The sequence below is a fragment of the Mastigoproctus giganteus genome, chromosome 3, assembly GCF_048544385.1.
Source record: "Mastigoproctus giganteus isolate SK-2022 chromosome 3, ASM4854438v1, whole genome shotgun sequence".
NCBI classification, from domain to species: Eukaryota; Metazoa; Arthropoda; class Arachnida; order Uropygi; family Thelyphonidae; genus Mastigoproctus; species Mastigoproctus giganteus.
In genome coordinates this window covers 8,925,875-9,068,079 of record NC_143577.1, presented here as the reverse complement: position 1 = coordinate 9,068,079, position 142,205 = coordinate 8,925,875, and the positions used below count along the sequence as shown (strand labels likewise).

At 38.5% G+C, this 142,205-nt stretch overlaps 1 protein-coding gene across 1 annotated transcript; it reads right to left on the bottom strand.

Moving 5' to 3' along the window:
* Positions 1–20,602: 20,602 nt before the first annotated feature.
* Positions 20,603–96,321, bottom strand: LOC150087650 (uncharacterized). Its single transcript, XM_090369900.1, has 14 exons — positions 96,042–96,321; positions 71,344–71,449; positions 52,126–52,395; positions 48,183–48,449; positions 46,667–46,779; positions 44,509–44,737; positions 36,604–36,735; positions 36,190–36,365; positions 35,710–35,843; positions 29,082–29,221; positions 27,423–27,504; positions 26,440–26,584; positions 24,372–24,537; positions 20,603–21,089 (listed from the first exon to the last, which is right to left on the bottom strand). The coding sequence occupies exons 2-14, from the start codon at positions 71,408–71,410 to the stop codon at positions 20,929–20,931; spliced, it is 2,082 nt and encodes a 693-aa protein (XP_090226026.1). The 5' UTR covers positions 71,411–71,449; positions 96,042–96,321; the 3' UTR covers positions 20,603–20,928.
* Positions 96,322–142,205: the final 45,884 nt, after the last annotated feature.

Below are 142,205 nucleotides of genomic sequence, written 5' to 3'. Positions count from 1 at the left end.
AGCATCCAGCATATTTACTTTTTATCTCATCTGGGTTATATTTACAGAATTTAACCTCTTACTTTCATTTCATTCAATTTTTTACCGTTTGAGGTCTCTCTTGTCTTAGCCTTTATACACCTCCTTTAGGTTTTGGTTTCATTTTGACTTAATCGCTTATTCGGTAAGGTGAATTCTTTTTCTGTTTTGTTTTTACATTTTTCTTTTGTTCCTCTGTCAAGTTAACCATGAACCACATGCCTGCATTATATCTTCTCCTCCATATTTATCACTTTTTGGCCTAAAAAATTGAAAATTGATTAATAGGCTCTCTTCGGTAGCGCAGTTAGGATCACCGTCCCTCCCCACACCGGGTGGCAAAGACCTGAATTCGAATCCCGTTGATGACGTGTGGAGTGTTTATGGGCATTTTTCACAACGTGGCAGAGTTAGTCTGGCTCAGGCGGGTGTAGCATGGTTTTTATTAGTATTAGTATTAGTAACGGCCGCATGATGCAAGAAAGCCTATGGCTTATGCTGCACCAGCCAAAAAAAAAAAAAAAAAAAAAAAAATCCGAACAAAACAATGATAAAAAAAAAAAAAAAGGAAATTAAACCTATCATCCTATGCGCTTCCCTTACCCGAAAGTACTATCCAGATGACCTTTGAATTTCCCCAAACTGTCGGCCTCTACCACCCATGAAGGCAACTTATTCCAGTAATTTATAACTCGCTGGCTAAAATAAAACTTCCTGCAGTCCAATCTAAACATTTCCCCCCGTAACTTGAATTTATGTCCCCTAGTTCTAGCATCATTTATAATCTTGAAAATTTTGTCCTCATTCATTTTACTGATGCCTCTCAGAGCCTTAAACACCTCAATCAAATCTCCTCTAAGGTGTCTAGTTTCCAAACTCTGCAACCCACATATTCGAAGTCTTTCTTCATAAGGACGCCCTTTTGCCGATCTCACCAGGCGAGTTACCCGTCTTTGCACCCTTTCAAGAAGCTCGATGTCTTTCTTTAGGTGCGGTCTCCATACTTGAACACAGTATTCCAAGTGTAGTCTAACATAAGCCTTATATAATGGGATTATCACGTCCCTATCTCTACTTGCAAAAGTTCGATAAATCATCGATAGGACACCATGGGCCTTCCTTGCAACCTGTTTATAATGCTCAGAGAATTTCATGTCTGACCGTATCGTAACACCCAAGTCCCTTTCCTCTAGTACTGGGTTTAGTTGAACTCCACCAAGTGAATAAGTTATTTTGGGATTACTGTTTCCCAGGTGTAATACCTTACACTTTGTTGGATTAAAGCACAGCTGCCATTTTTCTGACCATTCCTGAAGTCTATCTAGGTCTCTCTGAAGAAGCTCAGCTTGACAGTGATCATTAACTACTCTCCCAATTTTAACATCATCTGCAAATTTAGACATCACGCCCTCTATCCCTTCATCAATGTCGTTTATGAAAATTAAAAACAACAGTGGTCCTAATACTGATCCTTGGGGAACCCCACTTCTTACATCAACCCAATCTGAGGATTAGCCATTTGTCACAACCCTCTGCCTCCTGCCCTGAAGCCATCCATCTAAGGATTTTCCCAGTGATTCCAACCTGTTCCAGCTTATAAAGCAACCGCTCATGTGGGACTGAGTCAAAAGCTTTGCGGAAATCTAAATAAACAGAAGTTTAACTTCTGTTCCGGGTAAAATAATGGAGTCGCTGGTTAGGGATGCATTGCAGGATCATCTAGACAAGACTGCAGCAATAATTCAAACACAGCGTGGGTTTGTTAAGGGAAAGTCTTGTCTGACAAATTTGATTGGTTATTATGATGTGGTCACAAAGGAACTGGATGCAAAAAATAATTTTGATATCATATACTTGGATTTCAGGACAGCTTTTGACACTGTTGCGCATGGAAGACTACTGTACAAATTGGAGCAGAATGGTATTAAGGGTAAGTTGCTACGATGGATAAAAGGATGGTTAAGTGGGAGAAGACAGAGGGTGGTAATCAATGGGTGCTGCTCTTCGCGGACTAATGTTATTAGTGGAGTCCCACAGGGTTCGGTGTTAGGTCCACTGTTGTTTTGTGTATTTATCAATGATATTGATGAAGGTATATCAGGCTTAATGTCGAAGTTTGCAGATGACACAAAGGTTGGCAGGGTTGTTAATGACAGTAATGGCAGTGTGCTACTGCAACAGGATCTAGATAATTTGGGCAGATGGGCTAAGAAGTGGCAACTGAAGTTCAACCTTGACAAATGCAAAGTACTGCATATGGGTAGAAGTAACCCCAGAGAAATGTACCAACTGTGTGGTACTACACTTAAGGTGGTAGAAAATGAAAAAGACCTGGGAGTAATTGTGCAGTCAGATATGAAGTTTTCTGACAGTGCAGACAGGCTGCTAGGGCGGGTCATGGGGTTTTGTCAATGATATATAGGAATTTTGCTAGCAGGGAAAAGGAGGTGATTGTCGCTCTGTATAAGGCAATGGTCAGGCCACGCCTTGAGTACTGCGTACAGGTCTGGAGGCCTCATTTTAGGAAGGATGTAGATTTGCTTGAGCGTGTACAGAGAAGAGCAACACGATTGGTGAGGGGAATGAAGGGATTCTCTTACCAAGAGAGGCTTAAGTTCTGCAAATTGCAGTGGCTGGAGACTAGGCACCTGCGCGGTGATCTGATTGAGGTCTATAAGGCCTTGAATGGGTTGAGCACGCTGAATTCTGATGGGATCCTTCCACTTGTTCAGATTACCAACCTACGGGGACATAAGTTCAAATTAAGAAAGGACAGATGTAGAATAGATGTGCGGAAATTTGCCTTTAGCCAGCGGGTGGTTAATTGCTGGAACAAACTTCCATCTGTCGTTGTGGAAGTTGATAGGTTAAATAAATTTAAGGAGGAACTGGATAGGCATTTGGAGGGAATGGTGTGATTTTTTTTTTTTTTTTTTTTGGCTGATGCTTGTAGATTTGCTTGAGCGTGTACAGAGAAGAGCAACACGATTGGTGAGGGGAATGAAGGGATTCTCTTACCAAGAGAGGCTTAAGTTCTGCAAATTGCAGTGGCTGGAGACCGGGCACCTGCGCGGTGATCTGATTGAGGTCTATAAGGCCTTGAATGGGTTGAGCACGCTGAATTCTGATGGGATCCTTCCACTTGTTCAGATTACCAACCTACGGGGACATAAGTTCAAATTAAGAAAGGACAGATGTAGAATAGATGTGCGGAAATTTGCCTTTAGCCAGCGGGTGGTTAATTGCTGGAACAAACTTCCATCTGTCGTTGTGGAAGTTGATAGGTTAAATAAATTTAAGGAGGAACTGGATCGGCATTTGGAGGGAATGGTGTGATTTTTTTTTTTTTTTGGCTGATGCTGCATAAGCTCCTACACTTGCTTTCTTGCATCATGTGCCACTACTACTACTACTACTACTACTAAACAATGTCGAAATTATTCCCTAAATCCAGCTCGTGAGTGACCCTTTCGAAATAGCGAACCAGATTTGTTAAACATGATTTTCCCTTTACAAAACCATGCTGAGTATCCTTGAGAATTTCAATTCGATCCAAATGATCCTGAATTCCACCCTTGATCATTGCCTCCATGATTTTCCCTACCGCTGAAGTCAGACTGACTGGTCGATAATTTCCAACTTCACTTTTAGAGCCACCCTTATGTATGGGAGATACGTTTGCACTTTTCCAATCCGAGGGAATCTCCCCAGAGTCTAGTGATGCTCGCATAATTAGCCTCAATAATTATCCCGGAAACTCGGGTTTTTCATCCAACAAACAGAAAATTAAACACACGCAATTTACAGACAGTATACTGTTCATGGAGCAACATGGCTTTAGTCGCTGATGCTTCTTTTTAGGAGCATCAACAACAACAACAGCAGCTTTATGTTAAAAAGAGAGTCTCTATATTGTGGTCACTTCCTGCAATTTTGGAGTTTTTTTTTTTAAGAAGAAGAAGAAGAAGAACTCTTTATTGCATACACAACACACATGCCGTACACAATACCCTTCACGGCTACAAGCCAGGGGTTTACAGTAAAGGCTAATACAAGGTTACGAAGTCTAATACAAGGTTACAAAGGCTAATACAATATTACAGTAAAGGTTAATGCAATGTAATAAACAAGGATGAGATAGGGAAAAAAAAATAATATTATTACTAATTATACAAGTGTAGGAAAGCAAATGAAAAATTTACATATGAACATATACACAACAGCATGTTGTTATCATGTTAAATTATTCTCCAGGGAGCAGTCCTTTTACAGTGCTGGAGTCATCTGAGCAGACGCAGAAAGTTGTAACAATGTAGCGAGTGATCCATGGGAGTGATGGGCAGGTCGTTGGGAGCAAGTTCTAATGTCCTGTGACGTGGTCCTGAGCAGGAAGTGGATGGAGTCAGTTCTGCCTGTATTTTTTATCCAATGCGAACTTGTAGAGGTCGCCATCCAAATAGTATATGTACTGCAGCATTTGCACGGGTAAGAACCGATCGGATAACTTTAACCGATTTGGAGTGGCCTGAAGGACTGGATTGGCCCGAAGGCTTGGGACTGGGATCCTCCAACCGCAGTTAGCCCAGAAGTCTGGGTCCGAAATAATGCCAACCATCATTTTTACAGCAAAGACGAGTCTTCTCTCATGGATAATGGCAGGAAGACGTCTGATGTTTAGAGATGCTGCCATCTGGTCCTTGGTGCAGGGGGAAGCCGAAATTTCCATATGGCCCACTTCAATAGCCAAAATTCGCCTGCAAAAATCCGTCTTAGATGCGATGCGGCAGTTGAGGTCCAGACTTCTGCTCCATAAAGAATGACCGGATAGACACATGTCTTAATATACCTGCACCCAACGGCCTGGTCATGGACATGCATAAGTTGTTGCTTAAGTATCCACAGGAGTCGACAAAATTTTTTTTGCAGGGATGGTCTATGTGTGGTAGAAAAGAGAGTTTCTGGTCAAAAATAACGCCCAGATCGGTGTGTTCCTGAACAGCAGAAATCACGGATCCTCTTATATTGGGTTCCGTTTGAGCTAGAAAGTCAACTGTTTCGACTTCTCAGAGTTGACGTGAAGGCTGAAACCGGAGAGGGGAAGGCCTCGAGGTTCTGGATTTTCTGTACGATTAAGACATTTGTGTAGTCAGCAGTGTCTCCGGGGTTGATAGCAGTGAACAGCTTTATATCATCAGCGAAGGTGATTATATCAGTTCGGCCCGTCACGAAAGGCAGAAGAACAGCTGAGAACAAAATCCCAGAGAGGACCCCACCTTGTGGGACTCCAGCTGTAATAGTTCTGGTGTAGCGCCGATTGGCATCGCGAACAATAATAGTCCTGTTCTCAAGCATTGTCTGAATGAACCAGAGCACGTCTCCTCCAATGAGGTAATACTCACGTAATAGCCTTACCAATGCGTGAACGGATACGGAATCAAATGCTGCCTTGACATCGATATAAGTAACAGTGATTTCCGAACCGTGCTCAACTGCCTCGAGGATCTTGGTAGTGGTGGTGACTAGATATAGTTATCTGTGTCAGTAATATAGTTATCTATTTTTATTTGTATATTTAAAAAAAATTTATATATATATACACTGAGTGATCAATGAATTATGACCACCTGTCTAATACCATATTGCGCCAACGTTGACCTAGGCATTGACTCCACTAGATGTCTGAAGACGTAGGGATATGGAGCCATGCTGCCTGCAAGGCTTCCCACAGTGTTGGAATAGAAGACGCTTCAGTGTCCATACCCTGACTTCCTGTTCCAAAACATCTCACAGGTGTTCAATTGGATAAAGATCAAGATGGATGATATCTTGATTGGCCTTGCAAGCAGCACAATAGTTCCATAGTTGCCAGGACACCACTTTGGTATTTGGAGGAGAGTATGGTTGGTTTTGGGCTCCCCTTTCTTTTCTTAAATTACACTCAGTGATCACTGAATTATGACCACCCTTTCCGTAATGGATTATGCCTCATAGCTCGCAGTATAAAAAAAAGCAAACTGCTTCGTACGTTAGACGTTAGAGCAGTGGTAATTTGCATCTGGTCGTGCAAATCAAAGTGATAAAGTATCAGTTATGGGGGCGTAGTAAAATATTAACCTCAGGGCTCACATCTGGTGAGTATGGTCTTGGCATATGATGATATCCTGAGCTGGATATCATCATTCTTCTCTTTCTTGGTGATTCCCTTCTACTTCTCTCTCTCGGGGTAATTCAGAATTTTTTTTTTTTTTTTTTAGGCTGGTGCAGCATAAGCCTCAGACTTCCTTGCACCATATGGCTAATAATAATAGTAATAATCACGGAGTTTCAAAAGGGCATGATTGTGAGAGTTCGTGCGTTGGGTACTTCCATATCGGAAACGTCATGTCTTGTTGGTTTCGCAAGCCTCACTGTGGTTAAGGTGTACAAAGAATGGTGTTAAACTAGTGAAACCACCTCCCGCCGACAGAACTGTACAACATTATGCAAAGTAGATGTTCGTGAAAAGCGAAGGTGCAGCGCGTTGTACGACCTCAAAGGCAGGTCACTGTGCGACAGTTGACATCGCAGTATAATATGCGAAATGCAAGGACAATATCTCAAATAGAGATGCGCCATCCAATCAGACGTATGACGGTTTCACAACAGACGGCGCAAGAGACACCCTCTCCTCACCGCTGATCATCGTCGACAGAAAAAAATTCTGCGGTGTCAACAACACTCCAGGCCATGATGGACTAGAAACGAGTAAGCAGGTCGGAGGTGCCCAAATACCTGGTGCAACTCGCCGACGGACTCTTTGGTGTGTGGTGAAAGCAACACGAGTCCATGGATCCATCATGCATAGTGTCTACTATCCAGGCAGATGGCGGTGGTTGCTTAATATGGCGGATCTTTTTCTGGTAAAATTAGGAGCCCCTGACCAATGTTTCGCTGGTGAGGTCTACCAGCAGCTTTTAGGAGCCCATGTGCGCCTTGTCATGTTGCAGAAACGTGATCTTCTTTATTCCAGACAGAAACGGGATCTTCAAAAAGATAATGCGCCTTGTCATCGTACCTGCACTGTGCACGAGTGGTTCGAGAAACACATTGAAGATATTACCTCCAAGTTCGCTTGACCTCAATACAATTGAACACCTGTGGGATGTTTTGGAACGGGAAGTGAGAGATGTGAACACGCAACGGTCATCTATTCCGACACTGGAAAGCCTTGCAGGCAGCATGACTGCAGATCCCAACGGACGTCTTCACATATCTATTGGATTCAATGCCTAGGAAAACATCGGCTCTTATCTTCGAGAACGGTGGTTGAACGCGGTATTAGACAGGTGGTCTTAATTCAATGTATGTTAAGAAACTTTAAGAAACGCACTTAAAAAACTTTTTGATTTGTTCTTCGTTATGGCCGGAGTGCGTTGAGTTCAACACCACCTCCTTTTGCATAGCCTTGACCACCTTCCTTTCACACTGTTCTTGTCTAAAGCTATAGCTGAATCCCCTCATGAAAGTGTCATTTTTATTAGTATTCCTTTTTGCTCGCTGGCAAGGTTATTCATATTGGCAAAATTTCGATCGGTTCTCCATAAATTTGGGGTTTTTTTTTCACAAAATGGGCAAATTGGCAGAATACATGTACAGTAGTTTTCAAAGACAATGCGCCAAACCTCATAATCTTAGTTGTTTTTGTAAATCGATTAGATAAAACTCAATCGGGTAAATGCTGGCTGAGAACATCCAGACCAGTATTTTCCTCACGCGGTCCTGTCCCTTCCTGTTGACAAAACTATTGTTTGAAATTAAGATCTATGCTTTGGAAGAATGGAATAAGTTGTTGCACATAATGATCAGTCACCTTACCATCAAGAAAAAAATTGTCTTATATTGCTGCGACTCGAAACCTTTTAAAAAGCTTTCATAGCACTGCTTTTGATGGTGTCTTACGACGTCAAAAGTGTCTGCAAAAATTACTTTGAATAGCCTTAAACGACTCTGCAGACAATATTCCACCAGGAAAACATGCTTGTCTTTGCTGATCATCACATTACTGTTTCAGGTGCATTCCTAGTTTCACAGGTTGTCGATAGATGGCAACACCAAGCACAGAATAAAGGATATTATTTGTAAATTGAATATCTAGCGCTTTTACTTTTTCATGGGTGAGTTCTCATTTTCAAGGTCATCCTGTTTTATGCATAATATAAAAGTCACCTTATTCATTAAAAAAACAAACAAACAAACAACATATTATGCAGAGTTGGTGAGAGACCTACCACCCCTCCGGAATGATCATGGTAGTTTGGCTGACCACCCACATCGCTCTTTGCATGCCACAATTTGTGAATTACAATCATGAATACAATGAACGCGATCAGCAATACTCTGAGAGGATACTTTATTAGGCATACTACCTAATAGCAAGTAGATCTTCATTAACCCACAGACTAGCTTGGTTCGTCATTGCATGGACTCAAGGAGATGTTGAAAAGTGCCACAGAAGTGGTCATTAACATCTCGGTTGTTGTAAATTGGATGGTTTTGGATCTTTACTCCGAAGAGCTCGGAGTAGATGAGCTGGACTGAGATCTGGTGATTGGGGAGAAACGTGAGGATGAATTCACTGTCATGTTCCTGGAACCAGTTCTGTATAATTCCAGCTTTATGATATGATGCATTATCTTGTTGGAAAAACCCATTTGCACACTGTAGCCATGAACGGATGCGTCATGTCGAAAACAATTTTTATGGCATTCAAATGTTGTTCCACTGGTATCAGGGTCCGAATTGCATCACGACAATACTCTCCAAACTATTACACTCTACCATCAGCGTGCATCATTGACACCTAACAGGCTCGGCCCATGGACCCATGCTGTTTTTATCAGTAAGGAACTGCAAGAACTGGGATTTATTTGACCAGGCGACATTTTTCCATTCGTCCACTGTTTAGCGTTGATGTTTCTGAGCCTCATTGTAACTGCACTTTCTTGGTTTTTTTTTTTTTTTTTTTCTTTTGTTGACAGGAGTGGAGTCCGGTTTGGTCATTGGCTGCAATATCCCATCACTGACAAACTATGGCGACTTGTTCGTTGTGCAATGTCTCTTTATTTACCACTGTTGTACTGGGTTGTTATTTGATTGACCGTTGTCTCTTTGCTAGCCCGCGCAAGCCTTGTCGGCTTTCATTGACCCTCGCATCAACAAACAATTTCCAACCACAAGATCGAAACTGGTTGGATGTTATTTACTTATTGGACCAACCTCGATAAACGCGAGACACAGTTATACATGAAATCTCAGCAGGTAGTTTCCGAGATACTGATATCGGCACGTCTGGCGGAAAGGCACTTAAATCTTTCGTATTGACCCCTCTCGCATTGAATTACGCACATCCCTACTCATCTGCACCTGCTTTATATCGGATATTACGAGCTCGTGATTCTGTTTCTGAAGGAGAGCTCGATTTCATGAAAAGGATCAGTGCGTGCCTAATAAAGTGGCCACTCGGTGTATTTTAGATATTGTATTGGTATGAAGTGATGATATACGTGAAAATTAATGCATATACATTTTGTATCATGTTTATGTGCATCATGGTGTATCAAGTTTAGAGCTATTTCGATGATGGGTGTGCCCAAGCGTGTGTCACAAAGGAAATTTTTATTTTATTTGAAACATCGTTGGGGTCACCTACAACCAAGTAAATCTGATCGGTCACGGAAAATGTGTCACGGAAGTAACGTCATCCGCAACTTTCGCCAGAAGCGCAATATCCAAGACAATTGCCTGATCACCCATTTGTTAAACAGTATGATTGCAACAAATACAAGCATTTGTCATATGATTGCAACAATAGAAATATTTGTCAATAATTTCTTTTTTCGTTTCGCTTTTGCGTTACATTCCATTGTTATTTCATAATCAATATATACAAATCAAAATAACTAAAAGAAACGCGAAAAGAAACGCGGATGTTAAAAACAGTTTCCTCATTTATCTCATTGGTAATATCAGATTTATCTCATTGTTAGGATCGGGTTCATATCCTACCTCACAACCCCCTTACAATTTTCTATATCTTTTGTTATCAATGAAGAACAAGAGCGCCTGCCTCCTGTGGTCACAGCAGCACCAGCACTGAACTATCGAGGATTGGAAAACAGTTGCTTGGTCTGGCAAGTCGAAGTTCCTGGTGCATCATGGTGATGGAAGGCTCAAAATTTGGCGAAAACAACATGAATCCATGGACCCGTCATGTCTGACGACTACTGTGCAAAGTGGTGGGGGGCAGTGTTATATTTTCTTGTGTGCCAAGAAAACATTCTTGGCACACGTTGGGTCCATTGATACCCATAGATTCACGTCTGAATGCCACATCGTACCTAAACATCGTGGCTGACCAAGTGCATCCGTTCATGATTACTTCCAGCAGGATAATGCGCCGGTGCACAAAGCCTGAATCACTACGGAATTATTATTATTATTATCAAAATCAGTTTATTTCCCAAGAAACCTTCGGTCACCCCAGGACGCCTCTGTTCCAGAAGGGTGCTTCCAGGAACATGACGATGACTTTTCTTTGCTGCAGTGGCCCGCTCAGTTCACGGATCTCAATCCTATTATCCTATTGAACATCTTTGGGATGAGCTGGAAAGGGCTGTTCGCCCTTTCCAGCTCATCCCAAAGATGCAGGCCTACACCTCCGTCGAATCTCAAGGACCTGCGTGACACACTCATGTCTGTATGATACCCCATTCCTGCACCACGTGTTCAGCATCTTGTTCAATCCATGCCTAGACTAATTCAGGCTATTTTGAAGGCTAAATGAGTCTCAACACGCTACTAGGTAGGTGTACCTAATAAAGTGGCAGCACAATGTAGAGTATGATTCCATGGGGATAATTTTAAGTTTTTTTAAGAAGGATTCCGGTGATCGAAATCTTGGTCACTTCTTGCGTTAGGCTGCTTGAAGAAGTAAATCTTAATATTGGCTTTCAATTATTGCTACAACATACTCAAATTAATACAATGGGTCAAACGTTCCCAACAAGCAAATAAATTGGCTACGTTTCGGATTTCTGTATTTAAATCCGTCTCCAGGCCTGGATTTTTAGTTTAGGAGAAGTTTATAATTGTACCAAAGAAGAGCAAATTGTGCTGCAGGAGTTACCAAGCATGACACCAAAGAAACCTTGTAGTATCACACAAACCTACCATTACCTGTAAATCCGAGACGGAGCCAATTTATTTCTATTGTAATAATTGTCTTCTCGTTCCAATAAAATAATTAAATACTTCACGTGGTAAAGGCTCTTCACTAAACCTACTTAGCAGTAATTCTACGAAATGTACTTCTCAACTTTAATTAAAGATAAATATAGAAACATCATACCAACAGTATGTTTTGAACAGGATGGAAATGGCAGATGCACATTATTCTTCACAAGCCAATGTTGCAAAGACTGTGCTTTAAAACATGGAGCGCTATCATTTTGGAACAAATAAGTGACTCTTCTTCAAAGAATCACCACAACGCATGTTAGGTAGAATTGTTGAATGTCATGGTTGACAGTTGTATGCAGGGTTTCAGCGATAATATCCAGTGGAACAAGTTAGGTTTGCGTTAAACGCAAACCTAACTTGTTCCACTGGATATTATCGCCAAAGCAACTAGGCCTTTCGCAAAAACGTTTATTGGACGTTTACAAATATTATCATCTGTCTTCCAATAGCGTACAATGTTTCCAACAGTTAATTTTGGTATCTGTTTTGATATCTGGTGAATAGACATATCCGCTGCATGTTAAGTGACTATTGTACCTCACATGAAGGGTTCTTTGTTTCCCATTGTGTTCTATCTACCTGTTGTTGAAGGTATGCATGCCATTTCCATCTTACATTAGCTTCATGTGGTCTCTGGAACTGAATACCAAACTTTCTGGAGTAAGGGGTCATAATATACGAAACGCAGCATGGTTTTGTAAAGGGAAAGTCATGTTTAACTGACCTGGTTAGCAATTTTGAGAGTCTCATGAGCTGGATGTCAGGAACAATTTCTACGTAGTTTATTTGGAATTTTTAGGAAGGCATTTGACTCAGTTTCCCGTATAGTTGGGACCACTATCGTTAATGATTTTCCTGAATGTCATCAACAAAGGATACAGGGCGTGATGGCAAAATTTGCAGATGATATCAAAGTCAGTAGAATAGTTAATAATCGGTGCCAAACAGAGTTTCTTCAGGTAGATTTAAGGGATGGTAAGAAAAGGGGCAGCTATGTTTTAAATCAACAAAATTCAAGGTCTTACTTTGGGGTATAGCAACCCCAAAATAACTTTTACACTTGGTAGGGTTGAACTAAAAACAGGAAGAGAGAAAAAGGGATTTGGGTGTTATGATACGGTCGAATATGAAATTCTCCGAGTAGCCCAGAGGGATGGAAGTGAAGGGAAAGCCCATGGTCTAATATTGTTCATTTATCTTGCATTTTCTTGTAGAGGTAGGGAGATCATAATCCCACTGTATAAGGCAGAGATCATGCCTAAGGAGACCCCAAATGGGCATCTATATGAGGAAAGACTTCGAATATGTGGGTCACAGAGTTTGGAAACTAAACATCTTAAAGGAGATTTGATTGAGGCGTATAAAGTTGTGAGGTGAAAGTAAAATGAGAGAGTGGAATTTTCACTGTTATAAATGATTCGTGAAGAAGCTGCCACAAATTCAAATTGCAGGGGAAGACGTTTATACTGGATTGTAGGACGTTTTCTTTCAGTCAGCAAGTTCTTAACTGCTGGAATCAGTTGCCGCTGTAAATTGTTGAGGCTGACAGCTTTGGGAACTTCAAAGGCCATCTGGATGGACAGCTGTGTGAGGAGGAAGTCAAATAGAAGGAAGTTATTATTTATATATTTTTATTTTAGTTAAGCACAGATCTCGTAATTTTTAGGGTTGGTTAAAATTCTAAATAAAAAAATTTCAAAACAAAGTTTTGCAACTATAACTAAAAGAAATTTTACTTTGGGCGATATCGTTAAAATACACTGTATTACCAACAGTCACCGTGCACCTTGAATTTTTTAGTAAATAGTTCTTATTTGCAATCTTATGACGTGCGTACTCTTCTAAGCAAGTTTTTGTTGCAGGCTATCAGTATGTTGCACCACTCCTACTAACTCAGCACCTGCTTCATGGTTGAAATGGACGAGTTAATCTCGTCCTGGATTTGATGTTCCAGTTCATCCCAAAGATATTCAACAGGGTAATATTAGGACTGTGTTGGTCCGTCCATTCGAACCGCTTTTTTTCCCTCTTTATACCATATGGACACAAGCTGTGCTTTGTCAGAACCGTTAATCCTTGGAAACTTTTCTTCAAGTGTAAAAGAGATTTTCTCCGTGTGTTGTTTGGAGATTTTCATGACGCATTGACTACTTTGATCATACTACATACAGATATCATGTATTATGTTTGTATACGTGTTTTCATGTCTTCCGGATTAAAAAACAAGAATACCTCACTCCACCTAAGATTGGCTAACTCAGCCCTAATTAAAGAGGCATTTTTAAGAATCTCTCCAGTGTCAGACGGAATTAGAATTCAGATCTCGCCAAACAGATGACAAGTTGGTTGGTTGTTGTAAGGCGCATCAGAAACTCAGGCTATATTGAGTCGTATACAATATGTCTGTAAATTGCATGTGTTCTGTGGTCGATTTGCTGGACAAAAACTCAAATTTCTGAGAGGAAAAACCATACTGTCCTCGCCTGAGACCGAATAACTCGGCCACGTTGTGAAAAAGGCCCATAAAAATTCATTCCTTACGTCATCGACGGGACTCGAACTAAGGTTTTTTCCACCGGGTGTGGGGAAGATGGCGATTCTACCACCCACGAGGGCAGTGTATTCTGCTTTTGCCCAACTTTAAAATAATTATTAACCATGGAGTGTGCCCGTGTTTTTAATGTTACAGATCCATTATTGATTTGTAATTTCGCTGCTGTCACTAGTTTAGAAAAGTTAGTGTTCAAATCATAAAGACATTTTCTGTTGGTTCTGTAATTATCCAGCAGGTCAAGAAAAAAGATGTATCTCATGAAGCAAAATCCTTCAGCGCAAAGAGAGGGCATAGATACTTTAGCCAGCTGGTAGTTGGTTGGTGGAAACTTTGTTGTGGAAGTTGATAGCCTAAATAAATTTAAGGCTCAGCTGGACAGGTATTTTGAACGAATGGAGGGGTGAAATGGCAGTGGTTTTTTTTTTTTTTTTTGGCTGATGCTGCATAAGCTTGCTTTCTTGCATCATTTGCCTCTCTCTACTAATGCTAAAGTACTCTCCAGCTGCACCTATGCTGAGCTCCAGTCGGGATTTCCACCCACACACTACTCCCAATAAGTAGATAAAATTAGCTAAGTTTCAGAAAATATTATAATCTGTCTCTGCAAGTGTAAACAAAACTAGAGCGTGTTTTTAAAAGAAAGCATTCTTTTGAACAGAAATATAATGCATTCTGCGATATTAGACAAAAAATATGCCCAAAAACAAGATATCTATGGCCATTGGCTATTAATAAAAGATATATAACTTAAAATGAGTTGGTAACTAAACACTCTTTGAGAATGTAGAGTACTTTGCGTACTTACTTGTGCCATTCGCCAAAGAGTTGTTTAAACGAAGGTAATTTTTTTAGAGGTTCACAGTCTGTTATTTACAACTCGACTCATATGTAGATAAAACCACGTTTAGTTTTCGTGGCAATTTTCTCCTCGTAGTTCAGGTATGTCTTCCAACCTTGGCTCTCTTTTTTTTTTTGACGATTGAGATAACAGTATAAAGAGGTCTGTGTATCGGCTGGTGCGGATACGACCGCTCAAAAGATCCGTGTGTCACGTAGCGTGGAAGTCTAAATGGAGATGGTTATCTTGATGAAATTACACTTCTTTTCCCTTCCCAACTTACAATAAACCTAGCTTCATCGGGCACACTGAAAAAACACAACAGACAAAGGAAGTAGTATTTCACTCCTTGGTAGTGAAAAACTTTCAAGAGCTGAACTTGAAGCGATTATACGAAAAGATGTTACTCCATCCGCAGAACGTATTCATATAAGAAAAACTGGTAAATGGGCAATAGAAACTTATAAATTTGAGCTGATGCATTCCTAAAAATATTTATAAAATAAAAACTATGGAATTAAAAAAATATATATTAAATGCCTTTAGTTGGCATCAGGTTAGTTAAGTCTATGAGGCATCAGTATATTATGTTGTTTGCATTTTCGGTCGGTTTGTTGTTTCGTTGGAAGAAAATCGCGAATTTTTGGGGATTAGTTGCAGTGCCTGCTCTAGACCGACAAACTCGGCCACGTTTTTGAAAAATGTCCAAGAAAATTCTTCGCTTCATTGATGAGATTCGAACCCCTTCTTTTATACCCAGTAGTTTGTTGTTGTTAAGTTTTAGGAACATCAGCGACTAAGGCCATATTGCTGCACGAAAAATCCGAGTTTTCGGGAGAATAAGCCATGCTACCTGAGAGTGACTAACTCAACCCTTTGTGAAAAAGGCTAATAAAAATTTCTTACATCATAGACGGGATTCGAATTCGGGTCTTTTCCACCCGGTGTGGGGATGACAGCGATCCTACCAACTGTGCTATCCTAGAGGACACTCAGTGTAGGAGGCCATTGTGCCACCCACGAGGGCTATTCTGAACTGCATTTATTGAAGTAGAAGTTTTGCTATGTCTTATGGTGACAGTAAAAACTCGGATTAAAGTTTATCCGAGTAAAAAATTCCTCTCATCATTGGCAGGATTCAAATTCAGGTCTTCTCCACCCGGTATGGGGAGAACAGCGATTCTACCAACTGTGCTACCACGAGAGCTAAGGTTGGAGCATCCTTTTTGGAAACGTGAGGAAAGGAGTTGAATGACAATATAAAAACTAAGCTACATGTTTACGCTTTTATTTTCAAAACAACTAGTTCAAAACATTACGTTTGTTTTTAATGGTTTCCTAAGTGATAACGTCGATTGACTAGAATCGATATATTTGTTTTACAGTTTACAGTCATACTTTTTTTTTTTCGTTGTTAATTTTCATTACATGTTGAACATAAATTTCGTTTACGAGAATATTTTCTCGCCTGAATAGCATGAACCAAATGCTGACTGAAAATGAAATGCTGTTACAATGAACATCTTAAAATCCATCACGAATTAATATTAAGATGGATTCGTTTTTCTAGAAATTCTGAATAGTCTTGAAATTATCTGGCAACAAAATCGAATATCTGAACTCAGCTTTATTTTTGCCATTGGTACCTTATAACACGTTTTTCCCTTCTTTTACAACATGGAGCTGTATGATGGACATTTGAAAACTTCGCGGCCCGAGTATGAAAGAGTAGTTGCACAGTATTAAAAAATTCTTCAAGAAATTTTCAAATAGTAACCCATCAAAGTTGATGCAGTTTCAATGCCTTTTTTTTTCTAAAAAGTCAACAAAGTTGTGTGAATAAAGAAAGATGAACAAAATCAGTCACAGTGCGGTAATCCAATATTTGGGAAAAAAGGGACTAACGCCAAATGCAATTCATGAGAATATCGTTACAATATTGGGGAAGGATGTCCTTTCCAATTCCATAGTTAACAAGTGGATAGCGAGGGAGAGAGAGACTCATGGTGACTCATGCTGTGAATTACCTGCAACGTCCATCACTCCAGAATTTGGTAGCAGTGTGCATGATCTAGTGAGGGGGTGATTGATGAATGACAGTTCTGTACATTTCCAGCTTCTTGGTCATCTCATCTGAACGTGTGTACCACATAATAGTAGAGGTTCTCACTATGAAAAACGTGTGAGCATGATGGTCCCAAAGTTGATGACAGCAGATCAAAAATGCACAACAGTCGTCAAGTGAACATTTATATAGTTCAGTTTTCAATCAGGTCTAGCAAATTTCCTCGCAAGATTTGTGACCACGGATGAGATGTAGGGTCATTACTTTCAGGCAAAGATAAAATAGCAGCCCAAAAATTGGAAACACAGCTCTTCTCCCCTCAAAAGGAAACCAAGGCGAGTCCTTCTGCCGGAAAACTGTTGGCATCGGTTGTATGGGATGCTGGTAAGTTATTGCTAGCGGATTAGCTTCAGAAAGGCCAGACAGTCACAGAGGTATATTACGCCGACCTTGTGAGACGTTTTTGTGAAAAATTCAAAGAGAAACGCCAAGGAAAACGCAGTAAAGGAGTCTTGTTGCGTTGGGACAAAGCGCCTACTCACAAGTCTGTCAATTGCCATTGCTTTATTCACCAGATCTGATCTAGCACATCGGGCTTTCACCTATTTGGACAACGTCGGTGGGAAATGGATACCTGGCTTGTATACATTTTCCATCGACAGTGACGTCATTGCTGCAGTGGATGTTTTCTGGAGGCCAAAGAGATCTTTCTTGGAAGATGGAATCAAAGCAGTGCAGCATCGGTGGCAAAAGTGTATTGACTCTAAAGGGGACTACGTTGAAAAGTAACATGTTACCAGACTCCTCAAATAAACTTTCATAATCAGGCCACGGCCCTTTCAAAAGCTCCTCGTACAATTGGGCATGAGTGTAGTGTGCTCAAGTCTACGCGGGACTTTTGAAAAAGAAATGGTACCTCTTGGTGTCCTTTTTCTCCCACTGCTTGTGTTATTCATATTGCGCTCAGGTCCACGATCGTCAAATTTATCACGCAAACAATTACTGTTAGACCAGTAAGATACCATTGTTTCATATTGTTTTTCTCATGCACGTTGAACCTCTACATTTTCCAATTTTTCCAGTACCATTTAAGAATTGCCTTTCCCTCATCAAAACTTAACTGTGAATTTGTTCTCCGTCCTTTCTATGGGTTTTCACCAATCAGAAAAAGAAATAATACAATCGGCCATCTAATTCACGAATTATGGATTGTTAAAGTATCTATACATAATTTTAACTCTGTGATGTATAAGAAAGCTGTATAAAGCCACGTGGCATAACTAGTGTCATTTTAGTCTTCAATGAATGGAAAAACTCCAGGAAAACATTCGTGTAACGCATGTATGGAAAAAATTACACGAGGGTACCATCTTTTGTGTAGGCAGCGCTGGCTGCTGCAGGAAGCGTAATAGTATGAGGTATATTTTCCTGGCATACTGTTGGGCCCCTGATCCAATTGGTTGGTACCAAAAATAGTACTTTAGAGAACACAATGCAACCATCTATCACGAAAAATGTTTGAGAGTGAGTTAAGGAACACAGGAAGGACCACATGAATCTGATCTGGCTTGCAGTCATCGGATCTCAGTCCCATTGAGTATCTGCAGCATCCTAAAAAAATTAAAAAAGTATTATTCTATAAATGTTTGCATCACAATTCATATACTTCAGCCTGCCCCGTGTGCTTTACAATCATGTCCAAGGTAGTTTTACAACTATTCTCAATCAGTGCTTTGTTTTAATATCTTTCGAAAACTGTTTGAACTCTAAACTTGAAAATATGGCACTTGAACTATATGAATGAACAAAATGCGTTCAACTTATAAGGTCTCTAAATTTATTCCTCATAAAATACACAAGGTACAAAATGAAACATAAGCACTTTTCAAGACAATCTCTCAGAATGAATATACATTTTTCCTGATTTTTCTTCCAAGCTGTGATGGCCACTGTGCGAAGGTTTAGGAAGTGTGTTTAGCCCACTAGTGAATGCCCGAAGCAACTGCTTATCAGCTAGAAAAAAGTTCTGCCACGAAGAGAATCCTTCAGTGTTGGGAACAACCAGAAGTCAGTGAGTGCAAGAACAGGCAAGTATGGAATATGTGGGATAACATCAGTTTGTTTCCTGTAAAAATAAATTTGCACCTGAGCAGCACGATGGGGCGGAGCATTGCCGTGATGGAATCGAATGTGATCGTATCATTTTCTGTGCCCTTGCAATGACACGGAACGTTTTTGGAGAAGGTGGTGACTCAATGTGTTTTCATTGAACACTGAAGCTTGGTTTCAGGATTGGAAAATGGAATCTATGTATCGTCCATCGTTAATCGAGGAGAAATGTGCGCTTTGTAGCAGAATTCTTTCTAGCCGACAAGCAGCTGCTTCACTATTGAGCAAATAACACCTACAAACTACCTTTGTAGCCTGGAAGAAAAGGCTTAAAAAATGTGTGCTCCTAGGAGATGATGCTGGAGAATGACTTGTGTTTCATTTCTGTATTTTCTCAAAATAATTATTTTTAACAAGCTTAAAAACATTCCAACTTCCGTTGTTTATTTTAAAGGTATTTTGTGGATGTTTGCTGTGGTTAATGTTTCTGAAGTGATATTTAATTAATTGAATAAACAAGATTTCCATCATCACAATGTTTATTTCCTTTTATGTACAATGAAAGTAAGACAGTTTTAAAAACATGAATCAACGTTGGCATAACTCGGCGATTCTGATGTGCTTTACTTCAATATGAAAACTGAGGTGTTAAAAAAAAATAAAAAAATAAGTCTACATACATTTAGCCAGAAGATGATTCACGAATGACCGCGACCAGATTAAGCCCCCCTCAGATGCTGAGGTAGAACCAAGAAACAAACTGCCCAATGACGTATGATCATGAATTATACAAATAAAAGTACGCTTTGGTGAAATAAATACTGCACCTTTAAGCTCGTAGATGTTTTTTTTTTGTTTTGTTTTAAATAAATACTGTTGTATTGCACAATTTATCGTATTGCAATTTCACGCGACATTGACCAAGAATGGCAATACTTAACATATAGGCCTTATATACCTGGAAAAGAAATATTGCTTAACTTACAATCTTAAAAAGAACTTCCTCCCAGTTCCTTAAGGAATAAATTAATTTATATAAATTAAATTTCATAAATTTAAAATTATTCAACTTAACTTGACAGAGAATGATTTTAAACGAAGGGAGGAATTTGATATCGATAAAATTTTGCCAAAATTCATTTCGGCTTGCAGTTGAAATCCAAAACGATAAAATGATATAAAATTCGGTGGTGATAACTGTGAGACATCGCATCAAACACAGCCACATTTGCTTCATACAGACATGTTTATGACTAGTGTTTGTACAAAATTTAGCGTAAAACAGAAGCCATCTTCAGTTCCAGGTATATCAGAATAACAAGAGATGACGATGAATTAAGTGGAAATATTCTGTAAACAACGCTACTTCGAATGCTTCTTACCAGCAGACAGTTAAAACAAATGTAAACATGTATAAAAGAGCTAGAAAATACATCTTTTCTAGCTTACCTGATGCGAGGCTACACCAAAAACCTTATCATTACAGTTCCAGAATGATGGTGTGACGAAAGAAATTGCAGCAATATTAAAATTTTATTTATCGGATATTCTTTGGGAATAAATTTATCGTTCTATATTTACCGCATCAACTCAAGATTCAATTAAAAAATCGCAATTTTAAACTTCACGCGTAGACATCGATATATCAGCTTGTAAGTTCTGATGTAACCAAGTAGCAGATGTAACAATTCCTATATACATCGATAAAAGTTAAGCATCTCAACTTTCTCTCAGACCGGAAAATACGAAATTATCCGAATGTAAATTCAATAATTAAAATTTGTGGTTGAAATTATAGTCCTATTAATAACTTACCATCATTCAGGGAGTGTAATCTGTATCGAAATTTACGCGACCTTTCTATTGAGGCTTGCTTTCCGTATCACCTCGTTAAACCTAAATGCATGAATACTTACAGGATGACTATGCAAATCAATTCCGTATGCACGAGCTGCAATAACTAGTGTAATTGTCTTTCAGTTAACAGCCTAGATAATCAATCACCCATCCACTTAAACCTTTCCTTCGTTAAGGTATGGCGATATTATACTTAATTACTAACTAGGCCTAACGTAATTGTTTCAGCAATCTCCTCTGAGCCACGAAGTAGGCAACTGTACACACGTAGACAACCAATAACAGACAACAGGACACTATGAGGGACATCACTGTAGTCTTTGACGCACAAGTCTCGAAGAATGTAACTGTGTCGTGTAGTGTATAAGTTGCTGAAAAATACAAAAACTTTTATTAGCAAATGGTATTAGTGCAAGTACGTCACATTCTCATTTACAGTAAACTCTCGATTATGCGGGCAGTGGATTAACCGGAATCTCGGTAGTTTGCAGAAGTTTAAGTCGGATGGAATGGAGAGTACCTAAACCATTTACGATTTGCAGATGACATTGTGATCATAAGCCACGATCCCAAAGAATTAGAAGAAAACCTTAATCAGTTATGCAGAGTTAGTAAGGATTTTGGACTAAAGATTAATATGGCTAAAACAAAAGTAATGATGAACAAGTATGCCACAGAAAGGGATATAATCATTGAAGGAGCAGTAATTGAAAAGGTGTAGTTATATACTTATTTGGGACAAGTCATTAACTGTAATAATGATAAATGGCTGGAAGTCAAGAGAAGAATAAATTTTGGATGGATAGTATTCAGATAATATAGTCACAAACTGAGGAGCAATATCCCAATTTGTCTGAAACGTAAAGTAAGGAACCAATGTATACTCCCCACCATGACTTATGGAAGTGAAACTTGGGCACTCACCAAAAGAGTGGAAGAGAAGCTGAGAACTACACAGCGAAGAATGGAACGAATTATACTGGGAATCAGACTGTTGAAATTATAGTCCTTAATTCATGGATTAGGCAGCAAACTCAAGTAAAGGACATTCTTATCAAAACTAAAGAACTAAAATGGTCTTTGGCAGGACACATAGCTGAAGATATGACAGATGGACTAAGAAAATAACGGACTGGTACCCAAGAGGAGCTAGAAGAAAACCTGGAAGACAACGGAGATGGACAGATGAAATTCATGAGTCTGTGGGTAGTAAATGGATGGTCATTGCACAAAACAGAAGGAACTGGAAAGTTGCTGGAGAGGCCTTCATCCTGCAGTGGATTGAAAATGGCTGATGATGATGATGAAGTCGGATAACAAAGAGAAATAAGTGGAATATGTTAACACCCTAACACTTGTTTATTTACATTTTGTGATTTTCCTATAGAAAAGGTCCTTGAATTTCTCAGAAATCGGATCCCCACCTTTGCCCTTTGTTTGTTTTTTTTTTAATCGAAAAAGAGAAATTCCCTCTTTTATTTTTTCAGAAAATTATATATTCGTTTTAATTTTATATAAAATCTTCTCATGCTGTAGAATAATCTTATAAATATCAAAACAGTAGTTATTAAATAAATTTATGGTTTTTTCTACATTTACAGTTTTTCCTTTACTTTGCGGGTTATTCAGAAATTTATTTCCCATCACTTCGGATAATCGAGAGTCTACTGTACTAAATAAATAATTTCGTCCTAAATAAATACTAATAAACAGGCTGCAGCAAATTTATATTATTTACAATAATATTTTAATTTTTTAAAATATTTACAATCATATTTTAATAATTCTTAATATTTACATTAAATTATAATTAGGTGGAGACACAAGTGCCATCTACCGATAACTGTACTTATTATTTTTTAATTTTCAATGGCAAATAAATACATGTATATTTTTGATAAGTGATTTTGTTATATGCTTTATTCCGTATTACAAAATGCGCTTATTAAAAATATACTTTTTTCATAGTTTTTAAACAAACGTCATTATGATTTAAAATAATTAATCATTACTGAACAACCGAGAAGTGATAATTACTAATAAAAAAATTCAAAAGATTTTTATTCCGAAGGAATCTACTAAAAAAAATACCCTAAATAATTTTAAAATTCATATTTTATTACTTCTTTTTATTTTCTTTTATAGATTATAATATTATCATAATATTAACAATGAGATAATCTTAAATATAAATATTTATCCAATTATTACATAAAGTACTGAAACGTAGTACAACAGCGCCATCTTTAATTACAGGTTTAGTATATTTTGTCAAAATCTATCACAAAATTATTTTAAAAGAATTAAATAACAAAGTTATTTGCACAAAGCTAATTGTGCGATATCTTTCAGGATTTCTGGAAAATTAAATATTACAGTTATTTAATTTCAATATTATTCAATTACAAATAGAAATTTGATCGTTGTAGTCTGTCTGGAACAGACAGACAGACTACGATCTCATGCATTAAACCCAGATTATTATATACTGTATATATATGGTCACTTATTTCATTCTTATTATTTTTAATGCTTTTAATTATGATTTCTAGATACTCTTCTCTTTTTTAGTTTCCATTACTGTGACCTAAAAATTCCTGAGTAATCCAAAATTAAACAGAGTAAAACCTTTGGTAAAAATCAGAGATTGTTACCTATTTTATTTATTTTATTTTTTAATTCTTTTAAACCATCATTTCAAGAGAAATTTTAATAGATTTTAGCCTTCATCTATATGTCTTCAACTTAATATCTATCAACACAGCACAGGTTTCTTGATCTGAGCAGCTTCACTCGCCGATTATCTGAAACTAGATTGGACTGAGTTGGATCAATTTAAATTGCTCACCATCTGCTGGAGGGGAAAAGAACACCCATTTGACTCTTAATCCCCAACAAGCGCAACCTCTTCGCAACTTGCTTGACTGTCCTTGTTTCGGGGAAGCCATAGTTCGGATTCTGCTTCTTTTGTCAGTGGAACCCGAACTGTTCTTTCGCACCAGTTCATTGGGGAGCAATGATCGGTTTTCAACGGCCAATTATCGCCTATCATAGTTTAACTGCTTTCCACATATGTGGAAAGCTGTTAAACAAAATAAATTGGTCCTTAACACAATGTGGTTAAGCAGTTAACCACATTGTGTTAAGGACCGATTTATTTTGTTTTACTATCAAATTGGTATTAATTTTCTTTTCGTTTTTTGATCCGTAGCCGTGTGGCCAGGTGGGAGAGTGCATAAGTACACGTGCCTTGAGTGACTGCTAAATACAAACGGCACTGTTTCTTCTATTCTCTCTATCTTCTGAACTCCTCTGATCATTGGTTGTCCCGGAGTATAAACAGAATTTATTTTTAACTCTGACAGATGAAGACAAAGTTTAATAATGTATTTATTTTTGGATCCAATCTCTCACCCTTTGAATGTTCTCATAATTTTTATGAGTTGTTGGAGTCCTGAAGTGTTGAAGTTCGCGGATCATTGAAAAAAATCTGTAGCTCCGGACAAAATCTCATCTCCATTTAGTTCAACATGCAATTCTTCTAACTTGAAGATTTCCCCAATGTCACGTACAATTTGATGTATTAATTGAAATGAATAACTTTTAACATTAGAAAAAAAAGAATATTAAATAATTAAATCAAGCAAACTCACTGTTAGCCGCATGTGGCTTTTCTTGCATGGATGCTGCAGCTTCATCTCCAATATCTAGAACTAGTATCTCTCTACTTAACGTCATTTCATCAGTTTGCTTTACAGGCTGGGACCTTTTCTTTCTACCCCACGACTCTTCTCTGCCTAAAGTATGGCCACAGATGACCTTTAATAAAAATATTCGACGTTAATGTTTCGAATTATTTCAATCAAAGAAATAGCGCAGTAAAACAGTTTATACCTTACGATTATTTTTTTTAAAAACTGGTTTTTATTTTAGGTTTTGAAATATGAATGCACTTTTAATTCGCTTGTCATATGCAGCATTTTTCAAATCATAAAACGAATGATTTGAAAGGCGGCAAAATATATTTTAATTGCAAATAGTTTTTATTCAACTTCATACTTCTGCAACGAACTACTCAAGAATTTTCATTTTGAGTGGTATTCACAGAACCAAAACGACTCACTACCTAATGAACAGTGGAACGAATTTTAATAATTTACACTGTCCCCTTCAGAAGTTATTTCGTTTACCCATAAAGACCTACTTTTCTGAGAGCGTAAAAGCTCCACCTTCCTCCAAACAGTAAGAAAAACGGAATTAGTCAATGTCCTAAAACTCCATAGACTGCTTTTGTACACCAGTGAAAAGAGGATGCCTTTTGCAGACGATAACATAGCCCAGTTCCTTGGACGCTCTCCAAGAACTGCCGAGATCTTTGTCTCTGACCCTTACCATAACTAATAACAAATCGCAATTAGCACTTCTCAATATATTCCCGCGCGGGTAGCACAGTGGTTAGAATCACCGTCCTCCCCGTACCAGGGAAAAGGCTTGAGTTAATATCCCTTGAATGATTAGAGGAACTTTTATAGGCCATTTTTCACTCCGCGGCTGAGTTAGTCGGTCTCAGGGGTTGGACAACAAGGTTTCTATCTCACGAAACCTTGGGTATTTCGTCCAGCAAAACAAGCAAACGAACTAGAGAACACGTGTAATTTGCAGACACTATGCACGCTAGTAGATGAGGCAATTCTCGGGTGGCCCTAATTTATTTTTATTTTTTTTTTTTGTCAATAGGTTCTCCTACCAAAGCAGATGCTTTATATTCTCCGAAATTGTTTGTATTTGGAGCGAATCGCTGTCCAGTTCAATTCGCGCTCTAGTTGGCTAGTCAATCTCAGACGAAGGGAGTAGAGCTCCTCCTTGTCCCCATGTGAGTAATTCCGGATTTTCAGCTCGTACAACATACAAATCGACACGTGTTCATGCTTGTACAGACATAATACACGCATACGCCCTTAGATACTAACGCTACATTGTTGTGGCTCAGTTGGAACTGCTGAACCAGAACAATATCTGACTTAGTTAGAACTGTACTGTTTAAACCGAGTCACATTACACAGTCTTCAGACAAAACAGTCAAGTGTGGATGTGAAATATGCCTAGGAAATGTCATTTGCTGTAGGTGTCTTGTGCTCACAATACGGAGTCATGGTGTACTGCTGTTTATTGCAGTTTGGACTCGTACCGTTGGTTGCATTATCAAAAACTATCAATGCCAAGTCGCTCGGACTGTTCTATGAATGGGCTCTTCTATGCTCCAGCATGATAATGCTCTATCCCATTCAGTGAGAACAAAAAAATGTGGTCCGAGGGAAAATGAAGTCCAACAGCTTGTTTGGTTGGCCCAGACTGGATATCGATCTAATACCTTTGGGATGAACCGGGTAGGGGTAATTAATAAAGTACTCAATCAGCGTATATGATTTTGTGAATACTAACGATGGTAAAAACTTTGGACTACGCCTAGGGCCCTAGAATAGCCTAATCATTTCAAAATGTCACTGGAACAAAAGCATCAATCACAAATTTGAGATCGTTGAAAAACTGGAAAAAGATCCGAGTTCGTTGACCGAATATGAATTTGGAAAATTAACAACTCTGGTAATTAAAAATATTAGGAGTCGATTGTAAAATTGTTTTCCGAGCAGGCAGATTGTTCGAAATGGAGTTTACAGTATAGTTATGTTCAAGAAATATTTATCCGAAAAAGACACTTACTGGTTCGCAACTTCCAATACAGTACTTGACATTGCACTGGAAGATGACTCCGTAGGATTCAGTAAAACGAAAGGCGTCGTAGGCGCTCTCCAAAGCATTTCCTACTTGCATAAAGCGAGGGAAGATAATTGGATCCACCGGACACCTAAAGAAAATATATCGCTACCTTATTAAATTATATTAATTACTAGTAAATTATAAAATAAACTAGGTAAAATTAATCTGAAAAAATGTATTAGACTGAAATTTAATAGTTAAAACAGTAGGGCAATCATAGGGGTGCAAAAATATATTTGCATCCCCTCCAAGAAATTTATGTATTTTAATATTACCAGGTAAAATTATTCAAAAAGTCTGTCTGTCAACAAATATCTTTCGTTTTTAAACATAACAATTCTAATAAATTGAGATAAATCTAGAAGGCGCTTCTCTTCAGGTCTGTATCTTCCTCACTGTTCCTACCCCGGGTTAGGTCAGATGAATCAAAGCCTTCCATCATTCCAAATCTTATCTTCTGTCATGCTTTTCCACTCAATTCCCTTCGTTTCAACATCTTCCCTAATCTAATTTCTCCATCTTTTCCGGGATCTTCCTCTCGGCCTCTTCTTGTTCATTTTCATCTCAAACATTCTTCTTGGTATTCTGTTCGAGTTCATTCTCTTCATGTGTACAAACCATCTCAAACGTGATGCAGCCATCTTCTCCCTCAAACTTTCTATTCCCAAGTACATTGAATACATATTTTTAACCATCATAACCTCTTCCCTGTCTATTACCATTTTCTCCAGACATTCCCTTTTTCTTTCTCTTTGCACACTCCAGTTACTCACTAAATATTAAGACTTAAAATACTGGAACTGTACATTACTCAGACTTCAAAATACTATATAGCCAATTTTTAACAGTTATGTGGTACAATATTTGAATATTAATTGCTTATACTTTGGGTGGAAGCTTTGAAATTTCCCTTACAAATAACTTACCCTCTTTCATCGATGATTTCGAATATACTTCTGGCATCCTTTGCCATGGCAACGCAACTGCGGGCAAATATACCGTAAGGTGCTAATTGAAAGAAAGCAGAAAAAAAATTATTTTTTTCATTGGAAGTAGAACTTTATTATCAAATTAGTTATATAAAACTACTTTTAAAATATTATAACTGAAGATAATTTTGAAACTAATGGCATAGTCCATTATTTCGAATTTTAATTTTTAATAATATTTCTCGTCGGTTTTACTCGCAGAATGATAATAAATTGAATATCCTGTCTGAATCCCCTCAAAAATATATCTGATGGACCACGTTCAACTTAAACAACACCCAAATTTCAAGACAACATTTCTTTACTCAGTTTAAACTCAATTTCCAACCACTTCAATCTTCGTGTTGCCTTTAATCTTACGTTCTGCATATGACATTGTTTTCTGATTTTCGAGGGCCTTCTTTGATCCATTGAGTTTTTTTCTTTTTAAACTGTTCACTTCATACGTCCATCTATCAGAATATTTTACAAATCGATCTTAGAAAAAATATTGTTCCCACAACTGGGGTGGCTCACCCAAAACCTTTATAAAAATACCAATTTTGGATTTCTCCAAAGAAAGAGAATTGGATTAATTAAAAATTCCTAACGAATTCAACTCACGCAGATATTCTCTTTTTGCTGCATACCTTTCTACAGATGCTTCCATGGATATTTTTTCCCTGAATCGGCAACTCCATCTCTCTCTCCAAAACCAGCCGAGCACGTGACGCATCTGAGGATCAAGTTCGGTTCTAGTGGGCGGAGGATGCGATCGGTACAGCGAACCCGTGCACCCGATTGAAAAAGGACCAGCAAAACGATCGAGAAAGGAGTGCTGCATTGACTAAATTTAAATGCTTGATCCTGATTCATTGAACTCTAAGACTGGACTTACTTCAAGTAGTCAACATCCATTTGAAATTCAGTTCCAAAGTCACCGAACTAACTTTTTCCTCTTCCTTATTTATCTCTTCTACCTCTGTCCTCTGAGACAACGTTTGTCTCTAAATGTATTTTCTTGATAATTACCACCTACTGAAATTCAAGTCCAATATCAACAGTAACCAGTTCTTACATTTTAGTTTCTTTCTCTACTGTCATTTTGTTATTAATATTTTCCTTTAACGACTTGAGGGACTATTATGGACTTCTGCCACACTGTGGCCGAGTTAACTGGTCTCCGGCAGGACTTCTTTTTCGCAGAAACTAAGGTTTTTCATCCCAAAAATAGGCAAATTTAGTTTCCTTTGCACAAATTATAAACAGATGAGCCTTTGACAGAAAACAGTACTATTACCACGAAACAAGTGCAGCAAATTAATGTTACAATTGCGGTTTATACTTGAAGATCCTGCTCCCTGAATAATAGGACATCCCAATGTTAAAAATAAAATTAAGAAAAAAACAAAGTAGCACTCACCCTCAGCAGCGCACACGTATTGATCCTGTGAAGAGAAGTACGTTTACGCGTTGTATTCAGGGAGCACAATCCCCAATGACGTTCGTTTTTTCATTGCAACGTTAACTTGCTGAAATCTTCAGGGTATGCACTTTCTGTCTGTATTTTATATTTGGAGTTTCTCTAAATGACATTTTATATAAATGAAAACTCACTCGTTTCCGGAATTTGGATGTGGAAAGTCAATCTGTCACCGATGCGAACAGTAGAGGCTTCTCTTCCATCAGTTCCATAGATTATTATCTTTGGGGCCGGAGCTTCAGGCGCAGAGGTCACTTGTACAGTGTCCGGATCTCTAAAAAATGGAAACAAAAGAATCAGAGGTAAGGCTACAGTAGTGTTAGCCATTACATCATTAAACGGTCCGAGGTACACAAGTGATAGAGAGCTAGAATCAGGGCCGGATTTAGGACATGATATTAGGTCTACTTAAGATACTGCATAAGCCATGAGTTGAGGATTTTCTGTCTGGGGAAGGCTTCCTGTTTCCTTTTTTTTTTTTTTTTTTAAAGATAAAAGGGTGAATTAACATATTTTGGGGCCTCTTTGAATTGCTTTACTTAGGTTATCGTCATGCCTAAATTTGGTCTTGCTTAAACTGGATTAAACTGAATGATAGCGCGACAAGTAGTCGCTGCACAACCTGTCCAAAGAATTGGATGTCCCATTTCGTCAAGGTTCCATATTTGTAAGCGACCATCATGCACTACGCGACCAGAAAATTTCTGAATATACTAACCCCAGCTTTGTTTGTGTCTGGTCACTTCAAGAGAAGACAACAATAGATCCCCCAATGTTACACCCACAGTCAAATTACTTGCTGAGAAAGCGGCTCGTTAAGCAGAGGAACTCAGTTAATGGGCCTAGAATTGTCAGCGGACGAAAGAAGTTGGGACTAATGTCGCTCCAGGGACTAATAGCACATCCCGACAGAGTAATAATCCCTGGCTCTAAGTGCCCGTTGTTTTATTTCGTGGGAGCAGGGTCACAGGGGACAAAACTACGAATGTTGTTCACTCCTTGTTTGCTTTAATTTTACCTGCAATTTTACTTGCTTGTTCTTAACTGTTAGCTTTAAACAAGTTGGAAGATTTATTTGACAATGATATTTAAACTACTACGATTCAATTCGAAATAAAAATTGATTTCACGTTATTTGTAATCCCTGGTGTGTTTTTTTAACTACACTGTTCGACAAAAATAACAGAACACTTAGAAAACGTGATGTAACTCGTGCAGCTTGCGATGAAACGGGACAAAATTTGGGACTTCGCACAAGTAAGGGACATTTATAGGGGTTGTATAAGAACTGCCAAAAAGTTCACAATACAGAGTCGACAAGATGCTCGAAAATATGGTCACATGACATCAGTATGGCGTATGAACCCCTCTAACTGCTAAACAGGCCTGACAGCAATCAGGCTTGCTCGATGTAAGGGTGTCTATTAAGATTCTGTGACAAAAAAATCCCCATTCTTCCACCAGCGCAGACCTTTGATCACCAATTGACCGAGGAGCTGACTGTCTGCGTGCAATGCCGAGATTAGTGATTCTATTTGAGAGATTTTATTTTATTTTATTTTATTAAAAACAAGATACACAACAGGTAACCATTAACAGTGTATCTGAGATCAGATCAATAAACATAATAACAATAATATGAAATCCAACAGGACGATAAACATTGATATAGATTCAAACAATAAAAGCATATGTACAAAAGAGGATTGTATTAAATTAAGTTACCGGTAAAACAAGTAATAACTAATCCGTTAGAAAATAGAAAAATAATATAACAAATAATAATAAACTACAATAATTAGATGTGAGCTAGTCACTTTGCAGTTTAAGTGAAGAGGCAAACTTGTGGATGGAGTTCAGTGATTGGGAGTTGTCAAAGAAGTCAATGCAAGAGTCATTTGCTGATTTTGTTCAGTGGACTGAACTTCATTAAGTCCGTGTTGGCAGAGTCAAGGCGAAACGGTGTAAGGTTCCTGACTTGTCTACAAGGAGCATTGAAGTTTATTTTACTCAGAATATCAGATGCTTCGTAAATTCCAGTGATTACTTTGGCTAGAAGGGCGATGTCAGCAATAACTCTTCTAGTGCACAGAGGCCTCAGATGAAAGTAATCACACAGCGATTCATAATACACTGAGTGATAGAATAGAGGATTGCGGTACGTAAGGTAACGGACAAAGTTTTTTTGGACTGCTTCAATTTTGTTAGTTAAAGTCTTTGTGTGAGGATTCCAGATGGGTGAACTGAATTCAAGGATTGGCAGAACAATAGTTTCATAGAGGATAACCGCATATCTGTAGCTTTTGAACTTGTATGTGTTCCGTTTGATGAATCCCAGTGTTTTGAATGCTTTGCTGGTGATTTTAAGGACATGGGCATCGAATTTAGCACTGCTGGAAAAGAGAATCCCTAAGTCGTTAACTTGGTCACACCTTTCGATGATCACAGAGTTAATACTATACTCCGTATTCATTAGTTGTGGAGATCTGCAAGATGAGAAAGAGATTACTTTGCACTTCGAGGGGTTAGCAGACAAGCCATTCAGAGATAGCCACAGAGAGAATTTATTGAGAGCACATTGAAGCTGTTGAGAATCGGTAGTCTCCTTCACTGCTGAGTAGATCTTAAGATCATCTGCATAGAGAGCAACTTGAACATTGGAGGTGTACATGAAAGAAGGAAGATCATTTACGAAAACAATGAAGAGAAGAGGACCTAAGGGAGAGCCTTGTGGTACTCCGCTTAGTGGTATAAAACAGTCTGAGTTCACTTGATCTATGATAACGCTCAAGGAACGATGCGTAATATAGCTGCGTAGCCATGAGAGCAAAGGGTCACGGATACCATATAGCTTAAGTTTTTCCAGAAGTTGTTCGTGCGGGACTTTATCAAATGCCTTAGATATGTCTGTGTAGACTGCATCAACTTGTAGGTGGTTATCAAGAGCTTCCGAGGTGTATTGCCAGAAAGGAAGTAAATTTGTGACTACTGACTTGCCACTGCAGAAACCATGTTGATTCTGATCAATAAAAGGCTTGAAGAATTCGAAGAGATGTTTGTGCACTGCTGTGTCGAAGAGTTTAGCCAGGCTGTTTTGCAAGGTTATGGGTCTGTAATCGCATACGTCATTTTTATCACCTTTTTTGAAAATAGGAACTATATTGACCTGCTTAAAGTGCTTAGGATACTTCCCCAGCCTGAGAGACAGGTTGAAGATCCGCAGTATGAGGGGTTTCAATGTAGTGACAGTCCTTTTCCAAAATAAGCCTGGAATATCATCTGGGCCTCTAGTATAGTCATTTTTCATGCTTTTTAATGCCGAATTTAAATCTTCATCAGTGATAAAGAGATTAATAAGGATATCATCTTTAACAGGTGTGAAGTCAGGAAATGAGGCAGGTCTCAATGTATCATTTGTTTGAATTCTGGAAAAGTGTTTGGCAAACTCTTGAGCAATACTGAATTCGTCAGATAAGAGAATTCCATCTGCGTTACGGAGTTGTAACTTTCTACTGGTAATGTTCTTATGCTTCATGAAATTCCAGAATGGTTTGATATCTCTGTGAGTAAGCAGACTATCCTGAACTGACTCTGTATACATGTTGTAGGAGTTTAATATGAGAGTTTTCACTTCTTTGCGGAGTTGGCTGAATATTTCATAGTATTGACTGTCACCTGTTTGCTTATACTTGTTTCTGTAGAATTCTTTGGATTTAATTTTACGTATTAGTTCACTGTTATACCAGTGCGGGTAGGTAGAGCGTGCGGTAAGATGGGATTGAGGAACAATGTCAGATATAACTGAATGGACACAGTTAATCAGGTTGCTGGTGAGCACATCGATGTCATCCATAGCGTCAGCGAGCTGCTTGTCTACATTTCTTAGAGCTAGGTTGAGCAGAGGCCAGTCAGCCTTTCTGAAATTGAAACGAGGAGTACGGGAGCTGCATTTGAAGTTATGAGAAGTCACTGTGATGTCAAAAGTAATTGGTGAATGATCCGAGTGAAATATGGGGTTGTCGGTGTGAACATCTATATGAGTAGAGGAAAATATTAGGTCGAGGTAGGCATTTTCTCTGGTTGGAAAGTTGCAAATTTGTTCCAGACCATAGCTGTGAAGCATATTAAAGAGAGCCCTAGTCTGCAGTGATGGAGAAGAAGATCCTAAATTGGCCATTTGACAGTTAAAGTCACCCAAAACCATTGCTATGTCGGCAGATTGAATTAGTGGGAAGATTGATTCCAGCGAGCTTTCTAAGTACTGGAGGTCTATATTAGTTAAGGGAGGTGGAAAATAAAGCAATACTATTAAAAAACTTTTAACTTGCCAAGATGAAGAAGGCAGTATACTGATTCAATATTTGTGAAATTTGATGCGGTTTCACAGAGTATATGGTTAGAATGTATAATAGCTACTCCGCCTCCACGAGATCCTCTGTCCTTTCTATGGATTGTATATTGTCCATCTATAATCTCCTGATCATCAATATCAATGGAGAGCCAGGTTTCAGTGAGCAGGTAAATGTCGTAAATATGTGAGCCTTGGATTGCTCTGAAGTGGTTTAGGTTGCTAATTATACTCCTGCAATTCTGAAGGTAAACACTGAACAGTAGGGATCTGGGTATTCTATGACGAGAGGAGAACGTAGTATGTGTAGATAGCAGGGTATCTGATTGCTATGCCGGTGGAGAGGAGATTTTGGACTCCCTTGATGGTCTGTCCGTGAAGCGTTTTACTAGAGCCCCTGATAAAAGGGATCTTAGATTCAGCACTTTTTCTGTTTGTGATGGAAGGCATGTTATTATAAAAGATGAGTAGGCGGGACATCGTGTCTTCAGAGAACGGACATCTACTCCGAAACCATATTCTTCTTTAATTAGGTTGATAAGATCTTCAGATTTAGTTGCGGGTCCAAGTCTAGAAAGAAAAATTCGGTCTTTTGTGGGAATAATTGTGATATTATACTTGTGTTTGAGTAACTGAGATTTTTCTGCAGTAGTTACATTCCTGCAATTCTGAAGGTAAACACTGAACAGTAGGGATCTGGGTATTCTATGACGAGAGGAGAACGTAGTATGTGTAGATAGCAGGGTATCTGATTGCTATGCCGGTGGAGAGGAGATTTTGGACTCCCTTGATGGTCTGTCCGTGAAGCGTTCTGTGTTTGATGAGTTATGGCTGGAAGCTTGGAGAAAGTATCTTGAGATATAGATGCTTTAATATTTTCTGACGGTTTGTTCTGTTTTGATCTTTGGTGTGATATTTGAGACTGGCAATTAGAAACAGGTTTACTCGCTGTGGCGGCAGATCTACAGACAGGTTTGCAGACCTCATTAGATGTGGCAGCAATTATTTTTGCATATGTTGCCTTAACTGATGTTGAAGAGGATTGCGCTTGGTGACTCTGAGCTTGTGAAATAGAGGTACAGACAGAACTGTTCCGCAGAGGAGAGTAGGTGGGAGGAGTGGTTCTATTTACATCAGAAGAATCATCTAACAGAGTCTGTTTGGCAATAAATTGCTCAGTTGAATGACTTGAGTCATGAATGTTAGCAGGCTTGGGCAAATTAATATTTGCAGCAGTAGAAGTATTGAGGCCGGTGGAAGGTGAAGATCTGGTCTCAATACTGAGGGCATCGTCAGTTAATGAAGAATTCGTATTCACTTTGAGCCCATTGGTTTCGAGAGTAGGTTCAGAATTCTTCCTAGCTTCCCTTAAGTGGCAAGACATAATTGATGTCAGATTTTTAATTTGGGCGTTAATGTCAGAAATTTCAGCCTGTTGATTAGTTAATATTGTTTTTATACCACAGATCTGCGTGGATAGCTCGCTGTTTCCTGATTAGTGCATCTTTCTTCAAACCCACAAATTCAGTACATTCCTCGGTTGGTTTCCCTCTTTGTTGAACCAAAGACCGAAACCAGGATTTTTTGGAGGTAAAATCATTTCATTCTCGCAACAGTGTTAAAAAAAAAAAAACATCCATTACCATTTATTTCAAAGAGAAACAGGACTTTTGCACCCAGTGTGGAAAGAGATGATCGTAATCACTGTGCCAACCGCAAGGGAAGATTTTGTTTAAACAGAATGCAGTAGGCAGAATGAGTTATACAGGATTACAATTAAATAATAATTAATTATCAAATAATTGAATAAATAAAAAGATAGAAAATATTCAGATGAATTATTTAAGAATTCATTCATTATGGCATACATCTCTCAATATGACACATACAGTACGTTACCAGAAAGTATCGAGACAGTGAATCATAAGCTGCCCTTGCTTACCTATTGGTATACCCTTTGTCTATCAATCGGTAGGCAAAGTCAATAAGTCCTCTGCATCATTTCCTTTAGCCGCTTGTTGGAGAATCTCTGGCTAGCGACTCATGCGTCTCTGAAGAAATCAGCCCCTGGAACTGTGAGACAAAACTCGGTGTAAATTGGAAGTTGTATAATGCATTATATTGATGTATTGTTTTACATCTATATATGCCACGCCAATAAGATCTTCGGGACTTTGAACGTGGACAGATGACTGGATGCCATACGCGCCTTAACTATCTACAGCGGATTTTAGACCTCGCGGCATAAATCCATACGGATTTATGGAACCATGTCAATGGAACCAAAGACGAGTCTACACTCATTAATTTGTTCTCTAAAATTAGTGGATTCCAACGAGATGGTGCCTCAATACTTTCGGTAGGGTAGTTGTACGCTATGACTGTGCTATGATGACAAATATCTATTCACTTACCTGACAGGTATCATGCCAAATGACACATTTCTTGATGTTGTCTCGTACGTGCAGCGAACATTGTACATCTTATCGGCCTTGGTTAATACCACATTGTGGTGTTGAAGAACCACTGTATTCGTGTACACCCCTCCCTGCGAACAGAAATACTTTTAGAAACGCTATTCTCCTGGTTACAAATTAAAGATATTGACATTTAAGAATTATGAATGCCCCTGATTCCTGTTAGCAATGTCTGGTATGTAACCAGGGCCATTACAGTAATTAAAATACTAATGGCACTCTCTACAACAGCAACAGGTAGGTGGAGGCAGTTTACTATACCAGCAAAAGGGTTGCGATTAATATTATTTAGGGAGAAATTTAAGTTTTGAAATTGGATTGAGTTATAACCGTTTAAACAAATAAGATGGAGTTATAAAGATCAAATCGACAGAATGTCTGTATACAAACAATTCACAGCAGTTACTTATCGTTTACCAGTGCCTGGGTGTTGCATTCCTGTCCCACTAGAGAGATATCCAACCGGAAATGCTGACTATTATGCACGTGAGCATTGCAAGTCTCACTCCTTCCAAGAGCATAAATTCGACCGTGGAATGGTTCGTTCGTTCTCACGAAGACGCTGATCTTGGAATCGGTACATTGGATGGACACTACAAAGAAATGAAGAATTGCTTAAATAAAATTACTTTGGTGTTTTTACAGAAATTTAAGAACAAAGTCAACAAGTTTTTTCTCGCTCGCTCACCAACCCTGAATCCTTCCATGGTACTGCAGTGCTATAGGTTTCAAGAACTTTTATGATCCCAAATACTTGTTGGAATCAGTATAATACTCCCACTGAAATGAGATGCAGACAAAATTTATAGTAAAACTTTCTAGGGGACTTACCATCATAACATACGCCATAAGAGTCACAAGACGCGTCGGAGCCCTCCTCCACAAGCGGAGATGTCCTTATTGTGGTTGCATCGCTAACCTGATCGTCAGATGGAGTCCGTGGAGACTGACTAACGCTGCCATCTGTGGAAGAAGAAGCAAATAAGAATTACGATTTTAAAATTTAACCGTACACTAGCGTTGCAGTGAACCAAGCGTCACGGATGTTGCTACAGAGGGGAGAGGACTGCCTCGGCCCTATTAGACATGCGCCACGTAAAAATTTAAAATGCCTTTAAAACACTACAAATTAGTGCAGTTGGTAGAATCGTCGTCCTCCCCACACTGGGTGGAAAAGACCTGAGTTCGAGTCCCGTCGATGACGTGAGGAATTTTTATGGGCCTTTTTCACAACGTGGCTAATTTAGTCGATCACAGGAGAGTGTAGCATGGTTTTAACTTTGTGGTAGAAAAACAGGGAACCACAAAGTTTGTGGTTTGTGGTTCCGTGAGAAAGTTTGTGGTAGAAAAACAGCCACTTTGTGAAAAAACCCATAAAAATTCCTCCCATCATCGACGGGATTTGAACTCAGATCTTTTCCACCCGGTGTGGAGAGGACGGCGATCCTACCAACTGTGCTACCCACGAGGGCTTTTCGTCCAGCAAACAGAAAAAAACCAACCACAGAATACACGCAATTATACACGGCGCAATATGGTCTAAGTTGGTGACGCGATTAAACTCCTACAACCAATCTTTTTTTTTTTTTTTTTTTTTTTGATTTGGTAGTTGTTGGCGCATCGGCTTCTGTGGCCATATTGCACCTCCCAAGGTTTTTTGCAGTACTTTGATCCAAGCCCGAGGCGGGAATCGAACCCGCGACCTTTGGGTTGCCGGGCAGGTACTTTACCCACTCGGCTAGGCCGGTCGGCTTACAACCAATCTCCCAGATCGGTTGTAGGGATTGTTGATTAGGGAAGTTGTGTAACTAGTTCTTCTAGCTCTGCATATGTAATTTTCTGGTTGGGAGGCAAATACAGTGAGACAACCGTTATGTCTGATGAGAGCAGCGATTGCTTCAAGACGAGTTCTTAAAGGGACTGGTTTTGAGGGAACGTGAGAGTTAATTAATAAAACTAACTTTTCATGCACTGAAGTATTTGCGTTATGATCGTGAAAATCGTATTGTGTAAATCCGAATGGTCCTGTTCACTTTTGGGAAGGTGGTAGATTTCTTTGATGGAAGCAGAAGAGTGTAGGATCGCACTGGACAAGTAGGCCACTGATGTCATTAAAATTACAACGGTGACCTCTACTGTCCCGTTGTAGGATATTAATTTACTTAATTTTATTGAAACGCTTGACTTCCGAGGGGCAGTTGCTGTATGCCATTTATTCTTCGGTAAATATTTCTAGGGGCGAGTCATCTTGGAGTGATTTGTCTTTTCCTTCCATGAGGAGATTTGGAGGTGTTTTTCTTTTGTTGAGAAACATGAATCAGGTGTACTGTTATCGGTGTAATTATAGCTATTTATAGCTTGGGTGGAATTTGTATTGAAGATATAGTAAACAGTACAGGTCTTGCCCACTCAGTTGTTGATTCACTGGACAGAAGATTTGTCTCTGTTTGTATGGTATGATATTTGTCTCTGAGTGATCGCAGAAAAAGTTGGCTAATCGGAGATTATGATAAATAATGTTGTGCTGGATCTGTTTTTCCTATTTCCAACCTATATCTTTGGAGTGTGCTCCTCACCACAGTCAGGACACTTTGGTGTCTTTGATGTGCAATCAGTATGGGTGTTTCCAGTTAATACAGGTAGCCATATCCCGACAGTTTGGAAGGGTCCAAACTCCTGGCACTTAAATCACCATAGGGGTTTTGGAATATGGTATAATACGACAGTTTAAATGTACTGTTTGACTGTTGGTGGTAGTTTGAGATTGTGGAAAGTATGGATTATAGTTCGTGTAGGACTAATATACCATCTTGTTTCATCATTATCCGCCTGAAGTTTATAACCCATCATCTTGTAGTTCTTGTTTTAATTCGTCTTCAGATAGGTTAATCAGATCCTATTCGGCGATAACCCCTGTTGACGCATTAAGAATAGAACACGGTAAGAGAGTAATTGATATCCCCCAAATACTGTCGGATATGAACTGATTCTGCCAACAGGTCTTCTGATCTTAATATATGGAAAGCCTTAGGGGATCGTATTGGGTTATTCGGGATTGGAACCTGGGCCTTTTCACCAAACTCCTCTGGTAGTCGTGCCAGTGTAAACAAGAACACACATGGGAAGACAAGTGTTTAATCCTTCCAGATGTAAATCCAGGAGTAGTTTTTAGATTATAGGAGAGGAATTAAAGGATTGGAATTAAAAGACCTGGGAATTACTATACAGAGAGTCATTAATTTTCAGCATTCAATGAAAGTGCTTTCTTTATGATTCACCAAAACGTTGTAAGTAGAGAGGAAGCTGTTATCCCTCTACAAGACCATCTAACCAGAATATTCTCTCCAGGTCTGGAAGCTGCATCTGAAGAATGATATAAAACTTCTGCAGAAAGTCAAAGAAGAGCGATTAACTTAGCGTAGAGTGCTGAACATTATTCCTCTGAGGAACGGCTTAGAAGATGTGGTTTGCAGAGTTTAGCAAGTAGACACCTTGAAGGGGAACATTCGCACTGGGAGTGAGACAAGAACCACAGGGCACAACCGTAAAATTCTAGAGAACAAGAGTAGAGTAGACGTTAAGTTTTACCATTGGACAACGTGTTGTGGAACATTGCAATAAATTACCTGTAAGGTTGGCCAAGGAGAACAGTTTGGCAAAATTCAAGGAAGGATTAGATGGGCACATTTTGACGATGGCAATCATAGGACAATGTTCCTTGGAACATAGTTTGAGGTATTCGAAAAAGATAAGATCCGTAACAATCCCAAACAAGACTTATTTCCTCTTCTAAAATTGATCGAATTCTTAATCTCTATATTTTCTCTTAGGAGAAGAAGAAACAGATGCTGTTTCTTCTTCTCCTAAGTACATTTTTAAGCTGCAAAAAAATCATAGTGAGGTTACCTGTGTACGAATAGTTGTAACAGGTGAAGTCCTGCCTCCAGTTAGTCAAGTCACGTACCTCACAGCAAATACTGTTGCTTTCGTCACTCAACCAATTACGATTGGATTAAAACGCGAGTTACATCTCTCAGATCACCCCCTCCAAATAAAAAGGAATTCTTTTTAAATTGTAAATTCCTCTTAGCTGGATGTTTCTCAATTAGTTTCTCGTCATAGGAAGAAGGAAGAGAATTCGTAGACTTTGAATGGGAGGAGATTAAAGAGAACCATCTCGACTTTTATATCCTCGGGCAACGTCTTTTATTAGATGTCACGGCCGGATCCGCCCTCCTAGTTTGTCGTGTACACGGACACATTTACTTCCTCAGCGCGCGCTGTAATTGCTATCGAAATTATTAGTTTCCTTAAGCAACCAGCGAACTGATAACACGGGTAAGGAAGGGCCGGCACATAAAGAAGCCATGCAATACACGGCAGGAGGAAATTCTACTCTCAAAATAAAGTGCATTATTACATGCATGAAAATTCCTATGGAAGCAGATGAGGAGAGGGCCGGCGGGTACATAAATGTCGCACCGGAAAAGGCTCAACTCGTAACTAATACCTTCGGAACACGAACTTATTAAGGGGATAAATTCCCGCACTTGTCCACATCGGGATTAGTTTTAGCGAGTTTCAGTTTCACCGTGGAAGAAATAATGGGGTGAAAGGGAGTTTCGTACTGCACTCAGCCGACCGCAAACAAAGGCCGGGGTCTGTTAGCCGATGTCTTTGTGGCCGGGTTAGTTTCGCTTGGGTTCACTTAGATTTTTATCTGTGTCTTCACTTTGGACTTCGGGTGGACCGCAAAGGCTATTAGTTCTAAAAAAAACTGACCTCGAAAAGTAACATCGATCTATTAGAAAATGAATCCTCTGCATTAGATACAGAGAGCAAAGAGACATAAAAAAGTATACGGGAGAAGAGTAATAAATATTATAATGTTTCGTAATATTTATTGAGAACATTATTTAACTTGTAATGGAAGTATGTTATCGGATGTTTAGACATTACTTAATAAGAAAAAGTTCATTCTATATCACATTTTCAGTGTGTTTCGTTGGTCCTAGAGGGCTTTTAAGCTCAATCATAGCCGCCCCTGACACCCCACCGAAAAAAAACCTATTCATGTAAATGAAAGTGTATTTGCGTATTGCTCTAGAACAAAAAAGTCGGATCGAGGCCAAAATTTTCAACTTATGTTCTGTTGGTCCTTGGGAAAACTTCAGATCCAGTTACGATTTCACAGCCCTTCTCCCTGAAAAAATCGACATAAATGAAAGTTTTGTTTGTAGACACAATATCAGTGGTACCAAATTTTGCACTGCCATGAAGCCCATTTTAGAATGCCTGTGGGTGGTCAATACAATACAAGTTATGGGTACCTCATTTCTGCTGTGGTAGTTGCAGGATAATATTAAATGAATACCTCGAATATCGAGAGAGCCCACAAACCATTGTATGATCTGCTACTTCTGTATTCCACAGAATTGGACAATGAATCTGTTAAACTGGGTAACTTGGGATTACATCTCAGAAGTCTGTGCAGATCAAGTGCCACATTCATCTAATCAGCAAGAACAGGATGATTTTGTGAGGAACTTTGGTCTAGCCAAATACAATGCAAAAGCTTTTAAACACCTCGTTTAAGGGATATGAAATCCCTACTGGGAGACTTCCACATATAAAGACACTTCAGTACTGTCCAAGGTTACAGCCCGAGGTTTCCAGCAACTTATATTACAATAATAAAATATATACGAGATGAGTGACTCGTACACTGACTTGGCTTTGCATTAGCAACACTTATCTAATACCTTGTGTCCCACCCCTTTTATCCGTAATACAGCCCGTACTCGTCTTAGCATGGAAATTAGATGTTGCAACATGTTCTGTGGTGGTGCTACTCATGGGTTGCACAATGCGTCCATTAGTACCCTTACATTGTCAGGTGGATGATAATGTCTTATCGAGTAGATCCCAAACATGTTCAATGGATTGAGATCGGCTGAGTTGGTCTGCCATGGGAGGAGGGAGAATTCATTGGCATATCCCTGAATCTAGTCAGCATGATTTAAGTTTGAAAAATAAAAATAAACCTGTCCATCCTTGTGGCATGGCATGTTATCTTGTTGGTATACGCCACAGAGTTGGTTAGATATACTGTCATCATAAAGGGGTATACTTGGTCAGCGACAGAAAGATAGGCGTTCCAGTCCAGCCATTGATTAAGGGTAATTAAAGGACGCAGGGCATACTAAGTAAACACTCCCCAAACCATAACAACACTGCTTCCAGCCTGCCAAACACTAACAAACCATCCGGATACCATGGCCCCGTGTTGTTTTCTCGAAATGCTGATACGTTCAACCATATGATAGAGTTAGAAACGATATTCATCAGACTAGGCTACAAGTTTCCACAAATCGGTGATAAAGCGTTGGCGCTGACGAGCCCATGCAACCCACAGTTTCTTGCATCTCACAATGGGCTTGTGTCTGGCAGTCTATGATCGTCACGAATACTCGTGACGACCATCAAGTGCCATAGCCTATACGAGCTAATATCCGGCGCGTAGTCCATGTGGATATTGATCTTGCATTATGTTGTACTGGGTGGTGAGCTGGGCCACTGTGCTGCGTCGCTGCTGTGTTACTAGACGAGACACACACAACACTCACCACCGGCGTCGACCACATATGGCTGTCCAACGCGCGACCTCTGCTGGTTATTCGACTGCTGTTGAGCCAGTCTTGATGGACACGCGACCCCACAGAGCGGGAGTACTTAACCATGTTGGCCGTTGTCGAGATACCGGCATCTACAAATCTTGCCCCACGCAATCATTCCTTGTTCGAAGACGGAAAGATCTCGAGGACGAACCAGTCTTCCTCGCAAACATCGAAAAACTGATCGCCACATACTAGCCATTCCCGACTTTGTGCCTTAACCAGCATTACAGACCAGTCTTGCTACACAAGGGTATGTTAATGCAAATTCAACTCAATGTACATAATAATGTACACTGAGTTGGCAAACATCCCCTTGGGTAGGAAGACTGGGCTCTGACGCCGGGAGAAAAGAAAAACAAACAAAAAAAAAAAACTTCTTTATACTCCTTTAAAGGAGTGAAATGAGATAAACCGGCAACAGTTTCCATTGGATGATCTAAAACACAACGATAAATCTTTTAGATACAGCACAAACGTATGAGGACTCAAAGGAGACTCTTGTGTGACACCATGTGATACAATAAAAGAAACTGAAGTTGTACAACAGCTAATAAATTACGATTACAAAGCAACTATTGTAGGCAAAGATTCAGTTGCTTTTATTGCATTTTCAAGTAGCTGTTCAAGCAGATTTAATAGAAAGAAACATTGGTAGAAAGTTTAGAGAAAGGAGTATTGGAATAAATAGGATGAAATTCATGGCGTATACTGAGCGATTGTTGATTAGTTTCTTTCTTATCCAAATTGGTATAAATTCTTTCTAAAAATTTGCCCTTCTAAACCAACAAGTTTTGACAGAGGGGATTTTTAGGAAGGAAAAAAGGTATTGAACGCGGTAAAAGGAAAGAAAGAAAGAAAAGTGAGCTAGCTGTACCTCTCTTAGTATTGACTTCTCCTTATGTGGCATCTTCCTTCAAGGAGAAAATGTAGTTCGGTGTGCTTCGAGTTGAACCATGAATGACTACTAGCAACTTGAAGTTTTAATTTGGGTTTTAAGTCTTATATTTATGCTATCATTTTAAGTATTTTTTAAACTGTCTGCAGCTTCCTGACGGTTTCTTTCAGAGTTCTCTTGCAATCAGTCGGGTGCTGTCAAGCGTGATGGTGGGCCAGGTATCCTCCCCACAGAGTTGTAATGCCGGCAGTCTCTCCAACAAAAGCGGACCCCTCAGCAGGTGCAAATAATTGCTGTGAAATAGTGCATGAAAGAATCGTTTGGGGATAAGCAGAAATAAAAGGTGTACAACTAAAGGAGAAATAAATTTTGGCAAGTTTATTCTTCAGTCACTCTCATACTTAAAGTACGAGAGTGGCTGAAGAAGGAGAATATACGATGCAAACGTACGATTGTAATTTTCTTTGATGGAGTTCTCCGTGTGACCTTTGGTGAGAACCGGTCATCAGACTCGTTAATTGGAGTCTATAAAATTTCCTTCCTGTGCAGAGAAAAGAGAAGAAATTGTCTCCCTCATGGTTCTTTCACTTTTTTTTTTCATAACATCTTAGACAAATTCTTGAGAAACTCGTCTAGGCTACCAATTATAATCAGCAAACACGTGATTAGCAGAAATAAAATCTTATTTAAAAATAAAAATATTCTGTTTTCAGAGATAATGACTCCTTTAGAGGTTATTTCAAAAGTTAAGAAAATTTTATTCTGTAAATTGATGTTTTGTAATCGATTTCTATTTGCCGGATGAAAAACTTTAGCTTCTCAGAAAGAAATCATGCCACCCTCGACTGAGACCGACTAACTCGGCCACGTTGTGATAAAAACCATAACATTGCTTCCCTCCTTTGGCGAGGTTCGAACCTTGGTCTTATTCCACCCGGTATGGGAGAGACCAGGATGAAATTATATTATATTAAAGTTATATTAACATTATAAGCATATTTATTTATAAAACAGTTGGGTATTTGTAAATCTTAAGTCATTTTGTAATTTCGTTATTGTATTAAGCAAATTATTAACCAATTAAAAATTATAAGCACTATCCTATACAAGGGAAGTCCGAAAGTCTGAATTAAACTAAGGTAAGTCTTCAGGATCATTACTCACTTTCACAAGTGGCTTCCAAGTAGAACCCAGAATGATCACTGCCTCGAACTAGCGGCTGGGAAGGAACGGAAGCAAAGACTTTGACCCCATCAGGGAAGAGGATGTGATCGAGATGGAAGAGGTTACACAAGGCTTTACCAGGCCGTATTTCGGGACGATAAAGGACAGAACGGCACACAAAAGTCGACTCCACGGAGCATTGACGTAAACAGTCCTGACGGCCATTCACCTGGAAGTAAAGTAAAATTAATGGGTTCACGGTGATGGCATCGTATGGAACTTGAACTTGGACAAATTTCCCCTAATGTTCGTATTTACAGAAAAGAAAAAACGCTTTAGAATTGTACACTGCACACTTATATCCGGTATTTGATATAAGGGGAGGTTGTAACACGCCTCCTATGATGTCCATAATATTGCAAGAATCAGAAAAACTGGTGGAGATGCGAGACTAATCGGGTCAGAAAATAAAGCAAGTTGAACAGTGGCTCAACCCCCATCATGAAGATAAAAGCCACGATTGAATACAATTATTACATATTTAAAGTACAGTCGAGATAATTAAAATAGTAAATACTGTACTCAAATAATAATTTGCTACAGAATATATCACCCCCCCCCCCAAAAAAAAAGATTCGGACAAAAAAATGAAAATCAAGACTTACAACCTTGCATATGAACTTAACATTACGTCCGGTTAGCCTTTAGCAAATATTGACAAACCAAAACTAATTACAACACAGCTTGTAGTTGCACTTTAGAAGCGCCATCTTAGAGAGAGAGAGAGAGAGAAGTGGGGGGGGGGATATAAAACAAACCTGAATTTATTAGGTCTAAGTATTAAAATTTAAATTACTGGAAGAACTCTTTTATTATTATTAAGTTCTTTTTTGTGTTTTTGGTGTAAAATTTACGTACAAGAAAGGCTTCTCTTGTACGAAAATTGCAACAGTTATAAACTTATAAATGTTGCAATCGACAAATATATAATTAATAAATCGATCGATAAATAGTTAAATTATTTTTATCTATATATGTAAATGATATCGAAGTAATTTTGATATCATATACTTGGATTTCAGGAAAGCTTTTGATACTGTTGCTCATGGAAGACTGCTGTACAAATTGGAGAGGTATGGCATTAAGGGTAAGTTGCTACAATGGATAAAAGGTTGAGTGGGAGAAGACAGAGAGGGGTAATCGATGGATACTGCTCTTCATGTTATTAGTGGAGTCTCCCAGGGTTCGGTGTTGGGCCCACTGTTGCTTTATATATTTATCAATGATATTGATCAAGATGACACAAAGGTTGGCAGAGTTGTTAATGACAGTGTGCTACTGCAACAGGGAAGTTGGGCAGATGGGTTGAGAAGTGAACTGAAGTTTAACATTAACAAATGCAAAGTACTGCATGTGGGTAGAAGCAACCCCAGAGGAACGTACCAACTGTGTGGTACTACACTTAGAGTAGTAGAAAATGAAAAAGACCTGGGAATAATTGTGCAGTCGAGATATAAAATGGTCAGGCCACGCCTTGAGTACAGGTCTGGAGGCTTCATTTTAGGAAGAATGTAGAGTTGCTAAAACGAGTACAGAGAAAGGCAACAAGGTTGGTGAGGGGAACGAAGGGGTGGTTTACCAAGAAAGGCTTAAGTTCTGCAAATTGCAGCGTCTTGAGACTAGGCATCTGCGAGGTGATCTGATTGAGGTGTATAAGGCCTTGAATGGGTTGAGCAGGTTCAGTTCTGATGGGATTCTTCCTCTTGCTCAGATTACGAAACTGAGGGGGCAGAGATTCAAATTGAGGAAAGGCAATTATAGAATAGAAGTGCGGAAATTTGCCTTTAGCCAGCAGGTTGTTGATTGCTGGAACAAACTTCGTTCTGTCGTTGTGGAAGTTGATAGCTTAAATAAATTCAAGGAGGAATTGGACAAACTTTTAGAGGGAACGGGTGGGTGAAATGTTTTTTTTTTTTGACTGATGCTACATAAGCTTGCTTTCTTGCATCATATGCCTCTACTACTACTCATATATACCGACGATTATGACGTTTATTTTGCAGAAAACGGAACTTCATAGCCAGAAGCAGTGTAAATCCATCCCCCACCCCAACTCTCAATTTCCATCTGTCTGTACAGTGATAAGAGACTCACTTACCGCAATCTGCTTGTCCGGATAGTAATTGGCCTGTACGAAGTGCGTGACGGCAGCCTGTGGAACGCCCGTAGATACGTAACTGTAATGTTTAGGTCCCGGACACACTTGGTCGGCTGAAATAAAAACAATTTTTGGTATTAAAACTCCAATTTTCAGAAATATCAGGGTGTCTGTCTTTTCCAAGAGCAATTTTATCGGGAAATTTAACGATACCATTGCCTGGAAACAAGCTGAATTGTGGTTTGAGTTGAAATGGGACTCACAGAAAATGAAATGAGACAACAGATGAAATTGAATTTCACTGTTGTCGTGGTCACCAGCTAGTTGGCAGAACTCCAAGTGGTAAAAAATGTACTTTAACAAATATTTAAAATATATATATATATTCATGAATAAAATTATATAATTAACTGTGTTAATTATTTAAATTATGAGTGCCTGGAAAGTTCAATTTTATATTTTTTAACATGATACCACAATGTAAAATCTCTAACAGATGAAAAGGTGCAGATATTAAACATTAGCTTTTGTTTTAAATATTTTTAACATCTTTTATTAATATTTGCTTCTTTTTAAAACTATTAACTAAAGTTTCTTTAATATTGAAAATAATTTCAAAGGTTACGTAATCTTTCTGAAGATTCAATCCCAATTGGGGTTTTGATAACGTATGTAGACTTAAGGTGGGCTGATAAACACACACACACACACACACACACACACACACACACACACACAGCTTATTATTATTATCAATTTATTTCTCTCTTGAGGAGACACTCCTGGATAGCCATTGGCTAGAAGGGTGTGAGTTACATTCTAAGGTGTGAAGCTGACCCATGAGCAAGAGGCAAGAGAATGTCCAGGGGACGTTCACTTGCCTCTTGCTCATGGGTCTGCTTGAGTTGAAATTTTGTATTCAACCTTTCAGGGTGAACGTCCCCTGGACGTTCACCCTGAAAGATTGAATACAAAATTTTGAAATACACGCGAAACTATGATTTTATATTAGAATATTTCAAATTTTGACGTCTTAAGTTGACATTTAGAACAATGAAAAGATATAGTTAAAAGGGATCAAATTAAAGGAGTTTTGAGCCGAGTGGCTGTGCACTAAAGTTGCACGAGACGATGGGAGTCAGCAAAGACCCGCAACCTGTAGGCGTTGTGACAGGTTTTTTTCCGGTTCAGTTCTGATCTTATTCGTATACATACACGATTTCAGTTCTTATCTGAATTGGCTGTTTGAAAAGAATAGGTACAACTAATGCAACGTTGCTTGAGAAAGCGTGTAAAAATTGTTTTATTCAATCCCTAATTGTGACTGGAAACCAAAAGAAAGTTTTTAAAATTTTGCTTTTGAACTTTATAGGTGTTGTAAGAATTTTATATTTCAAGGTGTCAGTTATGATTTATGACTTTTTTAATTCGAAAATGGAGTAAACAAAAAGAAAACACAGGCCTTAAATTGTTACTGATTCAGGGAATTCTTGTATAACAAGGAAACGAAACTTACGCCGCACACAAGAATTTTCAAAGTAATCAACTCCTTGGGAGTCCACCAGATGAATGCTAGCACCTGGAGATCGGCGATCAAATTCGCTAAGATGGCACTCGAGCGTGAGGTAGTTAAACTCGGAGGAGCGACAGACGAAACGAATTTCGTTGAGACACGATGCTAGACAGGCCTCCCTATTGGAGGTAAAGATGATGGCATTGTCCAGACCACGAAGTAACTTGTTAGGCACCCTCTCGAAGGAGAAATAGCGGTCACAGACGTTATCTGGAAAAGCAAATTTATTGGAATCTCAAATATTTCTGGGAGTGGGACTGTATTTTACTTACAGTAATAGATAAAAAATTAAAATTATTTTTGTAATTCTATAATAAAATTAATTGCAGAATTATAAAACTGATGATGGCAGTAGAAGTTCTAATTGCTAAACTTCTGAAGTTCGTGCGATAAATCTGATTGTTTAAATTTGTGCTTGATAAGATTTCTTGCTTCTCACAAGATAAGATTTCTTGCTTCTCACTCCATCTCGACTGGTTGATCTAAAACTGAAAAAGATGTCTAAAACATCTAATTTCATTTAAAATTTAAGCAGCGTTGGGCCCATTGACCTTTAATTCTTTATGGTGACATCTATATGTTTTGAGAATATCTACACCCGAGTCCGTATATATATTGTGTCTCTAAATATAGTGCATTCTGTGATCGACTTTCTGTGTGCTGGACAAAAAACTAGAGTTTCTGAGAGAAAAACTTACCAACGTCTGACATCGACTAACTCGGACACGTTGAGTTAGTTGTTCTCAGGAAAAAAATACTCAAAACTTTCTCGTGTTATTTTTAAAATGTTGTACCTAGTCATAAGGTATAAAATTCGCTTCATCACCCAAGCAGGTCCATCTCTCGATGGATCTGCTAAGATTATTTATCGAGAAATAGATGGTTGTAATTTTGGTATTCTTGAAAATAAAAATATTATTAGATATTTTTATGCATATTTATATACATATCACAGCTTAACATGAAAAATGGATTCATCAATCTTCGTTGATTGTCAATTTGAAGAACTCTTCTCCAACGAAATTTCATTTATTGTTTTTAAATGAAAATCACAGCGCTCTCCTGTCTCCACAAGATAAGATTTCTTGCTTCTCACTCCATCTCGACTGGTTGATCTAAAACTGAAAAAGATGTCTAAAACATCTAATTTCATTTAAAATTTAAGCAGCGTTGGGCCCATTGACCTTTAATTCTTTATGGTGACATCTATATGTTTTGAGAATATCTACACCCGAGTCCGTATATATATTGTGTCTCTAAATATAGTGCATTCTGTGATCGACTTTCTGTGTGCTGGACAAAAAACTAGAGTTTCTGAGAGAAAAACTTACCAACGTCTGACATCGACTAACTCGGACACGTTGAGTTAGTTGTTCTCAGGAAAAAAATACTCAAAACTTTCTCGTGTTATTGGGGGGATTCGAACTCGGGTCTTTTCTACGCGGTGTGGGGTGAACGGTGATTATACAAACTGCTCTACCCAAGAAGGTCAGAAACCTAGGACAACAGCTTGTGCGAGACTCTAACAAAGAATTTTTTTCTACTTTAATGAAGCTTTCGTAAAATATGTTGTTATTAATGTTAAGAGTGTAATTAAATCAAATCGTTTATTGCATGTTCCCATGTCCAGTGCATTTTTGACAAAATTAGATATCGAACAGAATCTGGGATACTTTTATATCCCACAAACTGGAATAGCAGGTATGTAAATAAAAAAAAAACTTACTGTATCTTGTAATACATCTAGTCTTACAAGGTTTTAAAGTTAATAGGTATGATTAAATTTTCTGTGGAATAAAACAAGGGCGAAAAGGCGCAGCTGTGGTTCCAAAGTGGGACACTTAGAATTAAGACCAGAAAAAAACAGAAACTTCTGGAACCACTTTGGAAGCTTTTAGGCGTGGCCTTGTATCTTAGATGAAGGGTTCTTGATGATTGTTTTAGGACAGGTGCAGCATTTGAGGTTCTAGTTCAGTGAATTGAAATAGCCGCCGACGGCAAGGGCTGATGCAGAGAAGTCAGCGAGTATTGGCGACCGAGGATAAGGGAATTTGAATATTCACAAAGGTTTTTACAAATGGAAACGGAATACATGGTAGGAGAAAATTTTGATTGGCTGGTTTGAGTGTATAAGGCAGGGATGAGCCTGGAAGGTCTGATAAACGCTGTCTTGAAAAGAAAATAAGAAAGACATAGTTGAAAAATACGAAAATAGTATGATTTTAAGATGCTTAATCCTGTTTTAGCCATCCATGTTGCTAATGTGCATCATGAATAGAACGAAACGAAGTTCAAAATAAGTCTACGGGTGCTTTCCTGTCTTTGAAGTTATTTCAGATGCCCCGAGCAGGTCAGAGAATAGCATGTGACATTACAGTTCAGCAAAGGCAATTCTGCTGTGGATAACCTTTCCCGAAGTTTCACCTAATAAAGTGTACATTCAGTGTATGCTGCAGTATAGCTCTAGACTGAATTTGACGATAGACTGAGCCGTGAATGGAGAAATTTTCAAATGATGGAAATGTCTTGCTTATTTTTATTCCATGAGGGCAGTAAACCGCCTTGGCCATAAATTGAGCTCCAACTGCCTTTTGGAGTAAACCTTATGATATAAAAATAGTCAAGATATTTCCCTCATTTGAAAATTTCTCCATTCATGGTTCAATCTATCGTCAAGCCAAGGCATGATTACAGTGAAGAATTGGAGGACATTTTGTTGATGTCATCATATAGCAAGTGTTCCTTACATTCGTGGTTTCAACAACATAGTTCTAAATGAATGTCTTGTACATAAAGTTAGAGAACTGATATGTTGGGGAAGAAGTCATTATAGTAGATAAAAGGGAAGTTCAAAGGGTAGGTTTAAATAGGCAGTGCTTCCAGTGTACCAGAATCACGGGTGAGGTTCTGCTAGGTTTTGTGCTAATACCATTTTTGTTTCTAATTTTCATTAACGGTACCGATTATGGCAGTAGATGTTTTTGTTGATAAACTTGGAGATGATATTAAGACGACAGGTTGCTAATAGCAGTAACTGGAGCATGTAAATCATAACACAGAATTACCATTCTAAAGAATGGTAGTTGATGCTAGTTTGAAGCTAGTAAATAGTCTGGACCATAGTAATTCCAGATTAAATAATCAACCGTGTTGAGTCTGTTATTATCCCTTATTACTACTTCGGCCTCTTCATTTTCATGAAAAGGATAATAACACTGTCAAACATGAAATTTTCTTAGCAGTGCAATAAGACTATAAGGACAATTTCGTGGGTTCTGTCAGTGATATAAACAAGTTTTGCTAATGTTCTCTTAGTCCAGTTGGGAGATCATTAACTTGAGACTTCTTCCTGCGAGGCGAATAGTACATAAACTTTGCATCTCTTGCATCGGTGTGCCATTTAATTTCAATACTAAAAGGATGACTCTACTGCGTAGGTGACTTCAACACGAACACAAAGGTCGAGGGAAGTTGGTATCTGTCGCCAGGTCAATTTTCTTCTCAGAAGACTTATTTTCAGGGCTTCAAACTACAGGTGATGTCTCTGAAACCAGTTTTCACTAATTAGAACGAACACGTAACGTAACAGACGCCGCTACAAATCCTGTAGAAACGTTGGAGTATTCTAATCATTTTGACTCACTACTGGTGTTGATAACGATCTTTCTACGTCCCCTCACAGCAATGAAATATTGCAGCGCGTCTCGAGGAGCCATCCGAAGATAACAAAAGGTCAAAAGTAACGTGAAAGGCACGCAATGTGTATAATTGCGTGCCTCATAATAGGAATTAAAATGCACCCTTGAAACAGTTAGTTAATAAAACAATTGCAAAAAACCTTCCACTTTTTTTTATTTTGATGGAATTTCGGTCATCTTCAACTTACCGGAGCGGATGTGAACCTTGGTGAAATAGTAGGTGTCGACTCCTTGTTTTGGCTTAGCATTAGGCCTCACAGACTGAGTTTCGTTCTGTAAGAGGCAGGTGGTCTCTGGCACGGATCCTTGAGGCTTGATGGAGTAGGTGAAGGAGGCAGCAACACAGTTCACTTCTTCTCTGCACCACCGGTGACATTCGTGTAGTGATACGTTCCGGATTGTGTAGTAGGTTGTTCCAGAATAGCTGAGGTCTGTGGTCTTCACAAAAGTTATTCTTCCTGCAATTAGAAAAAAAAAAAATAAATAATAATAAAGATTGTAATCAATGTTTATGGCGACAGTCATTTCCCAAATACGTTTTGCTTTTCTAATCTTCTTACGCAGCTTGGTTCAAGCATAAAAATAAATACAAATATACGTTGTCTGGACACTTTAATAGAATGGTGAAGATTTGGGCTATACGCAACAATCTATGCAATTCCTCATTTCACCCAGTGAGAACTAGAAGACTTTTTTTTGGAAAAGGGAATCTCAGAGAAGAGACCCCTAAAAAAGAAAGACAATCTCAATCGAATGTGAAGATCAAATTTATCATAATGGCTCACAGGGCATTGTTCATAATGAATCGGTCCCGCATGATCAAACAGTGAACCAGGAATACAACAAAACAGTTCTACAGCGATTGCGCAATGCTATTCGGAGTAAAGAACTGGAAAGTGGTCTTCCGGGAATTTGCGCTTGTATCATGAGGCTTGATGGAGTAGGACATTAACAAAACAAGAGTTGCGCTGCACATTCAAGAGTTCCTTGAGAGGCATAGTGGTCCATCATTTACCGTACTCATCGGATTTATCTCCACGTCTGTTTTTTCGTTTCTCAAGATTAAGACCCGCTTGAAAGGCCAACGATTTGCAACGAATGGGGAAATTATTCGGAAAGCGACGAAGGAACTATTGACAATTCCCAAGAAGCCTATCAGAATTTGAAAAGCCTATTACGTAAAGAAATTGAAAAGTGGAATCGGCACATACAGTATGAAAGAAACTACTTCAAAGGAGATCCATCAGAACAGCCTGTAAACTTCATCATTTCCCAAATATTTCAGTCCCTGATCTTTTTGATCACACCACGTCAATATTCTATGAAGACATGAACTAGCAATATCAATAAATTAGCCAAAATCGTATGAGTATTTAGGGAGTCAATGTACCAACTTTACCAGTGCGAAAATTTGGAATAAAATACCGAGGAACGTAGCTGAAGTCATACCAGTTATTAGAATTAACAGCATGGAATAACTACTCCTTGAGTAATGGACAATGCCGCTTGATATTATATCCGCATACTTTGGGAAGGTCAAGGTTATACGGTACTGTATGTTGTTTTACCCTAGTAATGTCCTTTTATGCCCAACTACTGCAACAAAGGTGACATGACTTATCGAACTTTAAACACCCATAATGCTCTTCATCGAGGCATTTATCTGTGAACTTGCGGGCAATCATCTAACGGGCCTGAACTTTCAAGTCCTGATAGCGAACGTACAAAAAGACAACAATCGCTTTGCGAGTATAATCTCTCTTTGAAACAAACTTTCTTTAAAATTTACTCCATCAGTGTCAAGATAGTTATCTTCGCTATTCTTCCGTGTTTTGCCTTAAGTAATAGCTTCCTGCTGTGGCAAGACCTACCTATCCAGGTGTGAAACAAAGGACATGTTTATTAGCCTTTCTTATTTTAAGAGCGACATTTCAATAGTCTCAAGTTCGTTTTCTGTCTCCAACGTGCTCTTAACTGGTTGTTCCTGTCTGTTCGAATGTGCGTTTGCTCTGCAAAGCGGGGGACTGGTGAAATGAGATGCGCCCCACAAAAAGTTGTACTTCATTCAGGTCGATAAGCCTGAGATGGTAAACACCTCCAGGATTTGCATTAGATTCAACTAATTTAGTACAAAAAACGCGGGTGTCCTCCACAGAATCATTTTAACAGTAAATTATCTAATCACAGCACTTAATAATATTAATATTATCAGTAATTAATATAGAAAATATCGTTATTAATATTATCAGTAATTAATATAGAAAATATCGTTATTAATACCACCAGTAATTAACAATATATTTTTATTATTAATAACTGTTGGCAATATTAAGAACTGTGGCGAATGATTTAAACTGGGAGGAAAATTTCATATCTGATGTAATGGTAACACCTGTCCCACTTTTAAGAAATTTTGAAACTAGTGAAGATCACAGTTGGAATTTTTAATGGAAAAACAAAATCGGAAAAGTCGTGGAAGGCAGAGATTTTGATGAAACTTTTTGAAGGTCTTGATCTTGAAGAAGCGTAACTTAATCCATTGAAGAACGGAAGAGGTTTAAAGTAGCAAACCCAATGGCAAACACGAAATTGGAGCATGCATCAGGTCACTATTAAATTTTTGACGAAAGAAGGGAATGGACCAAAACGTTATTCACGAATGTATGACATTTGCATATGGTGATGCTAACTCTTCGGAATATTAGATAAAATTTGGTCTAAGCAGCTTAAATGGGATCGAAAATACAACATAAGATGGTACCTGCTCGGGAGAAAGCGACAACTCCACAAATGTGACAAAAAAGTGAAGACCTGGTTATACAAGATAGGCGTATTAAGGTGTCTATGAAAAAATGTAATATTTCTAAGAGGGGTGGGTAGCTATTGACCATCCTCCATGAACACTTGGCCATGTAAAACGTCAGCTTTCGCTGAGTGCCAATAATGCTCCCACCTCTTCAGAAACAGCGCAGGGCTCAAATCTGTGAGGAAAATTTACACATGCATGGCACAGATACACAACGTTTTCTTTAAAGAATTGTAACAGGAGATGAAACATGGATTCATCTCTGGGATCAGGAAATCCATGGATTTCCAGGCGTCCAAAAAAATTCAAGACTCAGTCCTACACTCAGAAGATCAAGGCCGCCATTTTTACGATATGGAAGGAATTCTTTTGATAGACTGTGCGACACAAAGAACCAATCGCTAGAGATTCCTATGCTGCTGTTTTCAAAAATTTAAATGGAGCCATAAAGGAACAAAGAAAAGGGAAATCGACCCGAGGTGTCCTGCTTCTTCGTGACAATATCCTCTACTGAAGTCCCATAAAACAGCTAAGAGACCGAGGATTCTATATTCTAAACTATTCGCACTAGAGCCCAGGAGTGGCCTCTACCGGTTATTTCCTCTTCAGAAATCTGAAGAAACCTACGTGGGCATCGATTTTCATGCGATGATGATCTCAGGGAAGCTTAAAATGGATTTTTTAGAGGCCAGAATAATGGCTTCAAAAGAAGTCACTAGTCATTAAAAGAAAAAAATCCTTACTTTTCTGGTATTTTTTTTAGGTATTTCTCCTTTTTGCACTCAATATGGTCTATATATTGAAATCGATATGATATACGGGTATATTGAAGGAAAAGAAGCCATGTTATTTCTTTATTAGCGAGGCTGATAACTTTTTTCAGTACCAATAATTTTTGTTCACATTTTCCACAAAAGTGATGGATGAGGATGGAATTTTTTTAGCATTAGCATTAGTAGAGGCATTTGATGCAAGAAAGCAAGCTTATGCAGCATCAGCCAAAAAAAAAAAAAAAAAAACCACTTCCACTTCACCCCTCCGTTCGTTCAAAATACCTGTCCAGCTGAGCCTTAAACTTATTTAGGCTATCAACCTCCACCACAAGGGATGGAAGTCTGTTCCACCAACCAACCACCCGCTGGCTAAAGGCAAATTTCCGCACGTCTATCCTACATCTGTCTTTCCTCAATTTGAATTTATGCCCTCTCAGGTGATTATTCTGAGCTAGAGGAAGAATCCCATCAGCATTGAGCATGCTTAAACCATTCAAGGCTTTATACACCTCTATCAGATCACCTCGCTGGTGCCTAGTCTCCAGACACTGTAATTTGCAAAACTTAAGCCGTTCTTCGTAAGAGCACCCCTTTGTTCCATTCACTAATCTTGTTGCCCTTCTCTGTACTCGTTCCAGCAGCTCTACATCCTTCTTGAAATGAGGCCTCCAGACCTGTATACAGTACTCTAGGTGTGGCCTGACCATCGCCTTATACAATGGAATAATCACCTCCTTATCCCTGCTGGAAAAATTCCTGTATATCATTGACAATACTCCATGAGCTACTCTTGCAGCCCGTCTGCACTGCTCAGAGAACTTCATATCTGCCTGCACAACCACCCCCAAGTCCCTTTCATTCTCTACCACTGTCAGTGTTGTACCACAGAGTTGATACGTTGCTCTGGGGTTGCTGTTTCCCATGTGTAGTACTTTACATTTGTCAATGTTAAACTTCATTTGCCACCTCTCAGCCCATCTGCTCAACCTTTCCAGATCCTGTTGCAGCAGCATAGTGTCAGTAGTGTCCTTGACAACCCTGCCAACCTTTGTATCGTCTGCAAACTTGGACATTAATCCCGATATACCATCATCAATATCATTTATAAATACAGAAAACAATAATGGACCCAACACTGAGCCCTGAGGGACTCCACTAATAACATCAGTCCACGATGAGCAGTGTCCATTGATTACCACTCTCTGTCTTCTCCCCCTCAACCACCCCTTTATCCATAGCAGTAATTTGCCTCCAATGTCACACTGCTCCAATTTGTGTAGCAGTCTTCCATGTGCAACAGTATCAAAAGCCTTTCTAAGATCCAAGTATATAATATCAAAGTTATTCCCTGCATCCAGTTCTTTTGTGACTGCATCATAGTATCCAATCAAGTTGGTCAGGCAAGACCTCCCCTTAACAAAACCATGCTGTGTCTGAGCTATAACTGAAGTCTTGTCTAAATGATCCTGCAGTGCTTCTTTAACCAGTGCCTCCATTAATTTTCCTGGAACAGAAGTTAAGCTCACAGGTCTATAATTACTTGTGTCAGCCTTTGATCCTCCTTTGTGAATTGGGGTCACATTTGCACATTTCCAGTCTATGGGTACCTCCCCTGAGTCCAAGGAAGCTCTCATAATTATGGCTAAGGGTTTGCTTACTTCCTTTGCTGCCTCCTTTAATATAACTGGATAGATCCAATCCACCCCGGGTGCCTTTCTTGTGTTTATCTTCAACAGTTTCTCCTCCACTTTACTCCCAGTTATTTCAAGATTCTGTAACTTACTGCTAGAGTTGAATACACCTCTGGCATTCCCCTCGCTGAATAACTCCTCGTGTGTGAATGTCGATGCAAAATATTCATTTAGTTTGTTAGCTACCTGAGCAGGATCATCAACACTTGACCCATCAATATCAAGTGGACCAATCTGATTCATCCCTCTCCTTCTAGAGTTTACATAAGTAAAGAACTCTTTGCTGTTTTTCTTTGCATCCCTTGCCAAGGATTTCTCGTAATCTGCCTTCGCCTGCCTAACCTCCTTTGTAACTTGGTTGCATATCAACTTGTATCTATCATAGGCATCTGTGTCATGTGTTAATTTGTAAGTATCCCATGCATTTTTCTTCTCTGCCATATGCCTCATTAGTTCATCTGACATCCATTTTGGCCTAAACCTTGAACAATATTTCTTAGTTGGTATGTAAAGCCTAGTAGCTTCCAAGATAAGTTCTTTGAATGCTTCCCATTTTGAATTTGCTGTTGGTAACATCATCAGTTGGTCCCACTGTATAGAATTTAAATACTGTCTCAGTCCATCGTAGTCGCCTTTACGGAAGCAATAACCCTTCCCTTTACCCCTAATGGTAGTTACCTCTTTGAGTAAATCCCACTTCAGCACACTGTGATCACTGCCACCTAGTGGTTCATTTATCTGCAGATTCTTAATGCATGAAGAATCACTGCTGATAATCAAATCAAGAGTATTGCTCCCTCTAGTTGCCTCCCGAACATGCTGATGTAGAAAACAATCATCCAATAAATCCACAAAAGCCCTGCTAGTGTGGGAGTATCCAGCCCCCAAATTCCAGTCAATATCTGGGAAATTAAAATCCCCCATTATAAGACTCTCTGATTTACTGGCCCATTCTATTTCCCTGTACAGTTCCTTATTATACTCATCAGAGTCATTAGGCCTATAGCACACTCCTACTCTCAATTTTGATCTCCCAATGTTTATGTCACACCAAACTGACTCCACACTGCACTGTCCAGCGATGTCGACTGGCTTCACTTCCTTGGTTTTTATGTGTTTCTTAACTAATAGCATAACACCTCCCCCCTTCCTATCCTGTCTATCCTTTCTGTAGACGTTATACTCCCCAAATTGCAGTTCCGCATCCCTTATATCTGTGTGACACCACGTCTCTGATATCCCAACAATATCTGCCTTCGATGTTTTGAGCAATACCTCAAATTCATCAAATTTATTTACTAAACTCCTAGCATTGGTGTACACGCAAGTATACCTGCACCTGTTTCTATTCTTAGCTACCCTAACACAACCCATGTGTTTACTTGTACCACAATGGCTCCCAGCAGTCTCTGAAATACCATGCATCTTGTTTTTCAGGCTTCTGCTCATTCTAATAGAAGCAGTGCAAGAATCTCTTTCACCTCTGCCAGTGGCTACTGTCAATCTATTGGTCTTTGTCTCCCCCCAAGCTAGCAGTTTTCCGACCCACCTAACACTGCCTCGATAGCATCAGCAAATATTCTTGCACCCTTTCTATTTAAGTGTATCCCATCCCTGTAGAAGCAATCTCTCCTGTTAACAAGTACAGTCCAGGCTGAAAAAAATTCTACCCCTTGAGCCTTGCACAATCTTTCCAGGGCCGAATTGATCGACAAGGCTCTCATCATATACTCCCTCCTATCGTGTCTGGGCAGAATTGCAGACACTTTCAAATTCAACCCTTCTCGGCTTTTGTTCAACAGTGACCTGTACTTGTTAAGTAATTCTGCCGGTCTCCTACTCTTAATATCATTAGTGCCAACGTGTACAACTATATCACCTTTTGTGCCCTTAAAAGATGATATTCGCTCTACAACGTCATCAACCTTTGCCCCTGGCAGACATACCCTGGTCCTGTTCCACCTATCTTTTTTAGCTCTCGTTTGCATTCAGTGCAATCAAGTTATTAAAATAACATATTTTCATTTGAAGGAGAAAATTTGTTCAATGTAATTGATTGAGTATTAATAATTATTGATATTTATTAATATAGATTGGAATCTATTCCGTGTTCGAAAAGAGATCCTATGGATCATGACCCCAATGGGTATGACGCACCGAGGGTTCACTGCAGCTAATCAAATTCTTGTCATAATTTTCATAATCCATCCTCCCCTGATAAACATTACAAGGTCAAATTCATTAATCCGAATGAGCAAAGAAAAGAAATAGAATATCACCAGAATCAAAAAGACTATGGTGACATCCTTTCAACTTTACCTCACCTTGGACTCCCTCACCTTGTGTACGTGAGGTGACCTTGCAGTAATTTCTTGTTTTAAGCAAACATAACGGGAAAGCGATCGCTAGAGCAGTCCGTGCCACTTCCGCGTCGAATATCCGGATTTGCAGCTCGCAGAAGCGGAGATACAGAAAAATGCAAGCACGCACGCACACTGCAGATGACACAGAGGAGGAGGAGAATACAAAACCTCATTACGTCCAGTGCGACGCTCTTCGAAGTCCCTGTCTGCGCTGCATGTGCAGCTGTGAATTATCGTCGTGGAGATAATCCGATGAGGGTGGGGGGGTCGTTAAAGAAGCTAAACAGTTACGGTCACGTCTCGTCATGAGATTCTGCGAGGTGATAAAAATCTTAATTATCCTGCACAATGGTCTTCGCATTCTCATGACCCAACGCTAACGAAGCGACTGGTACTACCACGCCTTATGGCATTCGGTTGGTTCTGCTCTCCGAATATCTCATTTTCGTTTGGCAGACATGCTGTTACCTTTCCGTTGCCTGATGGAAATGTTTAAAAGGAAACCAAGCGCCCCCTGGTGACCCATTTGCTAAATTACGGGGATAATAAAGCCTATCATTTCCTGCAGATTAGACACAATGCTGGTGTTTGCCTGTTCATACTTTTCTTTTAATTTACAACGCTACCAGGTGGTTCATCGCAGGTTGATCTCAGTATATCCTCGTCCCTCCCCCACCGAAAACCTCACGAGGATCTACATTCTTCTGTTTTGCTACTGCGATTAAGTTTATTATACACCACTTTCAACGTCAACTACACTTTAACCAGCATCACCTTCTATTAGATCATTCAATGAATAAATAAAAAGAGCATTTTGGCTTCAAGCACTTTTCCAACACCACACAAATTTTGGTTTCGATCCGACAATTTATTTTATTTTTTTGCAGCGCAGACTGAAGTGAAAAGTGGAAAAAAGTGAAATAGTGAAGAACCGAATCACTGATATATAGATCAGTGATTCGGTTCTTCTTTCTTCGAGGGAACACACCATAACAATCACCACCACCCAAAACAATCCGCGAAGCAATGGTCCCTGTCTATTGAGAAGACTGCAGATGTTACAGTGTTTTTGTCGTTGTACATTAGTATAAACAATTCAAATGTAGAAGAACCTCAATGCATGATGAAGAAGTCCCAGGATCTCCATAAGTCCAGAAACTGCTGTAACAGAAGAGGGTTGCAAAAATTGAGCCATTAATATTAGCATCAAAGAACTAGCTGCAGAGCTCCAAACTAGTGCAAGGTCTCTGGAGAACATCATCCATCAAAATATGAGTAGAGCGTCTGTCAGACGGATTCCCAAACTTCTAACCCCTTACCAGAAGAAGAAAAGGACACAATGTGCATATAAAATGTTTCGACGTGCCAGGAAGAAGCAGAAGGAATAATTTTCACTGCTAGTCTCAGTGGATTAAACTTGGATCCATCACTATGATCCTGAAACTAATAAAATGTCAAAATAATGGAAGCATGCAGAGTCATTCATCTTCCAAGAAGGCAAAGGTGCAACCAAGTGCTGACAAGGTGAAGTTGTCAGTTTTGTTTTGGGATTAGCATAGAGTAATACTAACAGATTACCTTCGAAAGGGCTGTACTGTGATGACCAAGTATTATTCCAACCTCCTCATAAAGCTATATGCTTCTAAAACGAAAAAAGACGGGAAAGCTGACAAAAGGTGTGTGCTTGTTCCATGATAATGTGTTGATTTTTTTTTTATTTTTGACCCCTCTAAGTTTTGTTAACTTTCTAACTTTTAGTCACTATTAAACTGTGTTATAGATTTTTGGTATAAATTTTAAATTTGGGCTTAAAAATAATCAAAACAAAATCGTGTATTTTCATTTCTAATCAAGGAAATTAAACGCGTTGGTATCTTTGGATACCAAACTAAATTACTTAATTTTTTATAACTTTTTGGGGTGCCCCTGGTATTCCATATTTTAATGACAATTTTTTAGTCTTTATCTGGACTGTATATTCAGAATTTTTTTTATCCTTCCCATCCACATGTAACTGCAGTCCCTCCTATGTACCTTTTTGTGCCAGGCGGTACAGACAGCGCTACTTGCTTTCTTATTTTTCTCCCCTTCTTGGTACTGGTTCAGGTCTCGGCAACCTACGGGATTTTTGCATCCACTTCTTTAGCACTACCTCCAGTGAATGCTTATGCAGACAGAGGATACAGGTCCAGCTCCACGTGCCGGGAAATGAGCATCAGGAAGCCTTTGCCCAAGTGGTGGCTGCTCTTGGTGGCAAAGGATTTCTGTATTTCATTACAGTGACATTAGATGGAGATGGACGTATGGGGTCACCATGGACAGGTTACACATATATACATACATCCACGATAATGCCCCTGCGCATTTCTTCAACAACATTCTTCAAAAATTCATCAAAACAAAACCTTGATATTGTTGATAAATGCAGTAAAATTGCATATTTTCGATTGAAGGTAAGAAAAAAAATGTTTATTTATACCAACAACATAATTACTGATATTAATCAAAGGAGAGGTGGAAGAGAAAGATATCGGTATTAAAATTTTTATTCTTTATTGAAGAATGAAATATTTGTTCTATTTCCTGTTTGAACTTTATCAAATAATTGGATTGCTTGGATTAAAGTTCAAATCGGAATTAGCACGTTTTAGTGATGGGGAAAATTTGAGAAAAAGTTCGCTACCCTTGAATCATTTAGCTATTCTAACACTGTTCAGGTTTTAAGAAAACGCAGAGGTGGAGATAAGCAGGAAAATTAGATTAGAAAATCTTTTTGCAATTGTCGTCAACAGATAATTAAATGGTATGCAAATGTAACTTGTCACATGGTATGAACCCCAGTTCTTTGTTATCAGATAAATACTGTACTTTCCTGGGGCTTCTTATTCGATCCGGTCAGAGGGTAATCGGAAAAGATCAGGCAGCTGATCTCTCCGATTTTCAGAAAAGTGTTATTGGTGGAGCATGTTTTAGCAGGAGCCACAATTGAGAAAACAAAGGAAATCACTGATGTGTCGGAAGCAACCATCTCAGAAGTATACATTGAGTGGAAGTCGCTATTCCAAGAAGGAGACCGCAAGAATTTAAAGCGAATCGTGCGTCAGAATAGAAGGTCCAGTATCCAGAAATTGCCTGAAAAATCCAATTTAGACAAAGAAAGACCTATTTCCAACTGAACTATGAGGCCGGTGGGAATGGAACAATCTCTGGGATTTGGTAGTTGCGTGCTTATGAGAAAGCCACTTCTCGAAAAAAATTGAGATTCGACTGGACTATAAACACTGATGAGTCCCGATCTATACTATTTTGAAGCAATGGCAGGGTGAAAGTGCGGCACGAGCTTCATGAAGCCACGCATTCAGACTGTCTCGTATCCACAACACAAGCGGCTGGAAGTAGTATTATGGTATGGGATATGTTCTTTTGGTATGGCATGGGATATGTTCATGCCGTCAGATTGTTGTGTTACTTCCAATGAATATCTTTCTGTCGTATCGAACCAACTTCATCATGCAATGCTTATTTTTTACTCGAACTTCGATGGATTCTTTCAAGACGACAACGCAACTACCCACCATACCAAAAAAAATTGTATCTGAATGGTCCGAGGAACATTTCCAAGATTTCCAGTATCTACCCTGGCCGTATATATATATATATTTTATGTTTTCTTTTAGCAGAATGGTGCGCAGGTATATCAAGGATAGAAATTGGTGAACTAATGACTACTTCAACCTGTGTGGAGTTTAATCTACGTTTCTTAAAGAATTATAGAAGACGTTTCGTGGTACTTCCTGTACCATTTCTTCCGTAAATTCCTGTATGATACCAGCAGCCTCTCATTATATCACCAATTTCATGGCCGCCTCATCCTCTAGATCTGAATCTAATGTAAAATGTCTGGGATATGTTGAAAAAAAGTTCGGCTTCGCTGTTCTCTACCAATCACAGTACAGTAACTGAAAAACATCCTAATGAAAAATTGATCAAATATGGAGATTGACTCCCTCAGATGCCACCACGTATACGAGCTCTAATTCGAACAAACGTTACCCTAGTAGGTATTAAATAACGGTTTCTAATTTTTTGGCCTGGGCAGTTCTTTTGAATTCCACCACCGTACAATCATTTTGGCTTCGGTGAACTGCCGATCAGTAGCAGGAGGGTGTATGTCTAAGAATACGATGACGCAGTTGCAAGTTCTGACGAGCTTGTCTGGTAGTCGCAAAGCGCTCCTAAGTTACATACTGTTAGGCGAACCAGTTTGTGAGTTGCATGATGGAAGGTTAAAAGACTGAGCAACTTTTTGAGATACGCCACCGTGTTTTATGTGCTATAAGTGCTACAGAGACAGCGAGAAATGTCGAGACGAGGGTTTGAAGAAAATTGCGGTTTTCTTCAAAAAGTGGCACAAACGAAGGTCAAGAATCTATGGCTAAGAATAGCCAATGATTTTCCCCACTCCAGAAAAAATTCAAATACCCACGAGATCCACATAAAGCCAGCTAATCAGCAGAATGTCAATCTCATACAGCAGTGCACAGGAGATTTTTACAGAGCACCTTAAAACGTTGCGAATCCATGGTCGTGCCGGAGTATAAACAAGAATATATTCCACGAATTAGCTTTAGAAATTAAACGATCAACCTGTGTAAAAACCCAGGAATCTTTTCTCTAAAGGCAGGGCCCAAGAAGTTTTTATTAACAAGAAAAAAAACTTACTCGCAGTAGTACATAGGTGTTTACCCTATTCTTAACCCTAGATTCGATTCCCATTTTAAGGGGAAGAACGTTAGGCATTTTTCACATCATGGCCTAGTTAATCTGTCCCGGGCGTAGTTTTTTATGGTCAGTTCTCAATTTCTGAATTCTGCAAAACAGATAAACTGTCTGAATTCTGAAAAATAGACACAATATACGGATATCTCACAAGTTTAGCTGCCTTGGCGTTTATTCTAATAACACGTTTAAAAATTTACTATAAAAATATAATAATGCTTATCAACCTAAATAGTTTAAATGAACTAAGTATAATTTACTTAAAAGACGTTTCGTGGTACTTCCTATACTATTTATATGTTCTTTTGGACCAAAAGAACATATAAATGGTCCAATGTCACGCCCAGATATTTCAGTTTGTTGGAGAATTTGATTGTTTCCTGCCCAATTTTTATTTGTAGAGGCCACCTAAGATCAAGGCGTCCCTTTAGTAGAATGGAGTTTGTGTAGTTTTTAATGCTAGAAAGTTTGTCAAATCCTTTTCGAAATTTAAATTGTCTGCTATATCTAAAATAATCGCATCCAAGTTATTTGGGATAGTCCGGATTTTTAGAGTTTACTGAACCAGCAAGTCCATCTAATATTCGTGCAACAATCTTTCTGAAAAGTATCAGCCGTTAAGGCTGCATTTAAAATCGAGAGTTTTATGAAAACTGTTTTAGAAATTTTTCTATTACAGAAATTTACTTAAAAATCCATATTTAAAATCGAGTTCAAATTCCATATTAAATAAAATTTCACTAACGTCAACTCTTCGAAGACACCGCGCATGACATTTGCCCACGCCTAGGATGGACCCTTCCTAAGGAGTAACCAATTCCTTTAGCATAATGAGACCTTGCCATTCTTTTTAAAAAGACTCCGATGATCTGATAACTTCATGATGGCAAGTTCTCATTATCCCAGAGGTGTTGGCTTTTTTTTTTAATAACGTTACCTTCAAACGATACCGTGTGAAGACTCGTTAGGTTGTTGCAAGTAACGGGATATTCTGAGAATAGCGATCGATCAACGCTCCATGGATTTTTGTACATAACGGTTGGCGAGACCGGTTCCATCTTTGGGTGTTTATTTGTGGCGGGGGTAGAATTTCTGAAGTCAATCAACTGTATGACGCAAAGATGATGAGAACCGTTAGGGTCACTTGACACGATTCTCATTATGTCAAATGACCCTAACGAGACTGTTGGTTAAGCGTTGTCCATCCGTCAGTTTACGTCTGACCTTCCGGCAATTGCCGCCATTATTATTATTTCAATTTCGTTCTCTGCCTCGAAATGCCTTCACTGAGGCTTGCCGACCCTGGCTGGGCAATGATGCGGATCGCTGGTCACCATGGAAATGACCAACGAGACGAAAAAAGAATAAGAGAAAGTACAGGAAGTTCTTTTCTTCGTTTCTTTCGACAATGAGCGTGGTCACAACTCACGCTCTTCGATCATCTGTTTTGCGTGATGGGCGCTTCCGTGAGTCCTTCGCCAACAACTCAATTGGGAGTGTGGAACATTTTCTTTCTTCTGCCGGTGCTTTTTATCTTTGTGTCTTCTTATTTATTTCTGTCACTTATTATTGTTATTTCTGTGTTTGATTTCTTCAGTATATTGTCAGTCCATTACCCTAAAGTTACAAACAAAAAACTACATTTCACTTCCGCATAAAAAAGCGGAAACTTCTGTACATAACCCAGCGCTACGCAACCAAAATTCATTTCACTTACCAACGTTGTTTTTTCATATCGCCTGTAAGACAGGGTCTGTAGGAAATTAATTTATCACAGCGGAAAACTCACCAATAAATAGATTTAATTATTGATAACTAATCGCATTTTAATCGCTTTATTAGCTTTAAATTTTATGACAGTCTATGACTAGGAGAAAAGGAAGCGATTATCCCTTTGTGTAAGATAATGGTCAGGCCACATCTTGAGCACTGCGTACAGGTCTGGAGGCCTCCTTTTAGGAAGGATGTAGAGTTACTTGAGCGAGTACAGAGAAGGGCAACAAGATTGGTGAGGGGAATGAAGGAGTCCTCTTACCAAGAAAGGCTTAAGTTCTGCAAATTGCAGCGTCTGGAGATCAGGCACCTGCGAGGTGATCTGATCGAGGTGTATAAGGCTTTGAATGGGTTGAGCAGGCTGACAGAATGCTTCCTCTTGCTCAAATTATGAACCTGAGGGGCCTTAAATTTAAATTGAGGAAACAGTTGTAGAACAGAAGTGCAGATATTTGCCTTTAACCAGAGGGTAGTTGATTGCTGGAACAAACTTTCATCTGCCGTTGTGGAAATTGATAGCTTAAATAAATTCCAGGAGGAACTGGACAAACTTTTAGAGGGAATGGATGTGTGAAACGGGTTTTTTTTTTTTTTTTTTTGGCTGCTGCTACATAACCTTGCTTTCTTGCATCACATGCCTCTACTACTTGTTCAGAAAATATTAAATTAAAATAATAATAATTTATTAATAATATTAATATATTGATTGGACAAAAGTTATATTCACATAATTCAATGTTTCATTATTTTTATAATTCATATTCAATATTTTATAAATTTAATTATCGACAAGAAATATATTTAAAATAATAAATATTTTAAATCTATTAACTTTTTTCCATGACTTATCCCACAGGTGTCGCATCGTTTTTCCTGTCATGTGTTTACTTATATATAACCAATTAAACGCTGTATAATTTACTGCTTAATTTACTTTAAAGTAAATTAAGTGATATTTACCAAGTCGACATATTCTGTAACTAATATTTTACCTTTTTCAAATACATTTAATTATTTTGTATTTGTAAATGTAGGTTATTTTTTGTGTAGATAAAAGTAAATGGAACAAAAAAAAAAAAAAAATATATATATATATATATATATATATATATATATATATATATATCACAGTTGTGATAGAGAACAAAATGCTAATTTATTTCATGCTCCTGGCCGTCGTCATGGTAACGGTTTGAAGCGACATCTGCAATTTCTTAAATTAAAAATATACCAAACAAAATGTTAATTTCTTTCATTCTCGTAGTGGTCGTTATGGTAACTGAAGCGACATCTGCAATTTATTAAATTTAAAATATAACTAGTTTTTGACCACATATTAAAACTATATTTGTATAATAATATGTAAAGTAATTAACCAGAGCATAAACTATATATAAAACTATATTAAATACTTACATTTATATACTAGTTATGTATTAGTTTAGAAATATTTATATTTAATTAGTTAAAATGCGTAGTTTTTTTTTAATTATTTTATTTTATTTATTAATTTTTGGTTTGCCATTTTTGTTCCTATACTAAAATATTAGCGTGAAATTCTTTCCAAAATTATTATTAATGTATAAGGTTCACTAGAGCCAGATTAGAGCTTATATTAGTTAAAAAGCTGTTTAACCCTAATTATTTTCCAGGACTTGCCACTTCTTAACTTGTCATAAAAACTGCTTACTGCTTAACCAGGACTCAGTAGATTGTCTTCCACTATTTCGTAAGCGGAGGAATATGGTTTTTTCCGGCTTTTATTTCGCTTTTTTTTTTTTTTTTAAACTACGCACAGAATTCAAATCGACCTGTGAACACAAATTCCTGAGTTACCCAGAGAGAGAGAGAGAGAGAGAGAGAGAGAGAGAGAGAGAGAGAGAGAGAGAGAGAGAGAGAGAGAGGAGTAGAAGGGAATCACCAAGAAACAGAAGAATGATGATATCCAGCTCCTGGGTGTGCCAAGCCCATACTCACCAGATATCATTGCGAATCAGATGATCGTTCGCACAAATTTCACCATTTCGAATTTTTAAAATGGAGAGGAAATGTTGTAATTTGGTCAGCCTACAACAAAAGATATGCTTCCGAGCTAATTGAGCATAAGGATATTATACTGTATATGGGATTTTGTCAAATATTTCAAAATTTTTGAAAAATAAGACTACCTTGTTTTTAACCTAGCAGAATATGATAACAGTGTAGTTGTTATCCTCCTTATATGTTGTGGTGGATACTTTCCGCATGGTAAACGTTTTTGTCATCTTGGAAACCGTTAGAATTACATACGTCAAATTGCGAACATTGGATTAGTTCTGTGGCATTCATTTATACAATAATGATATTACTTTGAAAACGAAACTAAAAGCGGTGGATTTTCTTTTTTTTTTTTTTTTTTCAGTTCGAGTCATGCTTTCTTTGGCATGAAAGAGTTGAAGTGTGACTCTGCGTGAATATCAAGAAACATGACGACATGACTCAGAGCACGCACTTCCAACCGGCACTCTATATCCGAATAACAGTCCACAGCTAGAGAAGATAAAACGCGAATGGGGGTCAGTGACCTTGATATAAAAGAAGAGCATCGTCAAGATGCGTACACGACACGGGTGACTACCGTGTGTGGCCGCGCACTTCCTGGTTCAAAATGGCCGCCTGCTGGTGACTCTCGAAGGAGAGGGAGGGGAACAGGTGCGTGGGGGGAAGGTTTTCGCCGTGATGTAACCGTTACTTGACGAAGGGGAAGATTTGATAAAGATAAAAGTTATTAGAGACGCGGGCATGTCACGAATGGGCGCAAGCTCTGTCATCGAGCGAGTCTAGCGTCGCGAAACAACCATTAGAGATACCTGAAAGCTCCTAATGATCCAAAACGATTAACATACAGCTTTTTTTTAAAGGTGGAACGGTATTATGATGATGGCCTTTACTATAATGGACTGTTATAAAGTATTTTTTTTTACAATGACCTTATTGTAAGTGCGGTCTAAAACAACAGTTTTTATAAGTAACTAACTGTAAGTGGACTCTATCATTACAGATTTTATATCGATCTTATTGTAGTGAATGTTGTCGTAAAACAATTCACTTATGGAGTGGACTAGGTTTAATAGACTTTGTTTTAACTGATCGTATTGTAATCATTAAGTGGGTTAGGTTTAAGGGATACAATTATAACAACAATTCAAAATAGCGTGAAGAAATAAAAATCTCAACTCATTCTGGGATACTACAGATTCATTCAACTGCCGTTTTCTGGAACAACCTTCCTTCATACGTATTTCCTGAAAATTACAGTCTACAGAAGTTCAAGTCCAATGTCAACAAATATCTTCTTTCGTCTTCTCAAACTCCAACCCAAGCACGGTACTAAGTACTATAGGTTCTAATACCTCTTGTGTTTGGGGTTTACATAAAAACAAAAAAAAAACAAACTTTAAACAGTAACTCCCACAGACTCTTCCGCTTCAAGACTAACAATTAATGAATTAAAAGAAATACTTCCAAATATTTTACTCAGAGCTGTGGCAAGGCAAATCGTTGTCCTACTTGAAATTCGCACTTTCTCCAATAAGACAGATTCACTCCCTGCCTTTCAGGTCTGATGCTCTTCTGAATGAGATCAGCACTTTTCTTTCTGGTCTAATGTCAGCTTTGGCCTAATTTCTATGACTTCGTGTATAACACTTACGTTGCTTTCACCAATCATGTCACTGTTAGACTAATTTTTGGCAACTCAGCTTTCTATAGGCCAAGCTGTTTTATTATTATTATTTTTATTATTTTCGCCAAAGAACAAGCAAGTAAGGCTATGAGGCGTCAGGACATTGCCTGTAAATAGCGTGTATAATACGACTGTTTTACCTGTTGTCCTGGATGAAAAATCTGAATTTACATGAGGGAAAAACACGTGCAACTCTTGCCTGAGACCAACGAATTCAGCCATGATATAAAAGCACAAAAAACATTTTCCTGCCTTAACGGGATTCGAACTGCATCCTTCTTTCTTCCATACGGTGTGGAAAGATAGTAATTATAATCACTGTGTTCTAGCGAATTCATCAATTTACTTAGTTAACAGTCTTTCAAAGATATTAGAGTCGATTTTCTTTGTTTCCTTTATCGCTGGGAGTGTGCTTTCTAAAGATCACTGTAGTTTTTATCTTAGGCAGATTGACTCTGATAAGTCTAAGTTAAATCTTCAAAACGTCCTTGATAATAGCACACAGTTTGAACTTATTCATCTGGATATGAAAAAGGCATTGTACTCAATTGATTTCAACCTTCTTTTTACTAAGCTTCAACTCTATGATGTTATGGAAAAATCACATTAAAGGAAGTAAAAACCAAGATCTTATCAATTCCTTTTGGCTGTAGTGGGTTGGGACTCAAAGATTGTCTCTGGCTCTACTATTATATTCCATCTTCTTAAACGGCGTCTCTAAATTATTAGTTATGCTGGTCACTGCTAGACTTATCCATTTCTCTTAATAGCAAAGACTTAAAGCTTAACAGAGACAAGTGCAAAATTATTTCATTATCTTCCCCCACCCGCCAAAAAGCTATAAGTAAACCTAATTCTATTATTCATTTATCTAGATTATAAATATAGGGATCCTGGCTAGTTGTTGTTATCGGGTTTTGAGGAGCATTAGCAACTAAGGCCATATTGCTTCTTGTATACTGTCAGTAAATTGCATGTGTTCTGAGGTCGTTCTGTTTTGCTGGACGAAAAATCAGAATTGCCAGGAGGAAAAACCATGCTACTCTCGCCTGAGACCGGCTAACTAGGCCACGTTGTGAAAAGAGGCCAGTAAAAATTCCTCACGCCATCGATGGAACTCAAACCCTGGTCTTTTCCACCCGGTGTGGGGAGAACGGCGATTCTACCAACTGTGCTAATCACGAGGGCGCCGTGCGTATTTTTTAATAAATTTTGCGAAAGCAGTGCTCATTTTGAAGCCATTACAAATGACCATGCAGAGAGCTTGGGTTTATAAAAGGAATCCGTAGGAACTTCTCCGAGGTCGATCTAATTGTTAGATTTACAAATGAAGTTTTTTTACCAATTCTAGTTATCGCTCTCTGGTATAGAGTCCCCTAGTTAGAAAGGGAAATTCTTACAGACAAAGTTCGAAGGAATCTAACGATATTTTGAATTCCACACACATATGAGTTGGTACAATGGTTGTAATATACAAATTAATGATGAAAGACTTACCTTGTGCGAACTGCAATAGTAGTGACAAGACTAGGTTTAGTAATGTGAGCCCTTGCACTGCTTTCATAGCGATTTCTGGGTGCGGTACTTTCTTCCCTTGATAACCCTGCAGGGGAGAACACAATGGTTACAATAAGGAATTATTCCATGTTTATACAGTAATTAATCCTTCACTGCGTGAAGGAAGTCAATCAGTGAAATTCCCACTTACAAACATTAAAAATTGTTTTTTGAATCTTAGAACTTGAGAAAAAGGTAGGGTTTTAGGAGCATCAGCGACTAAGGCCATATTACTCTCTGTATACTCTGCAAATTACGTTTGATCTGTGGTCGATTTTCTGGTTGCTGGACGAAAAACCAGAGTTTCCAGGAGAAAACACCATGCTACCTTCGCCTGAGACCGATTAATTCATCCACGTTGTGAAAAGGCCCATAAAAATTCCTCATGTCATCGACAGGACTCGAACTCAGGTCTCTTCCACCTGTTGTGGGGAGGACGCAATTATACCAGCTGTGCTACCTACGAGGGCTGGGAAAAAGGAAACAGCAAAACTTTCTCTCGACTCCTGCTGAATGCTAATAGTTTAGTATCAAATAATCATGTAATTAATGTACAATTTTTCTAATCCATTATTTATTACAGTTAAAAAAAGAAAATCTATGACTGCTAGAGGACTGTTCTACTCGTATTCCTGATACGCCAAAAGCTTAATGATAATCAAAAATAATTAAAAACAATGTAATGTTTTTATAAGTGTAAACCACAACGTTGTTCAGTTGTTGGAATAAATTTTGACCAGAAGAGTATAATACAGTTGATCAGGGTTCAAAGTATTCATTAACTGCAGGGTAGGTACTGAGAGGTTTCCAGGTTCCTGCTTTCCACCCCTCATGCTCCTAGGTAATCTTGCTAGGAATCATGTTCGGAAATTGTTTGCCACATTCTCACGCACGCAAACTCGAATTCTCTCAAAATCTCAACGTAGTAAGCAGCAGCAGCAGTAATGCTTCTCTCTCCTTCCCCAAACACAAATTCGTGGCACACTATGCCCTCATCGTCGAAAAAAAAAACGATCAGCATGACTTTGATGTTGGATTTTGTTGCAAGAGATTGATTAGGCAGTGGGGACATTGTTGTGTGCCTTTCCGATGATTCCACCTTGGTCTCGGGGTCGTAGATGAACACCTAACTCTCATCCCAGTGACCATTCTTAGGTAGCTCGGATCCTATGTAGATTTTTCAAACAGATCACCTGCGATGGCTTCCCTGCAGTTCATTTGATTGTTCGCCAGCAAGCATGGAACAAACTTTGCACACATACGATGCATCCCAAAATCTTGCGTCAGGATTGTGTGTACTGAGCCTACAGACAGTCGAACTTCATGTGCAATCTCAACAACACTCATTTGCCTATCATTTCTCAAGAGTTCCCTCACTTTCGTGAAATTTTCTTCGTTTCGTGACGTCGAAGGGAGTCCAGTGCGAGATTCGTCCTCTAATGTTTCCTGTCCGTTTTTAAACCGATTAAACCACTCGTAAACCACTGTTTTCTTCGAAGTATTGTTTCCATAAACTTCCTGTAATGCTTGCAGGGTCTCCGTAGCGCTCTTCCCAAATTTAAAGACGAACTTGACGTTAGCACGCTGTTCAAACTGCGACATTCACAATCAGTCAGCTGTGACACATGAATGAAGTGGTCGCGCCAGTTCCCACTTGGCATGCTTGCACACTAAGCTCAACGTCAACCTCCCACGAAACCTTACGGCCGTAGCGCAAACCATTTAAATACCAGCGTGCAATTCCGGGTACTTTTTTTGAATGTACCTCGTATCAGTGGCATGCACTGATTTTTCTGGATGAGGTGTTTACTTCAGATTGATATACATAAAAATACAGAAACAAGAAAGGACTTTTAAAGAAAGAAATGTGAAATTAATTGCAATCAGGGGATAAGTAATTAAGATTATTACTATATTTAATACCACACATATACACGTGAAATTAATAATATAGTTTATTAAGCTATTCTCCTAAACTACTATACATTAAGGTGACGTTTCAGGCATCTTACCGAAACCGATCATCAGACCATGCTGCTGACAGACTGCTCCTGCCGATGCTCCAAACTTCGATGGGAATACTTGGAATTTCTGGGAATATCGGCAAGAGAAGTTTGTCAGCAGCATGGGCTGATGATGAGCATCCGATAAGATACCTGAAACGTCACCGTTTAGGCGAATAGCTTAATAAACTATATTATTAATGGCAACGGTACACAAATATGGCAGTTGGAAATAAAACCTTTGTTGTTTTGTCTTTTTTTTTGTTGTTATAATAATAATTTTAACTCCAGGACTGTATTTTCTAATCGTTTTTCAAACATTACATTGCGATAAAATATTTTAATAAATTTTGTTTGACTCCATTATTTTTAATTTAAATTAATCGGTCATATATACTCAATATGAAAAAGAAGGACATCATTACCCATTATATTCCGTAGCCGAGTGGTCAGGAGTGGGAGTAAACTTTCGCTCTTTGAGTAAACCGGGGTTGTCCCTGATTACTAAATACTGTCGATCTGCCAACCCGCACTAGACCAGCGCAGCGTGGTAGATTATGATCCATTTTTCTCCACATGAATTGTGGAGGACGCTTCCATCCTGCAGTGGATTGATAATGGCTGATGCTTTATGGAATAAAGATGCCCTTTTAGTGACCTTAATTTAATCTGTCATTCACATTAATGTTCGAGTCAGCTGTTAAAATTTATGATGACCATAATACAGCATACTTGAGCGAAAGTTCAAAACATTTTACCGAACCTATTCTTAGTAATTAAAATATACTCTTCTCGAATTGTGACGTGGTCATATAGGATGGGCTTAGCAGAACAAGTCAAACATTCCTTTGACATGTTGTTCAATTCCCCTTACATACCAGACTTCGAACACTGAAGAATTTTGGCTTGTTTCCAGAATTCAAAATTTAAGAGAAATTGTATTGAAAAGGGATGGAAATAATACGGTGGTAACCTCTTGTCTATTGTACATAACTTCGGCGATGGCATGAGAACTAAAATGTGGAATGGAATGCAATGGCTATCATCAGCAAAACTATGGATAGGATTTCCGGTTAATGGAAGAAGGTCATTAATATAGAAGAGAAAAAGAGTGGGGGAAAGAACTGAACCTTGGGGAACACTAGCTTTAGTGGAGAAATTAGAAGACAGAGAGCCATCTGCCATCACCCGCAGTGAGCTGTCAGAGAGAAAACTGGATACCCAGTTAGAAAAACTGTTGCTAAACCATAAGATGGAAGCTTATTTAGAAGATGTTTAGGCTAAACACGATCAAAAGTCTTTGAGATGTCAAAAGCAACTGCTTCTTTGTTTAATCGGACTTTTCCATTTAATTTTTCCACAGATGGGTAAGATAAACACTGACCGAATTCCTACTGGCCTGGCGATCACATATAAGGTTTCTAAATCGTTTAGGAGTTGCCAGTTAATGGATTTCTTCATTACTTTGGAAAGTGTAAAAGTAAGTTGTTGAAGTAGAATTTTATAAGCATCAGCGACTAAGGCCATATTGCTCCGTGTATACTATCTGTAAATTGCGTGTTCTATGGTCGACGTTCTATTTGCTGGATGAAAAAACCAAAGTTTCCAGAAGAAAATAACATTCTACCCTCGACTCAAACCGACTAACTCAGCCACGTTGTGAAAAAGGCCCATATAATTCCATCTGCTATCGTCGGGACTCGAGCTCGAGTCTTTTCCACCTGGTGTGGGGAGGAAGGCGATTCTATCAGCTAACTATACCCACGAGGGCTAAAAGTAAGTGCCATGGGACGATAATTGAATGGGAGGGATTTTCATCCTTTTTAAGAACTGGATGAATATGAGCAAATTTCCAAGCAAAAGGAAAAACACCAGGTGTAAGAAGGCAGCACAGAACAATACAGACCTCAGGAGCACAGGATTTGAGAACAGTTGGTGAAATACCATCAGGACCTGGCGCGTTCATGGCATCTAGACTGTACAAAATTCTTCTGACATCCTTTTGACGAAGGCCATAGGAAGCATTGAAGGAAGTGTAACAGTTACAAGAAAATTAGAATGCTAACAGACCGGCTCTATCTTTAGCTGAAGTGACAATAAAACCATCGTGTTTTAACAGAGGTGGCAACAGAGATGGACAAAAGTTAAGGCCAATAGCTTTGGCAAGAGATCATAATGTTTGACTACCATTTGGACAAGAAGCAAGTTTTCTACTCTTAGCCTGTTCAAACTCTAGTTTGGACTGATTAATAATTGCTTTACAATCGTTGGAGCTTTTGTGTAGGCAGAAACTGAACCTCGAGAAGTGGAAGAAAGTCAGTTGCTATATGCAACATTCTTGTCTTGAACAATCTTAATGCATTTATTGGGAGAACCAAGTTTTAGATACAGGACGAGGTTTTAAGGTGGAGTGTGGAACAACGGATTCCACCCTTATAAGAATAATTTCACTGACAAGATAGGGGAAAACGTTGTCATCAGAAAATTTAAAACAATAATTCAACCAAGGAAAAGAAGAATAGAAATCTCGCATATCATCCCATTTTACATTCTTGTAATGCCAAACAACTCGCTGTTGAGAATGGCCACGAGAGAATGGTTCCATTGGAGAAGAGACTATAACCAAGTTGTGATCTGAGATGCTAGAGGACCACTCACCTTGACCATGTACTTAGAAGTGTTTGTAAGAAAAAGATCAAGCGTGTTGGCTTTGTGGTTAGGATTGTCTGGCATTCTGGAAGTAAATGAACAATCCGTGCGTGGTCATTAGTAATTGCAAAAGCCTCAATACCTCGACCAGCTGGTCCGTGTGACTACAAAATGGAATCCATCTGGATTGTGAACATCAGAATCATGAAGGAAAATGACCTCACTGTTAAGAAAGTTGGACTTGTGAAAATCAAGTTTCAAAGAGAGGAAGTGAAACAGTTTCAAGTGATCATTGGAGTGAGAGAACGATCTAGCAACAGATGAATTTGATAGAGAGGAATGGAGAGATTTTAAGCTAAAGAAGATCGAAAAGAGGAACTTTCAAATTACTAATTCTCTGACAGCGAATATCAGAACAGACATATGCACAAGTACAACCTATGAAGCGAAAAGAATCATACAGCGAATAATTAGGACAACTGAGATGTGCACTGGTTGAAACAACTGATAATCGGGATTCAAAAAGTAAGTGGGGCTTGGCAGACTGTGGGTGGAAATGGATATCATTGAGAATAGAAGTGAGGCTACGTATATTTGTGAAATGAGATAAATAAAGAGAACCTAAGAAGAATTAAAACAACGTTTTTACCAGAACTGTTTAATTAATTAAAACTCTTTCAACGCTAGATCATTTTCAGCCGGAGAAACAGATTCATGTATGTTGAAACCAACTGTTCCCACTCCCAAGAGGATTCAGCCTTAAACTTGTCTTAATCAAACAACCTCGGTCATTTTATAGAAACCGGTTCTGTCAAAGGCGCTACTGATTTTATTAAATAGATATCAATAACCAATAATTAGCGCACTTTAGTAATGGTGCTAATATCTCAGTCCCAGGTTGTTTTTTCAAATCACTTCTACACTTGCTTTCAGGCTCAGGAATGTATAAATGATTAGATGCTTTGAAAAATGACGACAGATGTTTCTTTATTAAGGAGGAGTTGTTTAATCGGTTGCAAGAAAACCATTAGGATGTGAAATCGTGATAAATTACGTATACAAACGTGATTAGAAGAATAAGATTTGGGTTGACCCAAACTGGACTAGCAGCACTTCTGACGAATCTTTAAGTCTCATGGTTTGTTCTAATAGCCACCTGACCATCGAACGCAAGACGATAGGAAGCTAAATCACGTGACTTCCTTCTTAAGGATGATGTAGTTTCCTTGACAACCACTGCAGTAATTATAGTAATCGCGTACCTGTTTACCTAACCTTTAGAAGAAGGGGTTATTATCCCCTCACACAAATAAGCAATGACGGACGTCACACTCCACAGCGCCAGTTCAAAGCATCCGCCAGAAACCACCTGACATCGCTCCCCGGGTGAGCCCTGAGGATGCAAATTCGGCTCACAAATTCTCCTTAAAGAGCGTCTAATAACCTCGCTTTAGTTCTTCCCGAATAGGAACTTAAAAACCTCCATCCCTTCTTAATGGGGGAAGATGGGAACGAGATTAATGCACCAATTTCCGGGCGACCCCCTTCACTCACTCATTGTTGCTCCTGTTGATGCGTTCTTTCAGACCTCCAGTTGCTTCCAACACAGGAAATAACCGAGAATTACTCACGGGGAGTTGCTTAGCCACGTCGAGAATGTGACGAAAAGACTTCAGAGTTCAAACGCTCAGAGAATGCAACACACATCTCCAAATCGATGAAATTTTTTTACATCACATAGTGTACATGTCCCATAACAGATCGATGTACAGTACTATTGTACATTACGGATCTCTGTTTAATCTGAACTACGAATTCAAGCAACCCTCTCTAGTCTTCATTGGTCCAGTTCATCATGAGCACTAATTTTCGCATTTACATCTTAGTTAAGGCATTCTTCAAGAAGAGTCCTCTGAAATATTGTTCAGTTCTCTTACTTACCAGACTTTGAACTCTGACTCTTGCCTTATTTCCGGAATTCAAAGATTTGCTAAAAAGGTAAGGCGACTATATTATGGTCACCTTACCCTGAGCTAATTGAACTTTGTTCATCTGTATAATCTAAGAAAGCCCAGTTTCTTTCATATTCACACGCAGTTCAATCCTGAAAAATTGCAGTTTATTTCAGATGTTTTGAAAAGATAATTTGGAAACATTAGCAAATCAAAACTGCCATCAACTATTCACCAAAGACAGAAGCCGTAGGAGACAATACAACTTGGTGCTTTCTTAAATGTAGTTTTCAGGCTTGTTACAGACATTCTCCTCTCAAATTCCTGGGTTTTAGGCTCACAGGTAGCAAGCTAGGGATTGCTACCTGCGAGTCTGATGAAGTTGATATTCAGGTAACACCTGAGTCAAGTGGACAGAATTTTGGTGAACTCTAGTCGTTCCTTGACAGCCAAATCCTTTGCTCGGACCTTCACGATGGCAGGAACCGTTAGCAATCCAATAAACTTGGTGATTCTCTCTCCCACTTTTTTCTTCTTGTATATTAATGACCTTCGCCCATTGACCGGAAATCCTATCCATATTTTTGCTGATGACAGAACATTGCGTTCCACCTTCCAGTTCGAGAAATCTTGCCATGCACAGACAGATTCAACTTCTGGAATATACACTATCAATTCCTTAAATGTTGATCTCCAGGTAATTCTCCGGTGGAGAAAATAAAATTTAGTTAATTTTAATCCTTCTAGAACTAAATCCTGTTTTATATCTCGCAAAAAAGGATTCTTATGCTCCTAGAGTTATCTTCGAAGACACTCGGATTTCTAGACAAAAATCCCATTTCTGTATTGGAGATTATCCTGTCTTCTAATCTCTCTTGTCATAAGCACCTCACAAATATTGCTTCCTCTGCGTCTAAGAAACTAGGTTTTTCTCTTTTTCTATCGGCATTATTTTTTTTCTCAACAATTATTCCATCTATTCAAATCTCATATCTGCCCTCCTGTGGAGTATTGTTCATACATATGGGGTGGTGCCTCCGTTACCTTTTTCAGGCTTCTAGACTCCATTTTCAAAAGAGGGCAGTTATGTTAATTAATGACCCTTCTCTTACAAAGTCACGCAACTGTGTCCTCAGACGTTCTATTTCTGCTGTCTGCCTCCTATATATATATACTTCCATGGGCACTGTTCTTCTGAAATGGCTTCTATATATTCCTCTCTCTTGCCGCCAGCCCGAACACATGTCACCCAGTGAATATCCGTCTGTCCAATTTACTGTCCAATCTGAAACTCACAGAATCAACTTTTCTTCCTCCTCATTTATTCACACTAATTCATTTAACTTCCGTTTTCTGAAACAACCTTCCTACACACACATTTCCTGAAAATTACAAACTACAGAAATTCAAGTCTAATATCAACAAGTATCTTTTCTCATCTTCTCAACCCATTCATGGTACCAAGCCCTATTGGTTCTAAAACCTTTCATATTCAGGGTTTTCATATAAATAATATCTGAAAATTTTATCATAGATGTCTTTAGCATCTACATATAATGGCATTCTAAAGGAAAACGTTTTCGTCGCTCAGTGGAGCGTGTCTGTGTCACACCTCCAAAGGTTCTTACACCAAGTGTTATAAACGATTTCAAGAAAATTGCCGAAGCCGTTGGAGAAAGCTTTACTCCCAATCTTAATTGTCCAATTTTTTGATACAAAAACAATGTAAGTTGCATTGAGCCCTAAAATTGAGATCAACCACAAGGAATCTAACTTTAACCAAAGTTTTGAACTTGCAGTCATCTATCATGATGTACCAATAGCTTTTGATCAAAGGCAATGCCCCTCTATTCTTAAGATCTCTTCTGTTCAATAGATTCCTTCACCTTAAAGTTGGTAAGTCCACACTCACTCTCGATGTTACTCGTGGAGTTTCACAAGATGGCATGCCTTCTGGTTTACTCTTTACAGCGCCTCTCAGTTTGCAGTAGATTGGACATACTCTGCTATGCAGATGATCTAAAAATTTTAACAAACGCCCACTCAGCAACCAGCAGCAAATCTCTGAAGCCATCAATTTAAAATACTGGTATGTCACTCAATATCAATCAAAAAATTCAATCACTGCGGATTCAAAAATCCGCAGTGATAATCTTCACTTGAACCGCATCTTAACAAACAACATAAGTTTGTTGTATGTTTTTTGTGAAAGTAAATTTTATGTTGGGAGGAGAGAGCATAAATTTTGTTTTCATTTGTGTTCCATAATCTCATGTGGCCCCACTTACATTTCCATTTCGCCGTTCCCAATTTGTTCTTCTTTTTACCGCAAATGTTATCTTGGAATAGCGACACGGAAGTCGTCCACCAAAAATGTAATTACGTTTGTTAATGCATTCTGCAGTCAAATGATTTTTGTACACGACGCAGTTTTTCAGATGTCAGAAAATAAACATTTAATGGCAATAACCCTTTCCAGAAGCGCGTGCTTGTGAGCGTACTCGGAGAAAAAATAAATAAAAACACAAAAAAGCCATTATGATGTATTTATCTGCATCGCAAAGATAACTTAAGTTGGAAAAAAGTAAATTGATAAGGAACAAAGCAGAGACACTGAAAATTTCAACGCCAGTCCAGCAACATATAAGAAAAAGCTAAGTGCATTCATGCCAACTCAAGTAATAAAAGGACATTTATTGGTGCATTAGCAAAATTCTTGGGTCTTCGAACATTTTATATTATTACCAGAAAATAGCCTTTGGTTAGCATTCAGTAGAGCAGAATCCACTGCTACAGTAAATAGTAGAAAACTCGTTGAAATCAATGGTAATTGAGGCGGAGGCCTTGAAGATTCCTTTAAAATGTAGTGACATTAAATTGCTTTTAATTTTATAACGCGCTGCACAGTTCCTGCATTGCATTAACTTAAGTTTGAACTCTGGGGTAGATGCTACCTATCACTAGAGTTAAAGAACCATCAACAAGAGTTGATGAACCATTTGTGCCCTCTGATATTATCGTCTTGGAACAGTTTTCTGACATCTGAGTATAATGTCAGTATTATGGGTTGAATCCCATGTTCAAGAGTGTTCAGATACACTTTCCAGTTGCTGTGATTCTGCTCGTGTTGCTGACAAACTGAATATTTTGCATCTACATTCACACAGGAATTCTTTAGGGAAGGGGATACCAGAAGTTTATCAAACACTAACAGGGAGCTAAATAACTGAGAGGAAAGTGGAAGAAAAACTGTTGAACTAAACATGAAAAAGGCGCTTGGATCTTGAATGGAATTTATCCAATTATATTAAAGGAGGCAGCAGAAGAGATAAGCAAACCCTTAGCCATAATTATGAAAGCATCCTTGGATTCAGGAGCAGTCCCCACGGACTGGAGATGTGCGAATGTATCTCCAATTCACAAAGGGTGATCAAAAGGTGACAAGAGTAGTTGCAGACCTGTTGGCTGCTTAATTTCTGTTCCCCTCTGTTTCTGTAGGAGTATCTAGATAGGAGTGCAGTTATACTTCAGTTGCAGTATGGATTCGTTAAAGGGGAGATCTTGAGTGACAAATTTGATTGGATACTATGCTGCGGTCATCACAAAGGAACTGGATGCAAAAAATAATTTTGATATCATATACTTGGATTTCAAGAAGGCTTTTGATACCACTGCATATAAAAGACTTACATAAATTGGAGCAGTGTGACATTAAGGGCAATATCACTGCTGTAAGGATGATTCAGTCAATGGTATACAGGAACTTTACTAGCATGGATTGCTAGTAAAGTTCCTATATGCCATTGAAATGTGATAATCTCGTTGTACAAGGCAATGATTAGACCGCACCTTCGGTACGTACTACACAAAGGTCTTCATTTTTGGAGCGATGTAGAGCTGCTAGAACGGGTGCAGAGAATGGCAATGAGATTGGTGATCTTACCAAGAAAGGCTTCAGTCTGCAAATTGCATCATGTGGAGACTGAGCACCTTCCAGGTGATCTGAATGAGAAGTTTAAGGCTTTGAATGGTTGAACGAGCTCAATACTGATGGGATTCTTCGTCTTGCTCCAACTACTCACATGAAGGGGCATAAATTGAAATTGATGAAGAATGATTGCAGGATAGATGTGCGGAGGTTTTTTTGCCTTCGGTCAGCGAGTGGGTTGATTGTTGGAACAAACTCTCATCTGTTGTTGTGGAAGTTGAGTAAATTCAACGAAGAACTAGACTGAATATTGGAGAGAATGGACAGGTGATGTGGAAGGTTTTACTTTTTTGACTGATGCTTTCTTGCATTACACTACTGATACGTCAAAAATAATTCTCCATAGCAGTCCCACCACCAGTAGCCTGCACATAAAAAAGCATGGCTTCTGCACATCTTTGTGCATCCGTCAATGCTTAACAATGTAAAAAGTTCTGATCTTCCTGTTATAAAAAATTGGTTATAAGACAGACTTAATGTAGGGTGTGAGAAGAAAGCATATTTCTAAAAGCAGGCGAATTACGATGTAAAAATAAGAATACAATGAGCACTTCCTCGCCATCAAATAAGCTAAAAATCTCATAAGAATGAGAAAGCCAAAAGTATGTAAAACAAGCAATACAGTTATGATAATAACACTTGGACATTCCCGGAATGTCCAAGTGTTTCCAACATCAATTTGAAGTGGGGCTAATTGAATCTACCGTCCAATTCCATGGAGCTTACTTTCGTCATGGTATGCAATTACTGCTATTCGCTGCAGTTGGCAGATAGAATCTCGAAGGATTTCGTACCACATGTACTCACCGGCAGACATGGCTATAAATACTAGAGTTCTGGGAAGGAACATGGTGGAGTTTAACTAAAATATTCGGTTTAAATATTATTCGCCTTATTAGTTGCAATGGAATTAATGCATTTATCAGTTTCATTCCACACTAATTAGCCGTCCTTCCCACACCGGATGGAAAAGACCCGAGTTAGAGTCCCATCGATGAGGGGAGGAATTTTTATGGGCCCTTATCACAAGGTTGCCGAGTTAGTCGGTCTCAGGCGAGGGTAGCATGGTTTTTCGACCGGAAATTCCCGTTTTTCATCCACCAGACGGAAAATCGATCACAGAAGACACGCAATTTACAGACAGGTATACACGGAACGATATGGCCTTAGTCGATGATGCTCCTAAAACCCTAACACAACAACTGAATTAATTCTGTTTATAATCAATTGTCTATTGATTATAAACAGAATTAATCTCAATTTATCTCAGTTGTTTTTATATATATATATATATATATTTAATTTTTCGTAGTATCAATCCAAAATTCGTGGATGTCAGTCGTACAATTAGCCATGCAGTCAGATTTACTGAATTAGAATCTCATCTAAACGAATTAGTGGGGCGTGTAAGTTATTTTCTTCAAGGTCATTAAGCCTTTCGTTAGTGACCATGAACTCTACGACCTGGATAGAATATTAAGAAGCTAAGGATTTGCAGGTGTGGTTGCAACGAGTGACATAATTGACAAAGATCATGCCATAGTGTCTGTTCAAGTTTCCCCCCTCTCCTCTGCTCTACATTTTTCTGCATGCAAAAGCAGGGATAATTCCAACCGTAATCGCGTCTCTCTTTGACAACACCCCATTTCCACAGTGATCATGAGAGGAAAGTGCGATATTCGCTGTGCCGGCATAATGGGTGCCATTTAAAGTAACCAGGCCAGTTTTCTAATTATAGCTTACAACCGCTCCTGTCAAAGTGAAGTGATTGCTACCCGATTAGATACGTGCAGCGCATCAAAAGCCTTTTTGGCTGTTAAGTGGATGTCATCGAGTTTGTTTATATCATCAGACAGTGTTAATAACAAATTAATCTTCTGGTGCGGAAGACACACCCTTCTCACAATTTAATTCTAGCAGCCAACTGAAAGATCCATGGCATGGAAATCAAACAGAACACGATCTTCCATACGGAGGATTTTGAGGTTGAAGAAACATTGAAATTTTTCGATAGAAGAGGGAGACTCAAAGTTTTGTCCAATAGTTTTTGATCAGTAAACAATTTATTCATAATAGTAATCATCTTTTTCCCTTTTGGATTGGAATTAAACCGATAGATCTTCATTAAGTTTTCAAAATGGTGCCAGATAGCGAGAATCATCGTAAAACAAAGAATTTAACATTGAAATTGAATACTTACAACCCCTGGACAAGGTCCACACTAGATGGGAAAACAAAAACTAACCATCACAATTGCTACCCCATCTTTTTTGAAACATTGAAAGTTCAGAGACGCTGACGAAATTGTTGATGAAATGAAAGTGGCAAAGATTCTAGACCTTGTGTCCATAAGACGTAAAGCATTGGGAAAATAGCAAATGGGGCTTTTTCTACAACTCTGCTCAGCCGGCTTGAAGGAACTGTGGTTTCTTCTCTGAATATGGATTTTCCCTCACGTTATAAAATAATTTCATATATATTTTGAGTTTTCTATTTGGTTTAATTTGTCGATTGGCTCCGATCGACTTAAAAATTTACAGTTTGTTAAGTCAGTTTGATTAATTTTCTCAATTAGTTCCTGGTTTCGGGTTATATTTAATATTTATGTCAGGACTGTCTAAATTTAAGATTTTAGAAGAAGGATATTTCCTGATACATCCTGGGTTCTCACAGGCACATCATTGCTATGACATCACGTTTGAAACTTACTGATGGTGTTTACTGGTTTGGTGGCATGACTATCCCGATACATAAATTGAATAAATTAAAAAAAAAAAAAAAAGGGTTGTCTCACTGTAGTCAATGGAACCACTCTCGTAGAAACAACTTACGAACAACTCGAAAATGCTGCCCATTGAAGCAAACTCAACTCCCCTGTTTGTACTTTTGAAATGACTGATTGTGTATGCAGCAGGAAAAATAAACTGTACTTCCTGCACTTCAATAGCAATTAGGGTGACATCAAAGGTTCCAATAGGTTACCGGGGGTGAGGTGTAAAAACTACCTAACCCCCTAGTAACCATGGAAACTATTGTAAGAGTGAAGACGATCCGATGTAGCATTAAGAGACACCTGCCATCATGTAATTGCTTCTAAGTACAGTTTTGAGATCGTGCCAGAGCAGATTGCTGGGTACACTCTCTGTCAATACCAGTTCTTCGGATGGAAGTCTGTTTGCTGGGAACCGTGCCTGGGATGTCAGTGTGCCTTAGGTGAGTGCAGTGAAGGGGCTGTGATTATCTTTTGGTGAATTACGAGGGATGCCATTCTTAGAGGCGCAAAAAATAAGCAACATGTTACTTCTGGTTCGCACGAGATGGCTTGGTATGTCAGAATGATGGATTACCAAGTGAGGGGGTGCTCTCCTTAAATGCAGGCTTGCGAGCACTATGAATAATAATAAAAACATAAATCTTCATGAAGTGTTGTCGGATGTGATCTCCTAACTGTGAATGTATCGACGACGCGTTGAGGAAAACAAAAAGTGGAAAGAAAATAAGAAAAAAGATAACCTCAGAAACAGAGAACAACTGAGTGCAGGGGGAGTTACAACAGGAAGAACAGAAACAGACATTCACAATCTATAAATATGCTCCAAACTGTAATTTAGAGGGTTGTGTCAAGGAATAAGTTCACATATGCCATCCGTAAAAGAAACGTTCATGATCTGAATGAAGAGGTGGATTTGCCAAGCCACCATCCGCATAGAGCTTCGTGACAGGAATACTTCCGGTCGAAAAAATTAAGACCTTGCCCCATAAATATTAGTCATTACAATACCAGCCAATTTTTAAACACCAAAATGCTGGTATTGAAAAATCGGCAACTCACAATACTAACAGTAGGTATTGAGAACTAAAAGTAGCTGGTGAAAGTTCATTGGCGTTTGAAGAGTTTATAAAGCAAGTTTGTAGAAATGTGAACGGTACAGTATTCACAGCACGAGGGATGAATGGTGCATCAGTGTTGAAGAAATTAGAAGACTACCATTGATTAATAAAAGAAATGTGTTGAAAAGGAAGCCAAAAGTTGTGTATCGGATCCTTCCGAAGATCTATCATTATCAATGAAAAAAAAATTACAAATGGTCATCAATAAGCAGGTTGCCATCGCTGCAACCTGCTTATTATCTCAAAGATTTTTTTTTGGAAGTTGCAGGTACTCTAGGTAACCATTTATAAATGGTCTACGATTATCTGATGACAATTTTCCAAACTTGTATAGAAGCTGGAAGGGTATTCTCTTCAGGAAAAATTCGCACGAAAGCTCCATCACGTATGAGTAATACTGCTGTGGATCAGATCTGCTTTTTGAAATCACGAAAAATTTTGGGACTTCAGCTTGTCCATGGAAGATCTTTTCATCATGGCTTTTCAAGCCATGTGACAATTGCACATGGCTTGAAAAGAACTGGATTTCTATCCACTTCATCTTCACCTCGAGAAAAAAAAAAATGTGTGATATTTCAGAAGTAAATCAAATGAAAGTAGCTATGCAATCTATCATGTTAGTAAATGTAGATCTTGCGTTGCAGAAGATGAATGTCAGAGTTTTTAAAACGGTTTGTATTCTACGTGGAATAGATTCAAATAGATCTTGAACTGTCTCATAGGAATATTGGACATAATTCATGGGGAAACGTCTGAAGTTCCTTGAGTGCTGAAGGTGGAGGAAATCTGCTTCTCACTCTCCTCTCCAATTATGTCACACTGGCTCAATAACGTTTAAGGCTGGCGATTGTGTAAGACCAAGATTGGACACATCTGTGTGTGTATTTGAAACATTATCATCTTAAAACAGGGCATCGTTTGTGGAAAACAATGTTTGCACTATGGGATGAACCTGATCACTCAGAATAACAAGGTAATCAGTGGTAATAATTCACCCGTTCAGGGTGATGATAGGATCTAAAGAACACTAAGATATCGTTATCCAAATCATTGTTTAGCCACCTCAATGTTTGACGGTTGGCACGAGACAGTCAGGGTGATGGCTTCCTTTGGCACTTGCCGAACATAAGCTTTTCCTGACGTTGGAAAAAAAAAAAGTGAATGTTGATTCCTAAAAATATGACATTTTCAATCATCAAGTGTCCAGCTTTTGTGCTCCTTACACCATTGCATCCTCTTTCTAGCATTACCATCAGTAACGAGTTCAGCTTTAGGCAGTTTTTGCTGAACTGTTTTGCTAGCAACTGGATTGCCGAGACTCACTTTAAGTGCTGCAGTTATTTTTGGGGGTAGCAATTTTATGATATTGGGCTATAATCATTTTCAGAGTCTGGAAGTCCCTTTCAGTCAGTTTCGATTAATATCTGCCATAATTCTTCCTATCAAATTTTGTTTTTCCATGGTTGGTGAATACAGTTACTCTGGATGCATTAAACAAATTAGCAGTTTTGGTCGCTGATGCCCCTAAACTTGCACCAACAATTTGATCTTCTTGGAATTCAGACAAGTCAGTCTTTTTCTTCACGTACCTTTCAATATTACCTCTAAATAAACACCAGCTTTTGTCGTCTTTCTTTCACAATACTACCTGGAAGAAACAAAAAAAATCATCACTACTTATTTATAAATACGTTATACAGCTATTACAAAAACTACTACTTCCATATGAAATGTTTCCATTAATTTGTCCACCCCCTGGAGAGAGATATTATACCATTTTTAACAGCGTGACAAACCGACAAAAATCAACCACAGTATGAAGACAATTTTAACAAAACAAAACAATACTACTTGGAAGACATCAAGTTTTTCGAAGTCCAGGAGAGATTTTCTCGAAAGTTGTCATAAGACTGAGGTTTGTTGTTGAAATTATGACATTTATTAGCCATTTTCTAAGATGTGTGTACGAGACCATGCCAACGAAGTACAAGCACTTAAAGTACAGGCCTCCGTAGCCGAGTGGTCAGGAGTGGGAGTACAGTAGCATACGCTCCTTGAGTAGACCAAGCACCTGACTGCTAAATACGGTCGATCTACCAACCAGCACTGGACCAGCGTGGCAGATTATAGTCCATTTCCCTCGACATGAATTGTTGAGGAGGCTTCCATCCTGCAGTGGGTTGATAATGGCTGCAGTTTACCTTTATTCACAAGCTGACTGAGTATCGTTTGTAGAGCGCACACACTACACTACCAACCATTTACCATTATTAAGAAAAATTGCCAGTCGAAGAACATCAATTGAATCTTGATTATTTAAATTGCCACCACACCAAGGTCAATTACCTTCCTCTACCATATGCACATGTCAGGGCCAAAATATCGAATCCGTTGAAAGCTTCAGCATTCGCGAAAAATAAGAAAGTAGTGATCCACAAGAGGGTCCAGAGAGACTCCACTTTCTGGGTAAAATTACACGAATATGCAGCTCGTATAGCTGTACTACATGAGTTTACGCATAAAGGAGCCTGTCTTTATCCTAATATGACAAAAAGATCTTAGATTTTCATATTAGGGCCAACCAACATCTATCTTATCAGCCGATGTCCATAAATTGCGTGTGTTCTCTAGTCGATTTGCCTGGTTTGCTCTGTGAAAAATCCTTCTTATCCATTCCTCAGACCGACTAACTCAGTCAGGGAACTGAAAAAAAGCAGGCTATAAATGTTCCTGGAGTCATTGTCGGGATATGAATCCGTGACTTTTCCACCCGGTGTGTGGAGGACAATGATTACAACCACTGTGCTACCGCGCTGAAGTCAATCTTAGATTTAAAGAATCTAAAAATTCAGTGGGCCAGATGATTATTGAAGCAGTGCGCCCCAATTTATACGACACTAAATATGATCTATTATCGATGAACCAAGGAACCCGCCCCCTGCCCAAAATGAAAAGACCTAAACAGTAGAAGCGGCCATCTTCGATGTAATTTAAAGGATGTTGCAAAGGTAAGGTACAATGGTAATTTTCCATGGTAAATGTTCTTAAGTGTCTTACTGGAATTTGTTGAAGAAGTAGAAATACGTGTTCGAACAGATGCTGGATATATGCATATTCAAGTTTCTGTGTAATGCACAGGCCCTAAAACAGCATTAATCGGATTTGCAGAGTTTCCGAATAATGATGATGTTCTTGAGGCTGTGACTATCTGGTTATGAGAAACTGAACGGGATTTCTTTTCAAAGACTTAGATCTGTTGGTTCCTGCCGGGACAAGTGCCTAAACTGGGATGGTGGTTATGTAGCAAAGCAATGTTACAATATCTGCAAGTGTTCAAGCAGCTGTAGTTCCTCTGGTACTAAATGTTATCAGATTTTACTTTTGGAACCCCTTATTATTAGCAGTCCTTCATGATAGTAAAATGTTTTTGCCACTTGCACCGGCTGGAAATACTTGGGTTCAAATTCCATCATAAGGGAAGGAATTTCTGGCTTTTTGCAAACAGTGATCGATTTAGTGCTTTTCGATTATATGGTTTCCCGGAAACTAGTTTTTTATCTAGCAAATATGCGAGTCAATTCTATGGACGTTGTTCAAAAAATTAGTGGCCAATAGTGTCGCGCACATGCTCTCGTGAGCTAGGATCACTTCACATCCGTTACGTATAAAAGCAAACAGGACAGTTGTACAGCAATAATTTCCCAAAAATCTATTTATACGAGAAGGGTAGTTCCGTTCTGCAGGTGCTCTGATCCATATATATAAAACAAGACAAAGACTGAAATTGCACGAAGTGCATACAATCAGGATGGCATCATTTTGAGTCATGGTACACCACAAGCCATTACAGTATATTCCACGTACCATAACTCGTTCCAGGAAAAACATTTCTACTCTCAATACAGCAAGCCACTATTTCCTAGAGACACCACTAGCCACCTCACACGACAATGTATTAACAAAGCAATGAAAAATATTTGAGTACCTTTCTCCCAATTCTTCAGAAATGAGTCCTTGTGACTTTGATTTGTTCTACAAGATGAAGCTTTTCAGAGGTCAACGCTTTCAGACAACGCTGCTGATGTGCTAAAATACCTCCCGTATGTCTGGGATCGAGAGAATGTAATTGTAAATAAAGTTCGTACTTTTATTTTTTGTGAAAGAGTTGAATTTCCACTACCTTTCTAAACAGCACTGATGCTGGCTAGCTACCGTCCATTTGATCATGGGGTTCTGAATCAAAGAGGGTTAGATTTCAAGGTCCATGACCTTGTCGCTGCATTGTGTAGCAAAAGATGCCTTTCCGATAAAACAAACAGCTCTCCGCTGTTCTTTTGCAAAGATGATTGACGTACCCGAAGAGATCCTCGTATAAAAACCCCTAACGTCATAAGTTCTCAGTACACGGGATTAAAATCATTCCGCATTCTGCGGTACCGTTGGCATTTTTATCGACACACGAAAGCGCAGCGAGACAGGCGATGCCTTGTTTGTTTATACAGTAATGCATTTGCTCCAAAGTCGTTATTTCCGAGAGTTTTGACTGGCCTCTTCCTCGTCCGACCTTCGAACAACAGCGATGTTTAACTATGCGTTTCGAAAGCACGTGCTATGTCGTCGTTCGATCAAGAATCAGGAAGTAATTATTAGACGCTATTAACGATGTTTTTTGGTTTTTGATGAAGCCCGTGAAATTGCTTGGCTGCCAGATTAAACTCAAAACGATGTTTTCCCTCTAGGATTCAAGCTCCGTTAGCGAACAGGTGGGATATGGAAGCAAGCACTTCTTAATTACAAAAACCAGGTGGGTGTTGTTGCTGTAGTGGGGTTTTAAGAGTATCAACGACTAAGGCCATGTTGCTCCGCTGTCTGTAAACTGCGCGTGTTCTGAGGTTGATCTTCTGTTTGCTGGATGAAAAAACTGAGTTTCCGGGAGAAAGATACATGCCACTGTCGCCTAAGAGCCACGTTGTGAAGAAGGCTCATAAAAATTCCTGTCATCATCAACAGGATCGAACTTAGGTCTTTTCCACCCCGTGTGTGGAGGATGGAGTTTCTACCAATTGTGCTATCCACGAGGGCAAACCAGATGGAATCAGTTTTGTTATATTTCTCTGGGAGAAGCTTAACCCTATGTAGCCATCCTGAAGTATAAAGAGAAAATTTACTTAAATAAATAAAAACTTTACCAAACTAATGGCCTCGTATCACTGCAGCAGACATACACTCCCTACCATTAATATTCGGACATCCCTCCATGGATGGGGAAACAAGTCCTATGCATGCAACACGTCACAGAACCTGCTATAAAAAAATATGCACATTTGGCTTCGAACAGATAATTGCAAAAGTGGGCATGCAAGATGACACGTTCAATTGATCACCTCAACAAATGCTAAAAGCCGATTAACATGGTGTAAGGAACGCGAATCCTGGACTGTAGAGCAGTGGAAAACAGTCATATGGACAGACGAGTAGAGGTTCGCACTCTACCAGTCTGATGTCAGGGGAACAGTTCCTTCCTGATTGTATCCTCCCAAGAATGAAGTTTGGTGGAGGTGGTGTCATGGTATGGGCTCCTTTTATGGTTTGGCTTGGGCCCGTTAGTCGTTACCGACAAAATCGTGAATGCTGTGCAATACCAGCACAGCCTGGATTGCCAACGTTATGGCACTACTTCGGGAAAGATCCATACCTGTATCAGCAAGACAACGCGCCATGCCATACTGCTCAGATCATAACAGAGTGGTTTGAGGACATGGATGTGGAAAAGTTGAACTGGCCAGCCCAGAGAGCCTATCTGAACCCTATCGAGCACCTTTGGGTGTATTGGATCGTCGGGTACGTGCACGTCGAGATTGCCCAAAGAACAAGGCCGAATTGGTGGCTACGTTAAAGGCCAAGTGGAGGAACATATCAGCTGACATTTATAAAAAGCTGGTTGAGAGTATGACACGAAGATTGAAGGCCGTCATAAAAGCAAAAGGTTTCAGCACAAAATATTATATGAACACTATAAAAGCTTTTTTTTTTTTTTTTTTTGTCTAAAGGCAGATGCCCGGATATTAATGGTAGGGCACTGTATAGAAAGGAATAGCGAAAGCTTAAAAATCACTGTATAATCATTGGCAATATAAGCGAATTCACATTCCCCTTTGCCTATAACATTAGACAATAGTGGCGAAATCGCTTTCGTCATGTAATTTTGTTTTTGTAGAAAAGAAGAGAGTTTAGATTCTTGGAGAATCACCATCCCGGATTTCCTGAATAAACAAAGCAGTTCGCAATGTCACGCTTTAGGTGTAGAGTTCTGAGAGCACTGAACAGACTGGTAGCATTAGTGCTGACTCGAGCCAGCGAAAACACCAAGTGTCCGCTAATAACCTCTAAACCACGGTTGATCTGTAATAACCAAAAACGTGCAATCAACGTGTCATCACAGAAACAACCTTTGATTATTATGCAAATTATCAAATACGAAGAATTACGCTAATTTAGTCAAACTCTTATGGCACTTGTTGAGTTAGATAAATTGGACTATTTCAAATTACAATAACAGCTATAATTACAACAGTACAGTCCTCAATTTGTTGTTCAATAAATTTAGAGCTGTATTCAACCCTCAACAAGCAAACCTGTTTTCAAACACGCCATTTTCACTTCGCTTTTACAGATGTGTGGATCTTTTAGGATAATTCAAGATGTCCTTTCCATACAGTTTAAAGGAAATTATACCAACATACATGATAAATATATGTTTATTAAAATACAGATAAATAATAATTCTTTTTATTTTCGATGAAATTTGCTGAACTTTAGCTCAATTATTGTTAAATTCCATGATCTTTGCGCGTTTGGGAGGGAAATTAAACTTTCCGTTTATATCCCATTGAAATTAATTTGCTTAATAAGCAATTGCAAATTAAAAATCGGATTTTTTTTCTCGAGATCACCACAGCGTCTCTATGTTCTCAGAAATTATATGGACAGCCGTGTTGCCCGACCTTCCTACAAGATGGAACTTCAACATACGCACCGTGAACAGCGTTTATGAAAATTTTGAATCCTTAAAAAAGTGCATGGAGGAACTACAAGCGACAGGAAACGCAGATAAGACGATTTCAGAAGCAACTGGAATTTTGCACATCTTGAGTAATGAAAAATTCGAGTCCTGGTTAGAACTTTTCCATCAGATAATGCCTCACGTGGAAGTTATTTATAATCAAATGCAATCTCGAGAAATTGAGGCAGTTAAAATACACGAATATATAGGAAACTTTAAGAATGCCATTCTAAAATCTGGAATTCGACGTACTGTGAAAATCCTTCAAAAACACTCATCATTGAAGCGAAGGAAGTATGCAAATTAATTGTTGAACTTACAAAACTCATAAAAGTTCTTTCGACCATTCTGATGACTACTTCAGAGCCCGAACGCTGCCATTGGACATTAAAAAGAAAAACATTTTTAAGGAGCACCATAAATCAGGAAAGGCTAAATGCTCAAGTAATGCTTTCAATAGAGAAAACTTGGTCAACAGTGCACCAAACATTAATGAAAAAGTTAATTAATCTATTATCAACAAATAAAATCCGAAGAATGGATTTTGTTTTTAAATAAAAGTTCAAGTCTGTTAATGGTAAATGTCTAGTTAATGTTTTGTAGTATTTTTAACTCGCTTATTATTACTGTGTATGTCTACATGTCTTATAACCAAGGCAATTTAATGTAACTTTAAGACGCAGCACCCCCAAACATCGGAATCACGAGCTGGTGAAAGATTTCACTAAGATATTTCTCAAATGGAAAAGAGATACCAGGGAAAATGGAGTCTAAATATGTTGCAGACTGTTTGAATCTCGTCCGGGAGACACCAATGGACGATTGTAAAAGGGAAAAACGACAAAATAAGTGTTTTGTTATCAGATAAACATACTTGTAAATAGAATAAGGTTAACAGACTCAAAATCTACAAGAACCACCGTGAATTTTAACAGAGAGCGGATTATAAGAGTAAAGGGGAGACTTACGTTTATTTGAAAAGTAGGATTTTTCTTGTAATCAAGATGAATATTTGTTGAGTTCAAACAGCGTGTATTTAAAGGAGAAAAAGTCCATGTAATCGACTTTCTACTATAATAACATATCTTCATATTCCTCTACGTTAATAAATACGCTATATTGCAGCTTTCAGCATTTCAAGTTACCCACAATGCTCTTTGCAATGCTTTCCATAAATTGAAATTCTGAAATACTTTCATAAATTAAATTAAATTTCCTAAAATACGAGACAATTTTATTTATTGATTACTTAGGAGTTACTAAATCAGTAAAACGCATATTTTTTTATAAATCTAATAGTTAGATAATAAATAAATAGATATATAGGTACAAATCATTGTCATATTTCTCTTCACAACCACAAGGGAGGAGCTAACATTGTAATTTAAACAATTTTAGAAAAGAAGATTTTAATACTAAATAAAAATTCAAGCCAAAGTCTAACAATTTTTCTTAAGTATTGAACTACTAAACACCATTTCCATCTTTTTTTGAAAACTGGGTTGTCAGCTGTTATACCATCAGGAGACCTGCCACCACCACCACCAATGAAGGGCCAAATATCCCTAAAACATCCATCTCGGAGGTTTACCCAGGAATGAGAGGGCAGCCAAAACTTGCCTGGTATTAATGAGGCTCCTTTTCCTTTCTTTCGGGAGTAAACTCTGGTCTCCTGCTATCCTTCCTCTTTCTACTAACTCATAAGCTTTTCTTCAACTTTTAGCAGCCTTAAGTTGAAGAGAATTACATCCCTACATGTATACAGCCCGAAATGGCTGTCTGGGTGGTGGTATCCGCTGAGAATAAGTCTAATTTATTGGGGAAGTGTTGTTTATTCGATGTGAGATTGTGACCAGGTCACAAGGAGAAAATACACTGGCAAATATTAAAAATTATACCAATTTACATCTGTACTGCAAGTTGTAATCAAGTAAAGTAGAATACAGTTATAAATTCATGGTAAAAATCTATTAAATGTTAAGGTTCTTATTTATTTAGATAGAATGAAGGATAGTTTCCATCTAGTGAGGTTTACTGCAATATAACTGGGGGCGATATGGGCATTATACAATAAAAAAGGAATATTGATTAAAATTCATTAAACCATAGCTAGAAACTTCTGACCGAAAAGGGGGCCAAAACGTATCTTAGGCATTATTCAGAGGATTCCGTACTAAAATCAAAAAGAATTTTTAATCGAAATGAATTGTCATCAACTATACTCCAATCTCAAAGTTCCAACTTGTGTCCTTGAAAATAAAAAAGTATAGAATATTTTAAATCTACAACCAGATGCCTCTGTATTTATATTAAGCGTAGGCTTAATATTATTAATATTAAGCAAAATTAATATTATCATCAGTTTTAAGGCTATGGTACGAAATCTGGATCTAAAATTTAGCTCCAAACTGAACTCGTAATGCTTATACCGTTCACTCCTCTGTGAAGAACTTCAGTATAGCAAAATTGATTGAAGAACTGAAACATTGCCTGAAGAATTGAAACATTGACTGAAGACTTTGATCGAAGAATTTGAAACATTGACTGAAGACGCTGATCGAAGAATTGAAACATTACTAAAATAACCTCAAATTTTCTTGGTATTCGTTTTCTAGTGGACACTTGTGCGTAAACTTTTTGAGTGTGTAATTGTGCTTTCAAGTTCGCAATACAACTATCGTCACACATAGTTAGACACATACGGCACTTTTAGCAGTTTTTGTCCTTAAATCCTCTTCGCCATTTTCTAAAGTGCTTTAAATCTGAAATAAGTAAATAATTGGACGCTGAGCAGCGTCTAAACATTTCCTCATAGTCAGTCATACTCCAGAGAAGATGATTGCAGCGGTCCCTAATCGACATTCAGATCACGAAACAAAAGAAAAGCAGAACCCAACGGAAAAGTAAGAGAAGGAAAGTCAAAATGTTAACTTTACTATCAGCTTATGGAAAACGCTGCTATGGTTACCTTTGTACAAACTATAAACAAAGAATAGGACTTGTTCGTGTAGTTAAGGATGCAAACCTAAAATTATCCAGTAGTGTACAACACTAGCACTGAGAAGACAAAAAAAAAAAGTCTAAAATCTTACCTTTACCTGCCCGGAAATCGCTGTTCCTTCTCCGCTAAAGCAGCGGCTCGCGAGACGCTATGCCTGTGCGAACAAACTCCGTACACTCTCGGTGTATTCGGTCTACAACCCGCAGATTACTGAATTAGCTCTCAGTTCGCCGATAACACAGAATTAAAGCCCCTACTCCAGTCCGATTACTTCCACCCACTATTCCGTAATACGGTATAAAGGAACGCCGCGCGCGCGTTTTACTTTCACTGCCTTCTTCCTGGAACAACAGTCGACAATGACCTCCAGCGACCACGGCGGTCAAGGTAAGTGTGCTGCCGTCACCCCTGGAAGCTTTTTATACAGTCGGTGACGGAGAGCCGCCATGCAGAAAACAAGCGGAGTGAACGGAGAAAGAAGCTAGGCGAGACAAGTAGTTTCCCTCGCCACCCCCACTTCCTCCCCCAAAAGATCGCTGCTGCTGCTGCAGCTAGGGGGACGACGCGCGCATACACATAACTGATAAGGGAAGTTGAGAAGCTGCGCATTGATGGTTAGAAATCTTTTTGGAACGAAGTCTTGAGAACTTCCTTTCTGGACCGGAAATGACAATCAAATTCCAGTCATTGATTGCATTGTTTGCACGAGGAACAGTGGTACACTATCCTGTTGATGTACACAGCTGGAGTGAATAATTCCACATTTGGTATTTCGTCTTCTAAGCCAATGGTAAAAATATTTACTTTTAGGTCAGCAAATGGGAACTTAAATCTTAATAATGAACATATTTTTCTTTAAACTTACTTTTAAAACACAATTATGTTTACATAAAGTTCGATTTTATCTTTTCTACCTAAGGAATACTTTTATCTTCAGTTTTAAGGAAAATTTAAGGAGAAAACAGATATACACTGAGTGATCACTGAATTATGACCAACTACCTAATGCTTCGTAGGCCCTCCGTTTTTTCCTCAGTACAGCAGCTATACGACGTGGCATTGATTCAACAAGATGTTGGAAGCGTTCGGGAGGTATGGCCAACCAAGCTGTGTGTAATGCGGTCAGAAATGCAGGTATGAGGTGATTGGTGTATCCAGATGCCCGATATACCTTTCCATAGTGTCCCACAACTGCTCTATGGGATTGATATGGGGGTAGTTGGGATAGAGCATAATAATAAAAGTTAAAAAGGAAAATCATAACGTACCAATCTCAATGATGTCCATTTTCACATAGAATGCCAAGCCCCACTTACTTTTCCTGGCAGAATCGCAATTATCGGTTCTTTCAGCCACTGCTCAAGTCATTTGTCTTAATTACTCACTGTACAATTCCTTTCTCTTGAAAGGTGGTACTTGTGCATATGCAAGCTCTAATATTCCCTGTCAAAGACTTAATTTGTGGTCTCCTCTTTCCGATCACCTCTGCCTTAAAATCTCTCTACCCCACTCTATCAAATTCATCCCTTGCCTCTCCCAGTTCCTCTAATCACTTGGAAATCTTTCCTTCCTTCCTCTATTTGGGATTAACTTTCTCTAGTCCAATGTTCTTAGCAGTGAGGTAATTTTCCTTTGTTTTTCGATGTTCCCAACTCCAGATGTATTCCATTTTCTAGTCATACGGACCAGCTGGTCGAGATGCTGAGGCTTTTGCAATTACTAATCACCTCGCACAAATTGTTCATTTACCTACCAGAATACCAGACAATACTAACCACATAGCCAATACACTTGATATTTTTCTCACAAACAACCCTTCTAAGTACACGGTCGAGTTGAGTAGACCTTTAGGCACCTCAAATCACAAGTTGGTGATGGACTCTTCTCCAATGGAGCTTTCTCTCATGGCGATTCTCAGCCTCTTGTTCTTTGGCATTACAAGAATGCAAAATGGGATGATCTGTGAGATTTCTTTTCTTCTTTTCCTTGGTCGGATTACTGTTTCAAAACTTCTGATGTCAATGTTTGCTCAGATCGTGTCAGTCAAATTATTCTTCTAGAGATTAAATCCTTTATTGCACACTCCACCTTAAAATCACGTCCTTTATCCAAACCTTGGTTTACCAATAAATGTGATAAGGCTGTTCAAGAGAAGAACGTTGCATATCGGAATTGACTTACATCCCATTTTGCAGGTTCATTTTTTAACTACACCAAAGCTTGCAACAATTGTAAAGCACTCATTAATCAGTTCAAACTAGATTTTGAATAGGCTAAGAGTAGGAAATTTCCTCCTTGTCCAAACGGTAGTCAAGCATTTTGGTATCTTGCCAAAGCTATTGGTCGCAACTTTTGCCCATCTGAACTTCCACCTCTGTTAAAATACCATGGTTTTAAAGCCGACCTACTAGCATCCTACCTTTCTTCTAATTTTTGCATTGGTGATCTTGATAAATCACCTCCTACCATTTCCAGTACACTCCATTCAATGCCTTGAGAGGTGTCCGTCAAAAGGTCAGAAGAATTTTAAATAATCTTGATGCTAAGAAAGCCAGGTCCTGATGGCATTTCTACTCTTGTTCTCAAAGCCTGTGCTCCTGAGCTTCTTTCTGTGTCGTCTTTTTACATTTTCTTATTCTATTGGTGTTTTCCTTCTGCTTGGAAACTTGCTCACATTCAGTCAGTTCCTAAGATGGGCGACAAATCCCTTCCATCCAATTATTATCCCATTTCACTTACTCCTACTCTTTCTAATTTTAAGGAGAAATCCATTAACCACCAACTCTTAAACTGTATAGAAATCTTCCATCTGATCAATGATTGCCGATAGATATGAATTTCGTCAGTGTCAATCCACTGGTGATATACTGGCTTATGAAACCCATTTATGGAAAAATTCAAAGGAAATGTTTGCTGAAACTCAGGCACGTGTTCTTGACATTTCAGAAGCTTTTGGTCATCTGCGGCTTAAAGGTCTTCTAAATGAGCTTTCATCTTATAGTCTGCCAATTGTTTTTTGTAATTGGGTGCGCAGTTTTCTCTGTAACCACTCGTTGGGGATGATGGTAGATGGCTTACTGTTTTCTTACTTCTTCACTAATACTGGTGTTCCTCAAGGTTCACTTCTTTTTCTCACTATTTTCTTCTTATATATTAATGACCTTCGTCCATTGACTTGAAATCCTATCCATAGTTTTGCCGATGATAGCACATTGCATTCCACCTTCCAGTTTGAGTAACCATGCCCTGAAGCACAAAGCACAATCCATGTCCTGAAGCACGAAGATAACAGTTAATTTCAAGCCTTCTAAAACTCAGTCTGGTCTTATACCTCACAAAAAAGGATTCTTCTGCTCCTATGCTTATCTTCGACAATATTCAAATTTCTACCTATTGGGATTATCCTGATTTGCAATCCCTCTTGTCATAAGTACTTCAGAAATATTGCTTCTTCTGCATCTAGAAAACTGGGTTTTCTCTTTATGCCTAGGTAGATGGCAGTGTTTCCAAAGCTTCGTGTTTCCTAAGGATGCATGAATCTTGAAAATGAGTGGAACTGGGCTCGAGCTTGCAAATTGGACTTGAAGAAGATTTATGCGATCAAGATTCTAGTGAAAATATGGAGGAGAATCAATAATGAAGACATTGATGTCCTTCGAAATACATTACAGATGTCGAGAAAATGGTGGCTAGTCAAACAGCAACTCTTTTAAGTCAACTTAGCATTCTAATTTTTTTGGACAGTGAGTGTATATACAAGGTGTGGCTAAAATGAAACAAAAATCATTGCATTCAATCGATTGATTGAACTGTGCGTCTTTAAATTTTTAGTAAAACTCGATAAAAATGGCGCAGAAACGTTGAGGACGTTATGGAAAGTGTAAGGTGATGAAACCACTAATCAACCACGTGTGTACGAATGCCACAAACGGTTCAGAGAGGGAGGAGAAGACAAGAAGACCGCCAACTTCAACAACAGACCAGAATGTTAAGAAAATTCTAGAGATCCTGGTCCAAGACAGTCGGATGACCATTCGACTAATCGCAGAACAGTTACACGTTGACAAGAAAACAATAATGAGAATTTTGACAGAGTGGTTGGGCATGAGAAAGGAGTGCATGCGAATAGTATGGAGTGAGAGAGTTTTTAATGAAAAACAAAATCACAACATGGACTGCATCCGTCTTGTCCTCCAGATTTGGCCCCTTGCGACTTTTCAGTGTTCCCTAAAATTAAAATCCACTTGAAAGAAAAACGATTTGAGTAGACATTCAGAAGAACACAAGGCAGCAATTAAAGGCAGTATCTTCTGAGGATTTCAGCTGCTGTTTTTGATTCTGAAAATCGGGAATGGAGGGCTGCTTAGGTGAGGCTGGAGAGTACTTTGAAGGGGATAAACTTAATTGAAATTGTTGTATTTAAGATAATAAATGATTTAAAAATTATTTTTCGTTTCTTTTTTAGCCACACTTTGTGATTATAATGTATTCATATAACTGTCCCTTTTTTTTTCTGTACCAGCCTTGTTAGTGTCTCCTATCTTTGGCACTCTCTCTCTCTCTCTCTTACAGGGCACGGGAATAGGAAAAGTAGAATCAACAACTGGTAAACAATTTCAAAATACAAGGATCTTAGAGATATTAGATACTTCATTTAAGTAAGCTTCCTCTGCTCCTTCTACTTTCCGAGTTAGGCCAGTTCTAGCTAACTAATCTGTTCTCATAATGGTTGCAATGTAATTGCACTCAATTTATCACGAAAATCTCTCGACTGGTGAATGAAGAGTTTAAATGGGCACAATAAAGCTCGTATATCGTGGTAACCGGATTCGTTGGCCATTACAGCTTAGAAAATAGATGAAAATGGATGTTCGCTAATCAAATGGAATTGCACAAATTGGTGGTGGAGAAATACGGCGTACAAATGGTGGATCTAATTACGAACATCTCAACATCTCCACAGACGTTTCAAGTGTAATGAAATCATCAGTAATCAGACCCAATTCATCAGAATATATATATTTAATGTTTAATTGAATAGGCTATAAAGAAAATAATAAATGAGAGAAATCCGGGGAAAAAAGACAGTATAGCAAACATGGATGGTCGCAAAGCATTTCCGATTGCTGAAACATAATTTAAATATAAATGAAAACGGTTATGCATGTTGTTGTAGGGTTTTAGAAGCATCAAAGACTTCGTGTACAATGTCGATTTTCTGTTTGTTGAACGTAAAACCCGAATTTTCGGGATAAAAAACCATGCTAGCCTTGCCTGAGACCGGTTGACTGAGCCGCCTTGTGAAAAAGGCCCATAAAAATTCCTCATGTCATCCACCGGACTCAGGTCTTTTCCACTCGGCGCGGGGAAGACAGCGATCGTACCAACTGTGCTACCCACGAGGGCAAGGAAAGAAGGAATACACTTGTAATAAAATTTAGAAGAAATACCAATTGATAAAAATAACCAATAATATAAATTTAGAAAAATGCCAATTAATTCAAATTTAGCGGTTTCCCTCGAAGGCCCAAATTACATGAAATATCACTACAGACGGAGACGAAGACCAACCGCAACAACGCGACTATGGAGGTGAACCAAATGTGAAATAAAATACGCTGATCATTCTGTCCCCAATAGTCAGAAGGCCATAGGGCCCGAGAATCATTGCATTTCGAATATTAAACAAATCAAAGCATCGATGAATTGACCGATACACTAATCAACCCATCAGTGCAACAGATCTGAATTATACTGGCCTTTATGCAGTGAAAAATTAGACTATAACAGATCAAAGTACAAACCATTGACACTAAGTAACAGGTCCAAAATTAGGTCCAGAACAAGTTTAGCTATAGATGGCAGTATGAACAGTGCATGACCATCTCCACTCATCACTACTCAACAAAATTCATATAATAGGCATCCTGGCATGAAATTTCCGAGTATCCAATAGAAATCGAGCTACCACCTTACATAGCCGCACATTATGCAAATTTTTGGCTTGCTCAGTGGAATTACCAAGTGTCCAGTACTCGGGATAGCAAGTCATCGTCGTTTAGATTATCTTTGAGATGGCGGGCCACTGGACGACTTCAAGCCGGGCAGTGGCAGGCGAAGATGGCACGTTGACTTACTGTGCCAAGCACTGTCGTCTCGGAACTATGGAAGCGGTTTGAGAAGACAGCAACCATTACAAGAAGAGCTGACCAAGGTCGCCGGAGGGCTACGTCAACAAAGAATAGGCAGCTATCTGATTCTAACAGCAAAACGGAACCCTACGATGTCCTGTCATCAACTGTCTCTTGAGGTTCTGCGCCCATAGGTGAAAACGTTTCCAACCGGACTGTTTTCAGATGGCTCAATTCAAGTGGACTCTACGCAAGGAAGCCAGTAGTTGTATGCCAAACTAACACAGAGCCCGTCGACACTGGTGCCATGAACATGTGACTTGGAGGCCTAACAAATAGGGTATAGTTCTGTTCTATGATGAGTCCCGTTTTACCCTAAAAACAGATTCTAGATGTTATTTCATCTGAAGACAACGAAGAATGCGGTACCATCCCTCCAACATCAGAGAAAAGGACACGTATGATGGAGGCGGTGTTCTCATGTGGGGTGGAACAATGATTAACGGCCACACCCTTCTTCACGTGCTTGATAGGAGTATCATATTTTGATAGGGGAACAGATCCTCGAACCGTATGCGTGATTTTTTAGGGGTGCGGTTGGCTCAGATTTCCTTTTCATGCACTTTAACGCCACTGCATATAGATCTCAAGTGGTGGAGGAACATCTTGAAAGTGAAGATATCTAACGACTGCCGTGGCCAGCACGATCACCAGGCTTAAATGCGCTCAAACATGAGTGGGACGCCCTTGGACGTCGCATTGCACCGACTGCCAACTCGTCGGTCATTTGGTGAACTAAAGTATGCGCTGATGGAAGTATGGGATTTATTGTGACAGAATCTTATAGACACCCTTATATCGGATATGGTTCACCTCTGTCAAATCTATTTAGCCATTGGAGGGATCATACGCCATACTGATCTCACGTGACCATATTTTTGAGCATATTGTTTCAACGTCTGTAATGTCACCTTTTTGGTAATCTTATGCAACCTCAATAAATGCCCTTTAACCTGAGCGAGGTTTCTCACTGTCTCCTCATTTCATTTTTATTCTATGGTACACCACCATACCAAATCAAATTTTGTCCTTCTTCTTCATCGCAAGCTGCACGAGTTACATTACTTTTTCCACGCGTTCTGTTAATTTTGTCAAGCCGTGTACTAAATATGTAACATAAACTTAAATTGAAAAGGTAATAAAGAATATATTGTAATTTTTGTAAATTTATAATTGATATTAAAAATTCGATTTCCAATATTTCTATTTGTAATAAATCTAAAAATTCTATATCCAATAATTTTTTGGAGTTGTATTATTGACAATGTACACGGGCTCTTTTGTAGAAGTAAGAATAAAATCGAAGGTGAGTGCTTCTTGTAAACGAATTAATCTTTACAGATTAATAATCTTTAATAAATTAATCTTTATAGATGTTGCTATTTAAGAAGTTTAAGCTGTTGTCATGTTTAAGCCCAGAAATTTCTTTCCACTTTAAGACTGAATATGAACTTTTCAATGGCGTATTTTTCTATTTGGGATGAGTTAAATTGTTATTTATACCAATAAAGGCTTCTCCTCGTAGGCAAAAACCATCAGCCAGAGGATATAGGAGGTCTGATCAAAGAGTTAATCTGAACAAAAAGAACAATTACAAAAGAAGAGGTGGAGGTAGAGGACAAAGATGATGAGTAAGTGTTGGGGAGGTCGCCATTATTGTTTTGAGTCGCGTCTGTTCCACCAAACCAGTAGTGAGCAACCCGTGTTGAAGTTTTGGCGGTTTGGTTGAAGCCTAAGGATAAAAGTATGAAGATTTTATGAGATTCCAACCATGCCACACTGGCATTCCACTGGTCCACAGCTGAAGACTCCCAGCGATGTCTGCAGAAATGGCAGGAACGTTGGACCTCTTGCATATCATCAGGGAAAAATTTATTTCAAGGTAACTGCTTATAAAAATGTTTTCTGTACCCTAATGCTTTTTTTGTTTTCAGTAAAATGAAGTCATTTTCAGTTTTTCGTGCATTACCAAAGTACAAGATTTTAGGACCAAATTTTAAGATTCATATTTACATATGAATCGTAATACTCGATGAGTGTTAGGATTCAGGTGATCTAAAAAAAAAGCAGTCCAAAGTTTTACTTGTCATATGACATTCATTAGGGAAGGTCCTTATTCGTTTCGTCCCGAAATAAAATTGATCTTAGAACCACTCAGTTTACAGACACAAATAGCTGTTGTTATTGTTGTTGTTGTTATTGGGTTTTAGGAGCATTGCCGACTAAGGCCATATTGCTCAGTGTTTATTGTCCATAAATTTCGTGTGTTCTGAGGTCGATTTTCTGGAAGAAAAAATTCATGCTACCCTCTCCTAAGACAGACTAACCCATCCACGTTGTGAAAAAGACCCATAAAAATTCCTCTCGTCATCGACGCAACTCAAACTCAGCTCTTTTCGACCCGGTGTGGGGTTGAAAAGTGCTGTCTGTCATCAAATGAATTGTCTTGGTTGATAATTATAACCACTGTAATATTTAACTTGAAGTTGACGTCATACCTCACTAACCTAAGACGCATGTGACTTAAATTTCACCCTTCTATAGGTGTTGTTCGATCTTAACTCACACCAATTATATGACTTTTGTTGTACTGAGAGTTTATGCTTTTTTGTATTGAACTTTTAGCACTCTGCTGACTGACAGTTTCAATTGACCAATTAAATTCCTTAAATTCGCTAAACCTGTTGAATAGCAACTCGAAGAATACACTAAAGTGAAACATTTACCGGTAGATAATGGAAGAGAAAAGCTGACCGAAGAAAAATTCCAGTTGCAAGTAGTACGTGCGTTGGAACTGTAAACAGGTGAAGTGTGAGAATTATTTGAAAGCGAATTCCTTCCACTTAGAAGGCAATTAACAGTTCTAACGAGGCGTATCTGTTTTTTTTTTTACCACATTTGCATTTCAGATTAACGGTTTGCAACATCCACTCGGCAACGTGTTTGTCCTTTCGAAATTAAACGCAAACTTCGTTCCAACGAAACCGATCCACGCAAGAAAGTACGGACTTTCTTCCCAAAGCGAATTTTCAACAAAAGGGGGCGTGCCGACTATCGCCCCTCTAGCGAGCCGTTTCGAAAACGCAGTGAGACGCGAAAAACCAATCACTTGCAAACGAAAAGTCGAATTCCAGAAATAAATAAATTGAATCAACGAGACAATCACATTGGAATTTAGGAAGCGTGTGACATAAATAACAAGTTTGCGTGCCAGACAGGGGGAGGGAAAAGTCAATTGAAAGGTTTTTGTAGAAAATTTATCAGTTTTTCTTTGTAGTGGAATGCTACAAGGATGTGATGCTTTGATTAAGGTTTCAAAAACGAAATATTTCGGAGGGTTACGCACTTTGAGCAAGAGGCAATTAAGTTCTCTTTAAAGAAGGGGTATAACCTTTCTAGACGATGATTACAACCACCCTCTAGTTTTTGTAGCTTTTCTTATTCATCTACGAACTGTTTGTAGTGGTTCTACAAGGATGTTCACCATTTGCAACTTACTGTACCGCACTAACCTGCTTTGGCAGCTTAGCTTTCTCTCCCCTCCCTAATTACTTCTTGTACACTGTGTAGAGTCCTACCTTTCGCCCTGTAGGCACCCATTGCCCGATGACTTACAATTTTTATTGCTGAACACATCCTCTCCAATTACTCTAAATACTTATACACTGCAAGTTCTTATTTGGATTGAAGTCTCTCTTGCCAATTATATTTGTCATCTCTCCTCGTATTTATTGCGAAGCACGATAGGGGACTTTAATCTTCTTTTCTAGTTAAAAATAAAAATCCTCCACGTAATACCACACACACTCTCTCTCAATAAATTATTCAGAAGCGTGTGAAACGTGGAGTAAGATTGTAGCAGTCCAAAATGCCTTGTTAACGACAGTATCCTTTTATTAATGAGATATTTGGTGGAAGATACAAACAAATTAAATTTTAATGGCCAACCAATGAGTACGTGTTTACAACTTTTTTGGTCTGGGGGTTATTTTAACTCGTGTTCTATAATGGATCTTATCTTGTAACTCAGGTGGAATAGAATCTAGTTTGTTTTCTGCTAACCTTGGTGGTAACACCAACCAAAAAAGAAATTTAAATAATATCTGAGTTGCCTGACATAACTAGCAGTTAAAAGCACTGCATTTATTGTCCCATTAAAAATATAAAGGATTATTGCACGATGTTTCTTCTACTTAATTACATTCAGGCATTTCTGTTCTTTAATGACGGGTACTCTTTTCACCTGTTCATATTAGCACAAGACTGCTTCAAAGTTGTATCTTCTGGGCCATTATGTTTTCTAGTGTATGTTAATGGCTTGTTGCATCCTTTTAAGTAAACATAATGGCTCAGAAGATTCAAAAGACCTTAGTCGAATTGGACATGGGTCTAAGGTCATTGTTGATTTGGTCAACGGACCATAGACAGTGCAGGGTTATTATCCTCTCTGCAATCTTTTTTTTTTGTTTGTTTGTTTCTAAGACAATTCTAGATCTCTCTGAAATTTGTTATCCACCTTAGTATAGTTGGAACTGTTTGAGCAGATGGTTCCAACCTACGTGTCTATGCATACATCAGTTAAAATATTTGATGAACAACTGGGATAACGTAGCAAATTTAACTTACACTAGTCTGACTTGTTTTTGTTTAGCAATTTTTGGTGGCACAATCTAAATGTAAAATGAAGTATTTCTGAAACTTGGTGTTTGCAGTTTTAGCTGTATACTCACTGACCAAAAATTTTGAAAGCTTTATTCGATATCTGGTAGTGCAGCCTCTTTCCCGAATTATTGACAGTACATATCGTGGGATGGATGCCACTAGGTGTCTGAGGATGTCTAGCTGCAGTTTTCACCCTTCTTCCATTAGTATATATGTCAACTGCTCTATTGTGGTCGGCAAAGAACAGTGAAGCCGAAGAGCCCTTTCCAATACATCCTACACATTCTCAATTGGATTCAGATGTGAAGAATTAGGCGCCAGGGTAGATGTTGGATATTTTGGGAGTGTTCCTTGAACCACACACATACAGTTTATGTATGGTGAATAGTTGCGTTGCCATCTCGAAAGAATCCATTGCAATCTGAGTAAAAATGAAGTACTGTAGGATGAAATTGGTCCAACGACAGAAACGTATCAGTTGGCGATAACGAACCTCTAAAGGGGTACCAACAGAACATACGATCACATGGTCACATTTCCAGCCGCTTGAACAGTCTGGATGCATGGCTTCATGAGATTCACGCCACGTTTCCCCCCTCCCAGCAATGGAGAAAAAACTGTAAATCGAGAATCGTCAGTCAACATAATCTTTCCCCACTGTTCCACAATCCAGTTTGGCATTGCCGGGACCACTCCACTCAAATGTTTATTTTACAGAAGGAAAAATAATTTCAGCACTCGAGAAATGACTCAAATGACTGATTCATTTTCTGCGGGTCTGTGTAGTCGAAACCCGCTCTAGACAACACAAGTTGTCTGTCCAACATGTCTAATAAAGTTTCGAGACTATAGGATTCCCATAATATTTTCCTCTCGATCTTCTATTCTGACGCACTTCGCCTTAAATTCCTGGATTCGTTCTTGGGCTACCAATATTCTGTAATATTTCTCATTTCTTCCTTTTAGAGCTGCCTTTCGTCTTCCACTCATTGCATACTTTTGCAACTCTCTTGGGTAGCATTGTATAATCACCATTCTCTTCACACCGAATAAAAAAACATGAATTCGAATCCCGTGGCCCAAGAAATTTTGATGAGCCTTTGTCACAAAGTGGCCAAGTTAACTGGTCTCAGGCGAGAGGCGGGTGGGAAAGCATGGTTTTTCTGCCGGTGTTCTCAACTACGGATAACACAGTTGGTAGAATCACAATCCTCGCCACATCTGGTGGAAAAGACATGGGTTCCAGTCCCGTCGATGATGTGAAGAATTTTATGGGTCTTTTTCACAGTGGCTGAGTTAGTCGGTCTCAGGCGAGGGCTACACGGTTTTTCGTCCAGAAAAAGAAAATCGACCACAGAACATATCCAATTCACAGACAATATACACGGAGCAACATAGCCTTAGTCGCCGATGCTCCTCAAACCCTACAGCAAGAACAACAATAACAAGGAAACAGTTAGCTGATATTTTCTCTTTGCGCTTCGAAACCGCCACATTGGATCAGAAGGAGTTCATAAGATACAGGGTGTCTGTAAATTGTCCACCTAATTATGAAGCTCTATTAAAATTTTATTGTAATGGGCATTGCAAAACGGTTTGCTGCACTTAATAAAACCGACGCAAAGAGTTTCATAAGGGGCTTCATAAAACATGAACACTACAGAAGTATGTGCAAATCATGTATAAAAGAAACATTAGAAAAAAAAAATTTCGAAATCTCTACTAAGCATCTCTACCATACAGCGCATCTCTACTATATAACTATTATTATTAGCAACACACTGCTCGACAAAATTAACAGGACACGTAGTGTAACTTGTGCAGCTTGCAATGAAGCTGGACAAAATTTGGTATGGTGGTGTAGCATAGAATAAGGATGAAATCAGGAGACAGCGAGAAACTTTGGACAGGTATAAAGGACATTTATAGAGGTTGTGTAAGAATTACCAAAATGGTCACATTGCAGAAGTCGATACCAACTGCTCTAAAATATTGTCACATGACATCAGTACAGCGTATGATCCCTCCAACGGCTAAACAATCCGGACAGCTTTTGATTGATTTGATTTGGTAGTTGTTGGCGCATCGGCTTCTGTGGCCATATTGCACCTCCCAAGGTTTTTGCAGTACTTTGATCCAAGCCCGAGGCGGGAATCGAACCCGCGACCTTTGGATTGCCGGGCAGGTACTTTACCCACTCGGCTAGCCCGGTCGGCTATCCGGACAGCAGTGAACCATACTCGATATAATGGTGTCTATAAGATGCTGTGGCAACAGATCCCATCTTCCACCAGCGCACACCTTACCTCACCAAGTGACCGAAGAGTTGGCTGTCAGAATGCAATGCAACGCCCAAGAGTGTCCCACACATGTTCGATCGGATTTAAGTCTGTAATCGCGCGCTGGTCACGGCAGTCATTGAATGTTTTCAGTTCCAAGATATTCCTCCACCGCTTGAGCTCTATGTGCGGTGGCGTTGTCGTGCATGGAAAAAAAATCATGATCATTATTCCGCCCACATGAGAACACCGCCTCCACGTTAAGTGTCCCTTTCTCTGATGTTGCAGGGACGATAGAGACATTATTTCATCTGGAGACACCGTCCCTCGTTGTCTCCAGATGAAATAACGTCTAGAATCTGTTTGCAGGCTAAAACGGGACTCATCAGAGAACAGAACTGTGCCCTATTTGTCAGGGCTTCAAGTTACATGTCAAGGCTCCAAGTCACAGACAAATTTCTTTATGCACCATTTCATGCGTATATACCTTGAATGCGCCTTGAATGCGTATATACCATTAAAAAAATACTCCACGAGAAGGGTTCCAAGTTGGATGAATAGTGAAGTTGCCACATTACTTGAGCAGAAAAAGGTGGCATGGAAAGGTTTCAGAGCAATAAAAAGTACTGAAGCCTATAACAGCTACAAGGTGATGTGTAATAGAGCCGCAGAAAAGGTTCGACAGGCAAAGGCAGTTTATGAGAAATCACTAGCAAACAGAGCAAAGTGGGGGGATAAAGAATTGTTCACATATATAAATGCCAAGAAGAGCAGGACAAACCAGATCGGACCTTTACGTAAGGGAAAGGGGATAGTAATAAATACACCAGCTGCCGTTGCAGATGGACTCAACAGTTATTTTGCATCGATATTTACAAATGAAAAGCCTTTTGTGTCAATGGGAAATTGTGGGAGCGAAGTTAAAAATATGTAATTAATGATATTGAAATTTCGCAAGATTATTTAATGAAAACACTTTCGAGCCTACAGACCAGTAAGGCTCCTGGAGTTGATGGAATATACCCTATAATCTTAAGAGAGGCGGCAAGCGAGTGCATTGAACCATTGAGGCTAATTATGCGAGCATCACTAGACTCTGGGGAGATTCCCTTGGATTGGAAAGGTGCAAATGTATCTCCCATACATAAGGGTGGCTCTAAAAGTGGTTGGAAATTATCGACCTGTCAGTCTGACTTCAGTAGTAGGGAAAATCATGGAGGCAATGATCAAGGGTGGAATTCAAGTTCATTTGGATCGAATTGAAATTCTCAAGGATACTCAGCATGGTTTTGTAAAGGAAAAATCATGTTTAACAAATCTGGTTCGCTATTTCGAAAGGGTCACTCACGAGCTGGATTTAGGGAATAATTTCGACATTGTTTATTTAGATTTCAGCAAAGCTTTTGACTCAGTCCCACAAGAGCGGTTGCTTTATAAGCTGGAACAGGTTGGAATCACTGGGAAAATCCTTAGATGGATAGAAGGATGGCTTCAGGGCAGGAGGCAGAGGGTTGTGATAAATAGCTATTCCTCAGATTGGGTTGATGTAAGAAGTGGGGTTCCCCAAGGATCAGTATTAGGACCACTGTTGTTTTTAATTTTCATAAACGACATTGATGAAGGGATAGAGGGCGTGATGTCTAAATTTGCAGATGATGTTAAAATTGGTAGAGTAGTTAATGATCACTGTCAAGCTGAACCTCTTCAGAGAGACCTAGATAGACTTCAAGAATGGTCAGAAAAATGGCAGCTGTGCTTTAATCCAACAAAGTGTAAGGTATTACACCTGGGAAACAGTAATCCCAAAAAAACTTATTCACTTGGTGGAGTTCAACTAAACCCAGTACTGGAGGAAAGGGACTTGGGTGTTATGATACAGTCAGACATGAAATTCTCTGAGCATTGTAAACAGGTTGCAAGGAAGGCCCACGGTGTCCTATCGATGATCTATCGAACTTTTGCAAGTAGAGATAGGGACGTGATAATCCCATTATATAAGGCTTATGTTAGACCACACTTGGAATACTGTGTTCAAGTATGGAGACCGCACCTAAAGAAAGACATCGAGCTTCTTGAAAGGGTGCAAAGAAGGGTAACTCGCCTGGTGAGATCGGCAAAAGGGCGTCCTTATGAAGAAAGACTTCATGTGGGTTGCAGAGTTTGGAAACTAGACACCTTAGAGGAGATTTGATTGAGGTGTTTAAGGCTCTGGGAGGCATCAGTAAAATGAATGAGGACGAAATTTTCAAGATTATAAATGATGCTAGAACTAGGGGACATAAATTCAAGTTACGGGGGGAAATGTTTAGATTGGACTGCAGGAAGTTTTATTTTAGCCAGCGAGTTGTAAATTACTGGAATAAGTTGCCTTCATGGGTGGTAGAGGCCGACAGTTTGGGGAAATTCAAAGGTCATCTGAATAGTACTTTCGGGTAAGGGAAGCGCATAGGATGATAGGTTTAATTTCCTTTTTATTTATTTTTTATTTTATTTTTTTATTTATTAATTATTATTATTTAGTTATTTATTTTATTTATTTATTTTTTGTTTTTATCATTGTTTTGTTCGGATTTTTTTTTTTTTTTTTTTTTGGCTGGTGCAGCATAAGCCATAGGCTTTCTTGCACCATGCGGCCGTTACTAATACTAATACTAATACTAATTTCCAGCATAACTACCTTCATTCGTTCCAAATACTTGAGCTCTACTCTTCGTGGAATTTCGCTTTAAACTGAACGAATAGTTTCATTCAATTTACACTGAGCAATCACTTTTTTAGGTTCACCTACCCTTTTCCATAAAATTGAGAGCTCCTTCAATTATAGCATCACGCGTTCGTGGCATGCAATATAAAGCAGGTGGTCAGAAGGTAGGGATGCTGCCTGTCTGCAATTCAATGCAAGAACGGAAAAAACGAAAGATTTAAAAGAATTTCAACGTGGCTTCTTGTTATAGAGTTTGTTATAATATTGCATCGTATATATTATGTTGCTCTATGTCGATTTGCCTATTTGCTGAATGAAAAACCCGTTTCGGGAGGAAAAAATCATGCCATCCTCGTCTGAGACCGACTAATTCGGCCACGTTTTGAAAAGGTCCAAAAAAATCGTCGCGATTTGGTAATGGACAGTAATATGGTGAGTATTAAGAAAACGTTTGTACAATGAATGTACAGACTGTAAATGTCAAAAATATTTATTGTTTCATAATAAATATTTATTATACAATTTAACATTAATAGCCAATACTTTTAAAATATGTTATAAGGGCTTTTTCAGAATCTTATTTCGTGTCAAGGATTTATTTCTGAAAAGTGAAATGTGCAAAGTAGTTCTTCACTCAAAGAACTGTCACATTTTGAGTTTCTTCTTTCACTACTCAGAAGAAACGAATAGCTGAAAATCGAATTTCATTCATCCAGGGAGGTAACTGAACCCAGTGACTTTCCATTTACAGCAGCCATATTTTTACAGCTCGAACTGCTGAATGCGTTTGTAAATCAACTCTCGTGACAGCTGAAGGTCGCGAATTCGTCATCTCCCCTGTAACCTTTCTTTGGATCAGGTGACGACTACACTTTTGATAAAAGACGAAATCCCGTAGTTCTTTCAATGAGTCTGTTCATGCTTTTATATGTTAGACTTTTGTCGAAGTGGTTCATGTCCATGAATACTTTCCTTCAGTAGAAGACACAGTTCTAAACAGATAATGATAAACAGATTCATACATTCAGTGGATGGCTTCAGGAGGTCACGCCACGCTTTCATCCGACCATAGGTACAAAAAACTGTAAACCGAGACCCGTAAGACCACGTTATCTTTAAATTCTTTGAAATTTTTGGAGTACCCACTTTCTGTTGTATTTCTTCCTTTTCTCAATTGTGGCTCCTGCTAAACAGCTCTAACAATAACACCTTTTTGGAAATCGGAAAGATCATCTGTTTTTCCCATGAGTAGATCGACTAGGAAGCCCTGGAAAGTGAATAGTGTTTATCTGATACCAGGAACCATGGAATCGTACCATGTGACAATTTACATTTGCGTACAGTACGTTTAATTCTCTGTTGACGCCAGTTATAAAACGGTTTATGATTTTATGGCCAGTGAATGTACAATCTTACAATAATCAAAAAGCAGTGGTTTCTTAAAATAAAGAGAGGGAAATGCCGAGTTTTCGCAGGAAGAAACCTTTCTATACACGCCAGAGAATGTCACACTCAGCCACAGAGTGAAATAATAAAGTCTATAAAAGTTCTTCGAGCCACTGATGGGATTCGTACCCAGGCCTTTTCAAGTCTTAGAGAATGACAACAACTACAACTGTGGTACCTGGGCAGACAAGGGAAAGAGGTAAACAAGTCGCTCAGATCAGAGAGTGGAAGTAAATAAATCTACGAACATTTCGATTGTGAGCCTTAGTATGCAGAGGTGCACCAACCGTGATTTTTACAGAGCAATCGAGAAATATTTACAGTGTGGTAAAGACAATTTTTTATGCAAACGTTTTGAAACCAAGTAGGCCGTTGCCAAGCTGTTGTCAAAAAATGCGATACCAAACTCTAGATGTCTAGTCAGAAGCTCAGGACTATTCTTGACTGCTTTGACTTCTGGGAGCAGTTGCATGGTCTTAGATTTCACGAGACAGTTGTATCTGCAGCTCATAACACCAACGAAAATTAAATGTGATCGGTGTGGTTCGTTATCCATCAATTTTGGAGTCTGGAATAATGAAATGAGGCCCTAGAAGCAAAGAGCTACAAAATAACACCCAGTCTGACGATCGAGTTTGAGTTTGTCCGGAGAAAGCTTCTACTGGATCCTAAGGGCATCGTCCCAAAAAGTTGCTTCTTATGGTTCGGACTACAGCCATTGGGAGTAGAGCCAAAAAAAGCCTCAATGTCACATCGATGTTGTTGGGTTTTAGGTACATCAGCGACTTAGGCCATGTTGGGCTTTTTATATTGTCTGTAAACTGCGTCTTTATTGGGAATTATACTGACTTCTAATTTCATTATTCACTGAAATCGTGTATTAAAAATTCTCTTGGTATAAGCATATGTCTCTCTGTCCCATAGAATCAGTTTCTGCTGCATGCTTTTTCGATAGATACATGGGTACTGTTCTTCTGAATTAGCAAATTTAATTCTCCCAATCTCTTCCAAAGAACCAGTCCGTATACATACAGCAAACAGTCGGCATCCATTGTCCAGCTCCAAACTCAGAGCCAACTTTTTCTCTTCCCCATTTATCCCTTTTATTCTGTTCTTTAAAACAGTCTTCCTTCACATGTACTTTCTGAAGATTAAAACCTACAGAAATTCAAGTCCAAGATCAATAAATATCTTCTCAAACTTCAAATCATTGATAATCAACATATTGAGTTAGGTTAGCAGAAATAGAAAGAAAAATTGTAACTAAAGAAGGTATTTTTTAGCTATTGAGTTCATTTTACCAAGGAATTATTATTGGTTAGGAAGACCATAATTGCATCAATAATCTAAGACAGACTTCGAGTCACTATCAGCAGTTTTCTTTTGTTAAACAGTCAAAATAGTATTTGCAGAGTTCCTAATCTGTCTACTAAGCTCCATCAGTGCATCTATCGTCTAGTGAAAGAGGAAGCAATTTGCCATCTTTCTCAATATCGTATCTTCATTATCTCAGAGAAATTCCAAGTACATCAACTTCCGGATTTTATCTCTCAAATATAAAAGCAACGGATGACCTTCGAAACTGTTACCCAAACACGAAGTAAAAAGTGGCGTGATAAAATTCTCGATGGGAACGCAGTTGATAAAAAAAGAAAAACACAAAGAAACTCGAACCAATCAGTGCACGATTTTTATCAGACTTCCTCAAAGTCATTTTCTATCACTTAATCAATTCAGTATTCCTCTTTGTTCCTGGAACATTAACGGAAACTATCCTGGTGGAGCGCCCTCGAACATCGAAAGTCCCTATGGGCACATTTATTGTCCGTAACCCTAGTTTATTATCGTTCGTCAAGGTCACGGCGAAATATATCTGATAGTTCGCTCAGGCGATCACCAGACGGCGCCCTTTACCTTTTCATACTCTTCTACTTGAAAGGAAGTTGAGAAAAGTTCCATTGATCAAAAAGGAGTTTGCGAATAACAATTAGGACGAGACAAACAGGCCAGCTCGCGCGCGCACACACACACACAAAAACGTACACACAGATCAGAAATAACTCAACCAAATGCTCTTTAACAGGACCGCAGTGAAGCATGAAGGTCAAGATGCCGTTTCAAAGGGTCAACAAGCCGTTGGTACTTACGGAAGTGCACGAAAATGAGTAGCAGACTAACATATGAACGCTTGCTTTTATCACTCTATTCATAAAACTCGAAGCCACCCTCCCACCTCCCCCCAACCAACCATGGGGGTTTAATAACTGTTGCAGCTAAATTAAGGGAACTACTAGTTCCTTCCGGTTCGCTTAACGTAACATTACTATCCCCATTCATCCCCCCAAGTATTCTTTCTCTCTCTCTCTTTTTCTCTCTATCCATAAATAATCAGCCAACAGGTCTCGACTAGGCTTGCTATATGCGCGTGCACTCTGGGAATCAGATCCTTGTTATCTCTATACCGCCCGGCGCGAGTTGTCTGATAAACGCAGAAAGGGAAATTTACGACGACGGAGTTTACGGCAACTCCCCACGGTTGAAGGAGCTTCAGTGTTACGATCACAACGGACAGTATCTACTTCCGTAAACCGGCGAGGGTGAAGCAATAGAGCGAAGGGGGAAAACAGCAGTCAAGAAAAAATCGAAACTTGAGATGGACATTCGAGAATGAACTTATGGGATCTTGGAAACTCGAAGGGGTGGTTAACGGTTGTGATGGATTGGGCCGTCAGAGTTGTACGGTAGCCATAAGGAAGTGTGCGCGCTTCCAATGACGAAAGGGCAGTCAACCAGCTATACGATGTGTCAGAAGACAAGGCTGTTAGAGGAAAAACAATCGATGCTAATTTCTGGTGGTGAAGGTCCATACTTTTTCAAACGACTGGGTGTTAGTATTTACACTAAGCAGCGTCGTAAAACAGTATTCGCCAGCAGGCCCTTGACCTTCTTTATCGGTGGAGTTCAACTACGTCAAAAAGTAGACGGAAGGTCAATACGAAAAACAAATCAATTTGAGGAAAGTGTCTTTTGGTTTTACCAACACACGAAGAATAAAACATTAAAGTGAGAAGGATCTCCACTGATGTTCTAAAATCTGGATCATGACAGCATTCATTTTATTTTGGATGTCGGTGTCAAATTTCTTTTGGCTTTAAACTGCCAATCGTCTGCTGAATTTTAAGCCTAAACACAATGTGTTTAGGCTTAAAATCGCCAAACGAACAATAATTTTCTAATTGAAATTTGAAAATTCATTTATTTTTCTTTCATTTTTCTTTAATCATACACAAAAATCTTTCATGCTAGAATTACTATGGTACGTCACTTGTGTTATTTGATACACCAACCACGTCTGCAAGTAACAATTACATAAGATTAGGCTTAACTACTTGTCGATAACTACTGTAACTCAATCATTGTATTCATTGAAGCATTTCCTTTTATAGGCTTAAAAAAAGTCTAAAACGGGATAATGAAAAATAAATTCTTTTTCTCTCTGTTATTTAGTTATTTTTTCTGTAGTTCATTGCCCCAACACTGCGGAACCTGCCAATCGCGAATATATAAAAGTGATTTATGTGTTTCCCGCAGTCAAACGTATAGAGATTGAATTTTAATCTCTTGTTCAATTTAACTTGGAATGTGCTTTTCTTTTATATCTGACAAGGCATGACTGGTTCTAGAAAAAAAGAATATTTACAATAAGTAAATATGGTTTATTTAGTAAATAGATAATACTTAATGTTATTAATATAAAGAATAACATTATTTAGTAAACAAAGGTAGTTTTTCTCTAAACGCTGATATCAGGTTCCTAATCAAAAAGCCTGGGTTCTAACCCTTAGGGCTAAATGTTCTTTCTCCGGGGAACTGAGCTTTATTCATCCAGCAAAAGGTACAAAAAAGGCAATATATAATACACGGATGGTTTTAAAACACATAGGGTTCCTTCGTGACCTTAATTACCTTGGAATAAATTCAGAAAACAGAGGGACATTGGTTGCACATCTGTTAAAAATTGATTTTTCCATGACATTTCAAATAGATTATGCAAATTGATTACAAATAGATTATGCTGTGGCATTTTTTCCAGAGAGAGCTTTTTGCATACCTTTATAGGTATGTGGTACGTCCTCCCATGACGAAAATTATATTTTCTATGATATTTTGGATGTTAAAAAATATTCTCCCATTAGCAGGTGGAGGTAACTAAAATACCATTAATTCGGGTGTAATTGGACCAAATCCAAGCTCGATTACAAGAGCCCCCAAGGAGCAGAAAACAAACTGAATGATTTGACCTGGATGCCGCGTATAGCTATTACGGCAACCCCACCTCCCTTTTTATTAGCTTTAGCAGCACGATACAGGGCGAAGTGTTGAGGAGTAGGTTCGTTATGATACTCCACCCTGGAGAACCACGCATCAGTGAGTAGGAAACTATCATGGTCTCTTTCATATACACAAGTTCAAAATTGTTACACATACAAATACTTCTGGAGTTTTTGTAATACACAGAACAAAGATTTTTCGAATGAGTCGAACCTTTAACAGCATGCAAGAGGGTTCAAATTTACCAAAATAATGAAGCCAGAGGGCTCAAATTACCAAAATAATAAAGCCATGAATTGGCTTTATTATTTTGGTAATGGCTGTCTAGAGACTTCAACGTGTCAAATTAGAAGTGTTCTTGGGTTGGGTTGCACTGTTGAAGTTGTCCAGATATAAACATATTATTAAAAATCTAGAAATGGTGAAAGACTTCAAAATATGTATGCTGGTTATTATTATTACTGAGCCGTGCCCCCATTACAGCCATCTAGGAGTACTACAAATATTCATAGTTTCAAATACATATAATCATTTTTATAATTCTATATTAGTGCTGCTGCGCGAATTAAGACAGCTGAAGGGATTACCATTCTACAACTTAGTGGTACCTGGTAAAAACTATCCAATCACCCGTCCCACATACAGAGAAGTCGCGCTGGTCTGCAGTGAGCTGATCAAGGTGTATTCCCAATGGGCTCTGGTCCACCTTCTACTGCAGTGGTGTCCAAAAATTTCCCGTACAGGGCCATATTCAAAAAAATTCAAAGTTAGATTTCTTTAGTGTATTATTTAAGATAATGGGTCACTCGCTAGGGATTAAATTAGACAAGGTTACAAGAAGGGAGGGGTAAGCATGAGAAAGATTAGTAGCAGACGGGGTACACTTCAGCTCCGAGTACACGAGAATAAACCAAAACAACGGGAACAGATAGCAGCGGCTGTTGGGAAATAGGTGTGAAAAGGGGTGGCCCTGGAGAAACAATAGTGCAGAGGACCGTGTTGTCGGATCATTCCGTTGATCGGTAACACCGGGAGACAAGACGAGAAGTAAATACTTGACAAATGCTCGGATTAGAATTAAGACTGGCGACTGGCTGTCGGTGATGGCAAGTTTTGTGGATCTTGTGAAGTAAAGGTGCTAAGCATAACCAGGTGGTTGCGAAAATGGTCGGCCGACTTCAAAGGGACAGGCAGCCTGGGAAATTTACAAATTTATTAAAATGAGAGGTTGGATTGAGCACTGAAGGGACAGCATGAGAAAGGATAACATGGGCGAATAGGACAGAGAGAGAAAGGTTTGATAGAATGAGAAGATTGGTTAAGACCCGGAACAAGGGTAGACCTGAAATATAGGGGCCGTACGGAATTCAGAGAAGCAAAAAGAGAGAACCGGGGGAGTTAGGGGGAGACAAAGTTGAGATAATTGTCAGTGCTAGTAAATATGACTTAGACAGAGACAGAGTTGAGATTTTTGTCGGAGTTAGTTAGAATGAGTTAGAAAGATACTAAGGGAAGGATGTACAAAAAGATAAATATATATACATAAATATGGGGATAAGTCAGATGATAGTTATGGGTTTTGATTAATGTATAATTAGACATATGTAGGAAGGCAAAGGAGAGAAATTTGATATTTGTTATTAATTATTGTCTAACATATATGTATGATATATTTTGGAAGGGAAGGGCAGAGAAATACAGAGAAAGAAAAAGAACTTCTGAATGTAGCTAACCCTTGAGACAAGCATTAGTCCAGAAATTGATGTCAAATGTACGATTTATCTCGATTAGAGAAAGTTTGTGAAATTATATTCCCCAAGACAAAAAGGGGCACTAATTAAATCAGAAGTTAAGTGCCTGAGTTTTGATCACTTTATCATGTTGTATATATATATATGTAAATAAACTATGTTATTTATTAATTAGTGAGTCTGTTATCCTTGAACACTCAGCCTTTCCAGAATTATACGTAATTGAGAAGTTCCCTTGAACCTGAATTCTCCTGTGAATCCAAAGTCAGATGTGTAAGTGAGGGTATAAGACAAGAGGTCTATATATCTATTAGGGAACAAAACAAGATATTTAATATTAATATTAAATAAATAAAAAAAAAATAAGTAGAAGAAAAGATAACCCCCCACAGAACACCATCTCTGAAATTGTTACAGCGCCCCCGTCGGGTAGGAAGCAACGGATGTGATCTTCTACACTCAAGGTTTTCAGACAACGCTTACTGAAATAAAATCATTTAAAGGACTGTTATCGTACTTTGCGATTCTAACTGCTGGAAATCCTGCTTTGTTTCTTTCTTCAGGTAATAGCAATCCACTTAGAGGCACTTTCATTAGATATCATCTTCAACTACTCCTCCATGTAGGTTGCAGGCACTGTTCCAAACAACTGACGCAAATCAGTGGAGAATTAGATCCTGTTTCAGAAATTTGGGGAATAAGCTCTCTTTCTTGCCCCTTTTGAAGGGATATTGGTTGTCATATGACCTTCACAGAAAACTAAACTAAAGATGACAGGTTTGTGAACCGAGTCAAATTTAAACATGAGGTGACTGTCAGCTTTCAGGTCTTCCAGATTTTGAAACAGTAGGTCAAGGATCTGTTTACCTCTAATTGAACCTACATGCTCCTAATTTAAGCCGAAACTCTTGAGTGTTCTCCGAAGTTCATCTTTGGCCTTGTTGTACCTAGGGCTGGGCATCTTAAAATCGCCCGTCACTAGCGTTGGCAAGCGGAGGGATGCTTTAGGTTTGCAGCAAACCAACTGAGTAATTCTTCTCTAGCATCATCCGAAGAATTTGGAGGTAGGTACACACCAGAAAAGGCGTACCAGTGTGTGAGAAAGTGGCAGATAACGCTTCAAATTGGCTGGTAGTACTATGGCGAGCACCTTTTAGTGTCAGGTTGCTTCTATAAGTTATAGCAACACCTCCCCCCCCTCCTCCTCTTCTGTTCTCTCTCATTTGTTACTGAGATAATCGAAGCCAAAAGTAAGTGTTGAAAGGTTATTTATGATACTTTTCACATTCTACACAAAGCGACTAGAGGGTGTACAATAGTTCCCTTCATTCCAAGGGGTGGATAATTGCTATGTACTTATCTTATCTCCTGTACGGCGGCGATTATTTTCACAAATCTTTCACACCGTCATCAAAATTTCTAAATAACGTACCCGATGGCCAAGATTTAGCACGCGATGCGTCATAGCAGCCTGGCAGCTTATCTCAAGTTATGCATATGTCGGGTACCTCGTTTTCCAAGGTCTTACCTGGACCGAAATCCCATGTTATAGAAATATAACATATACAAAAGGGGTAAGATTGAGAGGTAGTACAGACTACGAAACCTTTAAAAGAGAGAGAGCTCACTTCCTACGTCTCAAGAGGGGAGCACATCAACAGTACATCTTATCCCAAATTAAGAAGTGCCGGAGAATTTCCTCAAAATGCAACAATCACATTAACATGGAAGGAAAGCTATTTGAGAAATGGACTCTCATATCTTTTGATCGTCCAGATGTGACCACAGAAACCTCAACCCTGCCTAGTGTAACCCGGAAAACCCTGACTGCTAAATGGATGATGTAATAATTATTAAGCAGCAGCTCATTCACGTGATAAATGGCCTACCTAACAAAGCTACAACTGGACCTAGCGGCTTTCCATTGTTTATGGTTAAGGTGTGCTCTGTGTACATTGTGGATCTCCTCCTTAACATCTTCCAGAAGATTATAAAGACAGGCGCCATACCTGAACTCTGGAAATCTCATTACGTCAAGCCATTCCCTAAAATTGGAAACCCCAAGACTCCTAAAGACTTCCGTCCAATTTCTATAAGATTTACTTGATCAAAAGTTTTGAGAAACTTATACACCCAGTAATTATCCACCACTGTTTTTCATAGCGACCACTCTACCTCCACATAGTCCTACACCACAGGCCCACGATCTGAATTCTCCTCGATACTCTCTCTTTAGAACACAAAAAGCCCTGAATGACAGAGTTCAACTGGACATTATCTTTTTCGATATTAAATCTGCTTATGTTACTGTCTCCATTCCGACTCTTATATACATCTTTAAAGAATATTTCATAGCATCAAACCAAATAGTCAGCATCCTGGAGTTAGCATTTCATAGCATCAAACAAAATAGTCAGCATCCTACAGCGCAGACAGTTAATTATAGCGAATGGATCTCACAAGAAAACCATCTATGCAACGAGGGAAGTGTTTCTGTGGGGGTGATGTCGACCACCCTTTTTGCGTAAGACACAACACGTATCCACATATCCACACCCTTTTTTGCAATTCTACTTGAACCATTCCTTGTAGCACATCCAAATCTTAGCTACTTCGCTGACAATCTAAATTCTTTATTATTTCAAAAGACCTCAAACAAATTCGAGAAATAAATAATCAAACCTCCAAGCAAATTCAACAGTTAATAGACTACTTACAGCTAGCTGGACTCCAACTAAATAATGCCAAGTAAGCCCACATGACAATCACGAAGAGGAAGTTCAAGGATGGCACCAGAGTTATAGTTAATGGTATTCAAGAATGACATCCAAATTTGCGATGGCGATTCTTCTGATTCTTCTTAGAAATTCTCTTCCTTCTCCTACATTTTTTCTGTCCAGCTAATCTTTTCCATTATCCGCCAGCACCCCACAAACGCTTCTAGCTTTTTCAAGTTGGTTTTGTTTAATGTCCATGTCTCTGCTGAATACAATGCAATTGACCAAATGTATGTTTTCATAATTCTTTTTTCTTAGATCTAGTGACATATTTCTTTGCCTTAGTAAAGAGATTTTACCTATAAATGCTTGTTTTGCCATTGCAATTCTTGAACCGATTTCACTTGGCATGATGCATCTTGTGTTATAATCTGTCCTAAATATTTGAATTTTGTTGCCGCTTCTATTTTTTCACCATCAGTTTCAATATGAAATTGTTTCCGCTTTTTACTTACCATCATAATCTTTGTTTTATTAGTGTTAATCTTCATTCCATATTTCTTCACTTTCTTGGTTAACTGTTTTAGCATATTGGATAACATTCTTGGGCTACCTGCAAGGATTATCTGATCATCTGCAAACTTAATTGTGCTTAAGCGTTCTTCCACCTATCTTTATATCTAACTTTTTACCATTAAATGCTTCTTTCATTAGATTCTATTAATTCTGCAAATATATTAAATAAACCTGGGGAAAGTAAGCATCCTTGCCTCACCACTCTTCCTATTTTTGCTGTTTCTTTCAATTCTCTGTTTAACCTGATGATGGCTTTTTGTCTTTTATACAAGTCAAATATAAGCCTAATTAATCTTTGTGGACATCCCATGTTTTCTAGTAGAGGAAAAAGTTTATTCCAAATTACCATGTCAAATGCTTTTGCATAGTCAATAAAGCACACACACAGATTCCTGCCATTGTTTATCATTCTTTCGCCTAAGAATCTTAAAGTTAAGATTGTTTAGATAAGTTCTTTCTGAACCCACATTGTGTATCCTCTAAAAAAAGAGTTTTTTATGTAAGATTCTATTCGTATTTTTATGATTTTTGATATAAGGCTGATGGTTCTGTAGTCTGCATTTGGTTGGTGCAGATTTTTTTGGTATTGGTACTATGACGGTTCTTCTTCTGACCGTATTCCTTCACTATATGCTTTCAAAATCAATCCAAATAGTGATTGCTTGACTTGGTCTCCACTGTTCTTTATTAATTCTGCTGTAATATCATCTATACCAGGAGCTTTGTTGTTAGGAAGTAACTTTAAAGCTAGATCAAATTCTTCTTTTAATATTTGATCCTCTTTAAGTTTTGTTGTTTTCCTTTCTCATTATATTTCCAAATGTAACTACATGGTTACATGTATAAATCTTCTATGTACTTTCTCCATGTCTCTTGTTGTTCTTTTGCATCTAGAATGGCATTATCTTTTTCATTTCTGATTGCTCTGTAGCGAATTCCATTACATTTTCTTGTTATTTCTTTAATTTTCTTGTAGGCACTATCTGTTCTTCCATATTCCATTAAGGTTTCAATTTCATGGAATTCTGTCCACCATTTATCTCTTGCTTTTCTGCATTCTCTATTAATTTCATTCTTGAGAGCATGGTAATTATCTTTTTCCATCTTTTGTTTTCACGTTTTTGAAGATTCTTCTTTGATTCATTAAGATCCGAATAATCCAAATAAGAATCATTAAAACAGATAATACTTTTCCTATTTTTAAAATAATCTTGGAATCGGGTTAAAGCCAATCCCTTTACCTCCATATCAGCATGCTTAATACATTTATGATTTTTATTATAAATCTTAAAATCATATTTAGCAAATGCATAACTTGGTACAATTTTTCAAGAACAAATTTACTTCTTGAGTCCCATTGAAAGGGTACATTGAAGTCACCCATCATTATAGTTTTAATATCCATATTAAAGGAGTTAATAAGTAATTCCTTTAATACTTCTAGTTTATTTAAAGTTGGGCATATGTCCTTTGACAAAATAATTTAATTGCCATAGGTGTGCTCTTTCATCTTCTTTAAAAAGTGTTATGATTTTTATTATAAAATACTTTAATTTACGATTATTAAAATCTCTTTTTGTCTTATTTTTTTAAAATTTAAATGAATTAATCACTGCACCTTCAGGAAAACTACTTTCAGATAATAGTAGTTCTAGTAGAGTATAATCGAATGTTACTTTAAATGAGGAATAATCCATTAGAAATAATTTTTATCTACCTGTACTTTAGCATTCATTTGTTTTGAAGTAGTTCACCAAGTCAGCTTCATTAATAGTTGGGGATAATCTCGAAACATGCCAAGAGATTCTCTTGGGTACGGTGGTTAACACAAATAAATTGATTTGTGTTATCACTTGTTTGAAATTCCAGTCTGTGTACCTATATTAATAAATTTTTTTTTCAAATTTAGATTCTCCACTCATTAGGTAGTAATTAAATCTTTAGAGAGAATACCTACTTTTGGAAGTTTATTATCTGTAACATCATCTTTTTATTTATCTACATCTAATGCCAGGGGTGACTTAGTTATATTTATATCAGAGGAATAAACATTACTTGCAAATTCTCTTAGCTCTATTTCTGGCATTATCTTCTATTTTTTTCCCCAAAATTAACATTGTTACTGGATCCATTAATTTTAGCTGTTGATACCAAATGAGTCAGAATTGAAATTAATAACAAATTTTGATTTAATAACGAGTCAAATTTTTCATTAATATTTGAAACTAATTGTACTGTTAATTGGGAGGAATCATTTAAGTTTGATCTATAATTAATCCCATCAAACTTGTCAGACAACATAGAGTTTCTTATGCAGCTCAACATCTTTTTCAAATTGAGTTGATCTGAAATCTAATCCTTCAATTCAAGGAAAATAGTTTCTGATAGAAAGAACAATCTGGAATTAAGATCATATTCTGTAGATTGAGTACCAGTCATAGATGATCCTCTGAAATTCCAATATCAGTTATGGAATCACGTGACGTATTCATTATACTGTACTTGAAGGTCCAGGAAGTATTTTAGTTGTTGACCATTCGTTGTTTCAGCTTTATGTAATCGACTGGCATGTGGCATTTTACGATATGACTTCATTCCACTACATCTAAGACAGATAGATTGCTTGCAGATATTGCAAATTAAAAAGTCACTGCTTTTCTTTGTTATTATTTTCTAGGGAAAACCTTGCTATCTAGGCCTGAGACCGACTAACTCACTCCGTGGCTGTGTTAGTCGGTCTCAGGCGTAGATAGCAAGGTTTTTCCCCCAGAAACTGGGGTTTTTTCGTCCAGCAAAACAGGCAAATCGATCAGAGAACACACGCAATTTACAGACGCAAATACGGGTTTTGTAATGAATTACGGGTGACCCTAATATAATATATATTTTTTATGTTATTATTACCAAGTCCCTAACTGATTGGTTTCTCCATGAAGAAATTTTTACTAAAATGATTATTTCCTTTCCCGAAGTAAACTTACTGAAACTCGGTTGATGATTTATATTCTTGGTAATTACTAATGAAATCATTAGTTAAATTTTTTTTATTTAATAATTTTTTATATATTTAAGTAATTCAATCTTTATCAAAAAACAACTAACCTGGGGTGGACAACTCAGAGTAAACCACTATTAAATATTAAAATAAAGCCAATACTTCATTAAAATCAATTCAAAACTAAGACAAAAAAAATCCAAAATGGCGGTTATGAACATATGCACCTCCTTGCTTCTAAACTGCAAAATTAACGTGAAGATCGAAATGCTAGATCAGGTCATCGATGTCTTTGAACACCAATTAATTGCAACTGAACAGCAACAGGATCTATATTTCTAATCTATATCTCAATAGTAACGGAGTCTGATTAATGATCACTAATTAGACTGCAGATGGTTACACAGTATATATTTCTCCATTGTGTTACAGAGAGTTGATGTAAGGGAAACAGGATCTGTGAATTATTTTTAATTGACGTTCCCACTGGGAGTTTATAAAAAAAATAATAAATAAATTCTTTGAACATTTATATTAAGCATGATATGCCTAATATAAATGATCTTTAATATTTGCCTCTTCCTTCATAATAAGTCAGAAGTGTTGGCATATTTCTCTTGTTCGACCAGCTTGAATAAATGCCAAGCCAATTATCCCTTGTGTTCAGTACGTTTTCAAAAGTGAAAACTTTTTCATCTGCTCTTCATGGTATTTTCCTTTTTTAATTTTCTAAGTATATCCTGTTACCATTTTCATTGTACGAACAAGCAAGCATTATCCTTTCTTTTCTTTTTTTTTTTTTTTTTTTTTTTAATGCTATAACCCATGTAGCCTCGCCTGGCTACAAGATTATACCTTTTGCTTTCCTCTGCAACACTTTGACTATTATCGAGCTTCCACTCTGCTAAAGGTCATTCCCATGTGAGGCGGGGGAAGAAGGTTGACCAAAGGTATCTTGAGCTTCGTAGACGATCGAGTAGATTTTTTTTTTTTCTGACCTCTTCACAGGCCAATAACAAGGTGTTCGTGCAAGTTTCCTCCCTCTCAATTAGGAGGACTCAATCACTTACTATTCAATTATCGGCCATGAGAAAAATAATGTGGTAAGGGGCACTACAGCGTCAAGTGACACTGAAAAAAATCATTCAGGATTCAAATTCCCATCCCTTTGATTATCATAGATTCTTGAATGCTTTTTTAATCAACTTATTCAAGTGATAATAAGATATGATTAGAGTTCAAGCTATTCTTCATCTGTATTAACAGGCCAAGAGAATATTCTCAGAAAAAACTTGAAAAATAAATAAGCGTATCAAACATATCAAAACTAGAGACGACCTATGCGGTACAGAGGTAGTCTGTATGTACATTTTTTTCCGGAATTAAAATTGAATGCATAGACAAAAAAAAAAAAAAAAAAAAAGTGACAAAAGTCACCGCAACTCTTCCCCAACACACTAAGCATTCTTCATAAGTCAGTAATTGTGCTTCGCTTTCTTTCATGGCAAACAGTGCTTGAACAAACAAACAATTATTCTTCATGCGTTTCTCCAAGTTCTCATCAAGCCCAGAGCACTCAGGGGAGGAGATGAAGCATATTTGTTAACATTTCAATAGCTGTTTATATTAGCCTTTCGTACAATGCTCCTTGATATGACATCGAGTCTAAAATACGACGTGTAACTTGACAGATGATGGCAGCTTGGAAAACACTTCCTCTTTTCGACAGTTCCCCGTTCCACAAGTTTACCTCTGCCTGCCCAGAAATGTTCACATGAGCTTAGATTTGGTAAACTGTACTAAACTAAATCGGTATTTGCAGAGTGCATTATTTACTCATTACCCAACCACAGTAGACTGGTTGGGTTAACCCAATCAGTAAGATGCAACGTGTTTTTAGCACACACATTCCAGCAACGCCTGCTTTCTTACTGACTTGAAAGTTTTAACACTGGCACGATTTAAGGAGCCTTTCAATTATGAGACATTATTAGCCTGATGACACATTAAAAAGAAATAAAAAAAAAACACGCTAAACCATTAGCACTGCAGATGAAAAACAGGGAAAATAAACGGACATCAGTTTGTCACAAGCCGACCGGGCTAGCCGAGTGGGTAAAGTACCTGCCCGGCAACCCAAAGGTCGCGGGTTCGATTCCCGCCTCGGGCTTGGATCAAAGTACTGCAAAAACCCTTGGGAGGTGCAATATGGCCACAGAAGCCGATGCGCCAACAACTACCAAATCAAAAAAAAAAAAAAAAAAAAAAAGTTTGTCACACTGCACCGGTCTGGTACAGCTGAAAGTCACTCACCGATTCTACAAAAGCAAAACTTCATCTCCACCAAGAAAGAAAGTTGTGCGATATCTTCACGGGCTGTACACATTCACTCTTTCATGTGTCGCGTGACATGACTTTGCTGGATCTCATACAGAATATTGAAGAATGCCTAAAGCAAACCACTGCTACTTGATTGTAGTTGTAACACAGCCTGGCAAAGATAAAAGCTTTGTACATTTCGTTATTTGAATGCTGAGGTACAACTTGGAACACTAAAAGTATCTCTGATAAGCCGACACGGAACGGTGCCTCCAAGATATAACGATACCGATGTAATCAACGTTCAGCTGTATTAATTTTCTAAGTTCAGCTCTCTCTTGAGTGACAGCCTTGTCACACCCGTTAAATGGCTTCTTTACGTGCCCTAAGTAAGGAAGCTCTTCGCGAATACCCCCCCCCCCCCCGGTATAAGGTTACAGATAAGTTTCTTAAATACATGCATTTAGATGTCCTTTCAAACAAACTTTTGGTGACGCATGACGCAAGCTAATTAGTTTGTTAGTATTTATGACGAAAGTCACAAGACAAACGGACCTCAGAGTTTTAATATCGGTGTAATACCAAAGTTACCTCAATCACATATCGCTATAAGGATATAAAATGAGACTTTTGTTTTTTTAATCTTAAGCTTCAAACGACTTCCTTGATAATTTTTAATTACTACCGAAACTACTTATTTGGAAAGTTTATTTTATTTTTATGATTAGTAAATCAACGTAGAACATATTGAGTATTTCAGCTCTGATTCATACTATCTAATTTATTTTTATGAATAAATTATAATGAATTAATAATCGCGATTCGGTTATTTTGTAGAAGTTCAAACATAATTTTTTAACGATTTAAATTAAGGCCAGAATAAGAGTAGTTTGAGTTGCGCGTAATGAATATTAATTAATTTATTTATTTATTATTGGAATGGACAATTGCAGTAATAGCATTAGATGGCGCTCTAGTACCAAAAGACAGCTAATCTGCTAAGAACTTTGTGTGATTAACAGGAAGAAGATTGTTTCCTCTTGTTCAGGTTTGTGTAAGATTATTAATGAAATAATTTCGTATCATACATAATATTCATTTTACGTTATTTTTATTAAATCAGTTTGAGATGTATCGTGCAAATTACAATAACAGAATCCAAAGTTTTCGCTACTTAGGCTTACGAGTACGTATATGTGTAAATATTTTAAACCAGATCGTTTAAAATAATTATGTAATAAATTTAATGAAATCAATTAGATAAATTTCATTAAATTTAATGCATTACCCACATAATTTCGCATAAATTACAATTATGTGGGTAATGCAAGAATTGTTCTTGGGAAGAGTAATAGTATACCGGAAGCTTTAAATTAAAAAAAATTTAGACAGTTTCTATGGCAACGTAACATGACGTAATTGACAGTTTATAAGAGTGGAAACACACTACTATCACTTATAAAACTACTACTATCTCTTATAAAAATATATATTTATATAGTGCCTTCTTTCAGAAATTAATTTCTTGTGTCTGCAAGAATCGCTTATTTTGGGAAACAAAGGTAAATACCTAACGAAATTCCACACCATCACCGCAAAAGTATAGGACTGTATACTTTATGTATATAAGCGTACTGCTTGCGTAATATAAGGTCATTTTTAATAAAAGGTCACTTTTGCGTTTGCGTAAGATGCACTGCCCATTGCAAACTGTGTCATCCCAAAATTTGGCAACCCTTAATTCAATACGTGTATAGTCACGGTGAATAAGTAAACTCTTCAAGCCTCAGCAGTGTCGAGAAGAAACCAAAACGTAATTTATTTTTATCACGTGGATTCGACAAGTGGTGAATTGCGCCGGCCCTTGACCATATGGTGTGGCTTCTGCTTCTTTACACTTCCAGTGTTGAAGTAGTCGGAAGAAATCATGCTTTGGTATCGGGAACGTTTTAAAATGGATGGTTAAAAATACGATTCTCCTTCTGTAATTAAAAATGCATCACTGAACAAAGGATACCTTAATAGAAACTTCAAAACAAGGAAAAAAACTATAAGCGTGAACTTTCTTATGTGAAAGAAAAGAGACACATGATGGATGTCTTTTCCGAAGGTCGAAGCCAGAATATATTAGTAAGTGATTTTATGGGAAAGAAATTTTCAAGGAATGATTAAAAAATGAATTTCATGGTTTAGCAATTTCTCTGCATGAAAGAAGATTGTAGGGTTCTTCTACGTAATTCCAAATGTTTGAAGTGGGGGATGATATGGTTTCTTTTTTAAGTATCGTATCATAAATAATTTTTTGTGAAAAAGTCCTCAATTCGAGTCGCATCGATGACTTGAGGAATTTTTAATGGGCCTTTTTCACAAAGTGGCTGAGTTAGTCGGTCTCAATCGAGTTTTTTTTATATCAGAAACTCGGGTTTTTCGTCCAGCAAGCAAAAAATCGGCCACAGAACACAAGCAATTTACATATAGTATATACGAAACAATATGACCTCACTCGCTGATGCTCCTAAAACTTGCCCTCGTGGGTAGCACAGTTGGTAGAATCGCGGGTCTCCCGACATCGGGTGGAAAAGACCCGAGTTCGATGGCTTGAGGAATTTTATGGTTTTTTTTTTTTTCACGATCTGGGCAGAGTCAGTCGGTCTCAGGCGAGAGTAGCATGGTTTTTTTCCCGGAAATTCGGGTTTTTCTTCCAGCAAATCAGAAATCGACCTCAGAACACACGCAATTCACGCACAATATACACAGAGCAACATGGCCTAAGTAGTCGATGTTCCTAAAACCCACTAACAACAACAACATTCATCATGATGTACGTCGTCACCATTACTCTGCGCTCCAGAACGTGATGGACTCCCCAACTCACCCAAAGTTTCCACTACAAACAATCACTACACGTCAAATGGAAAGCTTCCGGCGATGTCCAAGACCGGCATTTCATTCTCCAAAGCCAGGGCCGAATTCAACAGAAACAAATCAGCTGCAATTAAGAAGCACCTCGAAAGAACCCTAAAAAGGGGGAAACCATTCTACAGAACAAAGGCTAGTTCTTCCAGCAACATCGACCCAGTTGACTGGCTCAACTACGTTGCCAGATTTTCTAATCAACCTCCAGCTCCACCTAATCTGCCACTCTTCAACATTAATACTCTCCCTCTCGCAGCAACCACCGATGACGATGGCATCCCCCAGTTCATAATCAAATGCTTAAGCGTCTTCATCATCGATTCACTCCTCAACCTATACAACAGATGCCTCGAAGTTCATTTCTTTCCACCCCAGTGGAACAGGTACTCTGTCCGGCCCCTTCCTAAGCACCAACAATCGACGCTCCCAAGCCAATATAGGCCCATCGCTTGTGCCTCTGTATTGCTAAATATTCTGGAGAAAGCACTGCTACCGTCTGTCACCCATCAAATTCTCTGTGACAGTCCTCAGCAAATCCACTATGGGATATCAGGAAGGTCAACTATAACTAATCTTGCAACAACCACTCTGCACATCTTACAAGCCTTTGAACAAAGACTGGAATTGCCAGTTATATTTCTTGACATCCATTCTGCATTTGATGCCCTCTATATACCTAATCTCCTACGTCTCTTAGAAAACTGCTTCAATTTTCGCGGCGATGTTCTCTGGTTCCTATAATCTCTCCTATCCAAGGAGACCCTTGTTCTAAAGATCGAAACAAACACCTTCACGCGTCACATAACTGCCGGTGTGCCTCAAGGGGGGGGGATCCCTTGAGGCTCAGCAATCATGGTGCCGTTTGTGACCAACAAGTGCAATTGGACCACGTATGCTGACGATGTCAAGCTCCTTACTAGGATATCGCCATTTAACATGGCAGCCGAAACCACTCAGCAAATCACTAGCAAACTGCAGGACATGGCTGACTACCTCAATACTTTCAACCTCCAAATCAACTCCCTAAAATCGGCACAAATAATTTATTCACTGAAAGGCAGCCCAACAACGTTGTAGCCTGTGCTTAACGGCTCCTCAGTTCCAAGTGTTCAAACGCACAAAGATCTGGGGGTCGTTTTTGACTCCAAACTACCTTTCAACGATCACATAAACCTCATACAGTCGAGGCTGAATTCACTACACTGGGTCGTCAAACAATAGCTGCTCCACACCACCGACCCACAACTGGTAAAAAGATACATCGTATCAATCCTTTACCCGACAATACTGTATGCTTCAGAAACATGGGCCTCGGCTGCCGAATCCAACATTAAAAGAATATTCTCTGCCGAATTCTGACTTCTAAAATGGGCTAACAGCAAACTCCACCTTCCTCCAACTCTCAGATCAACGCAGTTAGCAGAAGCCCTTCAACTACGCAGGCTCCGATCCTACATCGGAGAAAGAAGGCTGCTGTTCACCATCAAGATGGCCACCGGTAAAATTACACAGCCGAACTTCTGGGATCACTGCTCTTGGCGCATTCCTCCCCCTTATCTCCGGTCTTCAGCACAGCTGCTAGCAAACCCTAACCGGCTAGTACTAACCAGCAGATTCCTGCCAAAGCAAATGCTGCCCTCACATAAAGCCATCGACGGGGACCTCCAAGAAGTGGTCAACAATAAAAAATACAGGAAGGGAATCCGAATCCTCGTCGAACTGAAAATGTAAAACTGTGCTTTGTTGCCTTCCAATAATCTGATGTAACTTATATGTTTTTCTCATGTGTATCTCTTTTGTAAATATGTTTTGTAAACCCCTGCCACTACCATGCCGTGACGGGACTAATTGTATGTATATCATGCTGCAATTACAGTATAAAGATTATATTCTATTTATTCGATAAAATGGATAGTCAATTTTATTGGCAACTTGATATACACTGCCCTACCATTAATATCTGGACACCTGCCTTTAGACAAAAAAAGAGCTTTTATTGTGTCGTTTAATATTTTGTGCTGCAACCTTTTGCTTTTATGATGGCCTTCAATCTTCGCGGCATACTCTTAACCAGCTTTTTATAAATGTCAGGTGATAGGTGATATGTTCCTCCACTCGGCCTTTAACGCAGCCACCAATTCAGCCTTGTTCTTTGGCCGATCTCGACGTGCACTTACCCGACGATCCAGTACATCCCAAATATGCTCTATAGGATTCAGATCAGCACTCTGGGCTGGCCAATCCAACTTTACCACACCCATGTCCTCAAACCACCCTGTTACGACCCGAGCAGTGTGGCATGGCGCGTTGTCTTGCTGATACAGGTATGGGCCTTCCCCAAAGTATTGCCATAATGTTGGAAGTGCATAATTGTCCAGGTTGTCCTGGTATTGCACAGCATTCAAGGTTTTGTCGATAACGGCTAATGCGTCCATGCCTAATCATTAAAAGCAGCCCCATACCATGACACTGCCTCCACCAAACTTCATTGATGGGAGGATACAATCAGGAAAGAACTGTTCCCCTGGCATTCGCCACAACTAGGAACGGCCATCAGACTGGTAGAGTGCAAACCACGGACTCATCTGTCCATAGGACCTTTTTCCACTGCTCTACAGTCCAGGATTCGCGCTCCTTACACAATGTTAATCGGCATCTAGCATTTGTTGAGATGATCAATGGCTTGTGAACAGCTGGCTGCACGACTATTGTATCCTATATTATGGAGTGTTCTTCGCATTGTACTAGTGCTGACATTAGTCCTAATAATATCACAGAGAGTTTGTGTGACTTGAGACAATGGCAAATTACGATTTGGCGCAGAATTCTCTTGTCCAGTTCTGTTAGTTTTCGGGGTTTACCACACTGATTTTTGGCAGATTCAGCTCCATTCCTCTTCCATTTGCATACGACGTTAGTAACCGTTGATCTAGGGATCCCCATAGTGACTGCGATGTCTCCTGCAGAACGCTTGCTTATGTGGCATCCTACTATCATTCCACATTGGAAGTCTGTTAATTTTGTTGAACGTGTCATCTTGCATGCCCACTTTTGCAATTGTCTGTTCGAAGTCAGTGTGTATATTTATAGCAGGTTCTGTGACATGTTGCATGCATAGGTCCTATTTCCCCATCCATGGAGGAGTGTTCGGATATTAATGGTAGGGCACTGTACTTCATAATCGTTGATGAAAAAATACCATACGTCATTTAAAATATTTCTTCTTTAGAAATAGTATCAGTAGTGGCAAATGATTCAAGGAAATAAGCGTATACAGCATCAGCCAAAAAAAAAAAAAAAAAAAAAACCATCTCATTTCTCCTTCCATTTCTAATAATCTATCCAATGCTTCCCTAAATTTATTCAAACTATCCATTTCTACAACCTAGATGAAAGTTTGTTCCATCTATCAATCGCTCTCTGGCTGCAAGCAATGTTCACACATTTATCCTGAAACTATCTGTTTTTCAATTTAAAAATATGTCCCCTTATGTGTGTTATTGGAGAAAGCAATAAGAGTAAGCAATCAATTTAAAATCTTAAATACTTAAATTGGATCTCCTCGCGAGAAACCAGGCATTTCTAAGTGAAATACATAACTGAAGTAATTTATGGTTGGAATATCCTTTTGTCTTCTTGACTAATCTTGTTGCCCTTCTCGGCACCCTTTTATCATCCGTTAGATGCTTTATAATAATTTAATAAAGAAAATAATAAAAAAAAATAAAAAATAATAAAAAAATAAATAAATAAATTGTCTGTACTAGAATGGGAACTCAAGGCGTGCGAAAAACAAATTAAATAAATAAAATAAAAAATAAAATAAAATAAAATAATTTAATAAAAAAATAAAATAAAAAAATTTAATAAAATAAGAATAAAATATAAAAATTAAAAAAATAAAAATAAAAATTAGATAATAAATAAATTGGCTGCACTAGAGTGGGCACTCAAGGCAGAGCGTGTGAAGAACAAAATAAACAAAATAAAAACAAATAAAATAATTTAATAAAATAAAAAATAAAATAAAAATAATAAAATTAAATAAATAAATTAGCTGCACTAGGGCGAGAATTCCAGGCAGATCGTGTGAAAAAGAAAATAATAATAAATAAATAAATAATAATTTAATTTTATTTAAAAATTTTTTATTTAAAAATAATTTTTTAATTTTTTTATTTAAAAATAATTTAAAAATTAGAAATGAAAATAAGAATAAAAAATAAAATAAGCAAATAAATAAATTGGCTGCACTAGAGTGGGAACTCAAAGCAGAGCGCGTGAAGAATAAATAAAATAAAAAATAAAATAAAATAAAAATAATAAAATGAAATAAGTAAATTAGCTGCACTAGAGTGGTAATTCAGGCAGAGCGTGTGAAGAAAAAAAAAATTTTTAGGCATGCACTAGAGTGGGTATTTAGTATTAGTATTAGTATTAGTATTAGTAACGGCCGCATGGTGCAAGAAAGCCTATGGCTTATGCTGCACCAGCCAAAAAAAAAAAAAAAAAAAATCCGAACAAAACAATGATAAAAACAAAAAAAAAAAAAAATAAATAAATAACTAAATAATAATAATTAATAAATAAAAAAAAATAAAATAAAAAATAAATAAAAAGGAAATTAAACCTATCATCCTATGTGCTTCCCTTACCCGAAAGTACTATCCAGATGCCCTTTGAATTTCCCCAAACTGTCGGCCTCTACCACCCATGAAGGCAACTTATTCCAGTAATTTATAACTCGCTGGCTAAAATAGAACTTCCTGCAATCCAATCTAAACATTTCCCCCCGTAACTTGAATTTATGTCCCCTAGTTCTAGCATCATTTGTAATCTTGAAAATTTTGTCCTCATTCATTTTACTGATGCCTCTCAGAGCCTTAAACACCTCAATCAAATCTCCTCTAAGGTGTCTAGTTTCCAAACTCTGCAACCCACATATTCGAAGTCTTTCTTCATAAGGACGCCCTTTTGCCGATCTCACCAGGCGAGTTACCCTTCTTTGCACCCTTTCAAGAAGCTCGATGTCTTTCTTCAGGTGCGGTCTCCATACTTGAACACAGTATTCCAAGTGTGGTCTAACATAAGCCTTATATAATGGGATTATCACGTCCCTATCTCTACTTGCAAAAGTTCGATAGATCATCGATAGGACACCATGGGCCTTCCTTGCAACCTGTTTACAATGCTCAGAGAATTTCATGTCTGACCGTATCGTAACACCCAAGTCCCTTTCCTCCAGTACTGGCTTTAGTTGAACTCCACCAAGTGAATAAGTTTTTTTGGGATTACTGTTTCCCAGGTGTAATACCTTACACTTTGTTGGATTAAAGCACAGCTGCCATTTTTCTGACCATTCCTGAAGTCTATCTAGGTCTCTCTGAAGAAGCTCAGCTTGACAGTGATCATTAACTACTCTCCCAATTTTAACATCATCTGCAAATTTAGACATCACGCCCTCTATCCCTTCATCAATGTCGTTTATGAAAATTAAAAACAACAGTGGTCCTAATACTGATCCTTGGGGAACCCCACTTCTTACATCAACCCAATCTGAGGAATAGCCATTTATCACAACCCTCTGCCTCCTGCCCTGAAGCCATCTTTCTATCCATCTAAGGATTTTCCCAGTGATTCCAACCTGTTCCAGCTTATAAAGCAACCGCTCATGTGGGACTGAGTCAAAAGCTTTGCTGAAATCTAAATAAACAATGTCGAAATTATTCCCTAAATCCAGCTCGTGAGTGACCCTTTCGAAATAGCGAACCAGATTTGTTAAACATGATTTTCCCTTTACGAAACCATGCTGAGTATCCTTGAGAATTTCAATTCGATCCAAATGATCCTGAATTCCACCCTTGATCATTGCCTCCATGATTTTCCCTACTACTGAAGTCAGACTGACAGGTCGATAATTTCCAACTTCACTTTTAGAGCCACCCTTATGTATGGGAGATACATTTGCACTTTTCCAATCCAAGGGAATCTCCCCAGAGTCTAATGATGCTCGCATAATTAGCCTCAATGGTTCAATGCACTCGCTTGCCGCCTCTCTTAAGATTATAGGGTATATTCCATCAACTCCAGGAGCCTTACTGGTCTGTAGGCGCGAAAGTTTTTTCATTAAATAATCTTGCGAAATTTCAATATCATTAATTACATATTTTTTAACTTTTTTACATATAATTTTTTACATATAATTCAGGCAGATGGCGTGAAAAAAAATAATAATAAAATAAAATTGAAATTAAATAAAAAAATAATAATTAATAAAAAAATTTTGGCTGCATTAGAGTGGAAACTCCAGACAGAGCGCGTTAAAGAAAAAAAAAAAAAAAAGATGAAATAAATAACGTCTAGTATCTTTTTGGAGACAAAAACGGGACCTATCAGAAAGAGATCTGTACCCAATTTTGTCCTGCTTCATTGCAAGCTGCACCAGTTACACCATGTTTTCTATGTGGTCTTAATTTTATCGAGCCATGTATTTTCTGTTTGCGATTTTGCCTATTGCGAGGAAGATCTGTAATTAAAAAGGTTGAGAGCCTTGATGACATTTCCCCGGCCTCCTATCAACTATCAATCCATCCCTGGCACCAATCAGGCGCTGAAAATTTGGTGTCGATCTGATTTTTCATAATCAAATGCTGAACAACCTGAAATTCAGTTAGCTTAGTTGGAACGACTGTACTCCCAACCCTAGTAATGTCTTCCCGTGTTCCACTCACTGAAGTAAAAGTTAAGTTTAAGGCCTGATGTAGTCAAGTGGTGACCAACCACTCAAACGAGAATACAATAATACACGCACTGAGTTGACCGCATAATGCTTTTGTATTCACCATCTTGTAAACTCCTCTGATCTTGTGTGACCTTACCTCAGTATAGATTTATTTTTTTATTTCTTTTAAAAAAAAGTACTCAGTCTTTGGGGCAGCTACACAAATAAAGAAAGCACTTTACCACATAAAAAGCCCCTAGAAAAATAGCTTCTTCTTTACTGCGCTGGTGGTCAAAGGGTTCTATTTTCCGTATTAGCAATGTTCTGCTGTATATGCAAAGATAAACCAAATAAGTACATTATTTGCATCCGGTCAACGCTGAGCGATCATCAGAATAGGAAGCAATATTTGCAAGCATGCCACAAATGCCCGTTTTCGATAAGTAGGTCTCACTAATGCATCGAATTCCTCTGGTAAAATAGCGAAGAGAACCTTTATGGATGTCCATTTAACGGACATCCATAATTTCTTCCTTGTGGCTCTGTTTCGTTAGACTCCTCCTTCTGTCAGTCCAGTTTTTGTGTGCAATTACCATTTCACTTTTATTTTAACGTTTTCGCAGTTGAGTCACTTTTAATTAGTCCCCAGTCAACTTCTCCTTGAAAAAGCGTGATCTCGAAGGTTCACATTAGCCGAACTACGCTGGTCCAAACTCGTTTTCAGGTGTTAATTACGACGATTTGTAAAACTTTGCCAATTGAAGTTGTCTTTCACACCGCCTCCAGCGCAGTACGATTGTTTGGACAAGGAAGTGTTTTTCAATGAGCTGAAGAGAAATGAGTGGCAAAAGGTTCAAACAGAATATTCAGCGCTTGAGGTGGATTTTAATTTCGATTTCCGTTTTGTCGTGAAACAGGAAAAACTCTCACCTTTCTCTCAAATCCACCGGAGTGTGTCACCGGAAGAAAATATTGATTACCTGCTTCTTCATAGTTCTTCAGTAGAGCAGCAAGAAAAGTTCAAGGAAAGTCAAGGCCCGCCACTGGTCGTTCACCTTGAGCTTAAATGGTGAGTTTATGGCTGATAATAAGAAAACAGGATATGTTGGGTAACACCTTCTACCAACCCATGACATGCTCAGTGTGCAAAAGTAATTCTTCGTGTCGCTAATAAATCAGTGAAGCTCTGAAAACAGTGAAGTATACCAGATGTGCACCATCACCCCTCCTTTTGTTAACTGTTGTTTGCTGCAGTGGGTGTCACTGACTTTATCTGACTGACACTGACTTTCTGCCTGTTAATCGATGGAGTACACCTGTGAGGTGTGTGCATGCAGCTTGATATACACTGCTCGATAAAATTAACAGAACACGTAGAAAACATGGTGTAACTGGTGCAGCTTGCAATGAAGCTGGACAAAATTTCCTATGGTGGTGTACCATAGAATAACGATGAAATGAGGAGATAACGAGAAACTTCAGAGAGGAATAAGGGAGATTTCTAGAGGTTGTATAGGAATTACCAAAATGGCCACATTACAGAAGTCGATACAAAATTCTCGAAAATATGGTCACATGACATCAGTAAGACGTATGATCCCTCCAACAGCTAAACAAGCCTGGCAGCGTTGAACCATGCTCCATATAAGGATGTCTATAAGATTCTGTGGCAACAAATTCCATTCTTCCACCAGCGCAGACTTCAGCTCACCAAGTGACCGAGAAGTTGGATGTAGGCATGCAATGCGACGCCCAAGGACGTCCCACACACGATCGATTGGATTTAAGAAGACTTAAATCGTGCTGGCCACGGCACTCATTGGATATCTTCGCTTTCAAGATATTCCTCCACCAAAGTCTCACATAGAGTTCGAAGATCTGTTCCTGGTCAGTTGATCCTCAATTGACTAGGAACAGCTCATTGAGGATGGTACCGCATTCCTCATTGTCTCCAGATGAAATCATGTCTAGAATCTGTTTGTAGGCTAAAACCTTCAGAGAACAGAACTGTACCCAATTTTGTCCCGCTTCACCGCAAGCTGCGCGAGTTACACCACATTTTCTGCGTATTCTGTTAATTTTGTCTAACAGTGTAGTTAGACGAAAATGGCGTTTGTTCACTGACCATCAGACCTCACGTGCATATCAATTTGTATAACAGTTCTATTATGCAAAGGACAGTCTTTGAATTGACGAGTGCTTCCATTGAATTAGAAACATGGAATTTTCATACAGCAAAAAGGAACATCGACCATGGAATACACTCAACATAGAGAAGCGATATAATTGTGTATGAATTTGCTTATGTATAAGCCGCGCACGCACGCACGCACGCACGCACGCACGCACGCACACACACACACACACACACACACACACACACACACACACACACACACACACACACACACACACACACACACCTTCAGTGAAGCGAGTGGGACATGTCAATACTAGTATACTGTACGCAGGATGCTGCATAATATGGGTTACCACAGTCGTGTAGCGGCCACCAATCACCCCGAACTAATGCCAGACTCCGTCTAGCGTCATATGCAGCCGCATTTGGTCTGGGGACCAATGGAAAGCTGTGTTTTGGCGTGAAGAATCACAGTACATAGTTTACCAGTCTGGCGATCATGCCTGGGTGTAGCAGATGCCCGGCCATCTCCACAATTAAGTTTGGCGGAGGCAGCGTGATGGTCTGGGCTGGTTTTCATATTTTGGTGTGGAGCCATTGGACGATTTTGAAAAATCATGAATGCTGAGTTTATCTGTATGTCCTGGACAAAAATGCGTTACTTACCTTCCGATGGCACGTCCGGGAAGATCCACCATACCTGTATCAGCAGGAAAACGTTCCATGTCATTGATAGATGCGATATTCGTCTAACGCTTTAACCAGCTGTATGCCCACATCAAGTAGAGGGTGTTCCTTTTTGAAAGCAAACCCGCGTTATTTGTATCACAAAGACTTTGGCCCTGTAGGTCTACCTACAGCTGTAACCTCCCCAGACTTCTTTATAAAAGTTATTAAAGCAGAAAGGTTATGAGAGCAATCCACAACACATTCACCAGCTGAAAGTGAGCATTGAAAATACAATAAGGAGTGTATCGACACAAACTCTTCGTTGTTTCATTTGAAACATGATCAAAAGGGTTCGGTGTTGGGCCCACTGTTGTTTTGTATATTTATCAGTGATATTGATGGAGGTATATCAAGCTTAGTGTCGCAGTTTGCAGATGATACAAAGGTTGGCAGGGTTGTTAATGACAGTAATGGCAGTGTGCTACTGCAACAGGATCTAGAAAATTTGGGCAGATGGGCTGAGAAGTGGCAACTGAAGTTTAACCTTCACAAATGCAAAGTACTGCATATGGGTAGAAGTAACCCCAGAGGAACGTACCAACTGTGTGGTACTACACTTAGGGTGGTAGAAAATGAAAACGACCTGGGAATAATTGTGCAGTCAGATATGAAGTTTTCTGAGCAATGCAGACAGGCTGCTAGGGCAGGTCATGGGGTTTTGTCAAGGATATATAGGAATTTTGCTAGCAGGGAAAAGGAGGTGATTATCCCTCTGTATAAGGCAATGGTCAGGCCACGCCTTGAGTACTGCGTACAGGTCTGGAGGCCTCATTTTAGGAAGGATGTAGATTTGCTTGCGCGTGTACAGAGAAGAGCAACAAGATTGGTGAGGAGAATGAAGGGATCCTCTTACCAAGAGAGGCTTAAGTTCTGCAAATTGCAGCGGCTGGAGACTAGGCACCTGCGAGGTGATCTGATCGAGGTGTATAAGGCCTTAAATGGGTTGAGCCCGCAGAATTCTGATGGGATTCTTCTACTTGCACAGATTACTAACCTAAGGGGGCATAAATTCAAATTGCGGAAAGACAGTTGTAGAATAGATTTGCGGAAATCTGCTTTTAGCAGTAGGAGGTTAATTGCTGGAACAAACTTCCATATGTTGTTGTGGAAGTTGATAAATTCAAGGAGGAACTGGACAAACGTTTAGAGGGAATGGTCGTGTGATTTTTTTTTTTTTTTTTTTTGGCTGATGCTATATAAGCACATAGGCTTGCTTTCTTGCATCACATGCCTCTATTACTATGAATATTACTATTAAAAGAGTCCATTTATGTATTGCTGTCAATGGAGCACACTTCCAGCATTGTTTATAAACTATTATTTGTAATTATTCTGATAATAAATTGTATTTTATCTTAATTATTTTCGATTTACTTTTAAAATGAACACTTTGTACAATGTGATTATAGGATATCGATCTCATATTGTGGAGGAAATCCGCTACGAGTTGCCTTGGTATTGCACTTCACTGTACCTACTTGCCCATCCATCAGACCTCAGTAAGGGTCGAAACCCTTAGGTATCATTCAGTTTAATAAATAGTATATGCCATTGAAGTGCTGCGTTTATTTAGATATTGCAGTGCAATACCAAGGTAACCGTGACGAAATTGCCTTCGTAATAAGATTGATATCCTAATTGGTAAACCTAGTTTGCTCATTACTACATACAGAATGAGACTATGTATAACAAACTATGTACAGTATTTGTTGTACTACTTGCACAAACAAATACTGTACGTGGGAACTCGAAATTGTGAGTTTTCCTTCTAATAATT

Bases quoted from the DNA above. Each gene is read 5' to 3' on its own strand.
- LOC150087650 (XM_090369900.1), bottom strand. From the start codon at position 71,410: ATGAAAGCAGTGCAAGGGCTCACATTACTAAACCTAGTCTTGTCACTA. The intron at 44,738-46,666 runs GTAAGTGAGTCT...CTTTACTTCCAG, and splicing joins ATCCGGACAAGCAGATTGCG to GTGAATGGCCGTCAGGACTG. The intron at 36,366-36,603 runs GTAAGTCCCCTA...ATTTCTTTGTAG, and splicing joins TTATGGCGTATGTTATGATG to TGTCCATCCAATGTACCGAT.